This window comes from Pollicipes pollicipes, unplaced genomic scaffold, assembly GCF_011947565.3.
Source record: "Pollicipes pollicipes isolate AB1234 unplaced genomic scaffold, Ppol_2.1 Scaffold_7262;HRSCAF=8765_pilon_pilon_pilon, whole genome shotgun sequence".
Taxonomy (NCBI): Eukaryota; Metazoa; Arthropoda; class Thecostraca; order Pollicipedomorpha; family Pollicipedidae; genus Pollicipes; species Pollicipes pollicipes.
The window spans coordinates 20,717,409-20,841,615 of record NW_023597055.1 but is presented as its reverse complement, the minus strand read 5'-3'; the positions used below and the strand labels follow the sequence as shown (position 1 = coordinate 20,841,615).

Genomic DNA, 124,207 nt, shown 5'->3' with positions numbered 1-124,207 from the left:
GCTGTATCACTGCCCCGTCTTAAGACTTTCACGGTCTGTTTCCAAAGTCTGTTCTCAGCAGCTTACCCGTATGCCGCCTTTCCCCATCTCCAAGCTTCAGTTCTTCCGAATGGCTTCGCTGAAATACAAATGTAGGTAACCGTTACCAACAGTCACCGAGAGTACATCAATACAGGTATGTGCATACTGATGGGTAGGGGTGGAACATTCTGTCTCTTCGAGGTGCATGACCCCCCGCAATGTTGAGCTAGACCCCCTAATGTTGGGCAGAATCCTCGCAATATTGGGCTGGAGACCACAACATTGGGCAAAGCTTCCACAATGCGCAACAAGTGGAATAAACATTTTGAGGCCCCGTATGGTGCCTGCTGGTATTGGGTGTCTTTGGGAAACAAAGGTTATGAATCCCCAAAATGAAGGTTTTGATGTCACTTCAACGAGCGGCCACGGACGAGTTAATCATGAATTTCGTCAGACTGAAAGCCGCAATAATTTTCCTTGAAAATATGGCTCATGGTGCCTTGAAACGAAGGTTTCGATATCTCTCAATCATAATATTCTGGCGCCCCTTCATGGGACTAAAACGTCATGAGTGACCCAAGGAGTTGGGCGACATCCCCCCCCCCCCACCCCTTTTGGGTCCGTCCTGTCTGCATAACATTGGTCCAGTAACAAGCAGAAGGATAAGATAATCAAATTTTGACAATCCCTAAGAACTCCTATCACACCCTTTAATGAAGCATCTTTTTTAGCTCCAGTGGCTAGTACTTCCGGAAGAAGTCCAGCAGATACTCAAAATCGCTGCTTTCCTACAGCCCGCTGGAACGGTCCCAAAACGGCGCCATTTGTAGATAAGCGCGGTGTCCACTATGACAGGGAGGTGATGTGGCTTATAATAACTTTTTTCTCCGGGAAGCAATCCGTCTTTGAACCAAGCCAAGATGAAAAATCGCTTTATAATACGTTCGGGGGCTTGAGGCGTCTTTAAAGAAACATTATTATGAAACTAAGTCCACCTGCTGTCCTGTGCTAGTCTTCAATAGACACACTCTCAAGGATGTTCACAGCTCAAAATATTGAGTACCGTTAAAATAAATGTTGTTGAGCACCACAACGCCGTTTTATCAGTATCTTCATGTATGTTGAAGGTTGTTGGCTCAAAACAACAACTTTGAACTTGTACATCGACACACTAGGAGCAAAAAGCCTGTCTTCCTTATTTCATGCCAAAATCATAACCACAGAGGAACGTGGACGAACTCCGTGAAGATTTACGTCTGCGAATTTAGATGGGTGAGGGCCATAGGTTTGCCTACCTCCCCCCCCCTCCAATGAAAAACGCAAAGTTCCACCCCCGCCGATGGCTGCTGTGAGAGAAATTGACGGCCAGTGATTTTGTGCCCCTACGTGTCGTAAAGAATGGTAACGTATAGCTATACGAAATTCAAAAGTGTTAAGATGGAATATCTCGGCTACACGGTGTTACAACCATAGAGTGCTCCACATTCTATTCCGTTGGGGGTTTGAATTGAAACAGCCATCTCGAAAATCATTTGGTGAGGCTCACAGCCCTGTCCTTCTAATTACCTAAACTACTCTAATTTCTGAGCTACATGACCGTCAATATGTGCAAGCTATTTCGGAGACCATTTCAAGATCGGCCAGGCATCCACGACGCCAAAACGTCATTCAAAATCTGCTATTGCAATGGGTAAGCGGGATCAACGTCAAGAAATCACAGTTGTCGAGTCGTTAATATCTGGCGTTCGTGAGCACGATTTCCAGATATAAAGGCCGTCACCGGCTGTCAACCAATGTTGTGTAAGCCAAGCAAGATTCTAACACGAATTACGTTTTCTACTACATAACGCAAACACTCATACTTTTTTCCCACTTTTTACGGAAATACGACTTATGATCTAATAACTTAAGAATAGTGTTAAAAACAAGCATGTAAATACAAGTAAATAGCTTAAACTCACGTACGAATATGCAAGGACACCACAAGAAAAGGCAGAACACAAACACAATTATGCTTGGTTCAGCAAACCCTTCCAGCACGTGCCGCCATCACGCGGGAGACTATACAACTACTAGTGAGTGCTGTGATACAAACGTTCCACGATGCAATCAAGCGATGCCGTTTCGAGGAGCATATGTACTAAATACAGAAATTTGGACGTCTAGAGCAGTTTTCCGCTTTAAACCGTACCCATAGTATGAGTGAGCTTATGATTACTATGAGTTAATTATGAGTGAGCTCACCACACCTGATGGTTGCTTCAATGTCGTCAGGCGTGAACATCCTCTTCGAAGTGAATTCCCTTTTCACGGAGCGTTTATATGGCGTATGTATGTATGTATGTATGCGTGTATGTATGAGTGGCTACCAAACCGGCCGTGCGAGATGGTCATCGTGGCGGACGCGCTGACTCACATTTAGTACTTCAACTTTGTACTAGTATAGTGCTTCAATTAGTGCTTTGCAGTAGTTTGTCGACGGGTGAGATGATCGGCACGTTGTTTACAAAGTCCAGATAGCGTCATGTGCACCTGTCTTGGCCCTTCCTCGTAGTGCTCTGGCATATCTCCCCATCATTTGTATATCATTTACTTGCATTCATGTGCTCGGTTATGTCACCTTTCTTAAGTTATTTCATTCCCAGATCTTATTTCTTTCATAGCTCCTACCATTGTCTAACCTACTGTATTATGCAGCACAAAACGCTTATTCGCGTTCGAAACTTGCACTGAAAGCTTTACAATGGTTGAGAACAAATTAAAGCCCACGATGATATTTTTCCTGGCCTTGGATGGCACATGGCCAATGAGATGGTAGCGTTCGGGTGACGTTTATACTGGCGCCATGCATGTCTAAATGACCTTAAATAGTCTGCACAAATTCGTGCGCGTCAAGCTCAGAAACCCGACAAATTTTAGTCTTAAGGTCAGGGATGTAAACCGCATCGACGGCTTTGCCAACCTGGCCATCCCCAATTCAAAACCCAACACAAATGTGGAACACTCCCTGTAACGGCATTGGAAGCCGACCGATCCCTCCTGTGTGCACAGGATGGCACGGCATACCACGCTGTTTGGGGTAGCCACGATCCCCACGCAGCAGACTGAGAAGTTTACACGCGTGCGTCCCACTTATGGTGGTGTGCGTACCGTGCTTTATGTTCCGCTTGTAGTGGCTTACCGTAGACAGCTGTCCGACGCGTCTTACTCCTATCCCCCGGTCAGACGCAAACGGTCGTGTGATCACGTCAGGTACCTCACTTCGAATATAACACGTTACAAGTTGCAATCATGCTGAGCAGCCACTTGTCACTTCCAACGAAGAAAGGTGGCTCACAGAACAAATACTGCAGTCCATATAGACCACACACTTCAACCTTACACTGACTTGCAGTTCGATCAGGCGAAATGATATTGGCGCACTATTTGAAGTTGTCGTGGCTTCCTCAATTCTTCTACGTGCACGTGGGTCCTGGATCGTTTCTGGGTTCTTCCGTTCATTACCAGTACGGTCAAGAACGAAGGATTGGCAGCAGCAGCGGTTTCTATTACCTTTATCAGTGTTTCTTTATTAGTCGCCATTGAAAGGATTGACAAGTAAAAACGCATATTCCTGCGAAGCAACGTGCTTCAGTAACGGTGCGACCCCCGCATTGGAGACGCATTTATTTGTGGAAGTGTGCCATTCGATATCTCGCAACGATCAAACCCGGAAGTTTGCCAACCATTTCAGCGATGTGACCCTCGTGTCTATCATTTCAGCATTGCTAACGACGTAATACATTTAATCGAGCCGTTCACGTTCCGTACCTGATTGGTCGGAACCGCGAGTGCTACAGTCACTCCCGTGCTCGCATGAATCGCGGCATCCCTCCTCACAACCAGGCAGAACCTCACGGGTCGCCGCCCGTGAAGAACACTACACACGGCTACCCACAGCTCCGAAAATGCCATTCCGCATGGACAACTGGTTTGTATCACCTCTGTATCCGTCCCCACACTCATCAGGCTCACATGGACGGCTGTATTACAAAACATCAGCGTAACGGTGAGAACCAGACGTAAATGTCTTCACAAATAACGTAACAAACCCAGAACGGTGCACACCCGTCAAACCGTGAAATCAGGGAAAGGTGAAACTTTCTGCGAATACAACGCACATCACAAAGGTAGTGCATAGGAAGAACCCCATCAGACAAGCTCATCGCGCCCCACATGGAAGTCAACCACAGCATAAGCTCTCGGCCTGCATGCCACTGGCCCATATACCCGGTACCGCCCTTCACCACGGTTCTGTCGCGTGCCATCCAGCAACGGGAGCGGCAACCAAGGAACAGCCAGCATGAAGCAGTGGCAGAGCAAGTGACAGAAAAGCTCAGGCAGATCATATTTACGAAACAGCGCGAAGCCATCAGCCCGCGTATGTGCTAGTAGGATTTTATCACAGCTGTGCACGCAACAGCACAGACATAAGCTAGCCGAGACTTCTCTCACACTGAGGTTCCGTCAAAATAACCACGCGCCAACGCGCACAGCTCCGTCCTTGGCCTCCGTCCCCACAGAAGGCCACCACACCGCTCCTCCACCCCCACCTGCCCGCGTAACTGCGCTCCGAAATGTCAACACACCCACCATACATTTCCACGATTTTGAGACGCCCGCCCCGGCGGCAGACTGGCCCCACAGACGACACCTCTTGAGCCTGCCCCCATCACTACTGGAATATCAGACCCGGACGGTCGGCCAGGCGGCCGCGGCCGAGACCGCCCCTGCCGGCGGCGCTACACACCGACGTCCCACCCACACACGCGCCAGCCGAGGCGGCCGCCGCCGGCGCCGGCTGCGCCGTTCCCGCTGGAAGATGACGTCACTACGCCCGTGACGCTCGGCCGTCACCGGCGGGGCGTCACGAGCCACGCGCGGTCCGCGCCACGTCGCGCCACACACGCCGCAGCCGCGCCAACTCGGCGACGTAGCGCGCGAACAGCGGCGGCCGCGCCATGCGTCGCTGCAGCCGCCGCACCAGCGCCGCCTGTCGACCGGCCGCCCAAGCTGTGGTTGCGCGGCAGGCCGCGTCACACTGGCCGAGGAAGAAGGCGCGGCGCACGGCGGCGCTGGCGTTCGCCAGGACGAAGCGCAGCAGATACGCCAGCGTCAGCGGCAGGTTGGGCGGGAACACGCGGCTCTCCGACTTCCTGTCGACACCCCGGGCAGGGCTAGGGTCAGGGCCAGGTCAGGGGACGAGCGGAGGTGCCGGCGGATTGTCGGAGGGCACAGACACCCGATTACGGCAGGGGAGCTGTCCCACCCACACCACGGCAAAATAAGCGTACATGCTATGACGTTGAAAAACAAAGCGTGAAAGTGAATGCCGTATCTGATCCCGAACGCCTTCTCCCGCCGTACAGAGGACACAGCGTGAGGGACGAGCCGGTAGGTTGGGACGATACTCCTGACTCCGTGCCTACGGCCGGAGCGGAGCACACCTCCCTAGTTCAGCGAGAACCAGCATCTCTCGCAATTTCTGCGGGCTGGAGCAGCCGACACTAACTGGGACCCATTAACAACACGAACGCGCCAGTCCATCACGCGAGCGCCGTCGCGCTGTATGGAAGTGTAACAAGCCCTGGGCTATTAGAGTGATGCGAGGATCATTTGGGAGACCTCAGCGGGCTAGCGGCAGCAGCCAGGTAACCGCTGTCAGGCGGAGCCAATCACATATGACAACAAGGAAATGCCAATGGCTGCTACAAGGAGACTGACTGGGAATTTTACAATTCATTCTGCCCCCCTATAGCTGAAACGGAAATATTTCAGATGCATGCCTATCTGAAATACGCCGTTGCCCTACAGACAACGGAGGCGCAGGGATGTCCCAAAAGGTTGGGTTCACCTCGGCGCCATGTTTTCCACTAAACTCCAGCGGGTTGGCATCGGCCTCACACAGATGGTGGTAGCGAAGACGCTGAGCACCTAGGATCATTGCGCATGCGAGTAACCCGACAATTTTCCATCTATTACCTGGTTGCAAAGCAGCGACAAAACCATAACAGTGGAGGATAAAAGCTAGACAACACTTGACACACGCTCACAGCTTAAGATAACAAATAAAACCCCTGAAAGCCATGGAAATTTAGCCCGTGCTGCACAGTCCACGCTGATTTCTGTAAGAAACCACAGGCCACGGCACTGCCGTGGACCTCGCCACACGCAATTGTCACTTACCTCCACGCTGGAAGGTACATTATCGTTGGGAATGATTCCAAAGAATATTCCCAGCGCAGATCGTTGGCAGCGCCATCTATACGCGCAAACTGCAGCCCTGAGTTCAAGAACAGCCGCATGGCGGCCAAAAATACGTGGTTTGATGCTGAGCAGTGTCCACAGCCGACGGAGTAGAAAAACACGATCACATCCTGAAACAAAGTGCGTCTCAGCTTCCTCAAACCACAACACACGGCGATCAGAGAAGAACGAAAGCTTAGGTTGCCGTCGCCGAGGGAGAAGAACACTGGACTCAAAATCTGGCGGCAATGTCATAAGACAAGTCTGTCCGTCACCTGGTAGCGCCGGCACACACAGAAACATCAGCTGCCACTATCGCGGTGGTTTTGGGAGCTGGCATCTCCCCAGAGCCGCCGGCGACGAACTCCACAGCTGCAGGATCGAGACCCCGCACCAGACTGCGGTCACCCGCGGGCCCTCGCACTCTCCAGTCCAAACCGGCGCCTCACCTCGCTCTGGTTGAGCGCCACCGGACGGAAGGTGTCCGACGTCAGTTCTAGCGGGCCGGCCAGCGGTGCGCCGGGCCCGCCGCTGGCCGTCCGCCCGTCAGCTCGCCCCGCCCTGTCGCAGCACGCCCGGCCGCCGCAGCTGGACGGACCCTCGCAGTGCGCCGCGCCGCCCCGGTGAGACGGGTCAGCCCAGCGCCAGCGGCCCTCGTCCAGTGGCGAGTCGGCGCCCTCCACAGCGTCGGCGTCGGGCGCCGCGTCGGTGGCGGGCTCGGCGGCCGCGCGCGACACCAGGTGACGCCGCAGCCGGCCGGCGGCGAAGTCTGCCGCGAAGCGCGCCAGCGAGCCGGCCGACACCGCCCCCCTCAGCACGTGCTGCGTCTCCGCCTGCAAACCGGCGCCACTCGGCTCGAGACGGCTCAGGAAAATACTGACCGCTTTGGCAATTCAGGGCGCACAGGGCAGCACGGGTCCCACCCCGCGGGGGAGGGATGGATCTTGGACATTAGACACAGGTCTGGATCCCAATAAACTGACTCCACGACCTGGAAGCTGAGCCTAGATTCTGTTATTAAAACCAACTTAAGGATCCGTAATGCAGCCCAGGACTGCAGGCACATCTGGCGCGGGAGCACACAATCCGGGGCGCAACGTCTGCTGCGGAGAGTGCTCACAACGATGGAGCACACGTCTGCCGGTGGGTCGAGGGACCGCCTACGCCACTGACACACCTAATCAGTGCATACCTAGCAAAACCACCCAGCTCACGCTCCCCACACCAGCCGTCGCGGTCAGGCCTATCCATGATGCACCCAAATAAGCTGCCGTCCCCGGTTCATGCGCCGCAGGGTGCCACCACCAGATCCGCGCGGCCGGCGTGCCCACCTGCACGTCCAGGATGAGGGCGCCGGGCCGGTCGGGCGCCAGGCCGAGCCGGCGCACGAGCGCCGCGTGCCGCCGGCCGTCCAGCAGGTACACGCTCAGCGTGCGGTTCGTGGCGCAGCGCAGTCCTGCCGACGGAGCGGGGCAGGTAAGGCGCGGCCGGCACGGACCACCAGCGCGGCCGGACATGCTGGCAGGTTACCGCTGTTACAAGTCTGCACAGACTTCGGCGAGAGGTCGCCGGTGACAGCGGTGGCCGAGCCGCCGAGCCGCCGCGATCTGAACTGACACCGACACGGCCCGATACCAGACACCGACACGGCCCGATATCAGACACTGACACGGCCCGATATCAGACACTGACACGGCCCGATATCAGACAATGACATGGCCTGATACTAGACACTGACACGGCCCGATATCAGACACCGACACGGCCCGATATCAGACGCTGACAGGTCCGATATCAGACACCGACACGGCCCGATGTCTAACGCCGACAGGACTCCGACATCAGGCACTAACGCGGCCCGATATCAGACACTGACACGGCCTGATATCCGACACCGACACGGCCCAACGTCCGAAACCGACACGGCCCGATGTCTAACACCGACAAGGCTGGGTGGGACACCAAGCCCGAGTTGACACACGGCTCCAGGCCAGCGAGTGCGGCTGATGGCGTGTTAGCCCAGGGCCAGCTGACCTGTAAAGTTGGCCACAGACGGCGGCTGCACCGGCTCTTCCGGCTGCGCCTCCTCCTCATCCGCCGCCGCCGGGCCGGCGTCCTCGGCCAGCAGCAGCGCCCCGCAGCGCGCCCGCGCCTGCTGCTGCACCATCTCCCGCAGCCTGACCACAGCGGGGAGGGGGTGGGTGAGCGTCGAGGTCAGACAGCGACGCGCCCGGTGGAGACACCGCACAGCTGCTCGCCGCCGACCACTTTCCTCGGCGTATGGCTGCGCCGCGCACAGAGGGTGGAGAAGTAGGCACACCCACAGCGAGCCAGCGCAGACCGGGACCTGTGACATCAGGTCACGACGGCACGGTATCTGCGCGACGCATTGCCACAGGCTGGCCTGGCGGGAGCCGCCTGTTATGAGACACAGATGTCAGGAGGCAAACTACAGAGAACGAGAGCGAGAGACAGAGACAGAGACGGATATGTTTGCATATATATATATATATATATATATATATATATATATATATATATATATACATATATCTTTGGCAACACCTTGCCAGACACATCTTACCAGGGCCAGCGACATACCACTGGCGGACAAATATCCACAAATGACGGTACATCCCGGACTCAGACTCCCGACCTGCGGCACACCTCCTTCCGGCCGCACCAGCGCTCCGCTCCCCCTCACCTGACGTCCGGATGTCCGAGGATGTCCCCATGCGGCTGGCCGGTGTCCGGCTGTTGGGCCGGCCAGGGTGCGTCGCCGAGGTCGGCGGCGGCGGCCCGCCGGCACGAGGCGACGCCAGCGCGCTCCACCGGCCGCAGCACTGGCGACACACGCGCGCGCGCGCGCACCGTCAGCGCATGTTGAGGAAGCCCACGTGGCCATGATCTGGGCTTCAGGGTGCGCCGACTGCACCGGTCATGTGGCGCCCACAGACGGGCGTGGTGATGCGTTGCCGACAGATGTCTGCGCCTCATACAGGCACGAAAGGGAGGCTCCGAGCCTACCACTGATGCCAGAGGCGTCAACAGGCTGGTGAAAAACTGGTGAAGCATAACAGCCACCTTATTCTAAAGAACACTGTGCACAGTGAACGCTGGCTAGCCGGGGGCAGGGGTGGAGGCGGGGCGGGGAAGGGAGCACATGTTCTGCGTTCACAGCTGAAAGTGTGCTCAGTGTTCTGGCTCCATTGTTACCGGCAGCAATCGACATTGCGCTGGAAAACAATGCGTTGGACTGATGGAGACGGTGACGCTCTCGCTTTGCTGCACTGCTCTATCGAATGAAAAAAACGGGAATAGAAGGCGGAACACATTCAAACGACGAGGTAGACCGGGACAGTACGTACAGTGTGCGCCGGTGGCTTTGTACAGACATTGCCAGTGAGATGGATCTTTCTGAGCTCACCAGACACCCGACGGGTACCGACTGGCCGCGCCTCACGCACTAACCTGCTAACGTACTGGCGATCCGATCGCCAAGGTTGACCACCGCTTCGGAGCGGTTACAGTTGTTGTATTCAAGCCACATGCGGCGAACCTGGCGGCAGAGAAACGAAACAGTAGTCCGTGAACTTTAAACCAGGGGAAATAAGCGCGGAGACGGAAGCACGCACAACTTCTTCGGGTTTCTTTACGTCGCATAGTGTTCAAGCATCGAAACGTCGCACGCCAGTCCTCGCGTGCATCATCAACAAGACCAGGGGAATACTACCAAACCATCGCACTGCCGGAGCAGCAGCATCCGAATATCAGGCCCTAGACCGAACAAGAGAACAAACAGTATCCGGGATTACACCGCATCGGGGGACATCCCACATGTAACCGCACCCTTAGCCTGGAATCTGTTTGGCAGCCGGTCTCAGTCACAGCGGGCCCAACTCCGATCTCCCCCTCCCAGTCTCCATCTCTCGCTTCCGGTCTCCATCTTTGGCCCTCAGTCTCCATCTCTCGCCACCAGTCTATCTCTCACTTCCGGTCTCCACCTCTCGTTCCCGGCCGCCTCCATCTTGCGCTCCCAGTCTCCATCTGCCGGCCTCAGTCCCCTCTGGGTCCCAATCTGGCCCGGTCTCCGTTTGGGCGCCCGTCACTGGCTCCGGCCACCCTCCCCGTGCAGTCACAAACCACCGTGGCGGCGAGGTGGGCGGAGGGTCCGTACTCACGGGTGCCGTGGCGGCAAGGTCGGCGGCGGGCGCCAGTGGCCAGCGCCGGCCCAGCACTAGCAGCGCCGGCCCCGCCGCCGTCACCGTCTGCAGCAGGGTAGACTTGTGCGCGGGCAGCTCCAGCCAGCCCGCCATCTCGCGGCGCCGAGACCACACGTAGTTTTGCATCATCTCCGCCGACAGCGCGCCCGTCGCCGGGGCCTTCAGAACCTGTGGCGGACGGAGGACACGAGGCTACACAGCGGTCGCAGACAGGACGACAACGTCTCAGAGTGGCGACAGTACCAGACGCATGTCCCTCATGTTACCCTCCTTGCTGACAAATAACGCACAGCGTCTAAATCAGCGTACGTCTGACGACAGAACATCTCCAGCTTCCCTGAACGACGGCCAGACGCGTTTCATGCACTTTCCTCAGATCATAAACAGATACTAAGTGCTGGAGCTGAAGCAAATACAGACACGTCGTCACCCGCCAACAGCGGCCGCCCAAACAGCCCAGGGTGGGCCTTTGTTTTGACTCCAGAATTCGGGCACCAGATCTCGAGGACATTTCGGGCATTTTGTGTCGAAACATCAAAACTGTCATCTTTAACCACGTGAATATGTATATTAAAGAACATTTGAAATAAAACAGATAAAACGAACAACAAACGAGAACGCGCGGGTTGTATAATGTACGATGGAATAAAAAATACTTCAGTACGTCCGATCGCCTCGTCTCCTGAGGTAATGGCCAGCAAACAGTGCAAAATACCGCATGCTATACACGAATGATTAAGCCCGCGGGCACGGCATGCACGAAGCCTATGCTTTACGATCCCGGCATCGCCAATTCCCTAACCGGTCCATGCGGGGAGACGCCCGTCCGCTGCCGCTTACCGTGGTGCCGTTCCAGTTAAAGACGGCCAGGCCGCCGACGTGGCGGAGGCCGAGCCGGGCGGCGGCCGGCGCGCTCGTCACCACCGCCCAGGCCAGCTCCGAGTCGGGCTCGGCCTCCAGGCTGCGCAGCGCCGCCCGCAGCAGGCTGAAGAAGGCGGCCGGCGCCCGGCCAGACACGAACGGCGTGTAGCCCACGGCCACCGCCTGCGGCAGCCGGCCGGCGGAGGGGCTGTCAGCGCCCGGTGTACGGAGGGGGGGGGAGGGGGCTGTCGGCGCCCGTTGTACGGAGGGGGAAGGGGCTGCTAGCGCACGGTGTACGGAAGAGATGGGGACTGTTAACGTCCGGTATACGGAGAGGAGGGGGGGGGGGGGGGGGGCGGGCTGTTAGCGCACGGTGTACGGAAGAGATGGGGACTGTTAGCGTCCGGTATACGGAGAGGGGGGGCGGGGCTGTTAGCGCACGGTTGTACGGAGGTGAGGGGGCTGTTAGCATCTGGCGTACGGAGGGAGGGGAGAGGGGGGGGGGGGGGCTGTTAGCGCACGGTGTACGGAAGGGATGGGGACTGTTAGCGTCCGGTATACGGAGAGGGGGAGCGGGCTGTTAGCGCACGATGTACGGAGGGGGGAGGGCTGTTAGCGCACGATGTACGGAGGGGGAGGGCTGTATTGGCGCACTGGTGTAGGGGCTGTCACCCAGGGTCTGTCAGCACCTGTAGGTTATGGACGCCACATGACCAACGCGGTCGGTGCGTCCCAAAGCCAAAATCATCATCATCGCTGTCAGCACGTGGTGTACGTAGGGGGGGGGGGGGGGGATCGGCACGTTTCGTCACCATTCTGATAGACGGCTACACGCTTTGGGATCCCATGTACTTTTGGGATCAGAGGGCCGCACTAGATGTATAATTAAATACTAGGGATAATGTAGGAAGCCATAATTTGTCCTACATGTTTCTGCTAGATTCGAGCCCAAACTGCAAAACCTTCGCAAGGTGAATATCAGGACGGTGTCATATGGCGCATCCAGAAGGCACAAGTACGCACGCCGGAAGGCAGACAAATCCTGCGCCCAGAATTGGTCCCCAGCGCCGCGCTTCACCCAGTCGCGACGCCTCGACCCACGCCACAGCCCTCGCGGCGCGGCGGCGGCCGCGGGACTGCCGGGCTCACCGTGCTGGCGGCCTGCAGCCGGCTCAGGTCGGCGGCCGTCTCCAGCCGCACCAGCGGCCGCAGCGCTCGCTCCACGAACCGCACCATGCGCGCCGCCTCCAGAGGGCCCGAATACTGCAGACCTGCCGGCCGAGACCGACCCCAGCTGAACACCACTGACCCCAGCTGAGCACCATCGGCCGAGGACGGGGACCACTGGTCAGAGCTGGGAGATGCCGAAGAGAATTAGAAATTACCAAATAAAGTTGGGAGATAGCCAACAGTGTTGAGAAACACCAGCCACGGTTGCGAAATGATAATAAACAGTTGGGACTCGGGAGCTATCCGTGAAAGTTGAGATCTAGGCCTAAGTTGGGAGACAGCAGCTCGATTTTCGGAGACACCGAACGGATTTGGGAACCACCTGTGATGGGGACCGCTGAGTCGCGGTCGGGTCCCCGCTATGCAGGCGGGTTGGCGGAGCGGGAGTTGAGGACCACTGGTGGCCGCACAACAGCGCGGCTGGTGCTGAACAGTGCGGGCTAATGATGACTATAAACCATGGTCTGCGCCTGGCACCAAGCCACGTCAAACATCGCGACCCTGATACTGCAGACAGTTGCCAGGCCGTTGCAAACGGGAAGAAAATGACTGGACGAAAATTCAGCCTTTGGGCGTGCTGCTCGCGGCGCTCACCCGTACAGAGCACGGAAACATAGACACCCAAACACAGACAAATAACAAATACGCCAAATAACAACACTGCCAGCATGATCTAACACAGAGTCCTAGGCGACCAACACGTGGTTTATGTTTCTGCTACGGTACCCGCGGCTCTCTCCACAATCCCACGGCTTTCCTGTTGGTCGGCGTCATCAGCATCACAGGGAGATGCTACACTCACATAGATCGATGGACAGATCGATACCAATAGCCAACAGAAGTGGAGGGTAGTTACACTGGTATTGAAATATCTGCCACATCGCAATACATGTGTGAAATTGCGGGCTTGTTAACGAAACAGACCATGTTTCACAAATGCAATGATTTTTTAAAAGATCATTATCTTTCTTTTCAACGCCCGCGCGAGTACAGCACAGATATTTCACAGCCCACCGAGCGAGGCTCCACTGCTCGGAGCTCCCGCCGCACAGCCCCAGGGACGGTCGCTCCGCTCCGTCCGGGCTCTGGCAGAGACCCCAGCGCTGCGCGTGCTGGGAGTCCGGGGGCGGCGGCGCTCACCCCGGCCGTGGCGCAGGTACAGCACCAGCAGCGGGTACGCGGTCACCTTCTTCACGTCCTTGCGGCAGGAGCCGGACACGTGCCAGCAGTTGACGGCCAGCACGTCCACCTGCGGATGCGGAGCCGCAGTGACAGAGCTGACACTCGGATCATAGATTTGGATTACCTTAGAACCCTTGATGTCTAAAAATCAGGAGCTGAAGATCTTTCTTCCTCATACCATGTTTTGAGATTGGTCATGCGTTAGATACATCATGATTTTCTGGGCGGAAATGTGCAACGCGTTTACTTGCAGTTCAAGAACGGGAATGGCTATTCAGGACCTTAGCATTGCACACCCTCCCTAAGACAACAAATCGCGAAAACAAGGAATGTAGAACCAAACATGGTGTTCGGCACGAGACGTTCAAAACTTGATGTCGCCGTCCTAATTTTAACGCAACGACTACAGACGAACTCTTGGCAGTGTATGATTCCCGCCTAACCACATAACACAACCCCCAATTCGCAGCGTTTCACGCGACACTAATCAGAGCCACCTCACTCCGTTCAGGACGTCCAACATACCTTTCCATTAACATGCCCCACCCAACAGCCCCCACCCGCCTCCGCGCGTGCCACCGTCAGCCCGCTCTCCCCCGCGGGCGCACCTGGTCGGCCGTGGCGCGCGCCAGCCGCTCCAGCTGCGGCCTGGCCGTGCGGCACGCGTGGTCCCAGGGCGCGTAGAAGAAGAGCAGCGTGGCGTGGCGGCCGGCGGCGCGCCGCAGCGCCGCCGTCAGATCGCCGGTGAAGTAGTCCGTCACCGCCGAGGCCGGCCCGAAGAACGGCACCGCCGGCTGGGCCGGCACCACCGGCAGCAGCAGCGGGCTGCGACCAGGGGAGGGGGCGGGGGTCACGGACCGGAGCCGCTCCGAGACGGCGCCGGCCGGACTTTGACTGCGGCGATAGCCGGGAGCATCACGACTGCGGGCCGGTGTTCCGACTCGCAGTTGTGGCGCGCGGCTGTGGTGCAGATTTTCTCCAGGCATGGCGTGTGTCACTGAAGGATGGATTCCAGCCGGTTCTTTCATTATAATTGTCGGCAATGTTACCTGCAGCCGCATGCATTCCGCTATGATGTGGTATCCAGTGGCGGCGCACGGCGGCTAGGCTTCCGTCTCCGTAGTCCGATTTACCCAAGAGCATTGTTTATCGACATGCCCACGGCGCTATGCACGAGATTGACACCGAGATGATGGACTTCACACCGGACAGCATTCCGGGCATTCTCAAGCCGTGACTCGGTACTGCACACATCCGAAGTCGTGACCTAGTACTGCACACATCGGAAGCCATGACTTAGTATTGCACACATCCGATGACGTGACATAGTACTGCACACATCCGAAGTCGTGACTCGGTACTGCACACATCCGAAGTCGTGACTTAGTACTGCACACATCGGAAGCCATGACTTAGTATTGCACACATCCGAAGACGTGACATAGTACTGCACACATCGGAAGCCATGACTTAGTATTGCACACATCCGAAGTCGTGACCTAGTACTGCACACATCAGAAGCCATGACTTAGTATTGCACACATCCGAAGACGTGGCATGGTACTGCACACATCGGAAGCCATGACTTAGTACTGCACACATCCGAAGTCGTGACTCGGTACTGCACACATCCGAAGTCGTGACTTAGTACTGCACACATCGGAAGCCATGACTCAGCACTGCACACATTCCTAAGCCGTGACCTTACACTGTCCGCACGTCGCAGCAAAGACTGGTCCCAGCGCCATCTCGACCCCCGCCAGCAGCGGCACGGCTCTATGACACGACAGGCGGCGGCCAGCACCTCACGCAGCGCCCCTGCCGGAGGCGCGCGGCGCACACCGAGCCGGCGCGGCCGGACCACGCCCGCACTCACCCCCTGCTGACGGCGGCGTACACGGTGAAGGCGCAGCCCATGACGAAGCAGAGGCGAGCGCCGATCGCGCCGCGGCGGCCGCTCATGTCGGCGGCGGGGGCCTGGAGGCGGCGGCGCCGGTCCGCCCTGCCATCGGCCGCCGCCGCGCTACTGCCGCCCATCGTCCATGGTCAGCGCGCGCCGGCGCCGGCCCTGCCGCCGGGCAACGCGCTGGGTCAGAGGCGGGCGTCGCCACCACTGGAGCGCGGCACGAGCGCACGGGGCCGACAACGTACGCGGGACCGTTAGCGCCGCGTTCCCCAGTGCCAAACGCCGTTCACAAGCTGCAGCCTGTGACGTCACTGTGGCGTGCGTCACGACAGTTCCTGCGCCTTAGAGTGCAGCGGATTGTGTGTGACGAAATAGGCAGAGCCCAGGTGACGGCAGCGCACGTGGCTCAAGCGGCGGTGCTTCGAGATTAGAAGATTGCGAGCTCATGTCCCGTTGATGGCGGTGTGATCTCATCACAGCCAGGGCAGTCAGCTCTGGTTCTCAATGCATCATACAAGCACGCCACAAAAACCAGCCGCTCTATGGTGAGAAAGCATAGATCGGGAACACCGTGAAACTCTGCCCCCACATAAGCAGATTACTGCTTACTCCTAGGTCCTGTCAGGCACGTAACGCCATGGCAATTCCCGGGAAACATAGCCAGATTTACATCTCCTTGGAGGATAACAGCTAGAAAAAAACAAAAAGCTTGCACAGCGCACGGCTTCCGTCTACCCCGTCGCTTTCTGACTCGTATGTAGCGTATAACCAGCGAGCAGTGCAGAGCACCAACACTGGCTGGGCCGTGTCTTTGTTCGACCCTGCCCCACCCCCTGCGCTGGAGCCGGCCCTGCGCGACTGCCGGAGGGGGCCACGTGATCTGGCCTGATCCGGCCGTCCCGCGAGGCCTGCAGCGGTGGCGTCCAATGCCCGCATCAGTCCGAGCGCAAGCACTGCTGGTGTTCTTTCCACCGATTGTTTAACTCTGCTAATGCGGTTGATATAATCACAACCAGGAAGGCTACCGTTTAGGTCGGTTATCTGTCCAACCCTGTTAATGCACTTGATGTAACCCTGTTGGGGAAGCATTATTGTTTTGCCGATACCGAAACAGTGTCTTGTGTGGTTAGCGTTATCAGACCCGACCTGCTCGCTCCAGCGTTATTTCCAGTACTCACGCGCTGTGTGACAAGCGCCTCTTGCTCTGCCTCAGCGGAACGGCCCAGCGTTTAGCGCGTCGAACTCCCACGCAGAGGGTGGGGTGGGGGGGGGGGGGGGGGAAGAGTCGAATTCGGTTGCGCAATGGCTCCCAAGCGCTGATATGGCCTATACAGCCGTTGGCGCTTCGTAGAAGGGCGCGATCACATGCGTCAATTCCCCTAAAATAAACAAAAAAACTTCCACTGGATTTCCGCACGGAGCAACTGTGCCCCTGGCGGTATGAATAGGATGCATACACTATCTGCACGAGAAGCTTGTACCTCCACTGACCTCCTCTAATTGGGCCCCTGTTCGCGACTATATACGGCTGGTTTACGACTCACTGAGCAGCTTATTACATGTGATGTTGCACGCCATACGCATCAACCTGGCAGGAAGAGCGCGAACTACGGGGATCGGAAGTTCCAATCCCCGTGGTGGGTTCCCATTCGGAACCCACTCCTCGTGTCCGAGACGCGTAGTGAAACCACTTGCACCGACATGATTTATATAGGGAATTACTCAGCTTGTCCTATTTCCCTGAGCCATGCCATCATGCCTGAATTTTCAGGGTGCCATTTCCACAAATATCGATCTGATCTTGATAACACTTAACATGCGCTCGGGTCGGGGTCAATTTGACCACCAAAGGTATTTCCGCAATGTTTTTCAAATGCCGCGGCGCAACCGTGCCAAATTTTGTATAGCTGTAGACAGTTGAATAGAGGATCGTTTGGTACCTAAAATGTAAAAAACCTTGTAAGGTCGTTGGCCCACAGCAGGTCAAAGTCAGGCTACGGATTCATCGAAATCCATTTCTAGGGAATTGTTCAATCTGATGTAACAACGGAGTACTAGACGTAGTTACACATGCCTGATATACTTTCTAAAGCAACAAAACAATTGAACAAATCAACTCCGTTGAACTAGGGTCCGGTGTAAAGGTCATACCAAGGTCAAACCAATCTGTTTTATTGCTCTAGGGCTTGCTGTATGAGGCAGTTTCTGGCATCCACTTCGAATTTAGTGATAACATGAGCCCCATTATACATCTTCCAAGGGCTTCTTAAAGGTCAGAATAGGTTACTGACCTAAAATAACCCAGGTCAACATTTTGCAAAAACTCAAAGCAGTCTCATATGACTTTGGTTACCATGACCTTCAAAAAGTAAAACATAATTACTGACCTTAAATAGCATGTGAGCTTCTGCTTACCACAAGTATCTAGGTTCTTAGGGCACTAAGACGTGCAGGACAAAGGAGATAAATGTTACAAGAGCCAATACAAAAGCTATAGGATGTTGCCATGTGATACAATCTCAGCCTCACATTGAGCATGAGACAGCAAGTTGGTGTTACATGGGTTATCCTGGTCCGAAGCTGGTTAATCACACAAAGGCATAATATGAGGCGGTCAGGACTTCCAGCAGGTGACAGATGGAATGTGTTGTAGTTTGGTCTAACATTATGGTGTGGTATGATGTAGTTTGCTCTAGCATAGATGGTCGATGTTCTAGTTTGGTCTAACATCTACCACCTCTGCGTGAGGCTGACAGTGTCAAACCCCAATGAGAACATATCACTGGTGTAACAAGTGGTGTGAAATGCAGTCCTGTATGTGATGTTGAGCCACCTATAAGCCAGACCATAAAACTACATGCTATAATGAACATGTCTGGCATAGCAGGAACATGACACTGGCAATGTCAGCTTACTTAAGCTATAAATCCAAAACCTCTAAGCTCAACCCAGGTTTGGTGTACAGCCACCAATAATTGATCTGCATGAATAACTGATGTTTCAAGACATCATGATGCTGCCAACACAAATGAAAGCAGGAAATGATCATAACACTTTCTCAACTACATAATTTTAAATTTAAATGCAAATTTTGACCCAAGTCCACATCACACATCCTCCAGGTTCAATGCCAGAGTTTGAAAAATCATCCACAACCAGTGTGCATGTGGCAATTGCGAGCTATGCCTTGAGCTCATGTACACTAGCTCAGCCCCAGCTAAATGCTAAGCACTGTCAAACTATGTTAAAATCAAAAATACTTTCACAGCATCTTAGCTCAAATATACCATTGAAATATAACTTATCGAAACACAACACTCTACAGGTATACATGGATGGTGAATGTATCAAGATCTGAACACTAATTAAGCATGCACATGCACTACAATTGTTGACACAATGGTGCTGCTATACCTGGTATAATGGTATGCAAGACTCCTGTCAGAACAAATTACCTCAAACAGTTCATAAAAATTGTTGTCATTGTCACCAGAAAGACATATACCGGTCAGAACACACGTAAGCCGGTACTAGATACAATCTGGCCTGCTTAACACGCCATTCGCATCGTGTAAGAAGCCTACAGACCCGGCTTAAGCCCATACTACATTCAACCCCACCTTACCTAAATTCGCAGACTGCGGACAATGGGCAACCCGGAAGGATGTTTGCCAATCATTGAACGCTAAAGAGATGCATAAAATATATTTAGACTAATGCGAAATCCGGCAAAACAACTGAATCCAAAACGCCCCCATCAATAACCAATCCATAAATGCCAGCATCTGTAGCCAATCAGCGCATTTGCCCCCACCATGAGTACAAATATGACGCGTGTTTGCGCCACGCTGTCAAGGTTGTAAAGACAGTCAGCTGATTACATGACGTGTGGTGTTGGTCGTAATAGTACGTAGCATTTGAACTGAAAAATCCTGCATTTACTCACCGTATCAGTTCTATTTCCGCAAAGCGTTGCAATGGATCAGGTTGATAGCAGATGTTGTGCAAAAGGAACGGAAAAATTATATTGGCCTATTTATTTCTTCCCCATCCTTGAACCGCATGTACACAAGTTTACTTACAGCAAGAAACAAAACAAAACAAAACATAAATGAACCATGCGGGACAGAACGAAACCCGATGAAACCAGGCGGGACCAAACGGGACCAGCCAGAGCCGAAAGGAGTGAAACGCGATAGGGCGGGAAAAGATGGGTCTAGGGGGCTAAACGCGATCGGACGGGACAGGCCTCGTCCGCACGGGAAAAGACGAGATTGAACGGAACCGGACATGGTGTGGACAAGGGTCTGTCCAGGCCAAGACTGGACATGCCCGGGTGCTTCCGTCTTGTTCCATTCAGCTTCTTCCAGTCTCATCCAGTCCCACCCGGTACTGGCTGGTTTGGTCTGTCTGATCTTGTTCGATCCCATCCACTCCTGCCCGGCCTCATTCAGCCCCGTCCAACCCCATCCCGTCCGTCCATTTCCGTCTGGTTCCGTCCTATCATGTCCGTTGCTGGTCCAGGCACATCGACCTCGTCTTCTCCGATGTCGTCCAGTTATGCGCCGTCCGGTGCTGTCTGGTCCCGTCTGGTCCCGTCCGGTTCCGTCCGGTTCTCTCCGGAGTTGTCTGGTCCGGCCCCGTCACTTAGGTGCAGTGTAGTCTCGTTCGGCTCCTCTTAGTCCCGCCTGAACCCGCGTGCTCACGGCCACTCTCGTCTGATACCGCTCGATCCCGTTCGGCTCCTTTCGGCTCCACTCGGTCCCGTCCGGTCCCACTCGGTCCCGTCCGGTCGCATCCAGTTCCGCAAGGTCCCGGACGCTTTGCGACGCTGTCTAGACTCGTCCAGTCCTGCCCGCTTCCTTCTGGTTTCTTTTGAAGTCCTCCGGTTCCGTGCGGTTCCGTCTGGTCCCGCCTAGTCCAGCTGTTCCGGTGTGGTCCTGTCTTGTCCCGTCCCATCCCGTTTATTCCAGTCCGGTACCCATTTGGTCTTGTCTGGCCTCGTTATTCCCGTCTCGTACTTAACTGATCGCACCCCTGTGTGCAAGTAACAGTTTGGTATGGAATTCCTCAAGTCGGCACAGAACGCCCAGTTCTGATTCAAAATACTCCACATGATGCTTCCTTTTCAAAAAGTTCATATTCACTGGTTTCACGTCGCGCCGCTCAATCACTCGCACCACGCGATCTTCGAAAAGGCTTTCGAAGCCCGTTTGCGTATTGTTCGCGAACAAAATTGAATACAACCAAATACCCATGAATATTTACCTCCGCGTACTACAGGCACGCAACTTTAGCGTATACCCTAAGCCGGCACACTCAGGGCACATTCAACCAACAGCGGTCGACGACTCCGACCTATCGCCTCTGAGATCTTTTCCACACAGATGCGCGGGAGACCTTTCAGGACTCCGCCTGGGAGCGGCATCCCGACTCTAGTCCACGCTAGCGGCGCCCTGAAGGTAAACAATTGAGATTCAGCACCGAGTGGCGGTGCCCACTGGTCACCGTCGCAACCGACAAAGCCAAGCTAACACTGCGGCAACAGGCTAGCATGGGTGTGCAACAGGCATAGCATGGGTGTGTCTTCAAACGAGTGAATCTCTTGGAATCAACTGAGACAAAGTTTTTCCTTGAAATATGAATTAATAATAAACTTCCGAGCCCGTCGTACCACACCAATGTCCATATTCTCGCCGCGAGAGCAGCTTTTCTTCGATAGGCCAATATATTCATAATCGATACTAGCGCCACCTGCTTTAGGCGCTTGGATCACCCTCCAACAAGCCTCAATCTTGTTACTTTCCAAACTATTGACACCTGGTTGTTTATGCATGAAAAAGAACATCAGCAAAACATTGCCAAATATACATTAAGTTGACCTTTTAGTAAAAATACATATTTTCTTCTGTAAAACCCAACACTTGCGATTATGAGAGGCTCCAGCAGACCAGGGTAGGTTCAAGGCTGCTATTGCTTAAGTATCATTGTGATGTTGATTTGCAGATTATCTTCAAGATTTTCAAGACTGCGAAGGCAGAAGTCTAGGAACTGTGGACTAACGAGAAGATCCTTGTCGATGATCCACAGTATGTGACAAAAGTGGCCAAGAGGTATTGATATGATCCATACAGAGCTATTAGCAAGAAATCAAAGAAATAAAAAGAGGGACACAACAACGCCGCCACCGTGCAAGGCAGCACGCCTCCTGATGTCGCGAAATGCGAGTGCAAGTTCCGGCGCAGCTCCACGTACCCAAATGCCTATGCAGTGCAGCAAGAGGAGCTTGCCTTCTTGAAGGACCGGTGCAGGCACCGGAAGCTAATCCTGGGCTCATATAACCGGGCTACGACCGTGACTAGGGAGGCTCGCGAGGTGCGGAGGATGGCCAGACGACTCCAGGGGCGTCGTGGCTTGGCTGCCAGTGAAGCGCTGTCCGCTGCTGAACCTGAGTCACCTCCCCCCCCCCCCCCCCATCCGGCTGCTAGTACTGAACTCCAGCCCGCGCCGAGGCCAAGTGCTCTGCGCTGGAGAGTCATCGAGAGCACGGATTCTGACACGGGTCCGTGCATGGTGGGAGGAGGCAACAACTCCGATTGCCCGTTCCTGGTGAGATCGCTGCCACTGCAGTTGGTAACGTTAACGATCTGACTAACATCGCTCCGACAGTTGGCAACCACGGTGGTTCGAACCGGATCGCTGCTGCTATCACCAACGCCTTCCATCAAGACAGCACAGGCGGACTGGCTGCTTTAAATTAAATGTCATAGATTCCAAGAAGATTTGGCGCACAAGAGACAGAGCGAGAAAAGAAACGGCTCATCAAAATGCTGAATCGATCCATGAGTCAGGTTTGGCCATCCTCTACTTCGACGACCGCGAAGACAGAACCTGTATGAGCCTCACACATCCACGCGAATGCCGTCGAAAAACACGCGGTTGTCATCGCTGAGCCCGGCAGCCGCTACGTAACTGACTTCACGTACCAAGTCCGGCCGCACCCTGTACTTGCTTGATGAGCTACACTGTGTGAGCCTGCAGTGCGACGGTCACGTCAATGTGCCCGGCCGCGATGGCCCGACCGTTGACACCGGGACAACAGACGACGTGTTCCGGCTGTTTGAACTGGCCATCGAGTCACCAGTGCTCTGGTTCATCTGCCGGCTGCACGGCGACGAGATGAACCCTCGCCATCTGTTGCTGGGCTTGGACGGCACGACCGCGGGATCGATTTTTTCTGAACCCATCGGCAAGACTCGCACCGGAGAGATCTGAGAGAGGGACGTTGTGGCATTCAAGCTTATGTCGGGCACGTGCCAAACCTGCCGGTTGACCTGATTCAGCAGCTGAGCACCAAGTAGCAGCTGCTGTGGCTTCGGGCCTACGGGGGTCAAAACGGCTCTGTCCGAACCGCGACAGCCCGGCGGCGAACCGGGCCATTGAAGCATCCCAGGTAAACATGAAAACGCATTATCTTCAAATTTATAGCAACGAATGCATAAACTTCATCACGCATCATTTGGTGTTTCATGTCCTTACTGTTGGGCATTTCTCATTACCACACGCTGTGCCATAGCATGTCGAATCATTTGCTCGTTGGCTCATGCTTACCAGTATACATGCTGATAGGTATTCCGTTACATTTCAGGACTCTAAATATGGGCATACTTACATACATTAAAGAGGCGAAACAATTCTCCTATGACCCAATGGTCCAATCGTAACGTATTGTTCTAATCCGTCCGCTTTTGTTTTCAGAAAGTTGGCAGCCCCTTCAAATGCGTTCGCCGCATGTGGTCGTAACAGCAGGCCACGGCAAGGCGGCCGCCGCCGTCGCCACCGCCACCACATCATTCCCTCCGCCCGCTGTCCGGATGCAGGACAGTCCTTCGAAAGAGGGCAGACCGGAGGGCGGGCCGCTTGACCAGCACTCGACGCTCCCACTCGACATCTGGGCCCGTGTATCGAATACGGAGGCTCGGCCAGGAGCAACATGTGCATGGGATCACCCCCCCACCCCCCCTCCCCCTCCACGCTCTCGTTGGAGGTCGCAGATCTTGCCACATGTACTAAGTTGTACACCAGACAATACATTTTGACTCATTTGCTACGCATGGTTTGTTTGCAGCACGTGATTTGTCTTAAGGAAGTGAAAGCCTGAAGCAGTAATAACCAACGTACTCGTACGAGTTCATACGCAACAACATATAGTTTCTGCCACATGGCAACAAGTCGGGCAATGCCTGACTCGCATATCACACCTTAGATCGAGACGTTTTCGTACGACGGCTTAAGGAGCGCTCGGTAGCATCGTTTCCATGCGCGAAGCTCTTTTACACCGCTTGCCGCCCGTGGTTGGGCGTTACCTACGACAGCCGATGCCGCCCAGCACACAGTAGATGCAACGCCGGGCGTCGATTGACAGATATGCTCTGATCGGCTCACGCGTCACGAATTTAAGTTTTTAGGAAGAACTTTTGCTATGCCGTGTATTTTTGAGCTCCGGTGCAAAAAATATTCGTCCCACTTGCTTTTAATACTGACGACACACCCTAAATTGAACACAGTATTTTTTATTTCACGGAGTAGCAAATGCGGAGCTGTGGCCACAATACCCAGAAGCGTGCGCGGGCGTCGAATTGCAAACGGAGCCGTACGAGTGGCGCTCTTCCCAAAACGCAGAACGGCAATACGAGAACGTCATAGCGACGATGAGTGGCTCGCACGCCACATGAGGTTTAATGCTCACGAAGGCGGACGGTGTTCGCGGACTGCAGCACAGGTGAATCTCCTTACCGCCCGTCACATGCTCGTGTCACGAAGCAACGTGGCAAAACACAGGCGTGGGGCCTTCAACGCGCGCGCGGGGCCATCAAATACTGAGAGGCAGTAATAAGTAGCATTAACAGCAGCGTGCTGTCGAGACCTTGACGTGCAAAAACATATCGCCTCAACGCAGCGCCGGCTAAAATATTTCTTTACAACAGCTGCCACAATCCGGGCCACTAATGGCGCACCAGCAACAACCAGTTCACGTACAAAACACTGCTCCTGACACCATTCCGAAAAGCTACGCAACTCGCGCAGCGCGCTTTAAAACTGTGGCACATTTCCTTGCTGAGTTACATCCTCCAATGTTCCAAAGTTTCTTCAAAATACATAAATAGATGTAAGGAGCGAGATGGCGTAAGGCGCGCCAACAGCATGCAGTGCGCCGCTGGCACCATCGATTTAACATCCTTCCAATAATTCCTTTCGCGCGATCACTACAGACAAGCGACGACTCCCGGCTCTACACCAAGCCCCGTCTCCCAGCTTCCAGGCTATTGCTAAATGAGCATCGCCCGGTAGCATTTGGGGCTGGCACACCCTAACAACAGATTAAGAAACAATTAACACAAGCTGGCGCGAGAGATGCCAAACAAAGCCGGCATAACATAAAGGTGCAGACACCAGGTTGCTGCATGGCATACGGCTGCGCTGTAACATCACGGCCAACGTCCGTGAGGCCGTACGTCATACTGGCACGCTGAGAGCCGCGGGGTGAGACAGCGACTTTCTGCTGGAGATATTCTCCAACCATGGTGCGCAGCCCGCTCTTTCAGACCGATTGTTGACAACGGGACGCCGTCGGCAGCTAGAGTATAGGCGTAGTACCACTGTTCGGTTCTAGTCTAGGAGTGGCACGGTGTAAACAATACAGTGGTCGGTTCTTAACTACGAGTGCCACAACAAACGAGAGCGCATGGGCGCGCCCAACCCGTTTAAAGTAATACAGAACGCTCGCGGCTGCAGCGTATTAGCCTAGCCAAGCCATGCACCTCATCCATTCCCCATCCAAACAAGCCACCCACGCTGCTTGTTCGCAAGCGTCCTTATCACATCCCGTCTCAGGCATGACACACATCTCCATGCCGCCGAGTGCCCGGCTCTGCATGCTCCATGCCGCCGAGTGTCCGACCCTGCACGCCCTACGCCGCCGAGTGTCCGGTCCTGCACGCTCCACGCCGCGAAAAGCCGACCCCACAATCCACAACAAAAACTTTGAACTAATCATACGCTTTCAACGCAGGGTCCGCCTTGAAGCCGTCAGGTCTGCTACCGCGGCTGACACCACAGTGCGTCGTATACGCTTACAGCGACACGATTGTAGCTCCACCCGACACGAAAACACGGAAACAAATTATAAGGAACCAGACACGTGCCTGGACTACGAAGCGGACGCCAGAGCACGTGAGGTCCAGCATAGGCGGACCTCACGCGATCCGGGATCAGCCCTGGAGCCCAGGCTGTGGAGTCCAGGCTGTGGAGTCCAGGCTGTGGAGTCCAGGATGTAGTGTCCGGGCTGCAGAGTACAAGCCGTAGAGTCCAGGCTGGAGACTCCAGGCTATTTAGTCCGGGCTGTGGAGTCCAAGCTACAGAGTTCGGGCTGCAGAGTCCGGGCTGTAGAGTCCAAGCTACAGAGTTCGGGCTGCAGAGTTCGGGCTGTAGAGTCCAGGCTATAGAGTCCAGGCTGTAGAGTCCAGGCTCCAGAGTCCGGGTTGTAGAGTCCAAGCTGCTGAGTCCGGGCTATAGAGTTCAGGTAGGCAGGCTGTAAGGTCTGCTGCCTGCTGACGAGTACCGTCACCTGCCCGGCCCGCCCGCTGCTCGTGTGTGGGGCGACGGGCGTGGCTACGGTGCTCTGCCGGAAGCCACGCCAGTGCCCGCCCTCCGGTCGCGTGGGCCCCCGCCGGCGAAGTGTGCACTGGCCGGCTCCTCACAAATCACTGTCCCAGCGCTCAGTCTGGAGTTCGTCTGGCTTCGGTGGCGCCGGCAGACCGCAAGCCGCAGATAGAATACAGGCGACGCGAAGCCGAGAGCGACTGTTGTCTCTGAGCGGGAAGTGGCCGCTGTTTCCGTTCACCACCGTGTCATGCGCAGAGAAGCACGATTGTAAGCTGTCCAGCCCCCTGCGGTGGCGCGCGGGCTGCAAGTCCCAATGATACCCCCCCCCCACCCCCCACCCTTCCCGCCAAAGGTCGCGATGGGTTGGCGGGCTTTTTGTCTAGAGATTCAATGCTCCAGGCTCCGATGAGCACGGGCCCGAGAATTTGGGGCTCCGAGGACTTCGGGCACCGAGGGCTCATACGTCTGGCCTCTAGGCTGCGAGGACTCCACGTTTTCGGAGCTACACCCCTAGAACTTCATGCTTCAGGCTCAAAGCCCGAAAAAAAACGGTGCTCTCCGTTTGTAACATTCTGCAGTTGCGAGACTCCGACCGCTCAGGTCCCCAGGCTCTAAGCTTCGAGGACACCAGCAAACCCGCTGTAAACGAGCAGCAGCAGAAGCGACAGCAGCGGCAGCAGCTTCTCCTGCACCGACCCGCTACTCGCGCTCGAGAACAGCAGTTTTCCGACCTGCTTGCAGTTCCACTGGAACACGCGGACGTTGTCGACGCCCACGCTCGTGCCGCCCCCCTCCGTGATGGCCTCGAACGTCAGCCGGTTGCCGCCAGGCGGCAGCGTCAGCGTCGCCGTCGTCCAGTCCGTCCTGCTCTTGGTCTGCCACAGGACCACCTCATCGTCGTCGATGACGGTTAGCGTGGCGTTACCGCCGGCGCCGCCGCCGAGGCGCACGTCGACCGCCACGCAGCCCTCGGCCGGCACGAACATGCAGGGGGTCTCCAGGCGCGCCACCTGACGGCGTCCGTCGCCGCTGCCGCGGACCTCGGCCGCGTAGCCTCGGCCAGCCGCGCTCACGCGCTCCCAGCCGGACGAGCGGCCCGACAGGGTGAGCGTCGGCGCGTGCCGGTAGTCGCACCAGCCGGCGTCGAAGTCGCAGCTGTGCACGTACGCCGCCGCAATGGTCACCTGTGTCGTGATGGGCACGCAAGTCGGCACGTTCTGCCACCTGGCGCCGTCGCAGGTGGCGAAGGCGTTGGCCTTCTTGTCGGCCTTCGTGTCAGCATTCTTGATGAAGTAGCCGACGTCACAGCGGTAGAAGGCCTTGCCGTGCGGTGACAGGTCGCTGGTGAAGAGCAAGTGACCGTTGGCCACCGTCGGCGGCGGCTTGCACTCCCGCACCTCCATGCAGTTGAGGCTCACGCTGTCGAAGCGGCAGCGGCAGAGGTACGCCGCCGGGTCGTCGGGCGCCGGCAGGCACGTGCCGCCGTTCTTGCACGGGTTCGTCGCGCACGGGTCGCCGCCCTCACCGCCGGGGGCTGGGATAGGCTCGCACTGGACGCTCCTGCCGGGCGCGTCCGTCTCCTGGCCAGCGGCGTCGACGGCGCGCCAGCCGCGCACGAACTCCAGCCGCTCCGCCGGCGTCGACGACACGAGGCTGCCCTGTCCCGGCAGAACGCTGGTCAGCCGCCAGCGGCCGTCGGCGCCCACAGACAGCTTCTCCGTGAGCGAGGTGTACTGGCGCCGACCGTTGACGTAGGTCGACGACGGTGTCAGCACGTCGAACGAGTCGCCGCCCGCCGGCCCTGTCACGCGCCACCGGTCCGTCGAGCACTGGCCAAAGTGTTTCGGCACGCAGCTGACGTTGAGCGTCGCCAGCGGCGAGCGGCCCTCGTCGCAGTCGCGCACGAGCCACGCGCCGGCGCCGGCGCTCCAAGGCTCGTCCTCGAACTCACCCGTGGCCAGGATGTTGCCCGACTCCGGCCACGCCTCGTAGGCGTGCTGCACGCGCTCCGGCTTCTTGTCGTCGGGCAGGGTGGCGACGACCCAGCGCTTGACGGCGGCCGCGGTGGGCTCCCGCAGCAGGAACTGGTCAGGCCGTCCGATGTGCCGGTACGCCACCAGCGACACGTTGTTCGGCTCAAGTACGTACGTGCCCAGAGCGGAAATCACCTGCAGCTGGTACGGCGAGGTGGTGGCTGGATTCAGGTCGCCGAAGTAGAGCGTGTCGGAGTCACACGTGCCTGAAACGGGCCGCCGGGTGTGAGAGTGGCGCTGCCCGACCGTTGGGAGGGCAGCAACATGGGGCAGAACCGATGGCAACGGCATTGCTGGAACATATAAATCAATACAAAGATATATAAATACATATACACATACACACATCCCCGTATATATATATATATATATATATATATATATATATATTATACCGCTATCCACACACGTGTTCCGTGACACACACACACACACACACACATATATATATATATATATATATATATATATATATATATATATAGATATAGATATAGATATATAGATATATAGATATATAGATATATAGATATATACATTCAATCATATATCCTGATCTCAATGATGAGAATGTCCTGTCCACTGATGCGCGGGCCGACGCAGACTTGGGTCCCACTCGGACGCCGCGATATTTCACGCCGTCAGTGCCGAGGACATTTTCGGGAACGGAAGCTGCCGGCTCACACCGCGGTTGCGGACAGCTATAGCCGCGCTCAGCACTGTTACGGCGAGAGTGAGCGCGAGCATCCGCGAATCAGGGGTCATTGCCAGCGTTTATCCATGCCGTGTCCATGCCGCGTGATTTCCACTGGGAATGGAACATTCGCTTACTGCGGGCCTCGGGCACGGTGGCCGGATCCCGACGTAACAGCATGTCCGCAGCAAGTAAAATGACCTCGCCAAAAGTCCCGCGGAGGCATGAGCGACCTTGAGCGACCTTGAGCGACCTTGGGGTCCGTGCCAGAGCCGGCAGCGCACGTCAATAAACACGCTCCGGCACGGCACGACGAATGACACCAGTCATGGTGGAAATTCGCCGAGCCGGACGAGGGTCGGAGATTTTACTGAAGGTCGGCTCCACCCGACTCGTATTACTTTACGGGGCCTTGAGGTATTCCAGCGACAATAAACCACACGGTTTTCCGGTCTGGTCTGACTTTGATGGACTGATGGAACTCTATGTGCTGGGCTGAACTTTGAAGATTCACTGATTAGCCCGTAGGTGCAACCATTGAACTTTCCTGAAAATTAATTCGCGGCTATGGTCAGATTAGGACTAAGGTGGCCAGCAGTTCAGCAAGGGCGCTATCAGATCAGAAACGGAGAGTGCCAGGTATCGTGTGTGTTTGTGTGTGTGTCGATGTGGAAGGCATGAGCGTGGTGTCGTTCGAACAGTGTCCGTGTATCAAGGGTATCTCGATAGGAAAACTTCAAGTTCCCATATCCGTATGGTACTTCCTTGCGCCCAGAACTGCTACAAACCAGCACCCCTTGTAGTACCATCGTGCCAGGAGTGGGTGCTCCGTGGCTGCCGTGCTAGTGAGCAGGCATTCAGTAAGACCAATACCATTAGGTGCGAGCAATGCCCGTATCATTGCGCTGGAATACATAGCAACTCAACCCTGCGAACCGCACTTGGGAACCGAGCCAGATATCAGATCAGCACTCTGCGGCCGGACAGAGGGCTGAGAGGTACCGGCGGGAGCAGGTGTGAGCCCGGGGTTTCCCCGATTCCATAGGCAACCCAGGACAGAGGGTTGAGCGGTGCCGGCAGGAGCAGGGCTGATCCCGGGGTTTCCCCGATTCCACCGGCAGCACAGGACAGCGGGCTGGAGGGTACCGACAAGAGCAGGTGTGATCCCGGGGTTTCCCCGAGTCCACCGGCAGCCCAGGGCAGCGGGCTGGAGAGTATCGACAGGAGCAGGTGTGAGCCCGGGGTTTCCCCAAGTCCACCGGCAGCCCAGGGCAGCGGGCTGGAGGGCATCGACAGGAGCAGGTGTGATCCCGGGGTTTCCCTGAGTCCACCGGCAGCCCAGGGCAGCGGGCTGGAGGGCATCGACAAGAGCAGGTGTGAGCCCGGGGTTTCCCCGATTCCACCAGCAGCCTAGGACAGCGGGCTGGAGGGTATCGACAGGAGCAGGTGTGAACCCGGGGTTTCCCCCATTTCATATGCAACCTGGGAAATCATCGACGGGAGCCGAAAAGTCCCAAACGTGTCCTGGACGTTGAAGCTCTCATTGTCACCTGGACAATTAACTGCTACTTAACTTCACCAGTCTCAGAGTCTTCAAATTATGTCATATGTCACATCCATGTGATCTTTACACTGCATTCATATTTGGGGGCGCCTATATTTTGCAGTTGGAGGGGAGTCGGTCCACCAAACAAAAACAGTATTGCCTTCTAGGGCACACCCGCGAAAATCAGTTGCATCAGATTCTGCTTTATATCTCTTCCACAACGGCAGGCATTTGCTCAATACGCTGTAGGAACTAATTCTGCGAAGTTCTGGCTTTGACATAAGCCCTTAGAAACCAGCGCTTTTTCAGCCGTGACAGTACTGATTGTACTACTCTCGATCTAGCCGAACCGTGGCTAGTGCTACATGCGACACAGAGTGTAACATGGACAAGTGTTACATGGTTACATGAGCGCACATGTCAGCCATGAAAAGATACACTCGTCCGACATTCCCGCGCCCTTCCTAGCTCATAAGTGCATGAAGCGGGACATTTTCAGCCACACCGTTCTTTACATGCTTTAATCGGATGACATTGATGCTATTGACGCTCAGTATTACCGGCCAGGGGTCTCTTCCAGGCGTCAAATATTGAAGCGACGCGACACACGTATGATAATCCGCGGTGGGCGACCGACGCCGAATGCGTCATGCAATCGATATTTTGTTTCAGTAACTCGACGCAAGGTGGCAGAGCGCGCTTTAAGGACAACTGTCCGGACCACGCCCGCCGTTCCTCGGCATCCATTGAACTTCGCCCGACAATATGCACAAATATCCGTGAGGAAGACGGAAGTTTTTCTGAGCTGGAAAGGGAAAGCGGTAGAAATTTTTGATTATCCCTTTGCGTCAGCCCAAGGAGGATTAATGTACCATTTTCAGTAGGTTAGCGGTTCAGACCTTACCTTGCCTGTCCCCTCCCCCCCCCCCCCCCATCACCTCCCGCGCCCTGCAAGCCCTCGACTTGATAACTTGAGCATCTATCAGCCTATGTAAAACCTACGTAAAGAAAACGGCAGCAGACAGACCAAAAGCTCCCTCCTTCCCCCAAAAAAGAACAAAAAAGCAGACCAAAAGCCCCCCTCTCCCCAAAAAAGCAAAAAACAAAAAAAACAAACTGGCAGCCCATTCGATCGGGTTCACTTCCAGCCGACCGCCCAAGTGAAATCGTGCGTGATCACAAATTAATGAGCCAAGGCCACCCCAGTCACGCGTCACGGCATATAGACCAGCAGCCGCTGTCGGGTACCACGCAGCGCTCCTGCTCTCCGCACGCCAGAGCCCGCGCGCAACAGCTGGTGTAGGGAGAGGCATCCGAAGGTCGTCGCGTCCGTGGCCGCCAGCGAGGGCGTACGTATGGACATAGCAGCCCCCGGGGGTTACCATGTGCTCCCTCTTACCACATTTATGGCATGCGTTAATGGGTACAAGATAAGACGTTGACAGTTAAAACCCCATGCAAACATGTTGAAAAGCAATATCGAGATCCAACGATGCCTTTTTACGACCCGCAAAAAACGAGATCATGTAATGCTGTTTTAGGGCGCGCAAGAAATCGTGCGCTTGTGGCACGTCAAACTCCGTTTCCAGTTAAAAAGAGTTGTACCTTCCCCCGCTCCCGAAATCCTGCGTAAGTTTCTGATCGCTAGTAACTATCTCAGATGCTCGTTCTGCACCGCATCCTCCCGCGTCGTTGGATAATGGTATGTCCAGCCATGAACAGTCTGCCGCCAAACTGAGCGACCTCTGTTCGGGAGTTCCCGGTTCGAATCCACACTCGGGTAATTTTCGCCCGTCCCACCCACACCACAGCGTGGCGGCACTAGTGCCCTTCGTACTTATACTGGCCGTTGAATCATAACATAGTATAATAGTATTGGCATATCACGGCAGCATATTAATGATTAACAATAATGTAACATGTAAATTAAATAACAATATAATAACAGCATAATCATACTGAAGATGGTGAAGCGTTACTCGCAGAGTAGCGCCACAACCGGTCTGTCCGCTCCTAACGAGGACCGAGAGGGGGGAGGGAGGAGGAGGAAGGGGGACGGGTTCCAGACGGCCGCCATTTTGCACACAATGCCGGCGCCGAGGCGGCGGTCGCAGAAGGGCCAGTCATGCTTCCGCGGGTGGAAATTCCCGGCACGGACACGCGACCCGGCGGCAGGGCAGGGCCATGACGCCGGATTAGCTGGACAGCCACGGTACCTGGGCCCGCTTTCTTAGAAAACCATTCCAGACGAGGGATACGACACGGAACATTTATCGCCTTGCAATCAGCATTTCATTTAAATAAAAGATACAGTTTAAGCCCAATAAGTTATGCCTTCTTGACTTGTTAAGCCCGACCGCAAGTTTTGTATTTCCCGTTGTCGTACCACCTGGAATTGTTGCACAATACTGTACACTCACAATGCACAAACACGGATATATATATATATATATATATATATATACATATATATATATATATATATATATCTATATCTATATCTATATCTAATATTTCGGACCGCGAAACCTATCGCATCACATCATGTTATCAATAGACCCCATTAATAATGTATCACGTTACTAATAGACCCCGAAGGACCGAACGACGCTCATGATGCATTCCAAAGCGTTGAAAAGCGCCAGAACGTTCTCGCTTGAGGCTTGACTTTTGTGCTATCAACACTGTTCTATGGAGTTTGAACTCACGGGATCTAGATCAAACCTTGTAACAAAGAAAACTCAACTCAGTTCTTCCCGAATTTTAAAGCCACCAGCCCAAGATGCCAATACATTTATCCTGGTCAGATTGCACATAACTCCAGAGATCCTTACCACATCCAACCAGCAAGTAACAAATTGCATCCCGTCATGGATTGATTCAAAACCGCCTTCAGGCTTTCTGGCCTCACACGAACCTATTTACCTTGGACAGATATTACCCCTAATAGGTATATACTTTGATCGTTTATTACATGCATTCACCGGTCACCCAACCTCTGGGTTTAGCCTCACTGACAAACTCGCTGTCAGTTTGGACAAAACAAGGATGAGGATGATATGGATTAAAACTAATGTGGTGATTGAGAGGACACAAATGATAAGGAAAAACAGATTTCACACGACAGTTTCTGCTCCGATGACTCTTTGATGTCGGCGCCAGGTGCCTTGCATGTATTTATACTACACATGCGAGAACTCAGCACTGGCGTACTGCCAACCGGTAAATCATTCGCGGAATTGAACTACATACGCATGCAATTGGATCAGATGTGTTAAGCCCCGATTGCAAGAATTTCCAAATTTGCCTCTCATGGTTTATATTTTTCCGTTCGAAATTACCCTGTATAATCAACTGTTCCTGGACCGCCTTGCTAAGCACTACATCCCATGTTATCTTCAGCAAACGCATTTAGTTTTGTCTGCCTGCGCCTGAATACCCATTCAGCATCCCTCGTCAGCAATTTCTTTTTGACAAAGGGTGCACTGGCAACCTCTAAAATTTTACTTTGATAAGAATACGTTATTCAAAACGCTCTGCTCGCGTGAAAATCTGATAACCTTGACGTTCGAGCATAGGATACAGTCCAGTGGTCGGCGGCAGCGCCAGCCGACCCCTCCCCTACCGATGCGGCCCACTCGTTGGGCCATTTAATCTTACTGGCACACACCACAATTACCCACAATCTTACTTGAAAACACTAATACAGTTAAAGTTTACAGCCTTCTAAAATATCTTGAACTTGAAATTTCATTGAAATGACTCGCATATTTTATGCCTTGGAAGACTAAGGTGCGCTTTTAATGCCACGTGGTGTAACAGCTCGCCTGCGCCTTTGTTGCACGCTATTTGTGAGGCAACTTGCCAGAGAGGCACTCCTCAATTTGTGCGAATGCAGAAGACATCGCAGCTGTGAAGTGAAATCACATTTCACCATGCAGGTGGGACCAATGCGGCTGCTGGCCGGCGCTAAGTAATGACCGGCGGGTACCTCTCGCCCTAATTGGTCTTCCCGAAGGAAGTGCACCACGTCCTGCTTCCAGGCTCCGTCGTTTGCGCTGCCCGAGCCCCTTCCCGGGGAGGGGGGGGGGAGTGGCTGGGTCACGTCTACATCCACCACTCGCACCCACAACTCGCTGCGCGTGCTGTCGGCGCCAGACCAGCACTTGCATTCTGCCTTCGAATCAGGTGTGTAGTTTCCTATTCGTTTGGAGGGAGAGGGGACTTCAGCCACCCTCTCAGCTTGGGCTCCAGTCCCTCATCTTGAAAAGAAAGTGGGGCAAATTTGGGGACAAATTAGGTTTTTTACCTATTTGAGGAGAGGTAGGTTGAGTTGTTGTTCACCTTTCGACCCCCTCTCCCCGCAACTTATTGTGCGAAATTGCGCCCTGCTTCGAACGTACTGACCAGCTTTGAAACGGCAGGGAATCAAGTTATACAAAATCGCTTGTTAAAGCATTTGATCTTTACAAAATTTCGCCTGGTCAAGCAGCTTGCACGCAAATTATAAGCGATTTACATGTCAACTCGCCACGAACTGGGCTTCAGATTGCTGAAAACGGCACAAACTTCCAATGAGGGGTTGCAAGTAACAGCTTTATCAAGAAACATGGCGGAGGCGAACGCGCTAGGCCGCCCAAATTAAAAATTAAATCGTTCAAGACTCCCTCGGCTTGCAACCCCGCTCAACAAAAGTAGCCAGGTAGGTAGTGAATCGGCTGAACGTGCAGCCATTCTGCAGGGCTCCAATGCATCCTTCGCTGTTGCCCTGCGCGGGGCGGGCCGTCCCAGGTGGGGACAGTTCCAAGCCCAGTTAGCAGATACTGGTTGCGCCATTATTGTTTACATCGCTGCTGTGTGGAGCAAGGCCGGCTTTTGAGGATCATTTACTTCAAGGATCAATCATCGCGGATGATGTTTTGGAATGCAAGTACCGTAATCACTGCATGCCTAATAACAGGGACGCGGAGCGACATCGAAAATTGTTGTGGCCTCTGTGTCAGACATGACATCGAATGTTTTTAAGAAGTTTCGAAAAGTTTCGGTAGGAATAGATCTAGCATCACATCTGCTCACAAAGGCACGGTCTGGCTTATAAGCCGCCAGCCACAATTTTATCTCAGAGATTACGAAAAGCCCTGACAAAAGGTGTGGAAACCTAGAAACCACACGCCGAAAACTTTCCAATTTTGTTTTAGAAATGCTCAGAGGAATTCTTATAAATACGGCTATCGTGCATAGCATCAAACCAGCAAAAATATAGCATCAAAGCATCATAAATAATATCATCATAAATATAGCATCATCATCATCATAAATATAGCATCAAAGCATCATAGCATCAAACCAGCATCAAACCAGCGAAATGCGTGAGACTGGAAGGCGTCAGCGTGAGAATGTGACAGCAGTTTTTCTCCGGCACGGGCAAGCACTTGCTGAGTATTGTCAAGCTGCAGCTGGGAGACTGGATCAATACCTGCCGCATGGAAACATACCAATGTGCCGGCGACCATAGCGATTGCCTGTGTACTCCACCAAGCACCATCTATACGGGGACACCGGCGCGGCCATCGCCGTGGCACGTCCACTCGACAGTATTAGTGCTGTCAGGGACAAAGGCGTGAAAGGCAGCAACATATAGTGGACGAAGTCTCCACCCTTTCACCTCCAGGCCTCTCAACATGACTTGACGTCATATCTCGCCTACGACACTTAAAGTCAGCTGACAGCAGTCACGCGAGTTCTGAGTCAGTGTGGCCCTCTGGTTCTGGGAATGATCGGACGGCGACAGCCGTGTGGCCAGCGGGCGCCGAATGGCTGTATCAATGCAACAATCATGCTATAAGCGGTGTGCTGTGAGCGACCGCATCGATTTCACCACCGGGCGCCCACAAACGTGTTTGTGGAAATCAAAACGAGGGAATGGTCTTTGCGAAGACTGTGCCACTTGCTCAATGAGGTCATGGAGTGACCTATGGGTTGCCGGGTTACTGAACCCAATGTTCCACTTTGCAATGCAACAAATCTACCATCATGCACTCAAAAGTGTGCTCTGTACGTCAGTCAGACTGCCAGAACGTCGAAATGGTCTTTAAAGAGTCGCTGGACCTTCAGCGCCCGTGGCGTGTGCTCTTCTCGATGTCGCACCGCACTGCGCATCAGCTCGTCGAAAGGCACGAGATGATCCTGACATCGATCCTGACATCGTCCAAAAGTCACACACACCGCCGCATGAACGCCCGGACGGAGGCGGCCCACCATCGCCGTCAAAACGGGAGCAGTCACCCTGAGCCTGCACATCCTCTGTGCACGTGAAAATCCCGGGGCAATCTTCCTTCCAAGTATGGATTTGGTGTCCACCAGCAATTTTCACGAAGTTCTAGCCCTGTTAAGAGGGCATATCAGTAAGTCATGATTCATATCTTCATGATCCATGCCATAACCAACGTCCTCTAATGAATCATGACCTTATCCGCGATGCATAGCCTGCTCATGATTCATGCCTTAAAGACGCGGCGTCTCTTAAGATATGCTTTCGGGGGGGGGGGGGGGGGGGGGGGCGAGTAAAAACTTGCGAAAAAAACTTTGAGCAAAAAACCTGGCGATGAACACAACTACAAAACGCTAAATTTTCCAAGATAATCATTGCTTGCTTGATAACGTCATTTAACCAGTACCCCGTCGCAACGCGAAGGTCGATTATTTTCAGCAAATTCCCAACTCATGCCGAAACGTCATGAGCGCTATTGCACGCGATAGCTATGGCATATCGCGCTAGTAGCGTGATATGTAGCACGCCTGGTCTCGTCTGTCACAAAAACCTCGCTGGCGGGCTCCCGCGAGCTTTTCACACCACAAATGCGGAGTGGTGTGGGTAACCTGAGTCCCATGTGACCACCCCGTCCGGACACTGCCTCCCTTTCACTCTCTGCGCTGGCGGCGCCTCTGTCAGAGGTCTGCGCTCAACGGAACGGGTACTGAAGCGCGCTGCCAACTCTCGCCCCCGGCGCGCCAACGCATGCGGGTGGGGAGTCCCGCCGCCCAGTCACGCGCATTCCCGGCCAGGGACGCACGAACAACGCGGAAGCGAGCTGCAAAACATGCAGCCAAACACGCTGCCCTAAATTCAACTGCATTTTAATGTACGTTGCCTAAAAAGAAACGACCAGAAATAATTATTCCACCGCCCAATTGCGACACTACCCCTGCCTCCCACTCCTCTCCCCGTTCTTAGCAGATAACATCACTGGCTCACACGAGTGGCCCTCACCTTGCACGGCGGTCACCAGCGCAGCCACGCACATAAGCAGGTGCCACATGTTGGTGTGTCTCCGCCGGCGCTCCGTTCTCCGATTCACCACCGGCCCAGCGTCGGCCGTACTCCCGGCGTTGCGGTGCGGCGCGGCCCACTATCGATCCCCGGCGCCGTGACGTCACAACACGCCACAGGTTCTGGTCGTGTTCGCAGCGAGCTCGCGCGAGCCGCGCCCGTCCGAGCCGATGACGAGGCGGAGACAGACGTGGGTCGCAGCGGTCCGCGACGCTGAGACGCCTGGCGCGGACGAGCGGAGCACGAGCTGGAAATAGTCGCGGCGGTCAGGGCCCTCCAGTCTCAAGGTCACGCGTCGCTACAGGGGCGACACCAGCACCGCGGCGGGTGGGGCTTGGGAAGCACCCCGACCACCCAGTGGTGATTTCCGCGCAGACATGTCTGCCATGCGCCTCCTGGTACTGGTTGACGGTGTGATGCATGGAATGACGTGTAGGACGTTTGAGCTTTTGATGAGCTCAAGTCGGAGAAAGCGCGGTCCCTGGAGTCGAGCGATTTTTCACGTTGCCCTCTAATCCGATAGCGGCGCGGGTTTGTTGCGAACACTCGTCCGTCCGCCGCTGAGTGAGCTAGGCACAGGGGCATTAGGACAGGGGACGTGTCCACGCCTACATGCCTGTTGATCAAGTGCCCCGACGTATGTCCTCGAACTGCTCCGGTGTATGTCCTCGAACTGCTCCGGTGTATGTCCTCGAACTGCTCTGGTGTATGTCCTCGAACTGCCTCGGTGCCGCCGCCAAGCTTTTCCTATGCCTACGTTTCGTCCTTCCTTTCGGCCAATCTACGTTTACCGGTCTAGCATCATGCAAGCGTGCAGCAGCTGTTGTAAAAGAGTGGCAGGCGCAAAAACGCCGATGGCAATATTTGCCAGCTAATGTAAGTGGCATGGGATAGTTATTGGTTAGCAATACCCCACACAGAGGTAATGCCAACCGTTGGGAACGGCCGCGGTCCGCGTCAGTTACTGTAAGATGTAGAGTAGGTCACTGCCAATTTGGATCTTGTATTTATGTCCGACCAAGAAGCGCTGGCACATATCAGAGGGGCGTGGTTCCTCGCGTTTAAGGTAGTATAGTTCCGGTGGAATTTGGCAACGCGGTAGAATTCGTTAATGAAGCTGAAACTCTTGACTTCATTACTGTGAAAAAGACTGTTGTCGCTGACGACTTGTTCCTCCGATCTAAAATCACTCGTTGTCGTATACACGTGGTAGAACAGGTCTGAAATAATAAATTACATGCAAAGATTAAAGCCGATAGTAGTGTATATTCGAAACCTTCTTTGGTCACAAATTACAGAGAAGCACCACGGAAAGCAATACGTTCGGTGACGGAATTCTATTTCATGACCTTGATCTCTATCGTCTTTTTAAATGGAATTTGTCATGCTCTTCCTGAATAGAACCTCAAAGACCACCGTTATCTCAGCTTTGCTTTGGGTAGCAGTGTTGGTATCGGTTTTGGTGACTCATTTGGCTACAGTGTCGTCATATTCTGTCAACATCTACCGCTGCTGCCCGCAGATCGATGCATCACGCGTGCAATGAGGATGTACTACTCCGCACATTTGCTTTTATGGAGAACATGGCAGTGTCAGGACACGGATGTCTCTGAACTGGCTGTACGGGACACGGATGTCTCTGAACTGGCTGTGCAGGGCACGGATGTCTCTGAACTGGCTGTGCGCGACACAGATGTCTCTGGACTGGCTGTACAGGACACGGATGTCTGAACTGGTTGTGCAGGACACGGATGTCTCTGGACTGGCTGTACGGGACACGGATGTCTGAACTGACTGTGCAGGACACGGATGTCTCTGAACTGGCTGTGCAGGACACGGATGTCTGAACTGGCTGTGCAGGACACGAATGTCTCTGACCTGACTGTGCAGGACAAGGATGTCTCTAAATTGTTCTACAGGACACTGGTGTCTCTGAACTGGCTGTGCACGACACAGATGTCTCTGGACTGGCTGTACAAGACAAGGATGGGTGAACTGGCTGTGCAGGACACGGATGTCTCTAAATTGTTTGTGCAGGGCACGAATGTCTCTGAACTGGCTGCGCAGGTCATGGGTGTCTGAACCGGCTGTGCAGAACATGTATGTCTCTAAATTGGTTGTGAAGGACACTAATGTCTCTGAACTGGCTGTGCACGACACGGATGTCTCTGAACTGTCTGTGCATGACATGGATGTCTGAACTGGTTGTGCCCTCCCGCACACATTTCAGCACGCATTGGTGTGGGGCACATGTTTGCACGGTCGTAGGGGGCTCCACTACCAATCACAGTTCGATCTTGTCACCAAACGCGTTTTCCGGTTATGATGATATTGTGTTTGTACTCTGTACTGTACTTATGATGTTTTCAATGTTTCCACCTGTATTGGAGCATTGGAAATTTTGCGATTGTTTACACCGCCATGATCCACAGAATATGCCAGGTGCCCCCAAATTTATGCGATTTTCCGGTTTGCCGGCCTGCATATTTTTTGATAGAAATTAGTTGAAACATTTTTTGAAGGATATACTTCCCAGATCAGAGCCTAGGCAAAGCGCAGTCCTCATTATGTGAGCCCTGCCCCCCTCCATCCCATCATGAAATTCCAGGCCACCGGCATAATTTGGAGGCGAAAATTAATACGCGCCCGCTTGGCCGGTTGAAAACCCTTTGCTCGGGTAAAGGTCAACTTGACCCCTAAGATCCAAAAAGCTAAGATATTTAGAGACACCAAATGTACAGGGTGGGCTGAGCTTTACGTGAACCCACTTGTGCCAAAATCTTAGGTAACTAGACTACGTCTTGGGGTCAACTTAGGTCAAACAGCGACAAACTCTAAATTGGTGTTTTAAGTGCCCCAGAGCTACTCATGCAACCCATGTTAAGTTAGATACCTATTCTAAGCGAAGGCCCAATAGTGCTCATCTAAGGTCAATGACCTTTTTGACCTGTATAAGGTCATTGGTACCATATGCCTACGAGACGGCTCCTATTTTGCCAAGTTACCTATTCTCACGTTTAAAAAATCCATAGGACATGTCTGCTGCGGTTCCTGTCGTTAATGGATTACAAATGAGTACTAGAAACTACCCCGTGTGTCAAGCTCTGAAGTAAAAAAGATTAGTTTTAACCTAGGTTCGAGAACCATTCTGAAAAAAAACATTTGGGAGTGAGTCAACTTATCCCCCCCCCCCCCCCGAGCGCGTATTGAAGGGAATGTTTCACATTTAGACATTGAAGCAAACATAAGATATTATTAAACAATATTACTTATAACTACTGGTGCACTTTTAAGTGTAAAAGACTGCTCTAGACAGCACAATTTTCTGTTGAGCAACTATGCTCCTCAATGCGTCATGGTTTGATCACGTCATCGTACCTTGCACAGCATTGATAGTGAACCAATTGACGCCCGTTGTATCTGAAAACCGTGCGCACGAGCACCAGATATGAACATCTTGACAATTTTAGTTGTCTTGGCCTTGATTGCCGCATGACTTATGAAGTGGTAGGATTTGAATGGCGTTATTTTTGCGTCATGAATGCCAAGGTGACTTTGAAATACCCTCCCACAGCTACACTGTCATATAGATGAAAAGTGTGTCTACGAATGGAAGCGAAACGGGAAAGTTAACTACGTAAATGACAAACCAAACTGCAGGATTATTCTTCGAAAGAAAGTGTGCGCGCATATGCATAACATGTACGCTGAGTGAAATGCACAAATTTGTACTTCTCTGTGCTGCGCTCCGTAGCCCGCTAGAAAAAATTGCGTCCATAAGATGTATCTTCGCTAACAAGCAATGTGGTCAGTGCGGCTGCGAAACATGTCCTGTGGCGTCGGGATTTGACCCTGTTCATGGCATTACAGATTTCCACATCCTGTCAGGTATTTATCGGTCCCCTCACTTTGATGCAAGAGTCTTTGCTCTGAAAGTTCTCAAGGAAATGCAATACACCCTTGAAGTGAGTGTTCTACATTACGATTGGGTCTGAATTGAAATGCTTTTTTGAAGATTATTCAGTGCAGTTCAAGGCTCTGCCCTTCTTAAGGCCTTAGAACCCTCTAATTCTTGGGCGACACGTCCGCTACAATGCCCGAGTTCACTTTCCTCAAAGTTTGAGGTTCCTACGTCACGACCTTCAGGTCAAATAAGGTAAAACAAGGTCAAACTCCGTTTGGTGTCCAAAGTGTACCCAGAACCTAGATACCTGTTCTAAGCAAAAGTTCACCTGCTCACTGAATGTCATGGCATATCAGGTGCTGTTAATGAGTACAATCATATAAGACCGCTAGTTGAACCTTACATTTGAAGAAGCGACACAGGTTGCACTAGCCAGTATGTCCCTAAAAACGAAATTATGACCTAGGCCATTTTGGGTCAGTGACCTATTCTGACCTTTAGGGAGTTTATGAAAGACGTATAATGCGGTTTCCGTTATCAATAGATTCCAAATGTGCAACAGAGATGACCTCATGCTGTAAGCCCGAGAGTGAAAAAACAGGGTTGTTTTGACCTTGGTCTGACCTTTACACCTGATCCCAGTTCAATGGAATCTGCTCACTCAATTGTTTGCTTACCTCAAAAGGTATTTCGGAAATGTATGGCTTGGTCTAACACTCCGTTGTTGCATCAGGTTAAACGATTCCCTAGAAACTGACCTCGCTGAACCTATGGTCTGCGTTTGACCTGCCGTAGGTCAGCTACCTTACAAAGTACATCTAAATTTGTGACACAAAACGATTCGCTATTCAATAGTCTACATAGATGGAAAATTTGGCGCGGCTACGCCGCGCTGTTGGAAAACCATTTTGAAAAGATCACTGGGGAGGGCGTCAAATTGATCCCGACCCGAGCGCGTGTCAACAGGAGCCTCTTTGTTGACCTGCCGCATCAACCTGGATCGCTGGATTGTTCAGGTGTTGTTCCTATTGGTCTTGGGTTTTCCCATTTTATCGAAGGACCCACACTATTGACGGCCCCTTAAATGTCCATCAGCCGGGGTACTCTTGATCTCTCCAAGGTTCTCCAAATTGGTCTTGGGCTCTTGAAATGAAATCAGAAGGACCTTACGCTGTCGTCGAAATCCCGCATGTGCTTGCGAACACAGCGCTTCGGTCACTCATCGCATGCCATCTGCTTGTGTCATCTGCTCCTTGTGACGTCATAGTAGCATCATCCAAATCCCGTCATTCCATAAGTTATACGGCGATAGAGACCAAGGCAAATATAACCGTTGAAGCTTTCATATCTGGCGTTCATGAGTACGATTTCCCGATAAAGTAGCCGTCACTCGGCTCTGAATCAATGTCGTGCAATGTGCGATAACATAATCAAACAGTGAAGCATTGAGGAGCATGCTAACTAAAAAGAGGATTGCGCCGTCTAGAGCAGTCTTTTCCACTAACAGGTATACAAGTTTTTATAAGTGAGCTTGTTTTATTATATCTGCTGCTTGCTTCAACATCTTCAAAATATCCCCTTTAGTGCAACAGGTACGGCAAGGTTTTTCCTCGCCGAATCTACTTTTGTATGCAATCAAGGGCTACCAAACATTAGGCATATATGGCGCATATCAGACATACAGAAGGACGTAAACAGCTAGTGTGTGTGTCGGGGGGGGGGGGGGGGGGGCTGTGCAAGTGGTGCGTGCGGATTGCTACGTGGTGTGCGGCGTTGGGTGCAGAGCCGCGTGGATGTCGTAGGGGTGGGTTTACCTGCTACCTCATATGCGACCTCGGTAGTCATTACGTCTGGGTGAGCGTTGGTGCGTTGTGCAGTGCGCACTCCGCGTCTATAAAATGAGGTAAGGAAAGACGAGAGAGAAAAAGAGACATACGGTAGGGAAGTGGTGAGGATCCAGCAGTTAGCGGGATAATAAACATGCATCTTAACCTCAATTTTCCCTTGTACTTGAGGCAAGCTGCTCCATATCCTGAGTATATCATCTCGGATTGTTGATGTTATTTTGCCTTGCAATATCCAATGAACATTGCAAGAACTAAACTCTGTTTTGGCAGGAAGGATACCTGTTGTAGGCTTAGAAAGGATTTTTGTTGTGGAAACATTGCTATTATTACATTGATTAGCTACTACGGGAATCAATGATGATTTTGGAATATGAACTTAGCATCAATTACATTCATTTTGGTAGGTAAATATGCTTTAAACGCTTTGTAGACAGCTCACCACCTGAAGAAAGTCAGATGAACCACCTGCTGATCACCGGACTGCCTGGAGTTGGCAAGACCACTCTTCTCCAGCGGGCTTTGGAGCAGTTGAAAAATGGTAAGTTGATAGCTGTGGCAGAGCCCCATCCATGAATGGATGATTTTATACCTGCTGGTGCAAGAATTTATGTCCTTAGTAATCTGTATGTATTTTATAATGATTTGAACATCTCAATGTACTAAGTGGCATCACAATCACGAGTGGAATGGACAGAGGCATGTAGATAAACTAGCATAATCAGAAGGTTGTTTCAGCTGCTCAGTGAGTCAGGTGGGATTTCAATTCATTGTGTTGGCCCCACAGTCAAGGCATTGGTGCATTACTAGGATAGAATGGTTTGTACACTGACTTTTGCTCTCCCACAAGTTTAAAGTCTGCCAAGTTAATGTGTTAATTACTTACATATTCCATATCACAATTTATGGGGCTATGGTGGTTTAAGCAACACATGTTTGAATAGGGCAGCTAGCCAACATTTTTACCCTCCACTGCCTCAGACCAAAATAGTGCTTCATCATGATGCCATCCAGTCCTGCATACATAACTAGTTATCTGCTCATTATTGTGCAATGCTGTGCAAACTAATTGTTATGCTATGCTGTTTATGATATGGCATGTATTGCCTAGTGCATTACATATAACAGGCATGGTTTATGAATAATTATGCATGACCAGACACCATATCAACAGATTACAAAGTGTGCACTTGAGTACCTATTCCTTAATGAATAAAAGTGACAAGGATTTTTTATGTTTGTCACAAGATCTTTGGCTGTCCTACAGAACCACTTGACTAAGTGGCATCACCTTCCACCATGGGAAGAACTTGAACCCACTTCAATCAACACCCACAATCAATCATGGACTTGAATGCTAACCCAAGTATGCATTGTCACCGCCAGTGCCGGCGACTGGCTTCGTGACAGAGGAGGTGCGCCAGTCCGGCGACCGTGTGGGCTTCGACGTGGTGACGCTGACTGGCGGCCGGGCGCCGCTGGCTCGCGTCGGTGCCGGCGGCGGCCGCAGTCGGCCCTGCGTCGGCCGTTACGCCGTCGACCTGGAGTCGTTCGAGCGCGTCGCGCTGTCGGCCATGGCTAGCGCCCCATCCGGCGGCGTGCTGGTCATCGATGAGGTGAGGCCTCGCCCGCAGGGCACGCGCACGCGCTGGGATCTCCGGGCTGGTGCCACTGGAAGGCACGTGTGAGGAGCGAAGTCAAAGTGGCTGATGGAACGCCCATCTGGAGGTGTGGGCATGTCGTTTGCTTCCTTTTGCTCGTGTGAAACGTGGATCAGTGGCAGGGAAGTGCTTCCGCTGGAATGGGGCCCTGTCAAGCTACTTTCATCACCCTACGTTCGCACAGGAGTGGACGTTCTGTCGGGCTTCTTTCGCCACCCTGCGGTCGTGCGGAAGTGGGGGGGGGGGGGGGGGGGGGGTTCCGGGAGGCCGCTTCCGTCACTGCGTTTGTACGGGCGTCTTGCCAGTGGGGTCAGGCCACGTTTTTGGAGAGTCCGATTGTTACAAATGTGCTTTTCGTGTTCATATGCCCGGATTGCTGTAAAAATGTGGTGAAGTGGCTTTAACACTTAAATCAAAATTCCTGTAGAATAGCGCTCTGGTCTTGCAGATGTGTGTTTGAGTGGGGGGGGGGGGGGGGGAGGGGGAGCAACAGGGCCACAGACAGCCGCTGTAACTGAACCCAGTCAGATCTGCCCCGGATGAGCACTAGTCGTACTCGCAGTCGTCAGGCTGACCTACTCACCGATGGGTTATGAACACTCCACCGCGCGTTACCACCCACATCCAGGCCGTCACATTCTCGAGACACTTTCCCAGCCGCACAGCGCGGCTGTCTGGACAGGCCTCAGCTGTGTGGCCGCTAGCCAGGTCGGCCGCGTGCGCAGCCTGATCGGCCGGTGTGGCTGCACCGGTCCGTCTCGGCCGAACCCGGACCGGCGGCATGGACGTGCTGGCGGTGTCGACGCTCGCTCAGGGAGCCTGTGCAGTGACCACCGGTCCGTCTCGGCCGAACCGGGACCGGCGGCATGGACGTGCTGTCGGTGTCGACGCTCGCTCAGGGAGCCTGTGGCCGATGCGCTCTTGCCGTTCGTGGCGCTGTCTTGTCACTCTCGTGACCAGCTGAAGCTGCCTCGCCTCCGTCGTGTCTCGCTTCGCCGCTCGTCGTCGCTTACCCCGCCCCGTCCCCTCAGATTGGCAAGATGGAGCTATTGAGCGCGCCGTTTCAGCGCTCGGTCCGCGCCGCGTTCGCCGGCGGCGCGGCGGTGATCGTGGCGACTGTGCCGGTGCCGCGCGGCCGGCAGCCGGCGCTGCTGGCCGAGCTGCGCTCCCGACCCGACATCCGCCTGCTGGAGGTCACGCGGCAGAACAGGGAGGCGCTCGTGCAGACCGTGACGGACTTTGTTCTGAAGAGACTGGGCAACGGTGGCGGAGCGGTGCCCGACTGAGGGGCCGGGGGTGGGAGAGGGGCGCTCCCTGCGTGTTGGGGCAATGTCCCGCTGGTGGGCGGGGTGATAACAGAAGGGCTTTCACGGCACCCTACGGGTGTACTGTGGTGCCGGGACCTATCCCATCTGCGGACAAACCCAACGGCTGAGCGTGTGAAGTTCGCAGCGTGTGTCGAGGGAAGCATACATGTGCGCTGGGAGTTGGTGTAGGTGAGCTGCTGATGTACTGCTCCGCCCAGAACCCAGGGCGTGTTTGTGTGATGTAACGTGTCATAGCTTCAAACCTGCATTGTGCGATGTCTTCTCCTTGGGCTGCTTAATATTAATCGTGCAGAAAATGAATAAACCGTACCTCCACTGTACGAGTATTGACGAGAGAGCTTTCTTTTTCTGGCCATGGTGTGAAGTGAGCTGTTTGAATAAATGGCCTTGTTGGATGGGTTCAAAGAAAATGCGCATGTCGCGTCGTGAGCTAGATTGGAAAGTGCATGTCTTCTGGAAGTGCACGTTTGCATGTCTGTGTGCGATTCATTGGAGCCTATTTTTCGTAGAGAAAATATTTCCGCTCTTGATGATCATATCTTTCTTACCAGTATATGTTTAAAATTACACTTCTAGTTGAGTATCTTTCTCCGCTCCGTCCGGTAAAGAGGGGCCCCGTCACTTTTTCAGCAGAAAAATGGAGCACTCGCTGAAAATACTGGATGGGGGGGGGGGGGGCGATAGCAAACCCCTGTAAGCCAGCGTCGAGGCGCACCATTTCGGGGAATTTTTCTTGACCTACCGCGGGCGGGCACTTCATACTACGTACTGTATACTGAGACGGACACACACCAGGCTGCAGTGAAATGTAATGCCAAATTTGATCATTTTAGTGGTAAAACCTTAAATGCGTGTTGAAAGCTCCGCAGGATAGGTGTTTCGCTACGACTCTTGGAAACATCTTGATCTGCTGTGACGCCGAATAAATATCAAAATCTGGACGTGAACCGTATGATTTTAAGTGGCCCATGACATTTACGCCATGATCTGAATTGGGCCCTTTGCACCTCTTTGCACTGCATCACGTGCAAACGGTAATGTGCAGGTGCTCAGTTTATTACGGATACTGCTGGGGCAGTGCACGACGTGTTAAGCCCTTGTTTCAAATTTTCCGTTCGTTGTTTAAGTTCGATAAACATATTGTCTAATACAATGCCGCATGCGTTTGGGCAAAAGGCTTCCGTACGTTGCGTAAGTTTAGTTTACACTTTTTTGTTTTATACGGTACCGCGTGTTTTTGGAAACCAGTGGATGATGCACGTATGTGTATTACATACAAGGTCTTCGAGTGCACTGACTGCTCATTTGTTGGAATAAAAACATTGAGACGGTGATTATGAGTCAGCGAAGTAACTGTAGAGACAGACATAACATATGAATTTGGTCTTTGCACGATAATGATTGGGGCTTAAGGGCACACCGACAGCCGAGAACATTTTGCGCTCATAAATTTAGTCATGAGCCGAGTACTGTGAGGCAGTAGCACATACGCGAAAGCCAGGAAACTTGCTATCATGGCTATCCCTCGCGAACGACTGGCGGGTATCCCACGGGCCGTTTAGGGGAACCACGCATGCTTTTGGCTGCAATAACCTACCGGCAGTAGAAGCAACGACCACTAGCTCAAGTCAAGCACAGATGGCAGGCCCAGCATGTGTCGCTCCCCTCTTCCGAGAAGCGCTCACGTCGGGCTCATGGCACCAGCTCGGTGCCTGTTAGTTTCTCCGGAAGCCCACAGATGGCAGCACTTGCATCACTCATCGCACAGGCGGCAGCACCACAAGCTCAGATGGCCGGCGGTGCAGTGGTGAATGCCCAGCAGGCCTCCACGTTCTCCGGCCAGTCGCAGACCGACTCTGCCTCGTTGAAGACCAGGTCGCTGGGGCAGGGCATGTGGTGACGGACGATACCCTGGCACAGGTAGTAGTGCTTGCAGTCCAGGGCGTCCCTGTGGAACGTCACCTCGCCGACGTCGTTGTCGCACACCACCTCGTTGGCTGAAAAGAGCGTGGTGCGGTCAATATGGGGCATGTTTGCCGGGTGCGAAGTCAACCAAACGCTTCAGTTTCTGCCCTGAGAGCTGACGGGCGCGACGCGCGTCCCCCGTCCCCCCCCCCTCCCCGCCCGATGGATGTGTCCCCATCAGCCGTGACGTGTGGTGCCAGGCGGCCCACGGACGCGGCCGTCCGACCCGTGTCACTGGATCGCGAGTCTGGCACCACTCGGGTGACACCTGGACACGGCCTGACTTTGGGCGAACGTTACGGCGCATCCTGGTGCAAAACATTACGGTATGTTCAGAGCCTAGTTCCATATTCTGTCACCCGTGGGAGGGGTCTGGAGCCCCATCTATGAGCCGAAAGTGGATCAAGTCTGGGAGCAGCCCGTTTCAAGTGCATTTTTAGCCGTTTTAGCTACTTTACTTGCTCTCTTACGTAACAAATCAGCTGGCAAAATTACAAGCCTGGGCATTTCTGACCAGCATTTCTATTGGCTTCCCGCTATCGACGTTGACAACTAAAGCGATCAAAACCTCCCCCCGCTTGCCCCCTCCCCCTGCTCCACTGCTCGGCCCACTCACGATCGGCAGCTGCCCCTGAAGTGCCGGCGGCAGCAGCGGCACCGCTCGCCCCGTCGTAGGTGTACGGCACCCGGTACCCGTCGAGGGCCTCCTGGACAGCAGCGATGAGCGGGTACCGGCCATTGCCGCACGCGCCGCTGAAATCGTCCAGGTCGGCCGCCCACAGCATCACGCCGCCGAAGCCGAGCTCGCGCAGCCAGTCCACCTGGAGTGGGGGCGGGACCGGTGATGGCTGGAGGAGGCGCGCGAGGCAAGCTGGCCTGGTGCAGGCGGTCAGCGGAGCGGGGGGGGGGGGGGGGGCTGGAGAGTCAGCCCGTATGGTGCTGACCACCCGGTGCCGATCCGTTCAAAGTGGGAACCAGAGCCATTCCTCGGAATCGGTGCACACGGCAGTGGTGGTTTGGTAAAGATTGGCTCAGCCGCTCGGCGCGGCATGCCAAAAGTCTTGGAAACAAACACCTCACAAGGTATTCAGACTTGCGGACAGGCTTCGGCTCCCGCCCCTGAATCGGGTGACGACGCAACTATCCTGCACGCAACACGTCTATGGGATAATTGATGTTCAGCGACATCAGTGCACCGGATAATGCGCTCTTCGACTCCCTGAACTTAACAACAGCTCCTCTAGCAGTGTTTTTACGGTTGTTCGAGTCTCCGCGGGAGCACTGCGCACCTCGTTTTGAGCTCGCCGGCCGTAGCCTGGTCAGAGGGCGGGTGCGCTTCCTCAGACGGAACAAAGCAGAGCTTACACTTCTCGTCGATTTAGGTAATGAATCTCAGTCGCTCGAAACTGGACAGCTCTTTCAGTTTCTTTCCGCCGTAGCTTTTGCCAAGGGTGTAGTTTCTTAAGTCGAGGGAGCTCGAGCCCTGCCAACTTGGGGTTCAGGACCCCAACTTTGTGAACAACGCAAGCGACAGACGGGTAGAAACCAGCTTGCTGACGTAATTTTCGAGTTGTTTTCGTCATTTTCACCCCCACCCCTCAACTCACTATGCGAGACTACACCGCCGGATTTTGCAATGCCTTCATTATTACGCCACGCAAATTTTTGATACACTGCGCAAAAAATAAACTTACAAAGGCATTTGGGATGAGCCTTAAATTTATGTCAAAAATCCGTTTAAATTGTCACTCTGCCTCGCAATATGACACAAAAGAGGAATACATGACCGCATGCAGTCGCTGCGCTCCAGAACTCCAAACTATCATCGGTTGTTTGAGTGAACGAACAGACATGGTGCCGCCGGAGTTACCTTCAGCATCAGCGAGCGCTCATCGTCGAAGCCGACCCACTGGTCTCCCCTGAAGGCGAACGGCACCTCCTGCTCGTGGTCCCAGACCAGGGTGGTGTTCTCGCTGTCCAGGAAGTCGCACACCTGCAGCGGGCCGGACATATATGAGATTCAACGGCTCAGACGCAGCTGAATATGTGCAGACCTTACCTCCGCCCAGCTGTGACCTGATCACAGCCGTCAATACCCTCATCCGTGACCTGATCACAGCCGTCAATACCCTCATCCGTGACCTGGTCACAGCCGTCAATACCCTCATCCGTGACCTGATCACAGCCGTCAATACCCTCATCCGTGACCTGATCACAGCCGTCAATAACCCTCATCCGTGACCTGATCACAGCCGTCAATACCCTCATCCGTGACCTGATCACAGCCGTCAATACCCTCATCCGTGACCTGATCACAGCCGTCAATACCCTCATCCGTGACCTGATCACAACCGTCAATACCCTCATCCGTGACCTGATCACAGCTGTCAGCGCCCTAATCCGTGACCTGGTCACAGCCGTCAATACCCTCATCCGTGACCTGATCACAGCCGTCAATGCCCTCATCCGTGACCTGATCACAACCGTCAATACCCTCATCCGTGACCTGATCACAGCTGTCAGCGCCCTAATCCGTGACCTGGTCACAGCCGTCAATACCCTCATCCGTGACCTGATCACAGCCGTCAATACCCTCATCCGTGACCTGATCACAACCGTCAATACCCTCATCCGTGACCTGATCACAGCTGTCAGTGCCCTAATCCGTGACCTGGTCACAGCCGTCAATAACCTCATCCGTGGCCTGATCACAGCCGTCAATGCCCTCATCCGTGACCTGATCACAACCGTCAATACCCTCATCCGTGACCTGATCACAGCTGGCAGTGCCCTAATCCGTGACCTGGTCACAGCCGTCAATAACCTCATCCGTGGCCTGATCACAGCCGTCAATGCCCTCAACGTGGCTTTTACTAAGTTGTCACCTGCCTCCCCCCCCCCCCCCTGTTGTGGCGTCAGCCCAAGTCCCTGCCCACCATCTGTGACCTGACCTCCAGACATGACCCGACCTTCATCCAGCCGTGATCGCACCTCACCCACGAACTGGCCTCAGCCATGACCCAAACTCCCCCTCGTCTGTCCTCGCACCGTGACTCAATGCCACCTACCCTGACCTGACCCCCACCCATGCCTGACCCCGGCGGCGGCCTGACCTGACCTGGCCCTATGACCTGAGCCCAACGGCGAACTGACCTCGAAGTGGCTGACGAAGCCCGGCTCCTGGGTGAAGCGGCCTTGTTTGCCGGCGTCAACGACCGGTGCTCCGATGTCGTACAGGGCCGGGTCCTGGAGGGTGTAGGTGCGGCCGTAGGTGGCCAGGCCGATCAGTATCTTCTCCGGAGGCGCGCCCTCCCTCACCAGCTCCCGAGCAGCGCCGTCCTGCGGAACAGCGGCGGCAGGGAGGTCAGACGAAGCCGCGGTGGGGTCAGACAGGGCAGCGGTGGGGTCAGACGGGGCAATGAGCGGGGTCAGACAGGACCGGGGCGGGGACATGGGGCAATGTGCGGAGTCAGACGGCATCGATGTCGGGCGGGACCGGGGTGGGGTTAAACGGGACAAGAGCAGAGTAAGACGGGACTGGAGGTGTCCGTGTTATACCGAGCAAAGGCGGTGCCAAACGTGACAAGGGGTATGATCGCGCCTGGCAGGGGGCGGGGTACGGGGGGGGGGGGCAGTGGCAAAGGAACGGAAGCGGTGCAGAACCACCGGGTGGAGGGGACAAGATGAGGAGGGGCAACGGGCTAACTTTCCTTATTCTGGGAGTTGGTTGAACCAGGTGACATGTGAGTAACGACGGCCCGCTGCTCTCAGGCCGCACAGGCGTTGGTGGTCGTGGATAAGTGGAAAGGCAGTACACAGCAGAATGTTAATGATGGGTGGGTCGTGTCGTTCTCCACACGACACGGCAGATTCGATATGGAGTGTTGTCTCGTTCACTTCATTTGTTTTTTTTTGGGGGGGGGGAGGAGTGGGGGAATCTACTGAATAAATGCATTTGACAGGAGGGTAAACGTACAGCTTAAAGCTGCTATTAATTTTCAACGCTTTCTAGAACGTAGTACTTCCAAACGTCTCATCACATCACTGACGATCAGGACGCTTCCGACATATACCAGGCAGTACCAGCTGCTACATCAGGTTGGCAGGTTCAGGCCTATCATGATTTGTCTATCTGAATCACTTGGACTACTTTAGGTTCCAGACGGACGGACCGCAACCAAAATAGCAGCGGCGATGGAAGCTGTAAAAAACGGTGGAGCACCACATCTTAACCTTGCATACCTCTACACCGCTCTCTACAGCCGACAGAGATGTTACCGCTCCGCCCCCGTTCGGGACAAGACCTGGCCGCACGTCACGCCGAACTCACCACACTGAGCTTCTTCTCGGCGCGGGAGGCGCTCTCCATCGGGTACAGAGGGGCATTGTGACCGACCACGTCGTCCCAGGCGCCGTGGAAATCAAACGCCATCAGGTTCAGGAAGTCCAGGTACTTCGAGATCTCCGGAATGTCGTACCTGAAATAGCGCACCCGCGGCATTGGTGTTCGCAACTTCCATGGGACGCGTGTTAAATTCAGGAACGTAGTGGAGCGCAACCCAAAAATATGAAGCACTTCAGGCAGTGGTTGGTGGTACATTGCAGGAAGAACTGGAAACACTGCACAGTGCGGCCCAGGGGCGCACGCGGGATTTCACAATGGGGAGGGCGAGGGAGGGGGTCGGGTGGACACAGTTAAAAAATGACTGCAAACCAAGTTTACCACGCCGCAGTGGCGCGACATTGATTTCATGTCGTAAGGTATCTTTAATGTTTGCAAACTTCTTCTTTCCATGTGTCTTTACGTAGTTTTTAATTCAATATTGAGTCAATCGCATGCTAATGCATACCAAGAATAGGCAAGAAAGGCGTGTGTTTGGAGGAGGCCACCTGAGCCACCATGTGCCTGAGTGGGCCGCTATGTGCGCACACTCCTGGTCCGGCCTCGGCCTGGCTTCAAGGAATGTCACGACGCTGCTGGTCAGTGGGCGGAGCTTACCCGGCCTGGATTGCATCTGGATTGGCTGGCAGCGCAGCGGTCAGCAGAAGACGCGGCTTCCTAGTGGCCGACGCCTCACTATCAAAAGCCAGCCTGAACTCCTGCAGCAGGCTGCTGTACGCCCTCCGGTCCTGGTGTCCACTGGAAAAGGCAGGGCCACTTTTGAATGACTGTGGACCGCGGCAGCTGGTGGCTGTATTTATCTCGATCCTCCATCGCCACCGGAGTGAGGCCACGGACCGCGCTTACAGCACCATTAGATGCCGCCAGGCGATGCAGCTGTGCCAAGAGCGCTTCACGTGCTAAGAGTTCAGGGAAAACCGATCTGGCGATAAAGGCTGTCCGTGACATTGCCACATCCTGCAGATGTCATTCATTCCTGCACACACCCTTTAAAAAATAAGGGTGACAAAAAATACATCGATTAGTACCGCACGCTGTTAATCCTGGCAGCGGCTAGTCTTCATCAGAATTGGGCGAGCCGGCCCGGTCTGACCCACCCGACCTTCCGCCGACCTTCCGCTCAAACGTTGCTAGGCAACGCGCCGCAAACACGGGAGTGCCCACTGAAGGGCGTGAGCAGCATGGAAGCCGCATACCACACAAACTTTTAGCAAAATATTTGCGTGCCATTTACATTGGGGAGTATTAGCGATGCTTCACACCGTCACGCCGTTCTTCAAAAAGCGCAGCTTCGTTAAACTAAATGAAACCGTCGGCATTCAATATTTGGAGGCGCTACCCGCCCTCCAGCTGTGTGTGATAACCACGCATTACGGCATGATTCGGTCGCATTCTGTGGCTTAGTGTCTAACGTTTCTTTGCAGTGCGAACGCGCCTTTTTGGGTTCAAATACTACCATAATCATTCATGGACGTTCGTCTGAGCTCCGGCAGCGGACAGATGCGGGACTCTAAGTGCCCAGTCACACAGGAACTAGCTCAAGGCCACCGCCAGACCCGAGCAAAAAACTGCATTTAAAAACGCCTGTACGTATCCTTGCCCTCGAACCCATTATAACGAGGCTGAGAGGAAACCATGCGAGATGTCGCAAAGGATAGCTAGGACGTAGCGGCGTAAACTCATTACCTGTTCCGGTCGCATGTCTTCAGCTTCGAGTCGGGACACACACTGGTTTGCCTTCGGGGCAAGTATTTAAATTTGTTTGATGAGCTGTACGCGATTATGTTTTTATGTATGAGACGCATTATTCAGTCCAATCTCGCAGGCGAAAGGAGTGTGCTAGAGCCAACGAGAAATTCTGGAATCTTCAAACTGTGTGGATTTTCAACGCGTGAATCATTGTCCTTGTTACCATTCGGTCTTTTCCAACGGAACAAATCACTTTGCCTTCCGAAACCGTCGTGAAAAGAACTGTGCGAAACAGTACACACCATAACCGTTGCATGTCTTCTGCTCAGCCTGAACGATCGTTAGTTCACAGGCAACAAAACTACAGTCTAAGCTCCACCTTCATGACGCATTGACATGGAATAGCTACGTATTAAGCATTGTCGGTAAAACATGCGGAACATGCCGCCGGTACGCCATTGCCGGACAACAACGTGAAAAGTCGAAACAAAAACGAATTACATAAAGCCACTGGACCTTTCCACAAATGCCTAGCATGTCCAATGCGGGATTCACCGTCAACTCTGCAAGAGAATATACACGTTTGCCATCATTTTGAGCCTTATTGCGAGAGATTTCTTGAATGAAGGGACTCCATGAGACAAAAGCAGACTGGTGCGCCCACTTGGGGCGCTCCCCGAGTATATCCACTCCGTCCACCAGCCGGGGTATTCTCAGCGGACGTTTCTGCCGTCCACCCACCTGGGGTACTCCCAGAGTATATCCACTCCGTCCACCAGCCGGGGTATTCTCAGCGGACGTCTCTGCCGTCCACCCACCTGGGGTACTCCCAATGGATGTCCACGCCGTCCACCAGCCGGGGTATTCCCAGCGGACGTCTCTGCCGTCCACCCACCTGGGGTACTCCCAATGGATGTCCACGCCGTCCAGCTTCACCTTGCGGATGGCGTCGACGGCGTCGTACACGAACGTGTTCATACGGTAGCTGCTGGCGGTGAGGTCCTGGAACGTGGCTGGATCCACGGCATAGCCGCCCAGGCCCAGCAGCAGCTGGAGAACGCAACACAAACACGTGACATGCAGGCCGCCCAGGCCCAGCAGCAGCTGGAGAACACGACACGAACACGTGGCGTGCAGGCCGCCCAGGCCCAGCAGCAGCTGGAGAACACGACGCAAACGCGTGACATGCAGACCGCTCAGGCCCAGCAGTAGCTGGAGATCACGACACACACGTGGCGTGCAGGGAACCAGCGGAGGGCTCTTGGACACGTGCAAACTATGACCTGATGATCAACACCGGATGTGTGGGCGACCTGGCCAGGTGAGGAAACCTGTCTAGAATCACCTGGTGCGCGGGTGAGAGCGGTCTGGAGTCGTGGCCGTGTGTAAGAAGAAGAGAAGCGCACCGTGGCCCAGGGGGGGGGGGGGGAGCTGTTAGCAAGCATAGCTAGCAGACGTCCGTAACTGCGATCAGTCTACTCGAGGGGGACAAGGCATGACTTGCATGGCGCAGGATAGCGACAGTGTTATAATCAGGTGATATCCAGGCCTTCGAAACCTGCATTCAGCGAATATCATGGACAACACGAAAGATGAGAAGACCGCAAACCACATGTCTGCAAGCGTGCAGAGTCTTCAGTTTCTCTGTGTACCAGTCACAAACCATGTAAGATAGGAGTACACTGCACTGGTCCGATGGGAGTCAGAGCCGGAGTTTTCCAACAGCTTCACCAATTCAAAACTCATGCATGGCTCACAGCTACCATATAGACGCTGCGCGTTGTTAAACGTTTTTTCCAATCGGGATATGCTTTTCCAGCAGCCAGCAGATGCTTCCGGACAGCCGTATGCGGCCAAATTCACGCCATGTACGCAACGTACGACACAGGATGTGTCAATGGATGTGATGACACAACCATGGGCCGATCAGCACTGGGGCTCGTCTATCATCGACGGTCTTGTGCTGAGGTGGCCATGCAGGGACTTTCTTTCGCTGGGTGAAGCATTGGAACCGGGTTGATGGGTATAGGATAAGGGAACGACCAAGCATTGGTATCAGTCTGCCACCTCGCGACAACTGGAGTCTAGCCAACTATTGGTAGCCAACCATGGTGTCTGACAACCCGAATGGTCTGTTAGCAGGTAAAAATTGGCTTTCATCGCTTGGAATTTCCTTCACGCTGGAGTATGCCGCCAGCATTGTTTTGTGCGGATGGCGGCATATCTCAAAGATCCTGACGATGGTGTTGGCGTTCCACAACTGCAGCAGCCACTGACTGTCGCTGGTTTAACTGACTTTAAGGTCGGGGTTGACATCGCTCAGTCGCAGCGACTTTTAAAGATCCCGAAGTTGGAGTTGGCTCAGTCGCAGCAGCTGGTGGTAACAGTTAATTCCACTGAAGTTATGCTTATTAGTAGCGTTCACCAATGAGATTGGCTACTGGTAGTGACCCGTTCCTCTGGTGGTTACCCGTTCCTCTGGTGGTCGCCCGTTCCTCTGGTAGTCGCCCGTTCCTCTGGTGGTCGCCCGTTCCTCTGGTGGTCACCCGTTCCACTGACCTTGAGGTTGGGGTTGGCGTCGCGCAGGCGCAGCAGCTGCTGGTAGTCGCTGTCGTCGTCCCGCCGGTCCTGGTCCTGGGAAGGCAGCTCGATCCGGCCCTGCTGGATCCCACCAAACGCCCAGACCACGTGCGTGCAGAGCTTGGGGTCGAGGTCGGCCGGCGAGAACCGGCCGCGCCCCTCACGGTCCCGCGCCCAGCTGGTCACGTAGCAAAACACCTTGGGCGGCGCCACTGCAGGTCAAAGGTCGGTGGTCAGTCGGTGCCACTGCAGGTCAACAGTCGGTGGTCAGCCTCGTGGCGAGAAAGTGCAGACGGTCGGATGGTGCGGTTTTGAAGGTTGCGCGGTGTCAGAGGCTACCTGTTGCAGCCCCTTTCGAGATGGAGTAAGTATAGCGTCCGCTCTTTTCTTCAAGGCTGAAACTGTTTTGGCCGCTGCGAAACCGCAAGATAACAAAACAGAAAGAGCACACCAAACCAAAGGCAAACACAAAGTGCTGACAGACCTCAGTTCTCCGGGTACAAGCCGGATGTCAAGGAGCCGGAGTTTGCAACGATCGGAGGGCTACCCAAGGCGACCCTCCCGAAACCCGCTGATGTTCATGGGAATCATTTTCGCTCACTACTCACGGTTGTCATCGATGACTTCGGCCACTGCAGTGGTCGGAGTGGCGGTCTTCACGGTCCCCCGGCTGCCTGACACCTTCGTGAGCAGCTTCTGGACCGAGTCCAGTCCCGGGGTGATGCCTGGAAACGGTTCCGGTCGGAGTCGGTCATAACAGCTCACTGGCTGCTACTCTTTGCGGGTCACCAAGTTTTGTACACCCACTTGCCCAGCGCTTTTAGCTATTCGTACGGAACAGCAACCTTTAGCCATTCGCACAGCAACAACAACTTTTAGTCATTCGTACAGCAACAACAGCTTTTAGCCATTCGTATAGCAACATTCGTACAGCAACGCAGAAATGGGCACATGTTCGCTGGTGTGTCTCCGTCGGACATAACACGAACGCACACAAAACACGCAACACGCATAATACGCGCACAAAACACGAATGCACTTCCCACAACTCGTGTGGGTGCAAGTTACAACAGGGAAGCCCGTCAGCGTGCCACCACGAACCTTGCGCTTTCAGGATGGCGATGATGTCGGCGATGCTGAGCTGCGAGATGAGGGGCGACGGAGCGTCGGCTGCTGGCAGCTGACGTTTCGCCACCTTGGACCAGTCGATGTCGGCCTTGTTGTCACTCCGGGGCACCTCCAGCAGCTCCTCGCTAAAGGCAGACAGGTGAGTCAATGGTAATAAGCGTGGTAGCATTAGACGGTTGTTGCCTAGCGTTGTCAGGCGTTGTGATCGCAGTTTTGCGCTGAGCCTGGCATAATGGTTTCCATAGTAGTAGGACCTTCTTCAATTATAGATCCTTTATAACATAACTACTGTATAATATATATTGCATTATATATAGTGTATACTATAATATATAATATAATATACCTAATATAATATGTATAATATAATATTGTAGGATGTATAATTCTGCATACTGCGACGGCGTATGGTCCCGGCGGCTTGTACACCCACATCACTTCTGCAGCAGCGGCCCGCCAGCCATGCGAATACGTTCTCCCACTTCACTGTGATCCAGTCGCCAGCGACGATCCCAGCGTTCCGTAACATTTCCCAACATCGGACCGACCCGGCCGGCGGCTCGAGTCTCACGGGCGCCGCGTCTGCTCTCACCGCATGGCTGTCATGAGCGGGTAGACGGCACCCCCGCAGGCGGCCGCCGCGAAGTCGTCCATGTCCACCGACCAGACCATGGCGCCGGCCAGGTCCATGTCCTGGATGAAGTTCATCTTGAGGCGGATGGCACGCTCGTCGTCGAAGCCCACCCACTGGTTGCCGTCGATCATGTACGGCACCGACATCTCGTCGTCCCAGATGTAGTTGGCGCCGCCGTGCAGCTTCTCACAGATCTGAAGGCGCGCGCGCAGGGGCAGGCCTTGTGAGTCCGGGTGGGCCGGAAAATGCCCCGCGACGGTTTTCTTGAGGCTCGTGAACAGGAAAGACAGTCACACTCATCTGGGACACGAATGACCTGCGGCCGTCCACCGATTAGTGTTCAGCGAGATGATCACCTCTTCATCCAAAAGTGTGGTCTTCTGCTCAGTACAGCCTGGCCCCGAAAACTCAGCTTTGAAACGTAATTGGTCCGGAAAAGTCCGGAGAAACCGGTTACCGTTTAGGATTCTTCAGTAGGCTTGGTAGGCTTATAACGCAGGTTTGTAGGACAGGTTTTTAAGGCAGGTTTTTGGCGTATTTTGGTAAGTTTGGTAGGTTTTGGTCATTTGGCTGGTTTCTCCTGCTCATCGCCTAGCTTATGTTGCTCAAGTGTACTGCTCATCTGGCTGACCTCAACTCTGACCTGTCCTGCCTGCTCTATCCTGTTTGACCTGATCTGATCTAACCTGACCTGACCTTGGGCCGGGCTCGCGTGACTGACCTCGTAGTACGCGAGGAAACCCTCCTCCTTGGTGTAACGGCCGGCTGATCCACCGCCTCGGGCAGGAGCGTTGACCTTGTTGTTGCCCGGGTTCGCTAAAGTGAAACTCCGTCCATAGGTGGGCATCCTGGGGGCAGGTCAGCCAAGGATCACCGCCCGGCCCGACGTGTTAGACGGGTCATAGATCTCCAGGATAGGGTGAAGACAATGTACATTTTGAAGAGTCGAACGTGGCTTGATGCTGTACGTGGGAGGCAATGCGACCCGCTGCGTCCAGCGCCCACGGGCTGTTCGTCCTGCGCGTCATATCGTAGCGTTGTGGCTCAATCCTTACCAGGTACGAGCCGCAACCGCTACGAGTCCTTACCACTACGAGCCGCAACGTTTTTGCGTTCTAGATATCACATATTTCGGTCAGTCTCCACTGAGACTCATGCAGTAAACTGTACGAGAGCATTAATTCCGAGCTTTTAATTCGCTCTGGATTTCTGACAATGTTTACTTGGCCAGGGGGGGGGGGATGAGGGTGTACCTCAGGACGCCCCACAACTCACCCGACCACGATCTTGTGCTTGGGCGCACCCATGGACATCCACATGTGTATGGAGGCGTTAACAGACAGCTGACGGCGGTAGGTCGAGTCACTGGAGGGCGCGTTCAGCGGCGCGTTGTGGCCCACCTGCGACTCCCACTTGCCGTGGAAGTCGTACGCCATGATGTGGAACAGGTCCAGGTGCCTGGCGATGACCGCGAAGAAAGTGAAGCTCGCGTGCTGCGACCCATGCCTTCGCGGCCAGGGGCGTCAAGGAAACTGACAGCGGCTGAATCCCAAGCCTAAGGTTACTTCAATATATATGCTCTCCGTAGACTCAACCTTTTGCCCATTCTATAAATCAAACATTTGGTATATCTTGTACATCAAGCCCTAGTTGCGTTGACGGGCTTAACATCAGGTCATCGAGGTCGTTATTGAGTTCCCTGGGCGGTGGGGGCGTAATAGCCGCATGGTTAGCGTCTTGGGCTCCCGCGTTGGGGTCCGGGTTCGAAACCCTGTTGTGCCGTGGGCCCGAGCGCCAATATGGCCGCTGCAGTCGCCGTCACGCCACAAAAATGTTACGCGTAACGTGTGCGCTGTGCTCCCTTTTTCTTTCAAAAAGGAAAGCTACGTCCTTCCTGGCACACCGGGTCACCGGACACGGTGACCCGGTGTGCCAGGAAGACCGACCTAACCTTAGGTCATTAGGTTAGGTTAGGTTAGGTTATAGGTTATAGGTTATATAGGTTATATAGGTTATAGGTTATAGGTTAGGTTAGGTTATAGGTTATAGGTTAGGTCATAGGTTAGGTTAGGTTAGGTTAGGTTAGGTTAGGTGCCCCGGGGACCGGCGGCCGCCTACCTAGCCAGCTTGGCGACGTCGTAGCCGCCGCGGACGCTGTCGGGGCCCACCGGGACGGCCGCGGTCAGCAGCAGCCGCTCGGCACCCGTGTCCCGGGCCTCCTCCTCAAACGCCTCGCGGAGCTCTGCAGAAGCGGGCGGAAGGTACCGTGATGGGGTGGCAGGTCAGGTGAGGGCGCAGTAATAGACCACTGGATTAGGTGGGAGGCGCAGTAAGAAACTGCTGGGTCAGGTGGGAGGCGCAGTGAGACACTACTGGATCAGGTGGGAGGCGCAGTGAGAGACCACTGGATCAGGTGGGAGATGCGGGGAGAGACCACTAGGTCAGGTGGGAGGCGCAGTGAGAGACCACTGGGTCGGGTGGGAAACATAGCGAAAGACCGGCAGGTGGGTTGAGAGGCACAGTGAGGGCGGACGGTCATCAGGCATTAGGTCACGCATGACAGAGAAACATCTCTGACATCAATACAACTGACGCATGTTTTACAGCATGCCTGACCGCCATCTTTTTTAAACACCTTCACGTCCAACCGTCACAAATTTCAAATATACTAGAAGTTCGGCAGTTATAGTCAAAGACAAATAACTCTTGACCGTACAGTGAACAAAAACGCGCTCGGCACCGCGCTTGTTGCTGCATCACCAACCAACATACCTCTGCAGAGTTCCGCAAAGTTGGTCTTGTCACTCGAACCCTTAGGGTATTCCCAGTCCAGATCGAGGCCGTCGAAGTTCCTCTCTCGGAGGTACGGGGCGACGCTGTACACAAACGTCCGGCGGTTGTAGCGGTTGCTACTCATGTCCTTGAACTTCTTGGTGCCGAATGACCAGCCGCCTAAGGGAATAAGTCCAGATTAGGTCTCGACGCTTCTGGAGTTCATTGCAAGGCTGTGGTTGCAATCGTTAGACTGCTGTGATGGCTTAACTGATGATCAGGTATAAATTCCCGGTACGGAGAAAATCAAGCATATTTCCATAGTTCATCCACCAACCGATATTGGACCAAATCTACTTGACATGAAATTATATCTTCTATTGCGAATGTGTCCTATCGTGATTCAGCATAGTCCTTAGTACTGGCAACCATGCTTTACTGCAGCTACATATCTGCCCTTCGTGAAACCTTGTGCCAACGCAATCGCACAGCCGCACCCGCGACGTTCCTTAGTTGAGCTCCACACCAGCACCCACCGATAGCCAGCAGGACCTTCAGCTTGGGGTTGATCTTCTTGAGGTTGGTGACCTGCTCGTAGAGGCCGACCTTGCCGTCCTTGGAGATATCGTTGTGCTCGAAGGGGGAAAGGCGGTTGTTCTTCATGGAAGAGAAGGCGAACACGATGTGCGTGCAGAGGAAGGGGTCAATGTTCTCCGGCATGTATTTTCCCACCGATGGTCTGCAAACGTAGACATTCGCTCATGACACGAGCCAATAGCGGTCAGCACCGGGAGGCATTAGCACTTTGTGACTCCCACCAGGCTGAGGCAGGCAATATCAGCAGTCCGTGGCGGACAGTCGGCGACAGAAGCGCCGACATCTCGCGAGGGCTTCACTACCAGTCTGTGACACCACCACCAACAATCCGTGGCATGGTCAGAAGCAGTCTGACAGGAGGCCCCCAAAGTCTGTACCGGAGTCTACTGATATTTGGTGTCATGGTCACCAACAATTCCAAAAAGGTCCTATCAGCAATTCGAATTCGTGACGGCGAAGCCACGAGTCCGTCACTAACCTCACGGAAAGGTCGTAACACGATACATCTGTGGCTTGTGACAGGCCTCACCAACAGTTTGTTACAGGATCAGACCACTGACAGTTCGTGACGGGGTTCGGCATTAGTTCGTAATTGAGGGCACCAATAGTCCCCAATGCGGTTCATTGTTAGCTGGTGTCAGGCACCACAAATGGTTGTGACGGGAGCCACCAATTGTCACAGAGGGCACCAACTCTCCGTGACAATATACAGCCCACCGGCCTGTTTGGACACGTGAGCCGATCGACACAGAAACAACGACATACTGTGACAAAGGGCACCAGCAGACCGCGGCAAGGATCACCAGCAATTCGTAACGGAAACATTGAAAGCTCGTGGCAAGGAGCACCAACAGATTCTGGCGAGGGGCATGAGCAGATCGTAACAGGAGGCAATTCTGCTGGGTCCATAACAGGGCGCGCCAGCACTTCGTGACAAAGACATCCCCGATCTTTGGCAGTGTACCGTCAGCGTGCGACAGTCACCGGCGGCGCCGAAAATTCGTGAGAAGCACAAACAGCCCTCTGCTGTGGATACACAGCTCACGATGGGGCTCCGAGGAGTCCGTGACACGGCTCCCGTTGGTCCGTGACACGGCTCCCATTGGTCCGTGACACGGCTCCCATTGGTCCGTGACCCGGCTCCCATTGGTCCCCGTCGGTCCGTGACCCGGCTCCCATTGGTCCGTGACCCGGCTCCCATTGGTCCGTGACACGGCTCCTATTGGTCCGTGACACGGCTCCCATTGGTCCGTGACACGGCTCCCATTGGTCCGTGACACGGCTCCTATTGGTCCGTGACACGGCTCCCATTGGTCTGTGACACGGCTCCCATTGGTCTGTAACACGGCTCCCATTGGTCCGTGACACGGCTCCCGTCGGTCCGTGACACGGCTCCCATCGGTCCGTGACACGGCTCCCATTGGTCCGTGACACGGCCCCCGTCGGTCCGTGACACGGCTCCCATTGGTCCGTGACACGGCTCCCATCGGTCCGTGACACGGCTCCCATTGGTCTGTGACACGGCTCCCATCGGTCCGTGACACGGCTCCCATTGGTCCGTGACACGCGACACAGCAGTTCGCTGCTGGGAAAACCATCTGCATCTGCGGGCGCGTCACCTGCGATCGAGCGCTCGGCCCAGCACGAGCGGGCCTCGCCCGGTTCCGGATGAGACCGCTTGAAGGGGTGGGCCGCTTTGAGCCGCCTAACCATGGGTGCGCATGGGGGGTGAAGGTCGCACACGTCACGCGGTCTGGCGCTGGAGCGTAACCACCTGGGAGTTGTGTCGGCTAGATGCTAAATTCGCCTAAAGATGAGCGGGTGGGGAGGGAAGGGACCTCGCATGCTTCAAACTGTCTCAAATTGTTTCGTGAAACTCGTGCTTGGGCTGAGAGGCAAGTTGTATCGGGTAGCTGGCTGAGATTTTATTGGAGTAGAGTCAATGGAAATATGTGCAACTGACTTCCACGCGTAAACGAAGTCAATTGTGCCGAGTTAATACCTTTCAGCCCACCTCATGTTTTTTTCTTTTTAAATGTGTGCTGGACATGTGGGGCAAGACACATCAAGCCTGTGTAGTTGAGCCCAAGCCCCTGTCACATTGCTTGTGAGGATTTGCAATCGTCAACAAATGTAAGGCGATTTCTTGCGCTTAAAAATCACACGATGATATCGAGGAATGTCGAGGATCAAGGTCATACCAGGCTGTGTCATGTCATGTTAAGTTTATCTCATGTCCAGGTTAGGGCACCTGGTCAGGCAATCGTTTCCACTTTTCCTGGATACATTACATAGATAAGTCAATGGCTCAAAAATGTTTCAGTCCTAGTGACATGCTGATAGCAGATGGACGTACCAAATCAGTTCATTAGCCCTTTATACATTGATCTCACATGTCATTTCACAATACTCTGCTGTAGCTTGGGAAGTGTGTCCGATTAGTAAGCAATAAAATCCCTCATTGAGTTAAACAAAGTAACCCAAAACAAGAGAGCTAACTTAGAAATAAGATGCAATGACACGGCGTAACCGAACCGCGATAGGGGAAATGAGGTTGGAGGTGGGGTACGGCTTTGGGGGGTAGCTTACACTCACGTGTTGATGCAAATCATGTTTCCTCTTAATTTTTTTGAAAAATGTAAGACGGATAGCGTAGGCTTTTCCTTATGACAAACAACACGCTCGTTTTTGTTGTCCACCTCTAGCTCAATTGCGTGTTGAACGAACTTTATTTTTCTGTACGCTGCGCTGAAAAGGCGTGTTTTGCATTTGCAGGGGGGTTTGGATCGCAATAGCCATCTTAAAACAATTTTTGGGGCATTAATTGACTACCTGGGCAGCCCAGCCCGTTTCAAGACCTTATCTCCCTGGTTTCTGAGCTACATGCCCGCGACGATGTGCAGACTATTTCGGGAGACAAATTCAAGGTTAACCAGGTATCCATGACGCCATAATGTCGTTTAAATCCTGCCATTCCATTAGTCGTGTGGCGATCAAGGTCAAAAAATATAGCTGCCGAGCCGCCCACATCTGGCATTCGTGAGCACGATTTCCAAAAATAACAGCCGTCAATTGGCTCTCAATCAGTGTTGTGCATGGTGCAATAACGCAATCAAACAATGACGCATTGCGGAGAACATTTACTAAAAAGAGAAACCGTGTCATCTAGAGCATTCTTTTTTGCCTTAAGGTGTACCAATAGTTATAAGTAAGCCTACTTCATCATATCTGATGGTTGTTTCAATATTTTCAAATGCGGAACATTCCCTTTAACACAGGGTTATCAGGAGAGGGGATTCGCCCGACATAACCTGTGCGTAAGAAAGGGACGAAGGGGTTACCTCGCTAAGAACGTGTTAATATTGATCAAAAATAAAAAAAATCGGTAAAAGACGTGCGCCAGCTGGTCAGCGCATCCCGCAACTCACCTATACTGGGACCAGTTCGTATAGTAGCACACAATCTTCCGTCCCGCCTTGCCGACCGGCTCCGAGGGCACGGGCTTCGGGGCCGAGAACGTGACCGCGGCGACCTGCGGCCCCTTGCGGACGGCGACCTGCGCCGTCGAGCTGGCGCCGGAGCGGCCCTTCTTCCGCCGGCGACGCCGCTGGCCGCTGGGGACGCCCGACGTGGGGCGGATCACCACCTGGTGACCAGGTGACGGCGGTGATTTCACCATGGGTAGCGCGGCATCGATATATTGTAGCGTGTGATTAGCGGGTGAGAAGCAAGGTTAGATGTAAATAGTGATTGGGCTGCTCACGGATGTTGCGAGGCAAGCATCCATAGCGGGTTAGTACACAATATGTAAAAAGCAATTGGAATGCCAACCTGTTGAGCGTTGACCAGTGGCATCGACGATGAGAGACAGCGTGTGATCGCTCAGTTGGTTCAACAATTGATGAGCGGTGCAGAGAAAATGACTGCTGTCGCAAAACAGGTCACTGGGCTACTACATTCCACTCGAAAATGGGGAAAGGTATATCGGGAAGAGATTTTCAGTCACCTTAGCATCATGACGTCATAATATTGTCCTTAAAATCCTGCCACTCAATAAGCCATGCAGCAATCTAAGCCAAGACAAATATAGTTGTCCAAGCGTTCATATCTGGTGTTCGTGAACGCGACTTCCAAGCATAACGGCCGTTATTTGGCTCTCCATCAATGCTGTGCAAAGTATATGACATAATCAAGTCACGACGTATTGAGGAGCATATTTACTAAACAGAGAATTGTGTTGTCCAGAGCAGTCTTTTTCACATGAAAAGCACGCCACTATTTATAAGTCATCTTGTTTCATGATATCTGATGATTGTTTCAAAATCTTTAAATGGGAAACATTCCCTTTAACGTTGCAATTACATGCTGTAAACACTGGAATTGAAATGTTTTGTGAGGAAAGCGTGAATGGCACGCAAAAAGTTCCTCACAGCGTCCACGCGGCCAGTGTCCCGGTTAACTGTCGGTCACGCACCTTAGACGCTGGTTTGGGGGCAGCTGCTGCCGCCGCCGAGGCTATGCCTTCCTGCTGGGCGGTCACGGGAGCCTGGGACACGGCGGCGGCCGCTTTGCCAGAGGCCGTACCCCTCCTCCTGGACGGCCTGGCAATGCGTATCGGCTTGGACGCCGCCGAAGGCTCACTGAAAGAGGCGGTGCCTCGCCTCCGAGAGGGCTTTGCAACGCGCCTCGGCTTGGCCACCAATTGAGGTTCGCTGGCAGAGGCAGAACTTCTTGTTCTTGAAGGCCTGCTGGCTGGGGACGCGCTGGCCGCCGCCGGCGGCTCAGCCGGTGTGCCCTCTGTAGAAGCGTCCTGATCCAAAGCGACAACTTGAGTCTGCGACACTCGCTTGCGGGGACGAAGACGCCGGCGTCTTGGCGCTGTGAAAACGTCAGGCAGTTGTCATCAATATGGAGCGACGTTTCCTTTTACATGCTTTGACAGCCAGAGGAGCGGATTACGTGATATTCCAGTACACGAAAGCTCTTTGAACGATCTCTCTTTGAACGAAGCTCTTTGGCGATCGCATTGAACGCTGATCTTATCTGACGGTGTGAAATTTGATCAGAGTCACATTGAACTCCTATCGTATAGGTGGGATATCGATTAAGTCCTCACTGACTGAATGGGACAAGGGCTTGACGAGCTGGAGTACTTCAAATCAAGGGGTTCGGTGATGGTTTGTTGTACTAAGGACTAAATGTTATACTGAGGACTTACTGCCCTTCAGGCTTAAATTGTACAGGTCGTGACTCATCGGATACATCAAAACCCACGGGTTATAGACTGATGGAGAACAAAATGTCTGTTATGTACGGACGGCATCAAAGATCTGTAACGGGGGCGCAGGGGCGCTGATTAAGGAGACTGGGTGCCAATCAATTTGCATGCCCCGGAACGAATGGTGGGCGACGCATACAGACGGAAGCCGCGAGCACATCAGCATGAGGTGCTGAAAACAGTCGGTGGAGGCCGTAGTAATCTATCAGCGATTCAGAATATGCCTTTCATTAAAGCAATGTTCGATCGGTCCTGTTTTCTTTGCGTTTCTGCCAACATTTCGCGTGCTTTCCAGTTACTCTACTTTCCAGCAGCGCACATCATTTCATGGTCGTGTTTGAAGTTCATTCATAACTGATGTCTAAAGTATACAGCCGAAATATCACACCTATCTTTCCATTCTCTTGTTGCCGGAGATGCGTCCAGATCTAATCACCTATTGACATAAAATTCACTGCCTTATCCTGGTGCCATTTCTTCCAATAAAATGGTGTTGAATAATAAGCTGGCACAGCTTTCAGATCTGTTTCCAATGCCGTAGACCCTAAAATGCAATACATTTATACATTCAACTTGTTTGTGAAAAAACATGCACGTTGGGCATTACTTCCTGTTTACTTGCTCGGCTCGAGCTCTATGCATGACCTAAATTATAAGCACTTGCTGCAGCTGTACAGCAGCCCTTGACCTCTCAGGAATGTGTCTCTGGAGTGGCCCGCATCCACCCTCCATTCCTGGCTGGAGCGCGCGGAGAGCGTAACATCATCGGAAAGCCGCACATAGCGTGCAATAGCGTGCTGAGCCCTGGTCAGAGACGAAGTGTGCACATTTGAGGGAAACACATCTTTATGCCTTTCGCATTCCACTTAAAACTACAATTTGCCAGCATCGGGATTGTTTGCTGTCATGACCATGCGGGCAATCTTGACTAAAATCGTGCCACTGGGGTCTGGTCAAGCGGGAGTTAATGGAATAAATGTGTTGCGCTGGGACTTGATCTAGGAAGGTCGGTCACGCTGGGGCCTGATCAAAGATGGTCGGTCGCAGTGGTGACCTGATTGGGGAGGATCTGTAGCAGTTAGGATCGGGGGATCTGTGGATGCCACATCAACTTTACAAGAATGCTGAGCATTAACCCTATGGTGACCCACGGAAAAATTGTACCACAAAATTGGTTTTGGCACCAATGTTTCTGAAACACCCCTTCACATATGGACCGATGCAATGATACGTGCGACGTGCGAGCCAGCACGAATGGCTCTGGCCATCAGTGGTAGTAGGAGTATGTGGGTTCTTAGGAGCGTGTCTACTGCGGCGATCATTTAGCGCTGACAACTTTGTTTCACGGTCTTCATTCATTCATGGAGAGTACGCTATGCGCTCCGAGTCAGCAGGCATCAATAAGGCGTATGAAAAATGGAGCCATATATAGTCACGGAACATAAGACAACCAAGTACATTATTTTGAAATCTATATGCCTCACAAAATCTGACGCAATGCTCGCATCACAGATCGGTTTCTCCAATGCAGGAGCACACAGAGACAGTCTCCGTCGCGCGTAAGAGCCAAAGTAACGGTAAGGCTCAGCTGACCATCAGCCGCTGCCGCCAGCTGATGCTCAGCTGCTACCCGCTAGTGGTCAGCTCTAACAAGTGAAGTAATGTACATAGGTTGCAATAGTCACCATGGGTAACATTAACGCATGCTTGCATACATTGGGAAGGTAAGGTCACCTACATGCTTATGTGCATCGTTGCGCGCCTTTCGTACCACATATTGCGTGAGGAGCCTATGAATATCCAGTGGCCACTTTCTGACTGAAATCCTAGCACACTCCGCCAACACTTGAAAGGTCACCTTCGTTACTTGGTGACCGCTGCATCGAAATCATGTCAACATCTAACACTCCAAAAACTCATAGAAGCCGGAGAGAAACCTCAATCACAATTTCATCCTTGCTATTTGCGTTGTGCACTCACCTGCTTCGTCAGCAGACGCCAGCGATGCCACCAGAACGGCAACCAGTAAAAAACACCACAGAGCTCTTGTAACCTCCTGCAAAGACAAAACAGAGCACACGGTGAAGCCTTCGCCCAATGCGAACATTCCAACACGGTATATGGTGACTTTATCAGATACATCCAGCACATTGGGTAGCGAAAGCAGCTCTAATTGCGCCTAATTACGTCTAATTAGCATACATTATGCGCCGGATGCAATTGTGAATTGCGATGCATGAATGGCGGTAAGGCGGAAAACCCCGCTTCTGCTCTCACCCTCTGCACTAGAAAACACGTTGACCAGGTACCGAGTGTCCGCTCGTTTAGCGTCATAACAAACATTGCGTGACTAAGACATACGGTTTAGCAGGCCACTTGAGCTTTACGCACGGCAAATAATCCGGTATGCATCAATCATCCAATGTTTTGGCAATTGATCATGTCAAAGTGAATCATATGAAGTGAAGCTGTGACTTTCACTTCTATCAAACATATCAGAGCATACTATGTGCACGGTAGTGGTCGGAAAGATATGGAATGATCACGGAAAGCCCTGCATCGGGGGAGCACACACCCCATGCCAGTGATGGCTTCGTCTGTAATTATCATGTTAAGCCACGCTCCATCCTTGCTTCCGCGCCGGGTGTGCACCAACACGAGAAAAAGGCGCTAACAGCCAACAAAGTCAGAGCTTGAGTCGAGGCGGATTACACTCTTGTAACAGTGACACATGGAAAGATGCGCGTTAAACCATACACTGGTCATGACTTCGTCAAGCGTGAACGGCTTCCACCTGTGAACCGCGGGCGTTCTAAGCTTGCACAAGAGTCATTTGCCATTCTTGAATGTATTTCTTCCAAGAAAAACATCCATAAACATAACTTTACGCACCATTCGGGTGCCAGGAAGGAACATTGGTTCCTCAGCTGCTCAAAGAGGAGGCAAACATCCATTTCGTCTCTTAGCTACACCTTTGGTGGAGAGGGATTCAAAATGGCTGTCACACCCGACTGTTTCAGACAGAAGGATTTGGACAGTACTTCTGCTGCATGAACCACCACAACAGCAATATAGCATTCTCACAAAGCTCACTCTTTCTCTCGCACTCACTCTCTCTCTCTCTCCCTCCCCCTCTCTCTCCCTCTCTTTCTCTCTGTCTCTGTCTCTGTCTCTCTGTCTCTCTCTCTTTCCCTTTCTTTTTTTCTCTCTCCCTTTCTATCTCTCTCTCTCTCTCTCTCTCTCTCTCTCTCTCTCTCTCTCTCTCTCTCTCTCTCTCTCTCTCTCTCTCTCTCTCTCTCTCTCTCTCTTGCTCGTTCTGTCCTCCTCTATATCTCGCTCTCGCTCTCTTTTCCCAGCGCGCATACGCGAACGTCTACGTGCTTCACCAACGTCCTCTGTTCGGTAATTTGCCCGTTTTACTCTCACTCCTCCACTGCCACCTCGCCACAAGCATGACCTCAGGTGTGAGCTTCCCGTCGCCCTTCCGCTAGATGGCAGCTCTTGCGGCGGCATTCTCCGGCCTTGGATTAGCTCGGGTGATGGTTAATGAACATCCGCCTCCATCTTGCGGAAACTGACGTTAATAAACGTGACTCTTCGTCGGTATTAAAATTCACCATCCAGTCTCGGGTGTGTTAGTAGATTCCGGTGCTTCTCATTACAGCTTGCCTGTTTTTGCTCTGATGTGTCCATGAATATTTATCTCAACAATGTCTGTAGATGTTGCATATAAGTTCATGAATGGTTGCACCTGGTGGGTTGAAGCTGGCATCAACGGAATACTTCAAGACGGGCTTGCAAGGTGATACAGTACAGGTATGTAAGTGCCACAAATATTCGAGGTGCTTAATGAGTGTAACAGAGTGCATTTAGCCATCGGCGAGCCCAAAATACAAAAGTGGAGGGGCCCAATCATCTGCGCACGCCGCTCCTTTTCACTCGGCTCTTTTTGCGCTTCGCGATAGCAGATGTTTGTATGAAGTATATTGTACATAAATGTTTTGTTTTGAATTGTTCGTGAATTTTCAGCATGTGCGCAGTTTTGTGTACGTGCCATATACAATGCAAATGTAAAATGAATGAGGGTGACACGGTGACATTCGCCAACCATGGAGTGCTTTTATAGAAACGGAAAACAGAGCACAGCTGGTTGTAAGTCCCCAATTCACGACCTCCTTTTTATGGCCATGGGCGAGCTGTCTTGGGCTACGACCAACGACACTGCCCAAGTTCTCTGAGATACGACTGTTCTCTGAGCTACCCCTGCTGAACCGACCGTCTGATCGTTGTTCACAGACAGCTGCGTCATCCTCTTCCCATATAGCTGCGTGCACGTACACGTAGTTGACTCCGATCTGTCATAGGGTGTCCATGTCTCGAACGTCATGGAAAAATGCAATGACATACCAGTTTCTCTATACAAATTCCGTCCTTACTTATCTTTACATCTTATCAAAATCATCATATACGCGCACGTATTCCCTCATATCAAGCACTGCCTTTGCGTATGGTATGGAGCAAGCGAGAGTCAACTACACAAAATTTAAAAAATCTAAACTTCGCTGCAAGAGTAATTACCGGTTCCAAATAGCAGCACCATATAACTCCAGCTCTAAACTCCCTTGCATGGCCGAGGATCAAGGTCATGTAGACGCACCATATCGCGATAAAAGTGCTTCAGGCGCTGAAGGAGGTATGCGCGCCTTACACGGTCCGCGCGCTTTTTGCATCACGCGCCGCTGTTTTGGGCAGTGAAGCGCATGCCTCGGACAGAGATGGTCTGCGCCGGCGCGGATACTACTTGACCACGGCACAGAGCGCGTCTTCGCATCGAGCCACAGCAGCCTGGGACCGCCTGCCATCGTGCGTCCGTCATGCCACAACGCCGAGTGTGTTTAAGACCGCCACACGCCACGGGATTTTAACCACAGACAACTGATGTGATTCGGCTCATAGTGCGATGACAGGTGTGCTTTAGCTCTTTGATCATTGTTCGTATAATTTTTGTACATTTTTGTGTGGGCCTTTTCATGCTGCACCTGTATGACCTAAAACCGCAATATCCACCGTGTGCATGGTTTCCAATACACTTATACTGATAATGATACTAATACACCACTCCGCACACACTAGTGACCTCTAACCCAGACATCTGAGTCACCTTCCCCCGACGGCGGTGTCATCCCCCCCCCCCCCCCGGTCATCGGCGTGGCCCTCCGCCCGGGCAGCCCGGCCACTTCCACCCACGAGGCATCACGATCCGTCTGTGCGGCCGGAGGGGGGGGGGGGGGGGGCGGCCGCAGCGCCGCGAGGTCTCTCTGTGACGTCACCTGTCCGGTTCTCACCAGCTGTGGTCTCTGGGCCGGGCCGGTCGAGACGAGCCTCTCTGCGGCGGCGCCGGGACGGGACGGCGGACGGGCTGGTACGGGCCGCGCCGGACCGGCCCCTCAATGCGGTGCATGATGTTCATGAGCCACACGCAGTGGGATAATTTTTGCCGGCCAAATTTGGAATAAATGTGGTAAAGTGCAATCATGAGCTTTATTGTATGAATCATGAATCTTGTAAGTAAGCTTTTACGTAACATTGATGGGAGAATATATTCATTTGGCATAGATTTCCTTTATTTGCCACTTGCCTCCCATTCCAAATGAATATGCTACTGGAATGGAATTTGCAACCTCTGTTATCTCAACGCCTGTAGTTGTCGACTCTCAGCATGCTTTCAAGAGCCACAACAGTAATCTCAGTGCGCGACAGAGGGCTCATGAGCCTGACGCCCGCAGTCCGACTCTGAACTGCCGACGCAGACGACACAAGGCGGGCCTGGATAGGCCGGCTTTGGAGGACCCAGCGCCAGGCAAGGCAGACTTGATCCTGGATAGCGCCGCATAAATGGCTACACTCCGTGCAGACAGCCAGCTGGCCTATTTTCGGAAGACCAGGATGAAAGAGAAAGCAGCGCTGAGCATGCACCGTTTTACGGCCAGCGGAGCGCCCTGGTCGGGGGCAACGGTCGCATTGCCAAGTGGAGCACCCGCTTGGCGAATGGCTGCTGATGCTGAGCCAAAGGGCGAGAATCAAAGAACCAAAGAGAAAGAACTAAAGAACAAAGGGCAAGAAATGTGCTTCTGTCACGCGGTGCGGAGATTTTCAAGGCCGCTGCGTAATCGCTCACTCAAAACTTGTTTATGATTTTCTTGGGACGACACGACACGCAAGTCGAAGGCATGCAGCTGTTTTTTGCCACACATCGTGTGCTAAGCGCGTCGCGTTTGCCATCATCCCGGCGATAACCGTCGGCATTTGACGGCAAATTCCCACGGTTACTCACGACTTGATGATCCAAGCGAAAGGCTTACCACGCACCGGGTGCTCAAATGTGCGTGACTGCGACTATGGTGTCGCGTGTACAAATGTGCGTGACTGCGACTATGGTGTCGCGTGTACAAATCCGGAAAGTGTACACACCTTCAAGCGTACATCACATTTTCGCAACACACGTTTTTACGGTTTTTTATTGTTTGAGCGACTCCTTGCGTGATTTCAGTTTTGATATTGGGGTTGGCACGGATGGGGATGAGGGTGGTGTGTAAAACATTATCAAGGCTGGGACACCGGAGAGACACGTAACTCAAGCCGTGTCTGTTGCCTTCCGCAGCAAAATGTGCATGCTGTCCATGCCTGATGTGCATGTAAACCCGTGCCTAATGTGCGTGTCTCCGTGCCTGATGTGCACGTAGTGCCGTGCCTGATGTACATGTCGTCCCGTGCCTGATGTGCGTGTCGTCCGTGCCTGATGTGCATGTGTCCCTTGCCGATATGCATGCCGTTCCGCGCCTGATGTCATGTGTGCCGTGCCTATGTGCATGTCGTTCCCGTGCCTGATGTGCGTGTCGTTCCGCGCCTGATGTGGATGTAGTCCTGTACCTGATGTGTGTGTCGTCCCGTGCCTGATGCGCATGCCTTTCAGTGTTTCATCGCGTGAGAGCACGTAACTTGTGCGTGTCGTGCACCACAGAACCTTGACCTGCGCATTTCCTTATTAGGACCAGGCCCACCAGCTGTGCCTTGCACGTGTCAAAAGTGAAGACTGACCTAGAATAGCGTTCCCTTCACTTTCGTGATAACAGGCAGGCTGTGTCTTGACAAATGGTTTCCACGAACAGCTACCAATGTCTTCACATGCAGAGGTTCTCTTTTTTGTCGATCAGTATGTCAACCGAATTGCTTCCCAACACGCCGTTGGTCACTGGTCTGCACAATGTTCCTTGAGGGAGAAACTTTAAGTGTCTCACCAATCTTGAAGGGACAACGTCCTTTGTCATGGTGCAAGCTATACACAGCGGCCGTGAATGGCTCAGACTTAATTGATCTGCCTTTTGCAGGCATGTGTGAATGTACCGCGAAAATAATGTGCTTTATGCATTATAAAGTACCTTTCCGTTTCATGCAGTGTTTCAGTATGACATTATGCACGTGTAATCAGACCCATTATGAGTGCGCACTGTACCGGACAACAACCTCCAATAGCGGACAAAAAAAGAAACCAGAGCAGAATTGCAAGTAAAAGCTCTCTCTAAGAAACATGGAACGATAGAGTCCCGTTTTGTAACGTTTTTCACGCACATTCGTGTAATTCTTGACTGCTTTGACGCGGAAATGTTTCACAACTCTTGGTGCATGCACATACACACATGAGGGTGGATTTGGCGCATGTGGGATACTTCTGCAAAACGCACTCGACGACAGTATGCGATCGCATGCCATGCCGATTCCAGGGTTCGGTATCCCCACAGGCGACGAGTTCGCTTCGTTAGACTGACAGCGCTGTGGAGCTTTTTTCATTGCCGACTGCACCAGTTCTGACCAAACCGCACGCTTGAGCTGTCATCAAACGAACGCCGCCGCATATGCAGTGCCCAGCGACTGCACAAAACGACTCGGACACGTTGCAAAGAATCATTGTGATCTGATGGCATGCTTGTCAGCCCCTACCAACGGCAATTATAGCCTACGGCGTGCCTGAGGTGGCGTCTAAAACCATGCTCCCCGTATCAAAAACCCCGCTCGGTCTTATGACATTCCCACGAACACTGGAGTTCGATATGGTCTGTGAGAGTGAAGTGATCCAGCATCTCTTGGAAAGGGTCGTACTTTACTCATACTGAAATTTTGATGTTGGTATCGCTGTCCAACGCTTCCCGTGAACTTGCGAAAGCGCTTTTTACAATGGGTATGGTTCATATAGCGCCAGTAAGCGCTCAACGATATTTGTGAGTGTAAGTCCTAGGAGGTCTCCTACCAGCATCCCACAAGGCAAGCAGCAGCCCCATACCCGTAGATACGACCATTATTAATTGCAGCATTACGTTCACTGGACGGAAAGACAGCAAGAAGCTTGTTAAGATTCCACCAAGAAAAGACAGCTGAAATGTTCTGTTGGTCTAGTTTTCGTCGTTCGTTTTCAGCTGCGACGTGGCAATTTGGGACCCAAGCATTTTTTAAGCGTACAGCGCCCTGGAGGTCCTCGTCTTGAGACATCCTGAACTTCCGAGATAATTGCGTCTCTGCTTATGAGTCGTTTTGACTTTCTCGCTAGGGGATAATCATATGGTGCGACTCAGAAGGCTAACCGAGCGGTGAAAGTCACATGGCGCCACGCCTCCATCGGCAAGTTTTTGACCTTTTTGTGACCCCGAGCACAATCGGACCACAATTCTGCGAGCGACGTCCTTGGTTGCCCTGGGACCCATGGCCGTTCCGGGTCCGTAAGGACCAAGTACCTTCTCTGTGGTCTGAAGAGATGCTGGGTCCGTACATCGGCGGCACTGGGCACGGGTTCCAGAACAAGCGATTGTGTGGCCCGCCTGACGTGCAGAGGCTGCTGCTGGCAACTGGCCAAAGAGGCCAATCCAGGCCCGGCGCGGCCCGATCGTGGTATGGCTCAGTACGTAAGATGCCGCGGCGTTGGATGGGAACCGGAGGCAAAATCACTCGATTGGCCGGAGTAGCAAGGTTTGGTTGGTGGGTTCAGGGTGCATAAACAAATTCTGCTTGGCGAGATATTTGAATCAGAGGCAGTCATGCAACGGTTCGATGAATATTCCCGAAACGAAAGAGGTGAAGGAAATTAACATTCTCTTCTAGGATGATGTGGGTTCTGACCGCATGCTAAAGATCGACATCAATTCAGGAATGTTTGAGAACCGCTGAGGCGCCTTGCATTCGTTGTAAATTAAATGTAATTCATGAGCAGCTTCACAATCGCTCGTAGCGTGTAATCTTAGGAAATGCTTTAGAATATTTATGAAATACTACAAAGACTCAGGCAAAGCCCAGATGATATCAGGTCAGCGGTATACCTGGTCTGTATGAAAATTACGCCCAAAGAGGCGTCTCTCAACTATCATTTTTACTTGAAACCATGTTACATACCACAATTCATCCTTTGGAACCTATGGAATCTCAGTAACGACATATCATTGTTCAAACCCATCCCCGCATGACCCCATGCTTCAACCGCTTAGACCTTATAAAACTAACTGTTGTGTTTTTCTGCACAACTGTCATTAATTTTCAGTCCTGAAGACCCCACCATAGATTGGTTAGTAACAAAAATGGTGGGTCCGGCTGCCATAATTACGACGGATGTGCAGGATAGTGAGCGGATCAGTCTGACCCTGAAGACTCCGGAGAAACTGGGCTGAAGAGTAAGTACAGGAGCGAAACTCTACAAACAATAAAAACACCGAGGAGCAGGCTATTGCTATGTGAAGGAGTGGTTTGTTAACATTCCAGTCCATTTTCCTCTGTAGCGAGACCCCTGGAGCTGCCAACTGCGTATTATTGCGCACGCGGAGTCCTTTCCGTTGTCACGCGGCTGTCCACTTGTAATTATTGGTACCACTTACCTCGAAAAGCCCACCGCTTTTAGCCCTTTGTCCGCCAGTTGTCTGGCTATTGCTTGACCCTTTTGCTGTTCTGGCACGACTTTAATGCCTTTCTAGCCAGGGGCATGCAGCTTGTAAAATTCCTACAATGATACTGGGACAAGGTTGTGCAAAAATGCAATTGACCAGATCGTGCTCAGTCGTTCCAAAATGACGTCATTAGCGCATCGTGGATACCGTATTTGGTGGCTTTATTCCGGATTGGAATAGCGCCACCACATGCCGGTCGGGATAGCGTCTACGTCATGATCGTGCTCCGATGAGCGTATGGTTCTAGCCTTTCTCCCGGCCAGGAGCCTCGTCGTCCACTGGCTCCCGCGGCCTGACAGATGTTGTCATGAAGTGATTTGGGATGTTTACTACTTTGCTAAACCCAGAAAATTCTTCAGACATCTAGTTGTTTTCTTGGTGTTGTTTGATCTATGATGACCTCTTAGGCAATTGGTTTAACACGCGCTCGGGTGGGGGGTCAAATTGGCCCCCCGAAGGTTTTCCAGAATTGTTTCCAAACGGTGCGGCGTAGTCGCGCCAAATTTTGCATAGCTGTTCACAACTAAATAGCGGAGCGTTTGGTGCAAAAAATTCAGATGTGCCTTATAAGGTCACTGACATATGACAGGTCAAAGTCAGGCCATGGTTTCAGCAAAGTCAATTTCTAGGGAATCGTTCAACCTGATGCAGCAACGGAGTGTTTGACGAAGCTATACATCTTTGAGATGCTTTATTAGGCAACACAAGCTTTGAATGAGCGAATTATGCTGATCTATGGTCAGGTATGAAGGTCAGACCAAGATCAAAGCCAATCTGGTTTATTGCTCTAGGGCTTGCCGTATGGGGTATTTTCCCGTGCTCATTTTGAGCTCATTGACAGCACGAGTCGCATCATACATCCTCAATTGACTTCTTAGAGGCCATAATAGGTCATTTGCCTAAGATGATCCAGGTCAACATTTTTTTAATGAACATACTGCCAAGCGTAATCTTTGTCCCTCATTCAAATACAAAATTCAGGGCAATCTTTTATGATTTTGGTCACCATGACAATCAAAAGGTCAAGCAAGGTCACCGACCTTTAATGGACTTGTGACCTTTTGCTTAGCAACGGTTATCTAGGTTCTGGGGGCACTTTTGAGACCAACCTAAAATTTGACCTTGTTTGACCTTACTTGACGCTAAGGTCATGACCTAGTTACCTCAAAACTCGACCTAAGTGAGCTCACGTACAGGTCAACACAACCTGCAAATTTGGTGTATCCAGCTTTCTTAGTTCCCGAGATCTTAGTGGGGGGTCAAATTGATCCCCCACCCGAGCGAAGGGCATCTAGCCGGCCACCCGGGTGCGTATTGGGGATGTTTTTCTATATTCCTAATAAAACATTGAAAAAGACGTTGAATGCCTCCTTTCCACATGAATGCCATCTCTGTTCATTATGACTCGTCAGAAGCACCCTCATGGGCCACCTTGTACGTCATGCATCCCAAATCAACTCTGCCTTACCGTGTGCTGCCACCATGAGGTTAACATCACCTCAGCATGCTGTTTTTGCTAGATGGAGGCCTCTCAGTTGGAGATGACGAGCGATGACACATGCCAGATGACACCTGTCCAGAGATGACCTAGGAACTTGTGGTTGGCATTTCAAGTTTTTGGCATCAGTCTAAACCATACCCATGCCTACCTTGCGCCATTATGCCCTGGAAGAGCTCTTTGGCTTTGACTACTACTTGGTCGCAGGATTTCATTTGACGCCTGATCTGTGTAATTACAAAGCAAGCAAATCGGAAGTGTCTTCGTAATTACTAAATTATTAATCAATTGGTATGATACTTTTGATATCCTCGCCGACACTTAGCCAAAAATATGTATAGTCTTCAAATTAGTCTATGGAATGGGTGACTTCCACATGATTGAATCATAATTATCTAGGTTCAGTATCCCCTACCCAGTCGGTTTTTGACGTCAAACCAGACATCCTACCATAAGCAAACAGCTGCCGACCAAATTGGATGTTTACGCGATATAACAAATAACGGCAAATTTCTCCAAATTATCTACTTATTCTACTTTGTTGGGCCATCAGTGGGATCATGGCCCCTTCCAAAAAAACTATTTGCCAGAGTTTATATTACATAGTGAAATCAACACCGAAATGGGAACCTATGGGTCCTCAAAATGCAATGACGGATCGGACCGCGCATTGGTATGTACACCACGTGACCATGCTGTTAAGAATAATGAAACGCTGTGCTTGACGCAACTTAGCAACTACTCATTCGCAGAAAGCTATCTAGTCAAAACGCGTGATCAAAATATAATTTTTTTTTCGTTGGCTCCTGGTTTTCAAATGGTGAATGTTTGTGCCGAAAATGACTAAGTGAGCATGCCCTTGACATCAGCCCCGACATCTTTTTCACCTCTGCCTTGCTGGGAAAAACACCGACTCTGAATGACTTTGAAAGGCCAATACGACGGACAGCTGACCACGCCATTATTTTCCGAGTGATGCTACATTCTGACGAAAAGGCGACATTGTTTAACGCCTTGACACCGTCTGAAGTATAAATCCAATAATCCAAGAATGTGGAGTGGTTGAAAGCATCATGACTTTTGATATCAATTATGATTCTGGCATCTTTTCGCAGTTCTTGAAAAGCCCGGGCGCGGGTTATTCACTCCAAAATTGGTTCACTTGCTTTAAACTGGGGTGTTTTCGGGGTGTTTACCCGTTTAAAATTTTCCCTCATTCTGTATGATATTTTTCCGAAAAATCTTATCCCTCAGCTGCTCTGCAAGCACTGACTCACCTGCGTAACCATAAACTATTCAAAACCGACCTCCTTTGTTATGATTCGGTTGCACTCTGCCTACCCGCCTCTGGTTACACTGCCTGCGCCTGAACACTTAACCTTCATTGCGTAGAAGGTCATAGTAGCTATGGAAGGTCATTGCTATGGAATGTCATAGTAGCTTAACAGAGCCTCTGCCGGCCGTCCCCGTAACATGTTTGCTAAGAAGTGCTGGCACGGCTACTTGTTCTGGCACGGGGAACGCGGCAGAATCTTCGTCATACATGGAGACTTTGACGAAGCCTTTAACTATTGAACAGAAAGATAGCAGCCGACCGGAAACATGGGAAGGGCTATAGCACCCAGCCCGCTGGTTATTAAGGCGCCTTCCAAATCACCACCCGGTAAGACACGCTCTTCATCTTATGACCCGGGATCGTCCTTCCCGGACGTCACCACCCGAACCCAAGCCACCACTCCCTGTTCCGTCACACGAGGGAGGCTCGCGTCTCCCTTATCTGTCGCACAAGGGAGAACCGCGCCTCCCCGGTCCTCCGAGCGAGGGAGGCCCGCACCTCCCCGGTCCTCCACACGAGGGAGACTCGCGCCTCCCCGGTCCCCTTCACGAGGGAGGCACGCGCCTCCCCGATCCTCCACACAAGGGAGATCGCCGCCTCCCCGGCCCTCCACGCGAGGGGAGACCGCACCTTCCCGGTCCTCCACGCGAGGGAGACCCGTGCCTCCCGGTCCCCTTCACGAGAGAAGCACTCACCTCCCCGGTCCGTCACACGAGAGGAGGACCTCGCCTCCTCGGTCCTCACACAAGCGAGGCCCGCGTCTCTCCGGTACTCCACACGAGGGAGACCCGCGTCTCCCCGGTCCTCCACACGAGGGAGACCCGCGCCTACCCGGTCCTCCACACCAGGGAGGCCCGCACCTCCCCGGTCCTCACACGATGGGGACCAGCGCCTCCCCTATCCTCTTCCCGATAAAGACACAAATCTACCCGGTCCTCCACACGAGGGAGGCCGGCGTCTCTCCGGTCCTCACACAAGGGAGGCCGGCGTCTCTCCGGCCCTCCACACGAGGGAGGCCGGCGCCTCCCCGGTTCTCCACATGAGGGAGACCGGCGTCTCTCCGGTCCTCCACACGAGGGAGGCCGGCGTCTCTCCGGTCCTCCACACGAGGGAGGCCCACGTCTCCCCGGTCCTCCACACGAGGGAGGCCGGCGTCTCCGGCCACCACCGGTTTGGCGGCCCGAGCTGTGCCGTTCATCCCAGTGACGGGTGTAAGCCTCTTACGGAGTCGGCAGCCACCGGCGCCCGGCTGGCGGCCTTGGGGCGCGGCTTACCGGGCCGGAGCCATCTCCGCGGCCTTGTAAACATGTCGCCGAATCGAGCTGGCCCGGCACGCAGCCTTTGTGTTTGCACGCGCGGCATCCAGGCCGCAGCTGCGTGTTGTCTCGGCGTGCATTCCTGCCGCTGGCTGGTGGTGGTCTGAGGGGCGGGGCGGGTTTGGCACGGCCGCCGCGAGAGGGCGATAGACCACCCGAAAGTTGCGGCTGGCTGGAGGGGTCGGCCACTCTGCGTCGGAGCTCGCGTGGATTGGCCGGCCGCAGCCAGGTATTGCCGTGTCTAGGCACACGCGAAGCTGGTCGGTTGGCTCACGTCTTGCGCCATGCTGGTGGCCCATCCACGTGACCTCTGCGATGAAGAGGCCGTGACGGGCGCCTCTCGCCCTTCCCTGGGACCTATGGCGTGTGACCGGGAGCCTTGATCGACCCAAAACGGACCAATGCTTGGGCGAGGTTGAAAGGGTGGGGGGGGGGGGGAGTGGTCAAAACTTGACGTCATGGATTCACCGGAACCGGGAGAGAGGAAGACAGCCTTCAAGAGGCACGTATGATTCACTGTTAAACGCCTCTGGAAAACCTTTCGTGTAGCCTGGGCCCCACATGGAAGGGCGGGTGGGAGGTCAGAATGGGGAGGGAGTGAGGCGCAAAGTGGTGCAAAGCACCATCCGCGGATGCGTGATAATTCACCAGCTCCGTGGCCTTGTGTGTCCGGATGACTCACCTTCCATGCGGCATAACGAGCAACATCCGTGTCAGGCAGCGCTGCACTCAGATCGTGATCTCACCCCCGCAAAATCAGGACAGAGCATTGTCTCATCTACGCCTACGGGCTTACTTCTAGACGTCAGCCTCGACGAGCCCATCGTCACACTAGTGTTTTTGCTGCTCTGTTAGTTCTGTGCACCGCAATAAGCAACACCCGACGTAATTAAGGTTCACGGCCGGCAGCACACCGCACCTCTCGACCTTCACCATGAGAAGTCAGCTGCATCGGACCCACTGCTGCGCGCCCGCCAGGGCTGGTGCGTATGGACACCCCTCCCACCGCCGACCTGCTCGGCGCCCGACCCGCGCGCCCTTCGGGGCCTCGCCCCGTGCCTCACCATGATTGGTCTGCTCGCCGCGCCCGGGTCGTCAGGAGCTCGCCGCCAGTGCGGTCCGTTCGCGGCCTCCACCGGCGCCTGCACTGCTGCCGCTGCAGCCGAGCCAGGCCGTCTCTGCGGCCGGCCGGCAGCGGCCGTCGTCGACCGCAGCCCGTTCGGTGGCGCTGCCAGCCGGGACGGTACCGGACGGCACCGGCCGGCACCGGCCGGAGGTGGACGCGGCTCGGTTTAGGACGGCGGCGCTGATGCTAGAAGCCTTCACAAGGGGTTTTCCTTAACACAAACCGCACGCAACCCAATGACCTGTGTCCGTACCTGCCCGCTATTCATTCATATTCGGTTGTGCCCATCGGTAGCCCAACCGTTGAATTTTTGGAGCACTTCGGTTATGAATTATGGAAGAGGTTTAGACAGTTTTAACATAAAGTCACTGATTTGCGTTCATAACTGCAACTGCGGTGGCACTGGAGGGAGTTATTACAAAAATAAGTGCAAGCGGTAACATTGTGCAGTAATTTTTTCGACACGTACCAGCCATTCTGCAAACTTTTTACCCATACCCATGCTCGTAATTCTCCCAAAATAAGTACCCAGTCCACCCTGTGGCCCGTTCTATATAAGCAGCGATGTGTTTGCCCAACAGTGCTGTCCTCTGACTGGTGCATCACCGACACGTAGGGGTGGACAATGGTGCTTCAGCACCAGATGTAGGCTGGGTTTCAAGAACATGAGCCCGAGTCAAGGTTCTCACCGGTGCCTTAGAACTGTGTTCCAATCCCCGAGTTCACCATTCGCACATTAAATGAGCCTGGGTCTGAATCAGGGTCAAGCAAATTTCACAGTTTTCAAGTCTGAGTTAGAATTCTAGGTCAGGTCGGTCAGGTGCACTTCGAATGTTAGTTCACGTCTGGGGTCTGAAGTCTCGTGTCCCAGATTCCATCACCTTGGCACAGGATCGTACAATGCACGTGGTTTCATGTAAAATTAATCGTGATAGAATTCATCAGGAATGGAAACTGACAGTAGTGAGGTTTTACTTAGCCTGTCTTGACATAACCTTAGGCCGATTGCATATGCAAACTCAAGGGATTTTTTTTCGTGGAATTTCAAAGGTGAGTAGGATTTTTATTTGTCTGATTGCACCACAGGTAAAAAAAGTTTACTCAGGTAAATGTATGCAGACGTTTTACGGCAACGAAGCCAATTTGAGTCGCAGCACACGAGCGAAACGTGAAAAAGTTTACCTGTCTTCGACGAAAAGTCAGAAAGTGTGTCACAGGTGTCACATATTTGACCAAAATACAATATTTCACGGAGGTCGGCGTTGAGTAATTTTGAACCTGCATCGCCAGTTTAGCGTGTTATGGCTTATGTTATGGCCTTTTATGCCCTTCTAGCATTCTGGTAAACATCATGGAAGATTTTGATCTTTTTGATGATGCGGCATTAAGGAGGCTGGAACATTAAACCCGGGGTGAAGGTGACGTGATGTGGCGGGTTCAAAGGAAGCCCGGAAAATTTCATGCCAGGATCAATCTGGAGTGCCTTATGCCAGGGCTTTGCAGTAGACGTACTGTTGCTAAAAATAGCAGAATTAGGCACCTGTAATTGATTAAACAAAGTTGCAACACTGCCACTACTATAATTTTGGTTTAAGTAGGAGAATGCACCTTTGAGTGCTTGCTTGCCAGCATGGCCGTGACTCGAATGAGCAGCCGTAAACGCCGAATTGCAACAAACTGCCGCCCCGCCGCCGCCGCCTCTGGCGCCCTCGAAGCTGGATGGCATGCTTCATGGTTTGGTGCTAATTGGTACATGTACACACTGACGCTCTTTCGCACATAATCACCCCGCTAATCGGCTACCTGGTGATGGTGCTCGCAATTGCTCTGCGTCAGTCGGACCCGCCTCTCGTGACGGCCCCTGCGCATTTTCCTCGTTCGCCCGCTTTTGCAGTGGCTATCTGATCACCGGTTCGTTGTGAAGATTCAGATAAAATATCTGCTGATTGGTCTTGTGCTTTTTTAGTGACTGAAACCGTGTCAGCCAATTTTTCGTTGGCCTCGAAAGCTTGGTGTTGGCTCGTCTTGGTATGGCTGTCAGTGGCTAATTTCAGAAACCAAGGCAGCATTGTATGCAGCGCTCTATGATAACATGGAGCATCCATGTTCTGAGGGGTATGCTGAACTGTATCCCATTCATGACTGAGCACACGCCCATAGGTGCCGTAGATGACTTTGTATTGGCCATTGCATTCTCTGGAGTTTTTTTGCACTTAAGCCCGAATGAGCTCTGATATGTTCAATAGCCAAATGACAATTTTGCATGCATTTCTTAAAAACAATCTGGACCGGCTGACTGGTCGGCCAGTTGATGCTTCTGGCGTAGTCACTGTTAAGTTTGAAGTCCTCTCCCCCATCCAAGTGACAGTGCCTTTACCTATCCCCTCCTCTCCCCAACAGTCATTTAACAGCCCCGACCAGGCGGATGTTCATAACCTGGTGGATATCTCTCCGCTCCAGTACCGTGCGCTCTCGTCAGGCATGGCCAGCAACACACGGTTGCCAGCAGCCAGCGCCCGCCGATCCGGCATCTCTCGGTCCAGGCCAGGGTCTTAGCTGCTGTTTCTGCAGCGGCGTGGGGACTGGGCGTGTGGCGATGGGTGGGAGATGGTCAAACGAGCGAAAACGTTCTGCCCTTTGTCATCAAACACCTTGACTCGCTTCGTCCTTGCCGTCTCCCACAGTCTTCATCATGGAGCATTTTTTATAGACTGCCGTCATGTCCAATGAATACGAGGGCACACAGTACCGAAGCAAAAAAGCAAGGCAGAGTACTGACGGAGTAGGTAGCCGTGGCCATGGTTTATATAAATAGTCGTGGGCGTTGAGTACTCTTCCATTCTTCCCTTTTCTTCCTGTGTGCGATTATAATTTTTGAGTACCCTTACTCTGATGGGCCTGCATTGCCTATCAAAGCTAGTATACATGCAAATAAGGATAAAACAGTTTTCTCGGTATACATTAGAAAGGGCGTCATCCGGGGCTATATGATTCCAATTTAGGTGCATGCAAGCAATGTTTACTTGAGCATATTACAGCAGCGATAGCGAAAAGAGGATATTCAAACAGTACTATATTTTAAGCGTATGACAGTAGATCACTGATGACGTCGAAAATTACTTTCGAGTTTGTTGTGCAATCCGAATTATCCCGTGGGTAAATTTACATGATGGAGTAAATATCTTCAAGTTTGTACATGCAATCGGTCACTTTACGTAACTACAGGCATACTCGATGTCCGGCGGAGACAGCATTGCAGTAGGTTATCGACTCATGCACATATGTTGGTAGCCTTCAAGCTTCAGCGGCCAGTGCTAATTCGTACGCAACCTGGCCCGAAACCAATGTAACCCAAGCAAGCCTGGCCGAAGCCCCATGGGAGCCACCCTAGCCAGTCTAACCCGATGCATACCAATAAGAGAGGGCTACTCGCATGCTCCATCACAAACCACGCATAACATACTTTTTGCTCTTAAAAACGCACCTGTCAGTCGTGATAGAAGCTTACATGACGATCAAAGTTGACTTTGAGTTCCATGTTTTGGAATGTTTTTGGTCAAAATTTGAGCCCCAGTCCTCATATCTTGAGTCAGGGCTGAAGTACGAGACACGTTTTTTTGTAATCGACCAGTGCATGTACGAGGTCAATTCAGCCACGAGTGAGTTCACGCATTTGAGGACGGGTCACAAGGCCATGAACGCCATGAGATCATGAGGTCCAGTGGGTCGGGGGTCTCGCGCACCGTCCAGCCAGACTCAGACTCATGCGTGTCCTAACCCGCCGGCGAGCGGTGTCGCATCGTAAGCGACCAGGCGACAGTGCCACTGGGGCACTAACGGACGCCCATGTCTTTGGGCGTCATAAATAAACATAGCCGGTAGTGTGGTAAGTCGTTGTAACCTTCATCCTGGAAATATAACTCGTGATTCACTCTGTAGCTTCAATATCTGTACCTTTTATATCTGCACCCAGACTGCTTTGATTGAGCACCAATTATTGTAGGCATGCAACATTTTGGATCTGATGTCTTTAAATAATGTTAACAAATGCCGTGAGTTGCATGTTCTTGTTTTAGAAAAAGCAGGCATATTCCTTATTTTCATTGCATGCATAAAGTACTTTTTAAATCATAGCCTGAGCTGCCGAAATTTATATGGCCGTAAACTAAGCAAACTTGTCCCATTTAGTCCTCATCGTTGTTTCACCTTTACAACGACCTCCTCACGTCACGTTCATACCTAAAACTGCCAAGGATGCCTCATGAGATTCTGATCCGTACAATCCAAAGGTGAGCAAACGTAAAGCATATTGCATTCACTATGCCACTGCACATGGGCGTAGACAAAGGGGAGGGGGAGGCGAGGGGGACATAACCCTCGCCTTTCAAGATGGGCGCCAGCAATGTCATCTGCTTGTCATACTTTTTCAGATTTAATTCTCGTTGAACTTAATTTTGTGTTACCTTAAGCATGCGACCCAATTTACCTAGTTGAGCGGACACTCCTCCAACTGCACGGAACAATACTGCTGCATGTGGTAAAATGACAGCATCTGGCCCTACCATGCGCTGCTGACGGCGATATCTAACGGCAAACTTCAGGTCACTCTACTATACAAAGCTCCCTTTTGTCTTTCGTACAGCCCAGCGGGGGCGAGAGGCATTTCTAAACGGTTCTGGTTTCAGAGAAAATGATTCAGCAGGTGTGCTGGTCGGGGCAGGGGTACAACTATGCAGTACCATGGACCACAGGCAACGCACATTGCGTGCCTTGTATTTGTTTAGACGCCATGATTAGGCGCCCTGTGTCCTCAAGTAGACGTTGGCAAACGGCGAAGTGTGTTAGTCACACATCAGCACAGTTTTGAAGACAAATGTTACATCCTTCCATTATCGAGTGATGCTTGTGTTGAGCGACCAAATACATGCCAGTGTTTCGAGAGAAAAAAAAACACCTGCCTTTCCTTTTTAGTAAAGTCCAAACCACTTGCAGAGATAGCTAAGTCTGATGTTTCGCCCATTTCGTTAGCAATTTTGCCCGCAACCGTACGAGAGAGCCTTGAACGTGTCATCAAAAGCATTAACACGGTATCGTTGCATGCTCATGGAAACTGACTCGCCTCCTGCCAGCTAGGCACCTGCCAGGTTAAACAATCAGTCGCTCTCGAGAACCCAAGTCGCCCAGCTGCTAACCACGTGCTGGAGTGTGGAGCCTGAATAACTCGGGACACGACTGCGGTGACCAGAATAAATTTACACATGTGGGTAATGTATATCCCAATGATCGACCACTGAGCTGCAAATTTGCGGAGACTGAAGACAAAGACGGACTTGGTGCAATTCATTCTGTCCTATGAGGCGATAGCATAATGACCAGTGCTCGTCATTTAATTGAACGTCAAACAAGAAAGACGGTCACAAGTGTTTTGTGCGCGATTCAGTCAGCCTTCATTTGAGACACCTTATCAAATGGCCTGCAAGTTACATACATTCGTCTGGGAAACGAGATAATCTTGGTGATTATAGAAGGTGCCCACAACCGGGTATCTTCCGGATATTGTTTGAAGGACCCCCTCAACGTGCCATCAAGTATTTCAAATAACGGTAAAATATCAGTCACGTAGCGTTATCATGGTAAGTTGACGGAGTTTGCATAACAAAGCCGGCTACAAATGAAATGACAGCTTTTTTCCTAAAATACCGGGTAACGCTGAACGCCCACGAAATATACAGGCACACAACTTGATCAAGAAACGTGTGTGCCTTCGTCCTACATATGACAGCGAATCAAGCTGGTCACGTTGAAGGAGTGGCAGATGAATGCCTGGTGGGCAGAATCGTAGCCTGAGGCACGCAGTTGCCTGAGCGTTTACTTTCTGCTGTGGTGTAGTGTAAGAGAAGATGACTTTGAAATGGATGCTGTAGCAGGCGTCTCTACTGCATTACACACTGAAAGATAGTGATACTGATCCGTAGCATGCAGCATAGTAGTCATGCGGTCAGTTAGCAGCCAGTCATGCGGGCAACAAGCTTATTCAGGGCAGCGGTCGCCGACGACAGACGGGAGCAGGGCTCAGACAAAGAATATCCGAAAAAATGGCATTCTTTCCGTGCTTCGGTTTTCACAGGAGGAGATCCAGTTAAAGGTCTTTTGCCAGGTGTTTTTACCAGGTAGTATTTCGGGATTCAGGAATTGATTCTTGCTAAAACACTACGAGAAAAAACTTGTCTATTTACAAGCAGTTAACGTAATCCGGGCACGTGATAACTATGGTGCGCTATTGGCCAATGCGATAACCCCCAAATGCCCACCCGGTGGCTCGTGGAATTGCATCCCCCTTGGGGAAATAATGTTGAAACGGACAAATCATGTTAAGAAGCTGGGTGGCCTTATTTGCTGAATGACATAGATGGGTTGAATAGGTGAGGCTGTATACCAGTGGAAAAAGGCTGTAGGTGCATATCTAGCATAACATCCACAACAGTTACCTATTTCCAAAACGAGTTGCGTGAATTAAAGGGAATTTCCTAAACCTGGACATATCAAATCAAGCGTCAGATATGATGGAAGCTCTGTTATAACTAATGGCATACTTTTGAGTGGAAACGACTGCTCTAGACAACACATTTCTCTGTTTAGTAAACATGCTCCATAATACGTCCTTGTTTGATTACGTCATCGTACCTTTCACAATAATGTTTGAGAACCCGTTGACGGCCGTCATATCTGGAAATGGTGCTAACGAACGCCAGATATGAACAACGCGACAATTATATTATTATTGGCCTTGATTGCCGCATTGCTAATGGAATGGCAGGATTTGAGTGGCGTTATTATCACGTCATAGCTGGCTGGGTGACCTTGACCCTGACCTTGGCTGTCCGGATGACGCCGAAAAAGCATGCATATCTGTGCTGGCGTGTAGCTTATAGAGTAGAGGGGCTTAAGTCTTAGAAAGAGCAGAGCTGAAAACTGCACCGAATGATCTTCAAGATGGCTATTTCAATTCCAAACCCCATATAAATGTGGAACGCTCCGTTTAAGGGCGGACAAAGTCTCTATCCTTCCCTCCTCCCCGGTCGCTGGGTTTGCACCCCAAGGAACAGCTCCTTAAGTATACCCTGAGCCTGCCCCCCCCCACACTTTTTGAAACCTTTCTACCCCTATGCCACCACAGAATAACTGGATATTTGTCATGGCGAACCACAACAGATCAGATTTGTGTTCAACTCGAGCTGAACCATGAATCGGCTGATGAGTCAACCGTTTTGGGGTGAGTCGTAAGCTGAGTCGGCTCACCAGGAAAAATGCAGCGTTGAGTCACGAGCTGAATCACATTCTTCGTTAACTGCATACGCTGAATCGTGAGCCGATCATTTCTAACAATGTCAGTGTCAGTGAGTCATAGTCATCACTCAGATGAAAATGGTAACATGGGAAAACGCAGCACGCGGGAGACAAAATAAGGGACCATTTTAGAATGTTAAAATGAGCACCATGCGTAAATAGTTATAAAGCTGTTTTTGCAAAATCGTCACGCGGTTTGTTACTGTGATTTCTAAGCAACAAACGTGACATTTTTAATCCTGAACTAAAGTTTTCCTAATCGCGGCCAGGAATCAGAGTATATTGCATGGTATATACATATTATGTTCCTACATCCTATGCTAAAAGTAGTGAAAAATTTTTACTTCCTATAAAATCCCAGTGCTGGTCATACTTTTCACTGTTAATTATCACAACTGAACTAATCCATACCTGATCTCTCATTCACTACCACCTGAATTGCTGAAAGAATACTATTGCTGACGCTACGTGAAATAAACAGCAATGGTGACAAGATCGTCTCGTCTCATAATGCAAATTGCATGTCGCGGAATGTCACGTCCCGGGGCTGGCATCAGTTACTATTTCCACGCAACATGCAACATACAAGTGAAAATCTGTTCTCTAAATGTATTGTCTTAGAATGCGAGTCAAGAGGCGCACAACGCTCTAACGTCTACGCAGTACGCAAATAATTTTGACTCCCTACTCAGTAATGAGTGACCTGATGAGATGAGTTTACTGCATCCTAGAGGAAACGGCAGTCGGCGTCTGCGTTAGCCTAACTCTTTAACAGCTGTTCAGCTCTGCTCGGTTCAGTTCAGTTCAGTTCAGCTCAGTTTAGTTGTTTTCAGTTCAGTTCAGTCCCTTGCTAACGGGAAGACAGGGCCGAAAGAAGTGGATTTTTGGTGTGCTTGTTTGCTAGAAATGCAATCGTAATTAGTAATACGCATTGCTTAAGTAAGGTACGTTAGTAATATATTTGTAGCTCATGCTAGCTAATCTAAAGAGCTAACTGCGTTTGCAAAAGCTGCAACCCGATGTTGCATTGTTGACATGCCACTGCCAACGGTATGACTAATACTGGCTGGTGAAAATGGTGTTACCTACGTGTGAAAACACTTAGCTGGCTCTTGGCAGGCGCAGACTGCTCAGGTTTACTGCTGTCTAGTCCACACTGCATGCTGTTTAAGTGATAGGTCTATGTTGTAGGTGCCAGGTAGAATCCGTTATCCCAGAGATGAGACCTGGGAGAGCTGGTTGGTAGCAGGTTGCGGGAAAGGTATTGTTTGCTGCACTGAATTTGCTAATTATTCGCCACTAGGCTTTTGTATCTTTTTTCCATACCATGACACACACACACACATGCACACACACACGCGCGCGCACACGCACACGCACACGCACAGAGAGAGAGAGAGAGAGAGAGAGAGAGAAGAGAGAGAAGAGAGAGGAAGAAGATAAGAGAGAGAGAGAGAGAGCGAGAGAGAGAGGAGAGAGAGAGAGAGAGAGAGATATAGAGAGAGAGAGAGAGAGAGAGAGAGAGAGAGAGAGAGAGAGAGAGAGAGAGAGAGAGAGAGAGAGAGAGAGAGAGAGAGGGAGAAGAGAGAGAGAGAGAGAGAAGAGCGAGAGAGAGAGAGAGATAGAGATAAGAAGAGAGAGAGAGAGCGAGAGAGAGAGATAGAGAGAGAGAGAGAGGAGAGAGAGAGAGATAGCGAGAGAGAGAGAGAGAGATAGAGAGAGAGAGAGAGAGAGAGAGGAGAGAGAGAGAGAGAGAGAGAGAGATAAGAGAGAGAGAGAGAGGAGAGAGAGAGAGAGAGAGAGAGAGAGAGAGGAGAGAGAGGAGAGAGAGGGATAGAGAGAGGAGAGAGAGAGAGAGAGAGAGAGAGAGAGAGAGAGGGAGAAAGAGAGAGAGAGGGAGGGAGAGAGAGAGAGAGAGAGAGAGAGAGGAGAGAGAGAGAGAGAGAGATATATATATATATATATATATATATATATATATATATGTATATGCATGAGCCATATGGCTCACGATACGTGAGAACTCAAAAGGATATGTGATCTTGCAAGCCGTATAAGCCATGAGTCAAATCATGTAATGCAAGCAGAGTCTAAAGCTGAGCTGAACAAAAAAAATTGAACAAGAATGAGTCGTGAGCTGAATCGGATCAAAAAATCTGTGAGTCAGTACTGAGCTGGCGAAAAAAACTGAGCAGAGCACAAGTCTGCAATAAACTAATTTATACCATAAAATTGCTGCTGTTAAAATGTTTAAAAAAATAAAAACAGCTTTGGAAGCATGGCCACAGCGCTTTCATAAATAAATGTCACTGTTGTGCGAATGGCACTGCAGCAACGCATTCGTGTAATAGCCAAATGCGATCTCCCCTACCTAGCTGGCCTGTCGGTTCATCATTAAAATTCCGTGATGTGAAAATCAATCGGTCCATACACTGAGACAACACGAAGTGATCATAAAATATACTTTAAAATATTTGCATGCTCAGTTCTACAGCTATTAGCACACACCCTCGTGGCCAGTTAAATACACCACACTCGGGTGGATGGTCAATTTGACGCACCTGAGAGTTTAAAAGTAAGAACTCTGAATACAAAAAATTGACAGGACAGGTAGCCTTGCATGTGATCTCACCTGTGCCAACATTTGAGATCCCTGAATTATGAAATTTCGGTAAAGTAGGGACAAACAATGTCAAACTTCTTAACGATGTCCAAAATGCCCTCAGACCTCACGTAACCAAGTTAAGTAGGTACCTATTGTAAAAACCTCACTGATGGCTTTTCGGGCCATTCCCTTATTTGACCTCTAGAAGATCACGGTCACCAAAATTTTACGAGATTGCTTACACTTCTTTGCTCAAATCAGCGCCAAATTGCGCTGGTTGGTGTGGTTCTAACAACAAGATATAGATCGGGGTCATTTTAAAACAATGACATTTTCTGACTTTCATTCCGCCCAAACGAAATGTCAGGTTACATCCCATTCATTAAGAAATTTGAAATGCGCGTCATGTATTACGCTTATTTACAGGACAGTTGATAAACTGTCCTGTAAATCGCATTGGCGAGTAAGAAAGCTGCTTGGTGTTGACCTAGGTCTGATTTTTATATCTGAACCAAAGTCAATGATTATCGTGATAATCTCAAACTCTTTTGTCTAGCTGACTAAGAAACTACTAACACTAAGATGCAAGGCTTCGCTTAACATTCCAGTATCGCATCAGATTAAGCGATTCCCTTCAAATGCCCTTCGCTGACAGATATGGCCTGACTGACCTGCCATAAGTTGGCGGCCTTGCAAGGTGAATATAATCATATACCGACAGACTAGCTGTTTAATGACCTCCAGATATACATCACTTGATGCGGCTATGCCGCGCCAATCAGAAGCGATTCTGGAAATACCCTTGTGGCAGTGTGGTCAAATTGACCGCCACCCGAGCGTTTGACATCAACGATAGTAATATCCTTCGTTGAACGATTTTGAGAAGTGTCAGGCAAAGTGCTGGTGTTTATGTACAAGAAACAATGAAGGTTCTCATCACATACATTTCGTGCTCTGTGTAATGGAAACCGCTGTCCTTATGTGAATTGCTACGCATTTTCTTGCTGAACGATGTATATTATAATTTCAGTTTACGTGCGCATATTGCCAGAATGATTTTGGGTTCATGCATTGGTGGAGGCTCATTTTAAGGCAAATACAACATACCGACACCAGAGGCCCTTCATGACGACTTAACGTACTGCTGCCTTGTCTAAAATCGTTGAATGCAATTCTAACCAGCCTTGCCAGTCACCGAAACAAATCGCGCGGTTTTCGTTCAGGTCAGCACACAGTAGCAGGGTGGCTGAGGCAGAGACCAGCCAGCCGTCTCGCAGGCGCCCACGCAGCCAGCTGAAGGCCAGCGCGCGCGCGAGCCATCGGTCTGGTGTCGGCTACCCTCATGCCTCCTCGGCCGGTGCTGGCTTCTCCTCCTCCCCCTCCCCCTCCTCCGCCGCCGCTGGCTCCTCCTTAGCTTCCTCGTCCGCCTCCTCTGCGCCGAGGGCCTGCTGCTTCTTGTGCCGCCAGTACAGCGCGCCACCAATGGCGACTGCAAAAGGTCACGGCGTCATGAGGAACCATGCGTTCCGGGCACGCTCACATCGGGGACATTGTCCTGTTTCAGCTCTGGGTCCGTAATGCCTAACATTGCTAATTTAAAGTCTACCGTATTTTTCCAAAACCGACACGTCACTTAAGGTGGACGCTGCGACATAACGGTAAGACCCAGTGCGCGTGTTGGGTGATTCGTACTTAAAATCACCACACGCCTCACTTTGTCCGTTCCGATTGTTCGGTTGGTTAGAGCGCCAGTCTTCCGAGCCACCCACCCTGGCGGTTTGGGTTCGAATCGCCTTTAGATGCTTGCTATTTGCCCCTTGACAGGTATGGTCTGCAACCGGTAGCAGCGATCGCGCTAAGGGTCAGGTGACGTCGAAGGGCAGGGTGTATCGTGTCGAGCATGGCGACACGTTAAACTTTCGCCACGAAATTCTGTCTTTGACCTGGAATTTTACGATCGAATAGCAGGAGAACTTACAAAACAAGCACTGCTTACCATGAGCTGTTATCCCACAAACCCATCTATCAAAAAATTGGATTTTATCTTATTCTATTTTTGAATCGAATCTGATTGAGCTTGGTGGGTTCGATGGGCTAACTGAGCTCGAAAATATCGCTGGCTGTGAGAGTTGGGATCACACAGCTGACAACAGGGCTTTGTCAACAGCTTAGTAAGTTTTGCTCAAGAGGGTGAAATTAAGAGAAGAAAAAGACGCACAGGTGCATCCTGCACAAGTTGCCATGACGTAGAAGTAGTAGCACAAGTATTTGCCGTTTGCATCGGAGAAACTTATAAAATATGACACTAGTTTGTTACAAATCGGTTCAGCAGAAAAAATCCTGTCCATCTATTCTGATAACTTAATTTGTTAGAGTGCATGCATTACAATTCATAATGCGAGATTGATTCGAATCACTTCAGGCGCTGGCACCTGATTGGAATAGCCGCCTATGGCACCGGTCGCGCTGAAGGTCAAGTGAGTTCAGGGACAGGACAGGCTGTGATTACGGCGCAAGCTTTCTCCACCAATTTCTGTGTTTGACCTGGAATTTTCCTATAACGACTGATAGTTGATCACAAAGATACGGTCAGGGCTCCTTCAACAAGCACTGCTTAGCGTGGGCGCTGGTACCAGAAGTTCGGCTGATCAAGAGGTTCTGGCTTGGTCTTTAAAGGTCTGCTGCACCCAGAATAAAAAGATCGGCGAGGTCGCACATGAACGAGACTACCTAACAACATCATAGGCAGGTTTCAACTACACTGATACAGCATTTGAATGGGCTATGTGAATTGCTCTTTGTTTAGGATCAAATCAAAGGCCATTGGAAGCAACAGGAATTCTTTTTATCTCTTTTTGGGAGAGCGTTCAGAAATTGTCCAACGCAGAAAGCGGGCGTTCTCTTGTATGCGCGTTAAAGGGAATGCTTCACATTTGAAGATTTGAAGCCGTCATCAAGCATGATGTAACAAGCTCACGTATAGCTATTGGTTTACTTTTAAGTAGAAAAGAGTGCTCCAGAGAACACAATTGGTCTGCATGGTAAATATGCTCTCCGATTCGTCATCGTTTGATTGAGTCATTATACCTTATACAAAATTGATGAAGAGCAAAATGACGGCCGCTACATCTGGAGATCGCGCTCATGAACGTCAGCCCCGATCTCCGCATGGCTTGTAAAATGGGAGAATTAGAATGACGGGGGAGAAGGTCAAAATTTGTGTGTGCATTCTTTATGATTTGACGACATCCTGAAAATGGCATCTTTGGTTTTCTCATTGGGCGCATACCCACACACACACATATATATATATATATATATATATATATATATATATATATATATATATATATATATGCCATTATCCAGCGCCCCCCCCCCCCCATCCCGGCCAGGTACGGTATAATGGCACCTCCTCGATCATCCGCTTACCTGTGATAACCACTCCGATGACGATGAAAGCGATGATGGAGTTGTCCGTGTCGTCAGTGCCACCACCCACTGATCGCATGGCATAGCTGCCGCTGGACCATTTCTTACCGGATGATGCGGAGGAGTCGTAGAAAGCTGAAAAGCACATGCGGTGAGGATGTGTGTCGCGTGTGGACCCGACCAGGTCTGAGGAAAGAGCGATAGCGAGAGAGAAAGAGGAGAGAGAGGGGGAGAGACAGAGGGGAGAGGTAAAGGGAAAGACAGACAGAGAGAGAGAGAGAGAGAGAGAGAGAGAGAGAGAGAGAGAGAGAGATAGAGAGAAGATGAGAGAAGAGATAGAGAGAGAAGAGAGAGAGAGAGAGAGAGAGAGAGAGAGAGGGAGAAGAGGGGCTAAGATATTAGAGCTTATAGACATTAACTAAGAGAAGAGACCGAGATGTCATGTGGCAGGTTTGAAAGGACTGATATTATTCGTAATTAGCATTAATGAAAGTGACGACCGGATGTCATGTGGCAAGGTTTGAAAGGATGCTCGATAATGGTTAAAACAAATGGTCCGACTTCGCGTCCATATACACGACGACAGCGTGGTGAGCGGTGATGTACTGATATGTTACCTTTTGGTTACTGTGGGCAAGCATTGAACTAAGACTAAATTTGTTTTCTTTATCAGCGCCTGTTAAGGGCGGCATGAGAGTCAGCTGGTTAGCTACGTGGCACTTGCATCACTAACAAGAGATGGAGAGGTTGGCTATGCATCATAATTCGCACTTTTAAATGCTACGAGTGAACAAAACGGTAGCATTTTTCCTAACCAGGAAGTTTTACCTGGTCCTTAAGTGTTTCACAAGCTTATTCCTGAGATAGAGGGTAACTGGAGATAAAGCAGCAGCACCTCAGATATACGATTCACTCGCGACCAGCCGCGGCGCGAAAAAAGACGCTCTTGAAAGCAACTTACGAGCCATGCCAGTGACAGTACATCCGTTCTTTACCTCCGATGATAGTCTATCAGACGCTAACTTTCAATGCCATGTCAGGTCACTAAGTTATGACCAGTGGCATCACCAGCAGCGGGGGTCTTGGGGCCTGGTGCCTCGTAGACACTGAAGCATTTTAGCAGCTTTTTATTCATGCAAGGTACTCCTGTTACATAACGCTTAAGGATGACTTCCTGGAGCCACAGCAGAGCGACGCCCCTAAGTCCGAATAAGAGGGCAGCTCTTAGATCAGGCTATGGCGGCTCCACTTCGAGGCCGGGAAAAGGGCCCCCCAATCCTGGGTAGAGCCCTAAGCCAAGGCAGAGAGCGCCTGACGCATAGACAAAGATTCTTACTTTGTCTTTGACTCTTCATCACTCAGAGAGTCATCAAAGAGTCACCACTCTGGTGATGGGGTACCTTCGAGCCCAGATGGAGTGGCATTTGTTTCTTAGGTGGAGGAATCTCTGACAGTCCTCGCAGAGCGGCCCTTCTATCCTGGGTAGAGGAGCGTCCCAATGTCCTCGTATGCGAGAGGCCAAAGCCAGCAGGGAACCGCCAGACCCAAGTACAGGCGCTTTCCGAGCCCAAGCAGCGATGCCGTAGATGGAGGGCACCTCAGTGATCAGGAAGAGGCGAGCCTCATAGTCTAAGCATGGAGGTGCTGACAAAAGTAAAAGAGGAGTCCAACAGGCGCACGCGGAGGTATGTCTCAGCTCCAGGTAGAGTGTCGCCGCAAAGACCAAGCAGATCGGCACCCCAAGCTTTGCTGGGCCTACCTAGCACGCGGTTGGACGGGAGATCACAGACATACCTCATTGCCTTATCCAGCCCATGAGAGACTTGGGCTCTCCGTGGCCCTGGTTAATGTAATCGGCAAGGTGAAAATCAGACTCGCAAATGTTGGCAGAATTGGCTAATGAACTTCGGGCGAGTTTCGGGCGCCCCAAATTTTAGACGCAATAGTAGCCACTGGACACAATAGTATCCCAGTAGTCACTAGACACAATAGTATTCCAGCAGCCACTGGAAGCCGGGGGCTCACTTTTAGCCTTCTTAGGCGGTCACGAGCAGTAAACGCCCCTGACAGGGCTGGGTTAAACAAAGTGGCTTTCACATGAGCACGAAGCTAAACAAAAAGCCTAATCAAGAACAGGCAACTGCACCCTGAGAGAGAGTGACTAGCAATCATAGCTACAATGGTATTAACAAGCCCCGTCGTATCTAGCGGTGATACATTGAGCCTGCCGGGAGTCACCGGTAGTAAAATGTCTCTGGAGGTGCTGAGCTAAGTGAAGCGGCCCTCGCTTGAGAACGAAGCTGAGAACAAAGATCTGAGCAAGAACAGAGGACATCACGCCAAGGGGAATGACTGCCTCTTACAAGAATACCGCATTATCGTCAGCTCATACTCCACAATAAGACGTGACGTCCTTTGCAATGCGTGGAATCGCAGTGCGACAACACTAATCTTCCCAGCTTTGTGACGGGATGAGTAAATATCTTTTTTTTAGAGCCAACCAGATCCACCTGACATGACAAATGCACTTCATCCAAGTGTTAGAGCAGTGAAAGCGAAAGCACTGTCAAATCCCCAAGGTCCTATGAATGAACGATTCAGTTAAAACACGAACTAGCAACAGCCACAGAGGAGCTTCAGTGCCGTCCCCAGGTATAATACGCCACATGGCCACCTGTAAAAAGCTCATGTATATACAATCCCATCGACAATTCAAATAAATGCCATACCAATACCATGAACACCTGATCTGGTGCTGGTGCATCAAACACACAATGCAGAGTACGTGACACCGCTGGACTTACCGAAGATCAAGTCACCCCATCCGGATTTGGCCGCGGGTGGGTCGGTGTAGTACACGACTTCAGCAACAGATGCCAGCGTCGTCGTCGGTACGTACACCGGCGCGTAATGTTCGGTAACCACAGCCACTTCGACCCATAGGAAGATGTTGAACTCGATGCCCCAGCCCACGCCGCGATTCAGCGTGCCCTTGCTGCCGCCTTTCGACACGTCTGGGGGTACCGTAGGCTTGGGCGTGGGGGGCGGGCGTACCACTTGGTGGGCGTGCTTAGTTGTTGGAGGCTTTGTTGCCCTGACAGGCGGCTTCGGTTTCTTGATGGGTGGCTTCGGCGGTTGGGGAATCTTCGCACCGCTGACAGAACATCGTGACGTGAGTAAGACGAACACTCGCAAACACGCACAGTGTTGTGGTTCGATGGAACGACCACAGTTTGCAGTCAAACAGTCCCGTCATGTTTGGTAACTTTATCACCTTGTCAACCGTAACGTTGACAGAGCTTTAGCATAGGTGGCGAGTGAGACGCTATTGGTCCCTGTATAGTGCTTTTAAAAACACAATATTTTTCAAGTGCCCGCTTACAGTTAAGGCTTTGCAATCTTCAAGACCTTACGGTAATCGCGACCGTGGACAGTGTAGTAAGATAATTTTAAAATGTTTGCATTTCTAAAGGTGCTATGTTCAAGGCTGCGCTCCATTCTGCCATTGCCATTGGGCGGGTACTTACCCTGATCCACCACCTGAGTATGGTTTCATGTAATATCCGTCACATATTCCATGGAGAGCAAATACTAAAAGGAAAAAACTTATCGAAGAAATGAGGCAGCCCATACTTAAATGAGTCCACTTCAGTTGCTGCCAACGCTGAGTTAAGTGTTATTTAGACTGGTAGTCATTTAAATACGCTTACATTTTTTCTTCATGTCAAATTTGCCTACAGAATTCTTAGAAATACTCCCGACAGAAACTTACAAACAAATGTTGCAAATCTTGCGGCGTATCAGTTGCATTTTAAGTGAAAATGTGAAGGTGCACGAGGATTAAAGTGGAATGGAGCTTTTGTCCCAAATTGTGCCGCATGTATTTATGAGAAGATAAGCGTTTTGTATGGTGCATCACCACATATATGGCATTTAGATAGGTACTTAAAAGAAAACAGCTGACTGCATCATTTCCAAGATCACTTATCGCGCCAGAACGAAATCCAAAACGCCCGGCCTTGACATGGGAAGGATCTGACGTTATTTTCTACTTTGTATATGTTTACATACTGCCCTGTTTCTTGTACCTTGTCTTTTAGCCCAATGAATGGAAAGATCTTTGTTTTTCCCTTGGTGTACGTGAGTTGTTGATTTCAGTCATCCGTTAATTTTAACGTTGCAACATCTCGGCATCCTGCTATCTTTGACTTGTCCCTAGGCGATTCAAGCGTCACAAAGTGGTGAGCGAGACGGCGGCGGTATTTCAAGTTATAGCTCAAAATATAACGTTATGATGCAAAAACTGGGCGATGAACTCTTTTTTCAAAAGAGTAAGACAGGCAAACACGGACATATATGTTTTTTGGACTTAAGAACTACTTTTAGGAATCTTTGGTTCCGTCTATGAAAAATAAAATGGGAAGGCTTTTGGTCGGGTTTGTCCTTCCTGGGCCGCTAAATGATATGGAAAAACGGCAAACGAGTGCGAATAATCTGCGGATGATAGGAGATGCACTAACCGTGTCGCATGTGTTGGCAAATATCGTGCAACTTGGCGGTTAGGCGGCATAAAGTTTAAACAACCGTTTTTTAGTCTTAAGCCTCCAATGAGACAAGATCAAACACATTTGCCTCAACTTTGCAACCATTCATATTCTAGATTGACTTTGTAACGGCCTATAAATGGCAAATTATGCATTTAAAATACCCGTGTGGACTCACTTCCTATCTTTGTAATATCGGACCATCTGTCCTCTCTTGATCGAATATTCTTACTTCGCGGCGAGCCCGGCATCTTATTGACCAACCAAGGGACTCGTCTGAGTGAGTGCAGAGTCAACCTTGCATAAGCACCAAGCGAACGTGCTTTACGAGCTAATTTGTTTACATTAACATCCATGAATATCACCCCCATGCAGCTTTAACTAGGAAGGAGCATAGGTGTTTGAAGTTATGTTTGGTGCTAGGTGTTCGATTCAAAGTTGCTTTTTTCAAGCTCGATTTTTTGGGACACCACATTTTGATCAAAATTTGACGTCAGCTAGTTCATAGGCATAGAAAATGCCACAGTTGCCTATCGTGAAAATTCTACATAACACGCAACGAGACTGGGCAACGTCCGGGCATCCGGGGATGCATCGACATTAGATTAATGGAGTTGACTCCTGAAGAACGACAACTGTATCTGCGCTAATTCGCATGCTTGGGTACAAAAGTTAATGCGTATGCAGCGTGATGCAGAGATTCCACAATCTTGGCGATTTTAAGTTCAAGCTTCAGATATCGGCAAGAGGAGCAGAAGCCAACGAACACATAGCTGCATGGCGGAGACGACTGCACCATCAGCGTATAGGTTGCCCAGCTCACGACTTTTTCATGTGTGCCGCCCCAGTAATCGCGGCCGACAGATGAGCCCGACGCCGACCGTGCCGCCGATCCTCGGGTGACACGCCGACAGACCGCCAGAGACTGCTGTGCCAGCTGTCTGCGGGCTCCCGACCCCGGCTGAGCACGGAGTTTGGTAAAACACACACTGAGTTGGAGTGGGAGTCCCTGTTCTGGTAAAGAGAGTCCGGGTCTGAGACTCGAATCCACCTCCGGCACGTCATGAGTGTGATCGCGATAAGTTGTATGGTTCGTTTGTCAGAGTCAGAGTTGAGATAGCTGAAAATGGAATGCGAGTCAACAAGCTCACAACCCACAACCGTGCACAATTCTCGAGCCTGAGTCAAAGTTCCATCTGATGCAGACAAAATGCCACAAAGATAGCAAGATGACAGATTGTCATGGCCACATATATTCATAATAAAAATAGGATAAGTAAGCAAAATCACATTCGACTTTTTCTTGGCCTCGTATCTTAATCTCTTTCTTATCTTAGAATTCAGGTTTTCAACGTACCTTGCCGAACAAGCATTCTTAGCATGATGATGCTGTAGGATGTGCTGGCAACCGTAGCGAAGTTTTCATGGGTCAACGCTAAGCACAAGCAAGCTACGTTAAACTAACTTTACCAACCACATACAGTCAAAACCATGCGGCCCGCTCTACACAAACCCACCCAGCCATCACCACCCAATACAGGACAATACCTACCCATGCGCTTCACATCAAACTACATTTCCCTGCAAGTGTTTGCCATCAGCCTGTACAATTCCATCATGACTGAAAGATGGTTGAAATACAAAGCATGAATATTGACTCTGTTCCCGAATGTGAGCTTTTCAGTTTCTGGATCCGGTTGCGAGTTTGTTTTGTCTGAAATATGCATTTGTCTGCTTGACTTTGAACCTTAAACGATCGTAAGGACGGGTTAGGGCCCAGGTTTGACCTGACCGATGGCGGCTCCCAACTGGGGTTCCCCTCATCACTCTCACGTCACCATCCGACGTCAGCACTGACGTCTGTCACGTCCGACGTCGCCGCAGACATCCGTCACATCCGTCCGCAGGCAGACGGTGACCCCCCGAGGGAATCCCGTTTGTGCGTAACAAACACCATTGACCTCAAAACCGCCCCAACGGTGGTATATCGTTCGGACGGGGATGGGGAGGGGTCAATTTTGGAAAATTGAGCTGTGACGTTACATGGAACGAGGTGACTCAAAAACCGGCCCCCCCCCCCCCCCCTGGCAAGAGGCTCCTCTGCTACCGCCTGATGAGACGGTGCAGTGGATGATGGAATGCCTCTGATAATGTCCATGGAGACCAGGTCAGTACGAATGTCGCATATTATTAGCTCCAAAAAGGAAGTTTTCAAATATCTAAGTTGGCGTATTTCTGAGAAGTGAGAGATAGACGAGACTGATTTCAATTGATTCACTGATCGTGCTTAGCGAATGCCGACAGCTGTAGCTGCTTATGAAACTCAGCCTAGGTATACAAAATCCTGATGCGAGTACGTTCTTTCGCTCGTCCACCGCAGATATTGACACGCCTCAAGCCCAGGCACGTCACCTACAGGGAGGGGGGGATGGGCGCAAAAGCGACTTTGGCCCCGTTTCTCCCCATGCAGCGTCACGGGGCTAATGCTTTTGTTTTCCAGAGTCGGGGAGCGGGCTGTCCCCTCAACCTTGCACTTCCACTATCCCCGGCGGCAATGAGCCCGTGCGCTTGTCGCAGCCGCTTTTCCTCCAAGGGCGAATAGATGACGCTGTCGTCGGTGCCAAAGATGGCGCGGTCTCTGTGACACAGGTGGCGCTGCTGTTGCCGATCAGCTGCTGCTGCCCGTCTGTGGGCCGCGGCCTAACCACACGCTGTGTGTTGTGCTATTCTCTTCTGTCCACAGGTTGATGACGAACGGCTGCACCCATAGGAATTCGCCGTCTCACTGTTGACCCTGTGCGATGTGCTGGGTAGCGGTCCCGGCCTGCTCACTTGCAACGAGTCAGCTGGATGATAATGACAATCCGTGCCACGACGTCATGTTCAAAGACTCTGAAAGCTGTCACCAACATAGAGCGCGCGGCACACGCGTCTTAAACAGCGCAGCGTCGATATCTCGTAATCCTTGTTTCCGAGGGACAGACTTATCACCATGGCAACTGCTACGTAGAGCGGCTACAGTACACAAACCGTGAGACGCCTCATCGCCCCGGGAAGCCGCGCAGAGGCTATCGGCGAGGGCCCCATCGGCCCGGGAAGCCGCGCTAAGACTATCGGTGCCAGTCTCTAAGTCCTTTACATGCAGCTGCTCGTAGGCTTCCGATGCGGTACTGTTCCCGACGGCACGCGTACGAGCCCGGCATTTTTACAAATGACACATTTTAGGGGACGTCCATCGTCGAGTAACGTGGGGGCTTCCACACGCTGCTTGTGCCGCTCGGCCGCAGCACTGTCTCGACCAGGTCATGGACGCTCCTGTACCCTCTAGTCTCACTGGCGCGCAGAGAATGCCAGTCACAGGACTGGGTCGTTACGAAATAGGTCACCAGTTAGGCAAGTTACCATTTGCTTCAGCTTGAGACCTAAAGGGAGCTTGCCACCCTTTTGTACGTTCCACTTGTTGCTAAATTAGACGCGTCCGATTTGATAGGTAGCACCAGCTTTTTCGAAATCCTTCTGAAAAGCTCAGAATTTTGATTTGAAGTCGCTCCGGAGACAGAAATCTCATTGGACTCACTGGTCATCATTACGACAGTAATACTTTTCATCTGACTGGCGTTTTACTTTGTGTATATTCTGTAAGATTTGAGAAAAAAAAACACCAATTGGCCAAATATCCATGCGCAACAAATGCCAGGCAAGCTTAAAACACTTCAGCTGCTGAAAATGTACAACGTTGTGTCTTTCAGTTCCCATAGTTCTATGAGGCCGTTATCACGCAAATTCAGCGAAATACCATGCTAATCCCTGATTATCTCCCCACCTATGGCGTTCAGCACAGTGACTCGTTTCGAAGCACACCTTGAGTTGAGGGAAACAGACGTGTCACTTCGCATGCAGTGACGCATCGATTCAAACTCTAATTAATGCGCTTCTCAGTAAATGGCCTTCGCCGGCCGCTGTGGCAATCTGAACCGTCCATTTTTCCTGACGCCATTCATTCCAGTACAATTTCAGGTCAGTGCCACTTTTAAATCAGCTTGCCTGCATTGCACGGGCCTGCGGGCCAGCTCAAAAGTGATACTTATAGCCCGTGACAACGGACCGGTGGCCAACAACACTTTTTGCCGCCGTTAGCCGTCACGGACTAACGCTGCATTTTGAGACCACAACAAATGAAATGAGTACAGTGTTGGGATAAATCGCCGACAGCGTAATTCGGACACGAGGACAATTGAAAGTAATCTCCTGATGATATCTTAATAGCCCTGCAGAAGCGCTACCCAGTGCTGCAATTAGACGTAACCGATCCTGAGATTTCACCACAGTATGTTTTGAAACATGCCCCCAATGTGGAACACGTCCGTTAACCTGGTAGGACTTGCTTCGACTGCCAAGACCTGGTACGTCCAACCCGCCGAGTCGATCTAACCTGACCTGGACCAACGACAACACAAGATAAGGTCAGACAGGATAAGATCCAGTGCCTCCGCCACCATTCCAGGTTGGAACAAGGGACGCCTATTTTTCGGAATGTTAAGTCCCCTAAGAGTTGGGCGCGACAACCCTCTCTGCTGCCATATATCCCCCGTGAGGAAGAGCCCAAGACCTAGCTTGCGTTTTGAAGCGTCTTCACCACCAGCGAATCTGAGCGTTGAAGCACGATTGGCGACTGTGTGGCGATTTGGTGGGGAACTTTGAACCGGGAGCCGACTGGGAGCTCGCGGACACTTGTGCTGGTGGACGAAGTCTGTTCCGCTTGGTCTCTGGGAGGGAGGAATGAGATGGTGGCTCACCGATCTGGGTCATCTGAAGTGACGTTTTAACAATAATCTGAAGTGTTCCTAAAAATATCAAAAGTGTGATTTCTTTTTCATTTGTTGTCATTGCAAGAAATATCCGCTCACCAGCCGAAGACTCTGTGCCCGTGCCAAGTAGAGACAAAATGGGCATAGAATGCTCAATGACAACAGTTTGCGGGACGAGATGCGCTTCTATCGATCATTCATAGACACATATGTGCAACATTCAGTCTTAAGATCGCACAACTGAAAATACGGCACATCTGCGATGGCACGCCACGCAGTGCGTTGTGTGCACGAAAGTCGGTGCTGTTGTAAAACCCGAATGATGCGTAGGCATAGTTGCGGTGGCTAATTACATCACGTTTCAGAATGGATAAGAACGCTATTGTGGTCATTTTAATCAACGACGTTGTCCGGTCCAGATCAAGTTTTGTTCGACGCGCTTAATGAATCCGATCCGGTTTTTCTATCTTTCGGGTGGTTATTTTCAGGCCTTCCTCATTAAAGCATCTAAAACATGGCACTTGACCGTGACAAATGACCGTCCAGTGGCTTCGATGGCTGATCCACCTCACAGGACCGCCGAGTGACTTCGATGATTGACCCACCTTCCATGTCCACGAAGTGGCCTCGATGGTTGACCCAACTCACGTCCCTGACATCGCGGCGGCCCAGTCTTTTTCAGCGAATACCTTGAGGTCGTCGGTCCCTGGAATCTTTTGGTGGAAAAACCCCGCAACAGTCATGCGATGACACGGTGCTCACCGTTTGATGTGGACAGAGGACAAAGAAGAAGCACGACCAGTGCTTTCTTCTCCCGGCGAAGGCCGCTAATGTATGCTGAAATGCAGTTACTTGCTTAGTGACTCGTTTGCCAGATACTGGTCTCACCCTTCCGTGGCAAGACCCCAGGCGCCCGCGACATGAATACTGATTTGGCCTGTAGGGATGACCGCTTCACATGTTCGAAATGAAAGTGGACAAGTTCACTTCACTTAAGATTTCCTATTACATGATACCTGTTCCATCCGATAATGCTTTAATACAACAGCAGATGATAGGCCTTCATGAATCCAACAGTGCAGCGCGTCATTAAGCGGTTCTGGCAAGACCGAGCAGAGGGAAATACGGCAATCGACAGCTGCCTTCCCTGTTGGTTCAGCTATCGTTCATCTTTTTCGTGCACTCAACATCACTTTCTCTCTTTTTGCTTTCGCTTCGTTTTGCTTCGCCGCTCATTGTCCTCTCTCTCTCTCTCTCTCTCTCTCTCTCTCTCTCTCTCTCTCTCTCTCTCTCTCTCTCTCTCTCTCTCTCTCTCTCTCTCTCTCTCTCTCTCTCTCTCTCTCTCTCTCTCCTCTCTCTCTCTCTCTCTCTCTCTCTCTCCTCTCTCTCTCCTCTCTCTCTCTCTCTCTCTCACTCTCTCTCTCTTTTTTTCTCTCTCTCTCTTTCTTTCTTTCTCTCTCTCTCTCCCTCTCTCCTTCTCTCTCTCTCTATCTCTCTATTTCTCTCTTCCTCTCTCCCTCTCTCTCTCATTCTCTCTCCCTTTCTCTGCTTCTCCTTCTTCTTCCCGGTCTCCACGCCACGTCACTTTTTGTCGATCAGTTACGCCTGTGGAAATATGCACCAAACATTTTCCGATGTAATCATCTGATGCAGTGTTACCTACACATCCGCGCTGTCAGCTAACTCCCCTCTAACATGGAGCTTGTAGAAAACGTATAGTTTAACAGGCGCGCCGCCACTGACTGCAGTGAGTTACATAAAGATTGGTTACCACCACTTACGTCAACTGCACCGGTACAATTGAACAGTCGAGCCTGCATGCGAAGTTTGATTAATGCTTTGACAAAGTTGGGCGATCGATACAACTGAGTAAAATATGACTCGTGCGTCAATGCTGCGCGAACAACGGAGGGTGGAGGCTGAAATTTTGCTTATCCAGTCGGCGGCTGGCTGTTGATTTTCTGTGGCATTCGCTCCTCTCACTCATTTGTTTTCCGCAGACCACAAGTATTTAACACCGATTAAGGTACTGGCCGTGGCACTTAAGGTGTATTCCATTATTACCACATACGGCACCGTGCACTCGATGTTCGACTTTGACGATGTGCAAGATGACGTAGTTCGGCAGTGTCATGCGCGAATGCGTTGCTACGTCGGGGCGCGCTGTGTGCGCCGTGTGGTCTGCTGGGAGCCGCGCCGCTGGCTCGAGAGCCCACGTGACCTGCGACCAATGGGAGGCCATCCCGACCAAAGGCCATCGCAGCCCCTTTCCCAGTGAACTGGTTGTACCTGCCCGAGGTGCTACTTATGACATCGCAAGCACCTGCATCATACATCAGCGATCGTACAACAAGGCGTAGGAACCGTTGTGCCGCCTTACCTATGACCTCATTGGTTGCAACTTGTGCGCGGCGTTTGACAATGGGGAACGCGGCCCTGGGCCCAGCTTCTTATAGCCAAGCTCGACCCATTGAAGAAGCTGCCTGTGGTGTCACAGGTAAGCGCATGATACGTGGTTCTGAAGAATAACTGTAGTCCAATATGGGCGCAAAGTAGGATCAGCTGATTCAGGCTGGTGAAGACATGACGCACGCAGCAATTGGGCACGTAACGCTATTCGATTGCACTTATGCTGTCAAAACATTGCTGTTGATCACGCCATCCATATGTGGCTAAGAGCTGCCTGCTTGCTCAACATACCGGACCGGTCGAGAGCTGCCCGCTTGCTCCACGTAACGGACCGTTAACAGCGCGCCGTTAACGGCGTGTCGACCGTCGCTAGGCGCTGTTATACACACAACCGCGGGTTACCGCACTACATCGCCTCCCGACCAGCTAACGAATGGGCTTCGGCGTTGACGGAAATATGTCGGGTAGCTACACCGCAGGTCGAATGGGCATTTTCGAAGTGATGATTGTGTTTCCAGTTGCCAAAGAAGAGCGGGCCTCTGACGTTAGAGGTGCTACGGAGGTGCTACGGCTACGGCGAGGCGTGAACAGACGGACGCCGGGCAGCCCATTCCCAGGTCTCATCCAGCAGTGCGGAAGATGCTCTGGCACCGAGTGTTTTCCGACCTCGGTTACTGGCATTGACGGGGGCCGACCTGGCGCTGTCCACATGCCTGCGACCACGGTCTGCGGCACCTCCTGGTGTCCTCTCTTCGTGTTGCTTTCTCACTGACAGTGGCAATGAGTGGATCCATCGCTGCCTCGTGTCTGGAGACCCTGGCGTCTCGTGGGCCTCGGTAACAATGAAATAGGTTGCGGCTCGATTGATAACTTTGGCGTTTCTACGAAGAGTGCTGAGACGAGCGTTTCACAAGTTTTTTCGGCATTTAGCGTAAAATCATGGTGTTGCATGAAAAATGCCTTGAACACCTCGATGCGCCCCCACACCCACTTTCAACCTTGAGTTCTGCCGTCCCTGGGAGGCCTAGAGTAGAAAGAACTCAGTAAATTATCGAACGTGAAATGTAAAAGCCAATAATAGCTAAGCTAAATATCTGAATCGGCAATATCCGATAAGGAGTACAGGACGACAATTTAAAACACAGGAAGGTGAGATGCTAACTTTCTAATTGGCTAGAGCGCTTGCCTTCCTACCCGGCCGTGGCCGGGGGGAGGGGGGGGGGGGGGGTTCGAGCCGCTTCAGGCGTTCGCCCTTTGTCCTTGGCAGATAACCTTCGACAGGTATGGCCTGCGACCGGTGGCAGCGGTCGCACTAAAAGTCCGATGACGTCAGAAGGCGGCAAAGGCCGTGCTGTGCATTGCGGTACGTTAAAATCTAGCCCCCAAAGTCTGCCGTCGACTTGGGATTGCACGATCTAGTGGTAGGGTTTGGGGCACACACAAAGGCACTGCTTGGCGTGAGCTCTAATCCCTAAATCTATCCATTCAGAAGGTACGGGTACAGCCTTTAAAAGCGTCAGTGACTGCAGAAACCACTTTTGCTCTCGGGAGACAGGGCGCAACCGGGTTTCGAACCTGGGCCCCAACGGGAAAGCAAAGACGCTAACTGCTTGGCCATTCCGTCCTCATTTGGCGTGCAGTGGAAGTGCAGGTGCAGTGCAGTACGAGTGCAGGTGGAAACTCAATCATGGGATAGCTCTTATCGCGTGTTGGTTTGCGGACCCTACCGCGTCGGTTTAAGCCTGTGGCTGCTTTTTGGTGTATCTGCATGCGAGAGGGCTCGAAGCGTGGCGTGAAGCAAAACAAGATAAGACTGCTTTTTTGCACGCGGCAACGAATAAGGCTTGTGTGAGCCTTGCATCGTCGGATGTCGCAATTGTCGGTTTTGCATCACTGCCTGTTCCATGTTGGGAAATGTGGTATGCCCGTGTTAGGATATGTTTTGCGGACATTCCAAGGGTACAAATACAAGGCGTCAGTAGTTTTAATGTCATGGTTGTATTACACGCAGAAGCAAACGTAACACTCATCTGACAAAACAACTGCAACGAGGTATACATTCGTATGCACTCTACTGTCCTGTAGATCGAGGGGCAGGATGAATATTGGTCCACAAGGTTGTGCGTGAGGCGGAGGTCGGCAATCATCAACAGCACGCTTCCATTCAAATCAGCGTGTGATTGCCAGTATGCGTCCGTTGTAATCAGCAGTTGAGATAGATGGCAGCCGCGCAGCGCCGGCCGGGGTGTGAGCTGGTGGCGCTCACTCGTCCAGACCCAACAGCTTCCGCCGCCGGGTGTCTAACCGTATCTGCGGTTGTTGAAGCGGTTGCTATTGAAGCCGCTGCTAAAGCCAGGCACGGGGATGGCGATGTTCTGGCTAATAGCCTGCGCTTGGTTGATGCCAATGTTGCTGCCGAAGCCGTTCACCTGAGGAGGCGAAACGGAATTTATGACCTCCCGTGAAACACAGGCTGCGACGGAGTCCACCATGCCGCCGTGAAACACGGAAAGACGTTACAAATAAACTGACCGGCAGCACGCCGGCTGTGATCAACTCGCTAGATTTGTGTGTCAGTGAGCATCTTATCGACGTAGTGAAAAGTCAACTGTGACCAACTCATACAAGGGAAACGAAGACCAACCAGTCACAAAAATCCATCGGCCGGTTTTCAATTGATCCACACACGCATATAAGACGAGACGGTCTCCTGCTAATATACCTGACGCATAATGGGCTCTAATTAAGTTGGTGTTCAACAGCCTGCATGACATCGCTAATTGCAAGAGCACCGTTCATGAAATCGGGTTTTTAGAAGCTGCCTACCATTTTACATTAACACATATTATGCTCAGACCATAAAATACGTGTAAAAATTCATGCTCCGAATACGACCATGTCCATGATCGTATCGGGACAGGCCAGTTGTCAGCTGCCGCGCGCATGCGCACCACATCTGCCGCCAGTGCACCGAGGCGGGCCAATGGTCAGCCACCTGCGCCTCCTCTTTGTCCGCCGGAGACGGAGCCCGCGGCTGCGGCCCTTCCAGACTTCTGTGACCCTGTTTACGACCGCGCATCGCATCCATCCGCATTCTGGACACGATCCGGCGCCCAGCGTCGCGGCTCCGGCTGTTTACCTGCTGGCTGGAGGCCAAAGCCAAGCCGCCGTTGAAGGAGACTGTGCCCGGTCGGTTGGAGTTAGCATTGGTGACCTGTGCGTTGACGCTGGTGACCCCGGGTCCGCCGACGACGCCGCCCGAGGCGTTGGTCCCGCGCCGACGGTTGTACTGTCACAGATCGCCAAACCGTGGTGATTGGTCGCCCCGTGAGCAAACTAGACACTAGTCATTCCAGTGTTTAACCGGGATCAGACGCTTCAAGTCAAACACGAAAATCTACACACTTTGCATTAGACGGTACATTTTGTAAGTTACATCCCACTAAAAATTACAGCCAGTCTAGACCTTAACTTGATCAGACAAAACCGACTGGACGCCAGACACCTGGCGTCACAGACCAAGTATAAGACTGGCTAGTTACTAGGCAATAAGCACACCAGGCTGCATAGCAGAGCCAGCGAACACTTGGTCAGTCTTCACAATCCACCACGGGCAGAGTGAATCCACAATTGACACTGTCAGCCCAGATCTGCACTGTCTTTAGAATACTGCAGCCGAAGCTGGCCTAGGTAATTACTCACGGACTGAGGTGCAGCCACAGCGACCGACGCAAGAGCCAAAAGCACCAGCACCACCTTCATGTTGAAATGCTGGCCGGGGCAGTAATGACGGTTAGTGGTCGGAAAGGACAGACCACAGGTGCGTACCGGAGACAAGGCAGGCAGCGTGCCAACATGCTTGCGAGGTCACTTGAAAGCACTAAACCTACCAAAAGGTTTGCTATCTCATTTGTGGGAACGAGCAGAACAAAACTGATTTCGAAGAGGACTTTCAACCTAGGTAAGTCACTAACAACTGAAATGCTGTCATTTTTGGCTTTGCATCTCACCGCAACGCTTAGGAGATTAAATTTCAGGATGAAGCACATGGACACATTCGCTTACAGCCCACAGCTTGGTTTTCGGCCGTTATAATCATTGAGGCCTTACGACGCATCCAAGTGCTGAGGCTAGATGGCGTCGGCTGCTTCTCACCCAGGCAGAAGGGGTGAGCACTAAAGGGAATCGAAACACGCACCGATGGCTTCCCAGCCACGCAGCCAGACCACTTTATTGTTAGCACCCGCTTTCAGTCGCAGCAACCACGTTACACGTAAGTGATCGGCGTTTGAGTGCTTCAACCAGAAGTTTAAACGATATTGGCCAGCCCGAGTGAACTGTCCACGCACAATCCACAGCGGCCACCTGTCCGCACGTCCGCTCAGCTGACCACCCACCTGTGCGCCGCTGCTGTGTCTACACCACACCGTCGGACCCTGGCTTTGACTGACCGGCGGTCGACGGCGCTGAAGGAGTACCCGGTGGGTGGAGAGAGGAAGAGAGGAGAGGGAGGAGAGAGCGGCGGGAAACCCCGGGCGGGTCCGCCCTCCGGCTGGGGCCGTCCCGCTCTTCCGGTGAACAACACCACGCACCGCCCGCGGCGGTGCGTGGTCTCGTCGGCCGCCGCCCGTCCCCGCCGAGGTCGGCCGGCCGGTACGTTCGCCCGAAACCTGCTCAGCTCTGGGAAATACGCGCCATCTCGTCCCGTTCCAGCCTCGTCGGAATCCCAACCGCTGACGCGGTGGAAGCTGTTTGCTTTTGTTGTTTGCTTCTGCCGAACTGATCAGACTTTGTGAAATCACCTTCGGGAGTCACTTGAACCCCTTGGTGTTTGCTTTGTGTGTGTATGAAGGTATAATTTGTCGTGGTTACTTGGCGCCCATGTTCTGCCATAAATTTACAGGGTGTTTGTCATGTATTCATATAAAGTAAATATTCCAAGGCTAAAAGGTGTTAGTATGTTAAGATTTACCAAAGCGTCCTTTATCGATTGCCCATATTGAGTTTGATCGCCGTGGTGTAAAACAAGAGCATAATACATGATTTTAAGACACTTGCGTGGCAATTGAAGTATTAAAGGATACGCTCCACGTAGGACAATAACGAAGCAGGCATCACATATGATGAATTAAACTCACTTATCACTATTGGCGGGCTTTTAAGCGGAAAATGCCGCTATGAATCATGCAACATTTATGTTTTTAGATATGTCCACAGTATGCAGATTTGAATGACATTGTATGGCGTCATGGATGCCTTGGTGACATTGCAATAGTCTGCCCGAAATGGTCTGCACATCCTCGCCAGCGTGTAGCTCAGAATCTAGAAGGGCTTAGATCCTTAGAAGGGCGGGGCCATGGATTGCACCAAATGATCTTCAAGATGGATATTTTAGTTCAAAGCCCATACAAATGTTAAACACTCTAACGTACCATAAGAGTCATGGGGATTAACAAAACATTTTTTTAAAAATGATTAGTCAGTACGTTACTAGTCCAGGCCTGGATGGTGATTTTGATACACAAGGAGGTCGGTTATGAACGGATAAAACGGTACACAGGCGTTTTGGAGAGAAAAATGAGCTCGGCGGTTGATCAGCTGCGATCAGGGAAGGCGGCACATCAAACAACGGCAACACAACATGTCACAGATTCTGAAACGTCAGCAAATTCAGTGAAGCGATCAACGATCAACGCATCGCCAGCACCATCGGATCCAACATTGACAGGGCCAGACGCCGCCCTCGCATACATCACCCTGGACCTCGCAGGTCATTCAAGGCAAGTGGACACTAATGGAATCCGCGATGATGTCCAGGGATGAAATGGTAACGCGGACGGACATGATGGAAAATGCACTGCCGCGTTCGGGAACGCGACTTGCTCTAGCCCCTTTTAAATGGAATATATACGGCTTACGATTCGACAGCTTAACGCTCGTCCTGATATAGGGGACCATCCTGATGATCGCCATGATGACTGGTTTCCATGGACCACTCAGAGTCAACGGCTTGGCATGTCGTTATTTGGGTGTAGATAGTTTGGTATGGTATGGTAATATGGTTTTAAGGGCGCGACAACTGCAGCGGTCACTCTACGCCCAATTATTGGTCAGGCAATCTTCCGTTCGTCGACGCGCGCATACAGAGCGTGAAGCACTTTCGGAAGCGTGGAAACATGGAAGCATGCTCCATGAAATCTGAAATGATCTCCGTGTCAAAGACCGGCTCCTCCCCAATGATGGGGCGCGGAGACCATCTCCGCTGTGTGTAGGCGCTGGGACAGCGACGCCGCTCAGCTTCCATGTGATGACACTGCGCGAGCCCATGAATGACTGCCTGGGTGATCGCACGTGAGACACGATGGCGTTTGACCTCCGGGCAGACGAAAACCGCACGTTCCATAGGCGTGGACGATTCGGAGGCATCAGAGACTGACTCCTCCTTTTCTGATATTGCAGTGTGAGGAGGGTTAGTCACCCACTCTGTTTTTACCGCCCTAAGCTTACTTCTTGCGTTGCCATGGATGTCTGTGCTCACCTGATACCAAAGTTGTTGCCATTTTTCTTTCAGATGGGTGGAGGCAACTGTCAAAAACCGGTGTATGGTACATGAGCGGAACCAGGGCGATGGCCAGTTGCAGCCTCCTGTGCAGAAGCTGTAGATAGTTTTGATCTGGAGCCAATCCTCATGCGAAAACTAGAAACCGCAAAAGTGAGCAGTATATTTCGAGTCGGAGACGCTACACCGCGTTTTGTATGGGTGGCGTCCATGAGCAAGTGAGCAAGGATCCGCGTTTTGCTGGAGGTGGCGTTCAGTGCAACAAGTGATGGGCTTGGCCCTCATGGATGCGTGGGGCTGTATTCATATGTCGATGTACTCTGTCGCTTTTTCATGCACCGAAGGCCCAGCGCTAGCGCCGTTTTTTGTAGCAATTACTGTAAGTCAATTTGATGAAAAATGTAAAGCATCTTGCCAAACTTTTGCCAGCAGATATCGTTAAGGACGAAACACGTTTAAATTGTTTACAGCATGGTTCCTCGGAACTGGGAAAAACCTTCTCGAGGAGTTGTTGAACCGTGGGTCCACCGGGCCAGGATCGGCCAGCCCCAATGCGAGTCGTTTTCTAATTGGTCGCTGGTTCTTCCGAACGCTGAAATGAGATGTATCCACTGCGTGTTTTTGTCTTATTGTCTACAGGTTATCTTCAAGGCCACGCCTGATTGGGCTCGAGAGCCCCGGCTTCGTGGAAGCGTCTCATCGATAGCGACCATTCGGGAGGCGCTCAGGCATCTCGGCCTGGCATGAGAACCGGTCTAAAACGTGCGACCAGCCGGGCACGCTGCCAGATTCTTGGTAAGGACGAAGGGGGGGGGGGGGGTTACCGGTTGACATGAGGCCCATGATGGTGAAAGCCCAATCCCCCATGAACAATCATCAGGTAAAGTCCGCTTGGTTTTGAGAAGGGTATGTTTTTTGTTTCATTGATAATGTTGCATTTCTTACTGAACAGAAGCCAGAAGATTCCAGAAGATGTAGCAGGTTTGCATTGTGAGGTCAATAAACTGAAGGATGTGGGCGTTAAATGACTGCATGAAACAACGCGCCGCTGCTTTTATGTTACAATGGTTCGGCGTGCTGTTTCGAAACCGACAGAACTCGGATGCTTTGCCGGAATATTATGGGTTCTACAGAGATTGTGGGGGCCCGTGAACGCTGACTGTAGATTTAAATGGGGGTCGCATATTCGTACTGACATGTTCGCCTGAGAATGTTCAAACTTCAGTCAGAATTTGTTAGTGACAAAAGTTATGTAACATGGCTTGGGATACGCGCTCGCAAGTCTTAGAAATAAACATAGTCGACTCCTGTGCGACCTTTGTAGACTGCAACGCTGGGTGTCAAAGTATGCTCCAGGGACGGACGGCTTTGCAAAATTTGGCGCGCCAAGTACAACATTTGGCGCCAAAGGGACTCACAGCGCCAGCAGCTGGTTGAATAAATTAAGTCGCTTTTATTTGCCTACCACTTATGCACGAAAATGGTGGGCACTGCTGCTAAAGGATGCGTTTGGGCCAGCCCACGTAGATTTCAACTAATCGCTGTCGTGGGGCTCATTTACGTCCATCACATGTCCCCCCCCCCCCGTTCTCACAAGGCGGCATTTTGTCCCTCCAATTCTCTGCACATTCCAGCTTGGCCCCCAATCCTGACTTCCTCCAGAGGCATAACTACACAAAACTTAGTGAAGCTGCCATGCAGAGTGCAAAAGATCGCCAGGATATTTCAAAATAAATGTCAAGAAATCCATTTGTTTCGGTGCTTCGGCCAGAACGGTCTGGCTGTCAGTAAGGAGGGGTCCAAGAGGAAAAAAAACGGGCGTCCCCTAACAAAGCCCAAGATGAGTAAAAAATTACATATTTGCTGGACCTCAAGAATATCTAAGCGACTTATAATTGACTACGATAAAGCTTGTTGTAAAAACACTCTTCAATGCATGAAAGGAAAATCAGATGGGTTTTTGAAAATCAGAGTATCTTTTAAAATTTCCCCCAAGCCGGATGCCCCCCTCGAGTGCAATTTTTGGGATCTGCCCCTGGTTGTTACATAAGCGAATCATACAATGGACGGGAGGCCGAGCCGCCCCATGTTGAAATAGTTACATGGCTGTTATCATACAGAACAACTTCACCATGTTGGGAATAACCAAGGCTATCTGAATAAACATCAGCAGAACTGGATTGTCGCATCTGCGCTGTAAATGAAGGTCGGGCTAACTGTGATTCAGCTCACCGCGAGGGTTCACTGTCGTGAAACGGTCTCGGGTGGGAGGCTCCGCTCTGCGTATGTTAAGTGTCACGCCCTGCCAGTCATACGAACGCTTAAAGGTCCTTACACCTTGCCTATTGGTTAGGCTGCAGCAGGAAACCCTGCAAACTGGTAACACCTCGTATCGAATGTAAGTTCTGGACAGGGGCGTAGTTTCACAAAACGAGTTCAGCGAGAAGGGGAGGCTGAGGCAGCGGAAATGATTGTCCACTCCCATGATGCCCAATAGATAGGTTTCCTCCCCAGGCTTTATCCACTGTCCTCTCAAAGCTGCCCCTCCCCCCATTGTGTAGAGTGTGGAAAGGTATACTCCTGTCCAGAATGATATCATCTGCCTGGCACCCATCCCATATGTTGAAGTGGCACTCCCTTTGACTGTCTCATGGCTTTTGACCTTAAACAAGTGGCAATATGCATGATTACATTGTTCCTAAATTGCATTGGTGTGGCCATGACAGGTTATGTCAAGCTGCATAATGTCAGTGGTGAATCATTGACATGTCAGAGGCAAATTATGCTTCCCTCTCACTTTAGTACAGCATAATATTCAATGACTCCCTTGTGATGTTAAGAGTGACAAATGTTGTGTTTTGTCCTCAGAGTCAAGCGATGTTAACTTTACCCACAGGAGCTCAACATTAGTTGATGTGCTTTGCTTAGTTTATATCAAAAATCATATAGATTCATATATGAACTGTTTTAGACATACAGTTTTTACAACTGTTTCTCTGATATTAAATCTGCAGTGCTCATTTCATCATACAGTTCATACAAAATAAAAATGTTTGGGATGCATTTGATCCTTGACCCAAGCAAAACATGCACTTTGAAATGATGCTAGCCAGGTATCCTTATGTTGTAGCCACAAAGTATATTTGACATGATATGGAAGCTTAGGAGGGCTTAAACTGCCAACCATTATTTCATGCTAAGCTTTCACTGCAAATTTATGTCATTCAACTGTGACTTATGCTTCAGATAGTGGGTAGAACCTGTGATAGAAGCACTGCTTAGCATCATGACTCATTCCCATAGATTGATCCAGTAAATGTGTCTGAACAAAATCTTTGAAATCATTTGATGACATATATGCATGTGTATCCCCCAGTCACCCAGTATGTATCCACATATGCAAAATGCCAGTCCTTTAACATGGTTCAAAAAAGTAACAGGCAATCATTGTACCTTCAAATACACCAGTTTTATAATTTGAAATCAGCTGTGGCAAGTGAAATGTTAGGCTAAACTTAACAAAGCCTGTTGATTTCACATCAGGGATCATTTTATTATTTTCATTCCAGCCTTACTTGACTTTGACCAGCTGTTGGAGCTGTGCAGGGCTAACTGGTCAACCATGACTGCTCTATTTTCCAGCTTGGCCAGTACAGCTCACAAGTCATGGAACTTCAGCCTGTTTATTATGAGCCTGGGAGCTTTATTGAAACAGTAAGTCTCCTGTCATTACTGCCTGCCTATGGCATAAATTCCCTGTTGATTAGACTCCTTGTGCATCACAAGTTTGTCAAATAGGTCATGTGTGTAGTTTAAAAGCTTTGATGTCTGCTTTTGCTTTATAGATGTTCATCAGGTTCAAAGAAATGCTGATTGTTATCATATTGTTGGTACTTCAGTGATGTTTGTGTCTGTTGTATTCAAGAGGTGGCTAAACTTTCAAGAAGCATACAAATTATTACATGATATGTTGATATTTTGCAGACCACTGGCAACAAGGTGAGCCGCCAGTCTGTTCTGTGTGGCTCCCAAAACACCATCCTCACTGGCAAGAACATCGTGGACTCTGGGGCCATCATTCGGGGCGACCTGGCCAGCATTCGAACAGGACGGTCAGTGATTAGGGCCATCATTCGGGGTGACCTGGCCAGCATTTCGAACAGGACGGTCAGTGATGGGGCCATCACTTCGGGGGTGACCTGGCCAGCATTCGAACGGGACGGTCAGTGAGCACCACCTCGCCCGCCCTCAGTCTCCCAGAACTGTGGACAGCTCGTGCTGATGATCCCATGGTATCAGCTCCGGCCAAGGTGGCAGTCGGTGGCGTCGAGTGGTGCGACGCCACATGTCGCACCACGTGTCATGCCATGCATAGTTCCATCCTCTGTGGTGTCGTATCATGCAATCTAGTTCTGCTTTCACGTGCTATGCATTTGTACCGTGCCGTGTACCACATCGTGATGTGCCGTACCGCGCGGTGAAAACACAGTGCTGCGACGCCCTAGTGCGGTACGGTACCGCACGTGCGTCACATCCTGTCCTGCCGCGCCGTGCAGTGCGTGCCGTGCCGTGCTCGTGTCGTGTCGTGTCGTGCGGACTCCGCGAAGGCTGACGGCACGTCCTGGCCGTCAGCTATTGCATCGTGGGACGGCGGGCGGTGTGCTGCGGCCGCCGTTCAAGAAGTTCAGCAAGGCGTCGCTTCTTCCCCGACCCACATCGGCGACCATGTGTTCATCGGCGAGGGCTCCGTAGTCAACGCCGCCTCGGTCGGCAGCTACGTGTACATCGGCGCCAACTGCGTCATCGTAAGTGGCGCCGGCTGGTGCGCAGCGGGGGGTTTTCTGATCGTCTGTTGTACTTTTGCTAGCTGGTTGAATGTTGTGGTAGATGTTACTGATGTGGCACTCGCCCAAAAGTGTGAAGTTGTTTAATTCTGATATATATATATATATATATATATATATATATATATAATATATATATATATAATATATATATATATAGCGTGTTTTGGAGATCAAGTGCAGTCAGACCAATTCAGTTGTCAAAAGCTCATCCATTGTCATGGGGGTTTTACGTCGCATTCAGCTGCTGGGGCTATATGGCGTCGCCTGCCTCTCGCCCTGGCAGGGAGGCCAAGTGCCGCTCTTGTCAGAGGCTGGCAAGCCACAAACCGACGGGTGGTTGTTGACAAGTAATTATGAAGGTTGCTAATGTGGTGGTCATAAAAGTAGTGGACAAGTGGTCGCATTTACATTTTGTTGTTACATTTACATCTTGTACATTTTGCACCTTATTGACCTCTTGGACTGTTGGATCAATCCCTAGACCTTCCGAGAAATCCTTGTGCTGACCACTGACTCCCATGGTGAGCAGTGAACGGCTGTTCTGGTGTCCGTCAGCCGACGGCTCTGCGCTGCTGGTCCCTGCTCGCTGCCGCCGGCCCTGGGTGGGACCCTGCGCGCTGATCTGCGCTGACCCTTGACGCCTGTGTCCGTCGTCCCCCTGTCCGTGGGCGGCGAAGTGGCGCCCCGGCCGCTGGTGTTCGCTGTCCCTTGTCCTGTTGATATCCACGTGGCAGTCTGCCGCTGATGCCCGTCTTGAGCGATGTGTCAGGCTCAGATCCACGTGGCAGTCTGCCGCTGATGCCCGTCTTGAGCGATGTGTCAGGCTCAGATCTACGTGGCAGTCTGCCGCTGATGCCCGTCTTGAGCGATATGTCAGGCTCAGATCCACGTGGTAGGCTGCCGCTGATGTCCGTCTTGAGCGATGTGTCAGGCTCAGATCCACGTGGTAGGCTGCCGCTGATGCCCGTCCCGAGTGATGTGTCAGGCTCAGGACCTGGGCGATTGTGGAAGGATATAAGTCACGGGTATATGGTATGGGCGATCATATCATCATCATGTGTGGAGCATAGATCAAATTCAGCCAGAAATGGTGAAAATACTGTTTCAGGTTACATGCTTTACTAAATCCCAACTCACATTTTGAAACGTAAAGAATTGCATGCTGTGCCATGTTTTATCCAATTTCTCATTGGCATTTTGTAACTTAGAACTGCGTACGTCATGTTCCACCCAACTTCTTCATGGATCTTTGGAAATGTTAAGATTGCTATACTACGTCATGGTCCTCCCAATTTTCCCATCGTATGCGCTCTTTTTCATGGCAGGGGCGTCGCTGCATCCTGAAGGACTGCTGCTACATCGAGGACAACACTGTGCTGTCTCCGGAGACGGTGGTGCCGTGCTTCGCGCGCTTCGGCGGCTCGCCGGGCCGCTTCCTGTCAGAGTTGCCCGAGTGTGCGCAAGACCTGATGATTGAGTTCACGCGAAACTACCATAAGAACTTCGTGGCTGGGAAATGAGGCTGGCGCGACTGCGAGCGGCGACTCGAGAGGCCCGGCGACTCGAGAGGCCCGACGGCTTGAGAGACCCGGCGGCTTGAGAGGCCCGGCGGCTCGAGAAGCCCGGCAGCTCGGGAGGCTCGGCGACCAGTCTGCTCGCTGGTGCCGCAGTTGTGGTGCTTCGCACGATTGGTGGACTCCCGCGACCTCTGCTGCGAGTGTTTCGGCTCAGTCCGGGACCAGCCGTGGAGGACGGCTCGGCCCCGCAGCCTGGTGTGCAGCTGCGAGCAGAGTTGTCGCGAGGCCTTGGGAGTGGAGGATGATGAGCTGGGTCGAAGGGGTGAAGAGAGATCGTAACAGTGCGGTGCTGAAACGAAGGGGACGCCACCATTGAATGGAAACCGCGAGCCAGGGTACTGATCCTGTCCTGCTGAAAAATAAACGTCGTGACATTGCGAGCTAATAGCTATCGACTCAGTGCGCGGTATTCCACCCTTTCAAAATGTACGTAGACAAAATGCTCGCAGTGTTGCTTTCTGACCGACAGATGTCAGCACCTGACGTGATAAACTCGAACAGTACAGTCGCTGACTGTGACAGTACAGTCGCTAACTGTGACAGTACAGTCGCTAACTGTGACAGCACTGTCGCTGGCTGTGGCGCACCGACCGCCTTGCGTTGTTACGCTGAGGGTGGGGGAGGGGAGGAGCTTCTAGTCGGGTTCTGTGTTTGGGTCATGTGACTCCATCCATATTTATATTTGCAGTGGTGTGCATAAATCTCGGTCGAACAACTTCCACTGTATGAGGTGTGCTATCCTAGCTTTACATGTGAGTTTTGCCGAGCATCAGCAGCATCTGGGGGCTGTGGTTAGCATGTGACATTTTTGGCTACTGTCGCTCGCTTGTTATGACCATTCTTTCCGTGCATTTTACGGTACTTGTACTGAAAGTCGTGCTGCGCTGAATTCTACGGGAAATACACGTTAAGAACGGTGCGATGGATGCCGTTGCCAGTGATTAAACTTCCTTGCATGACTGACTAGCTGTGTGTGGCTGGGTATTAGCATTTAATTTTTATGTTTGAGAGTGACTCGCAAAGGCCGTACGAATGGACTTTCAAAAGACGGGGATCTATGTCTGTTGTTCTTGTACTCGTAGCGCATCGTCATAGCGTCATAGCGCATTCGCATCGTAGCGCACCCATCCCCGAATCCAACCTCCCGCCGGCGCGGACAATGTGAAGGTGTATTGCAGGCTACTGAGCGAATTGTTCCATGAAAACATTCAAACGATCATCGGTGCCGGATTCAGCACAGCACTGAGATTACACGCAATTTGCGTGTGCCGTTGTGCAGGGCTGTCAGATTTTCTGACAGCCGGAGGGAGGGACAAGCTGCGAGACGCTCTCTCCTGGTTTATTCCACCCTCAAGCGACGATGACAGATGAAAAGCCGTGAGTGTGTAGGGCAAACCGCGCTGGTTTTCAGGAAAGTAGCGTCGGACCCACTGGGCTCTCGCATCTGAGACGCCACTTAAAATAATAAGCCAGCATGAAGCGAGGGCTGAAACCCCGGCCCACTGCAATAGGTGCTGCCGTCTACAGTATGCCCCACAACTACAGCTTTACAGCATGCCGCGTGATGACAGCACTGCTTGTAGCAGTGCCGCATCTGCTATTGAGGCACGCTGGCTGACACTGTTTCCTAAACATGATATTACGCGCTTAACTGTACCATAGCCGGCCTCACCACACAGGAACGCCACCTGTCCTGCTGGCATTACTCAGAGTAGGCGGGATATCAGCAAAGTGAACGGCAAGGATGAATGAAGTCGCCAGGTTGCCCAAGGTTGTCGCCAACGTCCATTTTTCCTGTTGATCCAGTACCCACTGGCATTGTGTTTACACGGATTCGCCACATCATCACGCGAACCAAGTTCGACTTTTCATGCAGACGATGCACACATCCTTATTTGCACCCAGAATACATGCACGTCCTCTAACTGTCAGCACGTTGACGTCCGGACCCGACACGGCGTTCCACGCCGGGGCGAACCGTTGTCAGCACTGTTGTAAGCACCGCGACAGCTCGGGCGCCTGTGCTATACTGGAATGTGTGGCTCTAAGCCCGCCGCAGACGGCCACGAGCTGCTCTCGGTTTATGAAAACATATGCTACAGACGTGAGGCTATGGAAATCGTTACCCAGCTGGTCGCTGATGTATAGTTATGTGCGGTGTGCGGGGAAATGACCTCCTTTCAAGGTTTTATAGGTGATTTCACACTTCTATGCGACTCTTAACTATGCAACCGGATTGCGAAATTGTGGAAAAATCCCCGACTGGATATGGCACCGAATATATGTCTTCGGCCACCACTCTGCTGTCCGCATTTTCCGGCTTTGTGTAGCTTTCCTAACTTGTATTGCTTTCTTACGCAAAAAGGAGAACCATAGTCCTTCGCAAAGCGGGGAATGCCGCTGGACATAACGCATGCTTATGGAATACCAGGTCAGCACAGTTCTCATTTCATCAAAATAATACGGACGAACGCACCGATAATAATATTCGAAGACGACCTGCTTTATGCAAACAGTGTAGCTATTTGCCCGTGCACACCAAATGGCTACAACGAATCAAGCAGGGCGCGTCTACCCCGCCTGAATGACAGAGTAAAAACCCATGAACACGGACTCTGCTCATCGCACACTCACTGAGAAATTACATAATAACACGGGCGATAATTCCACAACCGTCCGCGTTATTTTGTATCATATAATCAGCTATAATCAGCTGTAGAAGTCCCTTCCTCGTAAAAACACCTGCACAAGTCATGACTGACCCAAGCCTTGATGGCTATACCAAGTTTCCCTGGCACAAATATGTTATTTCGCCTAAGGGATATACGTCAATCGAGCCTTGTGATAACTTGTGGTATGAGATGAGAGAATCCACAGCAGTTATTGCACGTAAATTGGAGTGGCTGATGATACATGCAATTCAGATATAGTTAGGTTTTCTACTCCTTCGTCATCTTACATATGCTGCCTTCGACCACAAAGACTCAGAAAAAAAGCATCAAAGGGTTTCGCAAACCTATCTCACGCGTAACGAACAGTATGTATCAAACTGGTTTTTCACC

At 51.8% G+C, this 124,207-nt stretch overlaps 8 protein-coding genes and 1 pseudogene across 8 annotated transcripts; 2 read left to right on the top strand and 7 right to left on the bottom strand.

Moving 5' to 3' along the window:
* Window positions 1–4,025: 4,025 nt before the first annotated feature.
* Window positions 4,026–6,868, bottom strand: LOC119113844 (thioredoxin domain-containing protein 11). Its single transcript, XM_037238070.1, has 3 exons — window positions 6,756–6,868; window positions 6,247–6,437; window positions 4,026–5,216 (listed from the first exon to the last, which is right to left on the bottom strand). Exons 2-3 carry the CDS (start codon window positions 6,363–6,365, stop codon window positions 4,928–4,930), a joined length of 408 nt encoding a protein of 135 aa, XP_037093965.1. The 5' UTR covers window positions 6,366–6,437; window positions 6,756–6,868; the 3' UTR covers window positions 4,026–4,927.
* A 554-nt stretch (window positions 6,869–7,422) lies between these two features.
* Window positions 7,423–11,511, bottom strand: LOC119113551 (uncharacterized). The gene is made up of 7 exons (XM_037237848.1): window positions 11,370–11,511; window positions 10,488–10,697; window positions 9,778–9,865; window positions 9,011–9,149; window positions 8,341–8,483; window positions 7,638–7,762; window positions 7,423–7,443 (listed from the first exon to the last, which is right to left on the bottom strand). The coding sequence occupies exons 2-7, from the start codon at window positions 10,656–10,658 to the stop codon at window positions 7,423–7,425; spliced, it is 687 nt and encodes a 228-aa protein (XP_037093743.1). The 5' UTR covers window positions 10,659–10,697; window positions 11,370–11,511.
* Window positions 11,512–12,058: 547 nt separating this feature from the next.
* LOC119113549 (thioredoxin domain-containing protein 11-like) lies at window positions 12,059–15,788 on the bottom strand. Its single transcript, XM_037237847.1, has 5 exons — window positions 15,679–15,788; window positions 14,411–14,627; window positions 13,761–13,869; window positions 12,591–12,661; window positions 12,059–12,079 (listed from the first exon to the last, which is right to left on the bottom strand). The coding sequence occupies exons 1-5, from the start codon at window positions 15,762–15,764 to the stop codon at window positions 12,059–12,061; spliced, it is 504 nt and encodes a 167-aa protein (XP_037093742.1). The 5' UTR covers window positions 15,765–15,788.
* Window positions 15,789–26,855: 11,067 nt separating this feature from the next.
* On the bottom strand, window positions 26,856–38,122 carry LOC119114380 (uncharacterized). Its single transcript, XM_037238574.1, has 2 exons — window positions 37,917–38,122; window positions 26,856–28,612 (listed from the first exon to the last, which is right to left on the bottom strand). The coding sequence occupies exons 1-2, from the start codon at window positions 37,963–37,965 to the stop codon at window positions 26,985–26,987; spliced, it is 1,677 nt and encodes a 558-aa protein (XP_037094469.1). The 5' UTR covers window positions 37,966–38,122; the 3' UTR covers window positions 26,856–26,984.
* A 5,500-nt stretch (window positions 38,123–43,622) lies between these two features.
* Window positions 43,623–47,048, top strand: LOC119113548 (cancer-related nucleoside-triphosphatase homolog). The gene is made up of 4 exons (XM_037237846.1): window positions 43,623–43,783; window positions 44,158–44,265; window positions 45,111–45,340; window positions 46,417–47,048. The coding sequence occupies exons 2-4, from the start codon at window positions 44,184–44,186 to the stop codon at window positions 46,669–46,671; spliced, it is 567 nt and encodes a 188-aa protein (XP_037093741.1). The 5' UTR covers window positions 43,623–43,783; window positions 44,158–44,183; the 3' UTR covers window positions 46,672–47,048.
* A 917-nt stretch (window positions 47,049–47,965) lies between these two features.
* LOC119113867 (putative chitinase 10) lies at window positions 47,966–83,035 on the bottom strand. The gene is made up of 20 exons (XM_037238101.1): window positions 82,956–83,035; window positions 69,739–69,814; window positions 66,955–67,358; window positions 65,909–66,126; window positions 62,420–62,622; window positions 61,884–62,063; window positions 61,230–61,353; window positions 60,387–60,569; window positions 59,833–59,959; window positions 59,070–59,305; window positions 58,451–58,602; window positions 57,958–58,074; window positions 57,329–57,561; window positions 55,665–55,819; window positions 53,678–53,818; window positions 53,009–53,156; window positions 51,832–52,017; window positions 50,549–50,671; window positions 49,295–49,499; window positions 47,966–48,710 (listed from the first exon to the last, which is right to left on the bottom strand). The coding sequence occupies exons 1-20, from the start codon at window positions 82,956–82,958 to the stop codon at window positions 48,499–48,501; spliced, it is 3,426 nt and encodes a 1,141-aa protein (XP_037093996.1). The 5' UTR covers window positions 82,959–83,035; the 3' UTR covers window positions 47,966–48,498.
* A 10,828-nt stretch (window positions 83,036–93,863) lies between these two features.
* On the bottom strand, window positions 93,864–100,175 carry LOC119113954 (uncharacterized). Its single transcript, XM_037238191.1, has 4 exons — window positions 99,929–100,175; window positions 99,206–99,555; window positions 96,402–96,536; window positions 93,864–94,458 (listed from the first exon to the last, which is right to left on the bottom strand). The coding sequence occupies exons 1-4, from the start codon at window positions 100,030–100,032 to the stop codon at window positions 94,310–94,312; spliced, it is 738 nt and encodes a 245-aa protein (XP_037094086.1). The 5' UTR covers window positions 100,033–100,175; the 3' UTR covers window positions 93,864–94,309.
* A 9,964-nt stretch (window positions 100,176–110,139) lies between these two features.
* LOC119114005 (uncharacterized) lies at window positions 110,140–112,663 on the bottom strand. The gene is made up of 4 exons (XM_037238239.1): window positions 112,560–112,663; window positions 111,865–111,933; window positions 111,302–111,451; window positions 110,140–110,591 (listed from the first exon to the last, which is right to left on the bottom strand). The coding sequence occupies exons 2-4, from the start codon at window positions 111,922–111,924 to the stop codon at window positions 110,463–110,465; spliced, it is 339 nt and encodes a 112-aa protein (XP_037094134.1). The 5' UTR covers window positions 111,925–111,933; window positions 112,560–112,663; the 3' UTR covers window positions 110,140–110,462.
* A 4,389-nt stretch (window positions 112,664–117,052) lies between these two features.
* On the top strand, window positions 117,053–122,100 carry LOC119113805 (dynactin subunit 5-like; annotated as a pseudogene).
* The last annotated feature ends 2,107 nt before the right edge of the window (window positions 122,101–124,207 follow it).

What these genes read in the sequence shown, in the direction of transcription:
- LOC119113551 (XM_037237848.1), bottom strand. Translation starts at nt 10,658, where the DNA reads ATGATGCAAAACTACGTGTGGTCTCGGCGCCGCGAGATGGCGGGCTGG. An exon ending in CTCGGACATCCGGACGTCAG is followed by an intron (nt 8,484 to 9,010) that starts GTGAGGGGGAGC and finishes CGCTGTGGTCAG; the next exon opens with GCTGCGGGAGATGGTGCAGC. An exon ending in GTCTGTGGCCAACTTTACAG is followed by an intron (nt 7,763 to 8,340) that starts GTCAGCTGGCCC and finishes CTCCGTCGGCAG; the next exon opens with GACTGCGCTGCGCCACGAAC.
- LOC119113548 (XM_037237846.1), top strand. Translation starts at nt 44,184, where the DNA reads ATGAACCACCTGCTGATCACCGGACTGCCTGGAGTTGGCAAGACCACT. An exon ending in TTTGGAGCAGTTGAAAAATG is followed by an intron (nt 44,266 to 45,110) that starts GTAAGTTGATAG and finishes TGTCACCGCCAG; the next exon opens with TGCCGGCGACTGGCTTCGTG. An exon ending in GCGTGCTGGTCATCGATGAG is followed by an intron (nt 45,341 to 46,416) that starts GTGAGGCCTCGC and finishes CCGTCCCCTCAG; the next exon opens with ATTGGCAAGATGGAGCTATT.
- LOC119113549 (XM_037237847.1), bottom strand. Translation starts at nt 15,764, where the DNA reads ATGAGCGGCCGCCGCGGCGCGATCGGCGCTCGCCTCTGCTTCGTCATG. An exon ending in TACGCCGCCGTCAGCAGGGG is followed by an intron (nt 14,628 to 15,678) that starts GTGAGTGCGGGC and finishes CCCTGGTCGCAG; the next exon opens with CCCGCTGCTGCTGCCGGTGG. An exon ending in AGCGAGCGCTGCGGCCGCTG is followed by an intron (nt 12,080 to 12,590) that starts GTGCGGCTGGAG and finishes CATAACCTACAG; the next exon opens with GTGCTGACAGACCCTGGGTG.
- LOC119113954 (XM_037238191.1), bottom strand. Translation starts at nt 100,032, where the DNA reads ATGGGCTGCCTCATTTCTTCGATAAGTTTTTTCCTTTTAGTATTTGCT. An exon ending in TACTCAGGTGGTGGATCAGG is followed by an intron (nt 99,556 to 99,928) that starts GTAAGTACCCGC and finishes ATGTTCTGTCAG; the next exon opens with CGGTGCGAAGATTCCCCAAC. An exon ending in CATCGGAGTGGTTATCACAG is followed by an intron (nt 94,459 to 96,401) that starts GTAAGCGGATGA and finishes GACCTTTTGCAG; the next exon opens with TCGCCATTGGTGGCGCGCTG.
- LOC119114380 (XM_037238574.1), bottom strand. Translation starts at nt 37,965, where the DNA reads ATGTGGCACCTGCTTATGTGCGTGGCTGCGCTGGTGACCGCCGTGCAA. An exon ending in GCTGGTGACCGCCGTGCAAG is followed by an intron (nt 28,613 to 37,916) that starts GTGAGGGCCACT and finishes GGCCCGTTTCAG; the next exon opens with GCACGTGTGACTCCGACACG.
- LOC119113844 (XM_037238070.1), bottom strand. Translation starts at nt 6,365, where the DNA reads ATGCGGCTGTTCTTGAACTCAGGGCTGCAGTTTGCGCGTATAGATGGC. An exon ending in ATGTACCTTCCAGCGTGGAG is followed by an intron (nt 5,217 to 6,246) that starts GTAAGTGACAAT and finishes GGGTGTCGACAG; the next exon opens with GAAGTCGGAGAGCCGCGTGT.
- LOC119114005 (XM_037238239.1), bottom strand. Translation starts at nt 111,924, where the DNA reads ATGAAGGTGGTGCTGGTGCTTTTGGCTCTTGCGTCGGTCGCTGTGGCT. An exon ending in CTGTGGCTGCACCTCAGTCC is followed by an intron (nt 111,452 to 111,864) that starts GTGAGTAATTAC and finishes GATCTGTGACAG; the next exon opens with TACAACCGTCGGCGCGGGAC. An exon ending in CTTTGGCCTCCAGCCAGCAG is followed by an intron (nt 110,592 to 111,301) that starts GTAAACAGCCGG and finishes TCGCCTCCTCAG; the next exon opens with GTGAACGGCTTCGGCAGCAA.
- LOC119113867 (XM_037238101.1), bottom strand. An exon ending in CCCCCAAACCAGCGTCTAAG is followed by an intron (nt 66,127 to 66,954) that starts GTGCGTGACCGA and finishes CCTGGTCACCAG; the next exon opens with GTGGTGATCCGCCCCACGTC. An exon ending in ACGCCAACCCCAACCTCAAG is followed by an intron (nt 55,820 to 57,328) that starts GTCAGTGGAACG and finishes TGCGTTCTCCAG; the next exon opens with CTGCTGCTGGGCCTGGGCGG.